The sequence below is a fragment of the Cyprinus carpio genome, chromosome B18 (assembly GCF_018340385.1).
Source record: "Cyprinus carpio isolate SPL01 chromosome B18, ASM1834038v1, whole genome shotgun sequence".
NCBI classification, from domain to species: domain Eukaryota; kingdom Metazoa; phylum Chordata; class Actinopteri; order Cypriniformes; family Cyprinidae; genus Cyprinus; species Cyprinus carpio.
In genome coordinates, this window is record NC_056614.1 from 4,796,202 (window position 1) to 4,940,380 (window position 144,179).

General features: G+C 36.7%; 4 protein-coding genes and 1 long non-coding RNA gene across 8 annotated transcripts; 4 read left to right on the forward strand and 1 right to left on the reverse strand.

Moving 5' to 3' along the window:
• The first annotated feature begins 10,937 nt into the window (after window positions 1-10,937).
• bcl9l (bcl9 like) lies at window positions 10,938-64,818 on the forward strand. Its single transcript, XM_042743587.1, is given in 10 exon segments — window positions 10,938-11,345; window positions 48,173-48,237; window positions 49,267-49,521; window positions 49,524-49,670; window positions 55,762-55,884; window positions 59,350-59,515; window positions 59,835-59,919; window positions 60,249-62,667; window positions 62,806-63,066; window positions 63,238-64,818. Coding segments are annotated over 8 exon segments (4,587 nt in total). The 5' UTR covers window positions 10,938-11,345; window positions 48,173-48,237; window positions 49,267-49,355; the 3' UTR covers window positions 64,458-64,818.
• A 245-nt stretch (window positions 64,819-65,063) lies between these two features.
• Window positions 65,064-68,188, reverse strand: LOC109067023 (C-X-C chemokine receptor type 5). 2 transcript variants are annotated; one of them, XM_042743592.1, is made up of 3 exons: window positions 67,886-68,188; window positions 66,959-67,051; window positions 65,064-66,421 (listed from the first exon to the last, which is right to left on the reverse strand). In XM_042743592.1, the coding sequence occupies exons 2-3, from the start codon at window positions 67,013-67,015 to the stop codon at window positions 65,348-65,350; spliced, it is 1,131 nt and encodes a 376-aa protein (XP_042599526.1). In that variant the 5' UTR covers window positions 67,016-67,051; window positions 67,886-68,188; the 3' UTR covers window positions 65,064-65,347. The 2 variants fall into 2 exon arrangements, with proteins under 2 accessions (XP_042599526.1, XP_042599525.1); XM_042743591.1 differs by lacking the exon at window positions 67,886-68,188 and adding an exon at window positions 67,189-67,563.
• Window positions 68,189-68,333: 145 nt separating this feature from the next.
• Window positions 68,334-82,453, forward strand: ddx6 (DEAD (Asp-Glu-Ala-Asp) box helicase 6). 3 transcript variants are annotated; one of them, XM_042743589.1, is made up of 12 exons: window positions 68,334-68,523; window positions 70,771-71,386; window positions 71,481-71,544; window positions 71,643-71,747; window positions 78,909-79,038; window positions 80,550-80,696; window positions 80,796-80,890; window positions 80,981-81,103; window positions 81,539-81,667; window positions 81,797-81,913; window positions 82,121-82,184; window positions 82,295-82,453. In XM_042743589.1, the coding sequence occupies exons 2-12, from the start codon at window positions 71,184-71,186 to the stop codon at window positions 82,402-82,404; spliced, it is 1,287 nt and encodes a 428-aa protein (XP_042599523.1). In that variant the 5' UTR covers window positions 68,334-68,523; window positions 70,771-71,183; the 3' UTR covers window positions 82,405-82,453. The 3 variants fall into 3 exon arrangements, with proteins under 3 accessions (XP_042599523.1, XP_042599522.1, XP_042599524.1); XM_042743588.1 differs by lacking the exon at window positions 68,334-68,523 and adding an exon at window positions 68,737-68,915; XM_042743590.1 differs by lacking the exon at window positions 68,334-68,523 and adding an exon at window positions 69,746-69,767.
• A 115-nt stretch (window positions 82,454-82,568) lies between these two features.
• On the forward strand, window positions 82,569-86,233 carry LOC122140348. The gene is made up of 2 exons (XR_006156998.1): window positions 82,569-82,693; window positions 82,787-86,233. It is a non-coding gene; the product is annotated as an uncharacterized LOC122140348 (long non-coding RNA).
• A 565-nt stretch (window positions 86,234-86,798) lies between these two features.
• treh (trehalase (brush-border membrane glycoprotein)) lies at window positions 86,799-99,173 on the forward strand. The gene is made up of 15 exons (XM_042743605.1): window positions 86,799-87,169; window positions 87,601-87,701; window positions 87,799-87,946; window positions 88,152-88,239; window positions 88,322-88,422; window positions 89,597-89,689; window positions 89,952-90,068; window positions 90,169-90,291; window positions 90,454-90,503; window positions 91,385-91,585; window positions 92,694-92,911; window positions 93,367-93,478; window positions 94,694-94,806; window positions 97,725-97,778; window positions 98,206-99,173. Exons 1-15 carry the CDS (start codon window positions 87,090-87,092, stop codon window positions 98,341-98,343), a joined length of 1,737 nt encoding a protein of 578 aa, XP_042599539.1. The 5' UTR covers window positions 86,799-87,089; the 3' UTR covers window positions 98,344-99,173.
• The last annotated feature ends 45,006 nt before the right edge of the window (window positions 99,174-144,179 follow it).

Sequence of the window (144,179 nt, forward strand, 5' to 3'; positions counted from 1 at the left end):
AACAAAGACAGAGTGGCAGATGTGATTAAAGCTCTGTTCCGCAAATTGATCTATACAAAGTCTTTATGGAGTCTATGGAGTAGACTTCCACAGAGTCAACATGAAGTCCAAATGGATGCTTTTTTTTTTTTTTACTTTTTAAATGCATGGATATTAATTTGTTCCCTCATTTTTCCTCTGACACAACACATTGACATCAAAAGAAGAAGTGGAGATGAAAGCCCATTGTGTGATGGATTGTATTTAGTTAAAAATCTCCACCACAAAGTCGTAATTATGAGTGTGAAACTCTGATCTGAACTTTCTTTAAAACCAAGTTGGAGGAGTAAACATGTCAGATGCAATGAATGCAGCATCTGTTTTGATACTAAATTTGTTACAATGATGCATATATATAATATATATATATATATATATTTGTGTTTTTGTATATGATTTCTTGAAACTTTATTAGGTACACCTGTTCAATTGCTTGGTAACACAAATTACTAATCAGCCAATCACATGGCAGCAACTCAATGCATTTAGGCATCTAGATGTGGTGAAGACGACTCGCTAAAGTTCAAACCGAGCATCAGTATGGGGAAGAAAGGGGATTTAATAGACTTTGAATGTGGAATGGTTGTTGGTGCCAGACGTGCTGGTCTGAGTATTTCAAAAACTGCTGATCTACTGGAATTTTCACACACAACCATCTCTAGGGTTCACAGAGAATGGTCCGAAAAATAGAAAATATCCAGTGAGCAGCAGTTGTGTGGTCAAAAATTCATTGTTGATGTCAGAGGAGAATGGGCAGACTGGTTAGAGATGATAGAAAGACAACAGTAACTCAGATAACCACTCGCTAGATCCAAGGTATGCAGAATACCATCTCTGAACGCACAACACATCGAACCCTGAAGCAGATGGGCTACAGCAGCAGAAGACCACACCGGGTGCCGCTCCTGTCAGCTAATAACAGGAAACGGAGGCTACAATTTATACAGGCTCACCAAAATTAGACAATAGAAGACTGAAAGACTGGTTGCCTGGTCTGATGAGTCTTGATTTCTGCTGCAACATTCAGACGGTAGGGTCAGAATTTGGTGTAAAGAACATGAAAGCATGGATCCATCCTGCCTTGTCTCAATGGTTCAGGCTGCTGCTGGTGGTGTAATGGTGTAGGAGATATTTTCTTGGCACACTTTGGGCCCCTTAGTACCAATTGAGCATTGTTTAAACGCCACAGCCCACCTGAGTATTGTTGCTGACCATGTCCTTCCCTTTATGACTACAGTGTACCCATCTTCTGATGGCTGCTTCCAGCAGGATAATGCACCATGTCACAAAGCTCAAACCATCTCAGACTGGTTTCTTGAACATAACAATGAGTTGATTTTACTCAAATGGCCTCCACAGTCACCAGATCTCAATCCAATAGAGCAGCTTTGGGATGTGGTGGAACGGGGGATTCACATCATGGATGTGCAGCCAACAAATCTGTAGTAACTGCGTGATGCTATCATGTCAATATAGACCAAAATCTATGAGGAATGTTTCCAACACCTTGTTGAATCTATCCCACAAAGAATTACGGCAGTTCTGAAGGCAAAAGGGGGTCCAACCCGGTACTAGGAAGGTGTACCTAATAAAGTGGCCAGTGTGTGTGTGTATATGTATGTATGTATGTATGTATGTATGTGTATGTGTATGTGTATGTGTATGTGTGTATATATATATATATATATATATATATATATATATATATATATATATATATATACACACACACACATCTATATATAATTACAATGCAACTAATTTGCATGCACAGAATAGCATTGTACTGTACAATTACAATAGCAATATTTTATGATTTAATTCACAGAACCTTCAAAAAAATAAACAACAACTTTATATTCATCATGTTTTAGATGCAGAGTTGAAGAATTGGTACAGAAATGTAGAAATGGTGCTTCACCATCTTGTTTAGAACGAAGTCTTGAACGCACATGACTCATAATTATGACTTCCAAATTTGTAAATATGAACTTCCCAGGAGAACTTGAATGCACCACCTCTGTCTGTACCAGCAGATGGCAGTAGTCTATATTTGTCAATCAGACATCACCCTTTTTGTTTCTTTTTTTTTATTTGTACTCAGATGAATATAAGGAAAACAGGACTGAAAATACAATGCATAAACAAAGCAGCAGTTGATTACCATTCTGAACATGATTCATGCAATTTGTGTACTGAAATGCTAAAGTTAGCTTGCCTGCTTTCATCACTTCGATAGTCTCATTGACTACCTGACACCAATTCAAGATACTCAATTGGACAAAAAGCTGCAGATGGTTCTGACTAGCACTAAACACAAAGCAAAAGCTCAGTTGATGGATGCTCAATGATGGCCCAAATTCGGCCTGGTGTGTTATGGCTTTTAGGTAAATTGTGAATTGTCAGAAAACAAGGATACGTTTAAATGGTGCTAGAATTATATTTTTTAAATAGTTTAGGGTATGAATACAGCAACACTGCCTTGCTCGCTGTTTTAAAGAGATAGTTCACCCAAAAATGAAAATTCTGTCATTAATTACTCAACCTCATGTCGTTCCACACCAGTAAGACCTTCGTTCTTCCTTGAAACACAAATTAAGATTTTTTGATGAAATCTGAAAGTTTTGTGGTTCTGAATAGTTCGTTAATTTTTAGATATTTTGTCGTTCCACACCAGTTTTAAAGACGGCATATAAAATTTAAAACTAATCCAAAGCCGCAGCAGGCTAAGACATGTGGGTTTACACTGAAGACGCGTCACTCTGAACCATTGCACATGATGGGACGTCTTTATTGTTCCATGTCACAAGCTTAGCAAGAACCAACACTTACTTGAATTGATGCATTTCATAAGCCGTGCAAAGATACCTCAGACAGTGCAGAAACAGAAGATGATAATGGCGACGGTCGACAGAAAAGTTTCTCCACACGCTCACCCTGCAGCCATAATCCAAAACACCAGCCCCACACAGGTGAGCACACATGCATTAATACAGACACCACATCCCCGGTGACACCCACAGTAACCAATGACGTCACTATTCACGTGCACATACACAACAGTGTAGAAAGAAAAGGAGGAAATATCAAAAGACTAATCAAACTCAAATGTATGGCTCCTACAGTTGACTACCACAGTAACCAATGACGTCACTATGTTCTGCACCTTGATTTCAAGCAGAGGAATGCACACACATGTCCTGGTACTGTCGTGAACACTTGTCATAGACTGACACAGAAGAAAAGAAACTGTTGAATAAAGTATTCTTTTTTTCTTTGCACACAGAAAGTATTCTCGTAGCTTCATAAAATTAGAGTTGAACCACTGATTTCACTGATTGACTAATTTTTAATTGTTTGATTATTTTTTTTCTGGGTGTTTTTGTATTTAAACCATGTCTTAACTACTTTTCTGTTGAACCCTCTCAGATTTCCTCAAAAATATCTTAATCTGTGTTCTGAAGATGAATGAAGGTCTTACGGATTTGGAATGACAAGACACCTTCATGTCATTCCAAACCCATAAGACCTTCGTTCATCTAATTAATTACAGAATTTTCATTTTTGGGTGAGCTATGCCTCAGTTTTTGAATATGATCTGCTCTGTCTGCACTAGTCAGGCCCTGTTGCAGGCTTTTTGGCCACTTGAGTATGTTGAATTGGCGTTGGGTGGTTAGTGAGAGAGATCACTCTGACTAGCTGTTCATTTTAATGAACCAGTGCAGTCTTGAATGAAGAAAGGCTGAACCCATCTGCTCAACGAGGCCCAATGTTGGTCAACATTCATGGCTTTCAGGTAAATCTTGTACTGTCAGATACAGTTGAATCATGCCAGAATTAAGTAGTTACAGGAATTAAGTTCAGAATATACTTCGTTTTTGTATACATACTCTAGGGCAAGTGTACAAACTGTTCTGCAGGGTTTGGCTTCAACCATAATTAAACACACTTGAACCAGCTAATCAAGGTCTTTAGACTGACTTAGGCCCCATTTACACTGCATGGTTCAAGTGACCCAATTCCGATTTTTTCCTCTCATGTGGCACAGATCGGATTTGACCAGTGAACGTGTAAGCAGGAAAAAAACGCATGGCCTCATTCATATATGGTAATAAATTGGATATGAATCGGATACGTGCCATGTAAGCAGACAAATCGGATATTCCCCAGTAAATGCGAGTCGTACGTCATTAAAAAAGTTATGTCAACTCAGGTGGACACCACCAACTGAGATCACATGACTTATTATAGGCGCGATGGAGGACGAAGGATACACACAGTGGAGCAATGCGGAGGTTTCATGTCTTTTAAGTCTTTGGGGCGAAGAGACAGTGCAGGGTGATTTTTTTGTTGACTTTTCAAAATATTGTGGAAAGCAAAACACTGTATAATTTTATTTGCATCTGCATCCATTGTATTTTGTTCTGTTTTACTTCCTTTTCAGGGTCAGAACGTCTAAGTTTGGTAGTTTCAGCAGTGTATAGTGTAAATGCAAAAACCGGATACTGGTCACTTTCTGGTCGTCAAAAAAATCGGATATAGTCAGAAAATCGGATTTGGGCATCAAGACCTGCAGTGTAAATGCAGCCTAAATTTCAGGCAAGTGTGTTTCCAGCTGGTTGGAGTTAAACTCTGAAGGACACACCACTTAACTAGAGAAGGCATTCTTTAACCCAATGGAGTTGTATGGATTACTTTTATGATAGATGGATGTGCTTTTGGAGCTTCAAAATCTCGGGCACCATTCACTGCCATTACAAAGCTAGAAGGAGCCAGGTTTTTATTTAATATAACTTTGTGTTCATCTGAAAAAAGAAAAGCATATACACCTGGGATGGCTTCAGGGTGAGTAAATTATGGGATCATTTTCAATTTTGAGTGAACTATTCCTTTAAACACACTTGAACCAGCTAATCAAGCTGTTACTAGGCACACTAGAAACTTCCAGATATGTGTGTTAAGGCCAGTTTGAGCTAAACTCTGCAGGGCATTGGCCCTCCAGGATCTAGTTTGGAGACCCTCCCTTACGAAAAACAAGTTTATTCAAGTGTGCTATTAGTATACTTCTTTTAAACTAAAAACAGGGAAGTATGCTGTTAGTTTACTTTTTATGTACTTCTCAGAAATTGGCTTTATGTACTTCTCAGAAATGTAAGTTTTAAGTATACTTGACTTACACTTACAAAAAGTCTAAATATATTTGAGCTATACTTGAGCTCCTAGAATTCGTGTTTTCATTATTATGTGTTAGCGCTAGTACACATCTTCTGTACATAATAAAAAAAAAAAAAACACAAGTGAAGAAGAAAAAGAAACAACAGATAGCAACACATTCAATCTAATTGTTCTTCCTTGAAACACAAATTAAGATTTTTTTGATGAAATCTGAAAGTTTTCTGACCCTGGATACTTACCCACATTAAAGTGTTTAAAAAAAGAATGCATGAAGCTAGAATAAAATGTTTTTGTTTACAAGCAGATGCCCCGTTCTTTCTTTGGATGTTTTGGATATTCATATAACAAAACATATACAAATTAAAACCTAAAAAGGGACAGTGTAGTATACATAAAGTATGATGTAAAGTTCACTTAAAGAAAACTTATGAGTATACTTGCAGTATAAAACTACTAAACTAGTAGTTTACTGAGTCTATACTTCAAAGTGTACAAAGTATTTAATTAGTAAATTAGTATCAGTATACCTAAAAGTTCACTTTTATTATAATTGCAGTACAAATTACAAACATAGAGCTAAACTAGTTGTGTACTCAAAGTTTGCTACTGTTATACTTAAAGTATACTATAAAGTATACTTTTATATACTAGAAAGTGGGCCAATTTAGTCCCAAGAAGTATTGAACCAGTAAACTTACAAGTATACTACTAGAACACTGATCTTTCTATACTTGCTACATAAAATATACTTAAAAATATACTTGAACTTTACTTAAGATTACTTAATAAAATAAACAAAGTATACTACTTTTTGGTAAGGATTGTCCTACAGAGTTGTTACTCAAAACTTTTGGACTTGAACTTGACTTGGACTCTGACCTCTTTGGACTCAGTCTTCACATTGACTTCAATGGTACTGTAGGTGAACGTGATTTCATCAAGTGCAACATGTTCCTGGATCAACATCCTTGTTGATCCTGGAACAACATCTCAATCAACCAATCAGAATTGAGGGATACATTTACAGGACATGTCTGTTTTAGGCTTACAACAAGGGTTACGTCTTCTGCACACTTGTTATTCAGCTATCATTTCCTTAAAAAATGTGGGATAAATTATGGGTAGGCATAGGGTTAGGTCTATTTTTTGGACAGTAATATTGTTCCAGGATCAACAAAAGATGTTGATACAGGAACATGTCTGACTTGGCAAAATCATGGTGACCCTTGATGTATGATCCCATATTTTGACATATCTCTGTAGAAACACATATAAGAATGACTTGGTACTTTGCATGCTAATACTATCTGAGTGAAACCTAAAATTAATAACCAAAGTGATGAAATCCTTATCATCCTCCAAATGTTGCCTCTGCCAATTATGAGTGATGCTAAAAAATACGCTGGTGATACACATAATGTAGACGCCAAAATATTAGTCTGTAACTACTATTAGATTCTCCATGCTTAATATCTTCAGTTTTCCGTTGGGACTCGTCCAACCTGCTCTCTCTCTTCCCGCCGGTGGCTGTGTGTGATGGAGTTATTTCATTTTTCTATAAAACACTGATGTGGGGGAAGCTCCGAGTCTCCAGAGAACTCCCCACCACTAACAAGCTAAATTAAACTCGTGAAAGACAAACAAGGCAACAAAGAAACACAGTTACTCACACACACAAGCTTCTCTTTAACCCACCTCAGTTCCTCCCAAGGCTAATTAAAAGCACTTGGTAATTACTTAAGTCACTGATTTGGCTGTGTAATTAGATGCTCTTTCTTCCAATTGCTCCTGTTGCACCAGGTATTCTCCCAAGATTTGATATATTGGTGGCTTGTGTTGTGCAGGTTTGATTATTTTATGTTGATCTGATTAATACGTGACTTTGACAGTCATGACCGTTTCCTTTCTGCCTCAATCATACATCGCTCTTTCTTTTTTATCATTCCCTCACTCTTTTCCTCTCCTCTTGTTATCCAATTCCATCAGACTCGCGGAGGGTAAACCAATTTACATTCTTGTTTTGGTCTTCAGATCCTTGCCAGTTTCCATGACAACACTGCTTTCACACTCTTTCCCCCCCTTTCTCCTCCTCGGGATCTTTCATTCCCCACTGTTTCGCTCTCCTCCTTTACTCTTGACCTTCCTCTTCTATCTCATTTTCGTTCTCTTTATATTCTGTTTGGTTTTTGCATCTAACTCTCATTTCCTTGCCTAATTGATACGGTTGCTGTTGTGGCACACAGCGGCTGATGGTAACAGTGAAGAAGTGAGATGGGCAGGAGGGAGATGCATCCCAAACGTCTGTATTAACACACATCACACTCTCTGTGTGTTAAATGATCAGTGCCGGGAGGAAATGATTTGGGCGTCTCTCTGTCTCTGTTTCAAAAGGCTGTCTGGTATCTGACGCTTTTATTTGCTGCTGTTTGCAGACCGAGGATCATTTTATACAGGCGATATAATTAAATAACTGTGTGAATGATATTAATCATCACTGGGTACAGGCGTATAAACTACTCATTATTCAGGATTAAAAAATATGTTCTGTTACTGTTCCAGAGACATTTTAAAATGAACTTCAACCACTTCCAAACATTTTAATGTGCTTCCACGCATTTTCCAGAAATGTGACCATGTTTATCTAACATCATTACTTGGCTCTCTTGGAGTACTTGATTCTGATTGGCCAATCACGCATTCTCTGGCCAAATATTTGTGTGTAATGGCTGTTTAACTATTTAATTGACCATTGTCCCAAGCAACCAATTTCCTACACAGCTAGTTTCATGTCTCTAGTAACACACTGTGGTCTCATTCTTCTCACATATTACAATTATTTAAAATTAAATCAATATTTCATGTCAGTTTATCTGATAGGCAGCCATGCAATAGCAAGATGATGTCCGTTCAGTTGGTCATTATTGGAAAATAAACCTCTTAAAAATGACACAACCACTCCGTTGGTGTTTAATTTATGATAATTTCCGGCTGACTGTACAGTATTCCTTACTAGTAACGTTGTTTCTGTTTAGGGTCAGTTAACCTCAGCAACACATTAGTTGCTTCCTAATTCACATGCACTATTCCATTTTATAGTTTACACTGAAAATTTCAACAATAAGAAGTGCACTTCAAATGCTGGGATGATGCACTTATTTAACCAAATAGATACGTGGAATGCATTTCATGCACTCAACCGTCACAGCTTTCCTTCTAAACCTTCTAATATTCATTCACGAGATGGTAGAGTACATCATAGTGCATAATATACAGTATGCCATTTGGGGCACAACTACTGCCTTACAATTTTCCTCAACATAATACCATTCCAAACCTGCACAGAAAAACCAATGACTTTTATTGTATGCACACACACACACACACACACACACACACACACACACACACACACACACACACACACACACACACACACAAACACACACACACAAAATAAATAAATAAATAAAAGTTTTAAATGTATTGTGTGCACAAGATAGAAGGTCATTCAAGTTTGGGACAATATGAGGGTGAGTAAATTTTCATTTGATCATTTCACTATTATAAAGTTAAAAATACTATTATAAATTATATTTTATAAAGCGAACAAAAAGAAAAAATCAAAACCTGTATGACATTCTTTTATTGTGTGGAACATAAGAGAGAGAGGATTTTTTTTAAGAATGTTGGTTAACATTATTGAATTCAACAGTTGGCAATCAACCATTGTATTCCAATGTATTTTTCCTATTGAATTGCATATAATTAAAGTCAATGGGGAAAATACTATAGAATTCAAAGTGAGCCAGTATTGTTTGGTCACTTGAATACCAATATTTTTCAAAATATCTACTTTTATGTTCCACAAAAGAAAGAAAGTCATACAGGTTTGCATAAGGTTGAGTAAATGATGACAGAATTTTCATTTTTGGGTTGACTAGCACTTTAATGTGTGTTTTCAAGCAAGCAGAACGGCCTTAGGGTCTATTGGATGCCAAACTGAGCGTGAGGGTCAAATCCAACGATTTTTACACAAGTTTGTATCTCTACAAAGATTCTTACTGTCTTTTTTAGTATATTTCATTCATCTCTCTCTCTTTCCCACTTTCTCCTCAAGGCTAGGCACTTGAGAGTGTAATACAACACCAGATTTGGGAGACAAAGAGAAAGAGCCCAGTTCTTTTCAGGAATACACTTTTGCCAGTGCAAAATATCATTCCTATATATATATATATATATATATATATATATATATATATATATATATATATATATATATATATATATATATATATTTGAAACCACTGTCCATTCAGTAGGGTTTACTACATAAATTTAACAGCAGAATTAGAATCCTGAATTTCTCTAGGTTTCATCATGTATACCTGATTATAACGCATGTTTCCTCAGGGTAAAAAATATAAACACAACCAGCTCATAAAGGAGCTATCTGTATGCGCACAATTAGATTAGCTGAGCTTCAGTTTAGAGAGGGGTTGATTTCTCTGTGGTGCAACTTTTGGTGCATTTAGTGCAAGCCTGTCGGATATGAAACTATGGTTAATTCACTTTGGGATGCACATTTACATAATCATAGTTTTATTTTAGAAGATTTGTCTGCTTTGACAACCTGACAGTAAAATACTAAATTCATCAGGGCTTCACTAAAGGGACTTTTTGGACTTTTAACAGTTTCCTGCACCACCAGAGGGAGTGCTCACCTGTGAAATGATGTCTGAACACCCAGAGATGAGGGTCCAAATGTATCAGAGGGTATCAAGCCTCCCGGGGAGAGAGCGCTGATCTTGACATATGCCGGGTAAGGAGTGATCTAAGGGGGCTGATACATCTGATACCTCTGTTGTCAGGTCAGGTTATGTGTCTGATGTCTCAGACAAAGCAGACGTGAGCTTCATTCACTCAACCACAATTGCATTACTGTGTTCCTCAGTTTTACTGAACCAATAAAGAAACATGCTCCTGTGTTATTCAAAATAATAATAATAATAATAATAAAACATATTCTTTTAACAAAATTAAGGCCATATTTGATCTGTCTTAAATGATCATAGCTATTTGAAAAGTGTGATTGGCAAATTGTTGTAGTGGCAGACAAAACAATTCATGGGCATACATCAGATCATATAACAATTATATAATAATAACTTGTTTGTCACATTTACTACGGGATAAACACTGCCACATTGAATATTATTGTTCTTTTAATTTGATGATTTGTAAAAAAAAAAAAAAAAAAAATATATATATATATATATATATATATATATATATATATATTTTATTGTGATTATTTTTTATATGAATGTATGTGGTACATAATGTGTGTGTTTCCTGTATTTGTATTTATTATTTTCTTTTTGATTTTGTTTGCATGTGCAATTTTATATATATATATATATATATATATATATATATATATATATACACACACACACACACACATACATTATTGCAATATATATGTATTTACATGTATTGTAATTTATTATGTTTATATATTGTTCTGTATTGATTATTTTCATTTTGATTTTGTTTGCATGGGCAATCATATATATATTATTCTCTCAGTAAAGCCTTTTGTAAACTATCAGTTTTATAATGATTTATAAAAAATATGATATTGTGGATATTTTAATGTGAAAATGTGTGCTAATTAGACGATGGTGTATGATTATGATCTAATATGAGAGGAGCTCAGTGAAACAGCAGGAAACAGTCCTGATATAGCTCTGGGGTGAGCGAGCGAGCGAGCGTGCGTGCGTGTCACTCATATGTGTGTACAGTGAGTTGAGTAATGAGCGCGAGAGCGGCTGTCTGTCTGAGCGCCTTCTGCTACCTCTACACTACGGGCTGGAATATGCAGACAGCGTCTCCAACAGCGGAGTCATGATCTGCCGTCTTCCCCGGGACTCGTCTTCCGTTCGGAGCCGAAGCCAAACAACATTTTGAAGCATCTGATATTTAACCAGCGGCTTTCCTTCGGGGCATCGCGTTGGTCGCTTAACACAGCCGAGGAGGATCTTGCGCAGTGGCGGCGGACACTTCGGGTGATGTCGGCTGGCCGTCACTCTTGACATCGGCCTCCGCTCGCAGACGCACGGCGGAATGGGGTAGGCAATCTCCGCGCTCACGCACCCACACAAGCTCGGCGCGTACTAAACGCCGAAGCATCAGACTGTCAGTTGGCTGCATGTACCGAGGCGTAGCGCTCGGGCTCTGAACTCGCAGTCACAGCAGCAGCTGTAGGGGATCCTGGAGTTAGCCTCGCCTGCTAACTGCCTCTCTTCAATGCAATGGATGCTAATGAGCTGACGACAGGCTCGGAGTAACGTCGGGCCCGTCTCCATGTGACCGTAAAAAGACACGAAAAGCCAGAAAAGACTTGTAGCTGCTGCTCAAGAGTGAGTTAGGGCGTTTTGATTGTCGTTTGAAGGTCTGGGTTGAGGGAAACGAGCTAGGCTGTTACAATGTCGCGACTGATTGGCAGTAAGAGGCAGGCACTTGAAGAATGTGACGGTGAATGTGGCCGCTGCTCACCATCACGTTCAAGAAGTCAATGGAAAAAAGCGGTTGTCTCTAGTAATACCTTCAGCATTAAAGATGGGCTTTTTACTGAAGTGTGCTGCAGCTGACAGGGCATGCATAGTCCTACAGGACATTAGTTTCTCTTTGTAATTTAAATATTGTGCACACATTCAACACACTGGAATGTTTGAATGTCCTTGCGTCACACAAAAAGCATATCAATCCATGAGGCATTTACTGTAAACAAAGATAGCACAAGCAGAGTTTGTAAGCAAAACATTACAGGAAGTGTGTTTGGCATGTTTTAAAAGATAAAATACACTTCAGAATGAAGACTTAAAAGTATTTACACATGTTCTATTGTCAAACATTAATGGAACATGTTCTTGGTTAAATGAGAAGTTCATTTACTTAAAGGGGTCATATGATGTTGCTAAAAAGAACATATTTTTTTTGTGTTTGGTGTAATGAAATAGGTTTATGCAGTTAAGTTTCAAAAAACATTATTTGCCACATACTGTACATTTATTGTTTCTCCTCTATGCCCCGCCTTTCTGAAACGCGTCAATTTTTACAAAGCTCAATGTATTGAAAAGCGAGGTGTGCTCTGATTGGCCAGCCATCCAGTGCGTTGTGATTGGCCGAATACCTCTGTGTTACGTTACTTTTGTTGTGATTTTTAATGTATTGTGTTTAAGTTTACTTGAGCGCCAAGACAAAACCAATAAAACCCATTACAAACGAGACATTTGTTGCATCCAGTGGGGACATAATTACTGATTATAATGTGTATATATAACTGTGTTCCAATTGACATGGTCCCTACAAAGTGTTCATTGCTCCCTACTCCCTGAGCAGGGGAAATCTGCTGAATTTACTTCACTTCAGAACATTCATTCACGGATTTGCACTGCGCAACATCTTCACACACGGACAACTGTGACATCATATACCTCTGTAAATAAATACAGTTTAAATTCACGTCTCGCACACTTCAGTGCACTTTGAATGGAGCATATAGATTCACTTCGAACTGGAATCATGGCGGAATATCCTGTGATGTCTACTTTGCAGGGCACTTACTTTCGAACAGAACAAACGTCTGAAGCGATTAAAAAAAAACATACAAAATGTGCAGAGCAGGGGGGCACGAGGACTGGAAATAAGAACCGCTGACTTATACTGCCTTTTTACGCTTTGCGTTTTGTGTCGCGCTGCATAAACAAACAACCATGTCTGCATTTGGGATCGGAGAAACGACAAACAAGCGCTAATCTACACTGCTCAAAAATCGTGTTTTAATCGTCAGTGGTAAAATCTTTTAAAATATGCAAACGTAGCCTACTTACAGACTGTGAGTCAGAACATTGTAGTCTACTCTCCCAGGATCAGGAAACAGTCCTCCATAAAATGCACTGCACACATCTGTATATTTGGGTTGGACTGTTCTGGAACAGTGTTGTAAATACAGCTCAACCACTGATTTCTAGTCGTGTCCACTTTTGGAAGAACAAACAAAGTAGTTTCGCTTTTTACAAGGAAACACACAGCGACTCCACAACATGGTGGTGGCAACAGCGAGAATAAAAGTTATGCCTTCTTGCTTTGCGTGAACATCTGGGCGGCGTTATGCAAATCTTCCCACATCGTGACGTAGACATGTGGGGGTGTGTTAGAACGAGCCGTTTTAGGTAGGCATGGTTGACTGTTAACTTTTATAAAGAATATCTCTTTGGATTTGAGACATTAGTCTTTGCACCTTTACAGATCTTCTTTATACACCAAGAGCTTGTAACACTCCGAAGAGAAAGGAAAAAATGAAATCACATCAAATTACCCCTTTAACATCATGTCGTATGCTTGCTTTCTTCCGTGGAACGCAGAAGGAGAATTTTTTGGCGCTTTTCCACTGCTCGGTACGGTTCACTTTTGGGGGTTTTCTACTGGGTACAGTACCTGGTACCTGGTACTTTTTTAGTACCACCTCAGTTGAGGTTCCGTACCGTTACCAAAACGTGACGTGTAAACTCTGCTGATCACGGATTGGCCGGAGAGAATCGTTGCTACCTGCTTCACTGAACTTGCGACACAAACACAAAAGAGCCGCTAGATTTAAATCAGCACAGCCAGCCAACAATCGAATGGAACTGTTTTGATTGAGTGCACCTTTTTTTAACAACCAAAAACTTTTGGTATCTGTTGCGAAAGTACAGACGTTCCTCTCGCTGATAGCAGAGGAGCGTATCCAGTGAGAGCTTGTTGGGGCGACGCGGAATGAAAAAGGTTTTTTTTTTTAGGAGTTGTGGCAGTAGAGGCGGCGCAACTATAACGACATGTGAATAATCCCACCCCCTCTAAAGCGATACTAAACTACAGTGGAAATGCAAACTGATCCAAGCCGTGGCGAGTCGTACCACGCAGTGGAAAAGCGCCATTTGAGGAATGTACAGGTTGCTCCTTTTTCGTGTAGTTACTATGAAGGGGGATTAGCTTTCAAGCTTCAAAAAGGAGGCCAAAGTATCATAGAAGTGATTCATATGATATTCCAAAGCCATATTACAGCTCTGTGTGAGGAGCAGACTGAAATTTAACTCCAATGAGCTGTTAACTGCTGTGATTGGATCATTAAGTCAGTGAGCTGAAATCAAGAACCACGTTAGTCAAATTATTGAATGAATCATTCAAACTGGTTTTAATGAAATGGATCAACAGATTGATTGAAAAGATGATTTAATTCATAAACCGGACATTTTGTCTAGTGAACTTTTGTGAACAACCAAAGGAGAGTCAGGACAGATGTCAGTGACTGCATATTTGTTGTGTGTGCTGTCATATATGGTTTTAGAAAGCCTAGTTGTATGGGCCACTTACGATTCCATGGGTGTTAAAAATTCTTCATGGAGCTTTATTTTTTAGAGTGAAGATGGTCATGAAGGATTGGATGAGCAAGCGATCACAAAATATAAATTTTTGGGTTGAAATGTTCCTGAATAAAATGGGTTATTTGGTGAGAAATTGATTTAATCAAAGATTGTGAATTGGTTGTATTGTGAAAGTGGGGGCTTGATGACGTCACACGAAAAGGTTAGTAGCTTCAGAGGCAGAGCAAATTTTTTGTAATTTGTTTTGATTATTTTTAACTTTGAAATAATGTGCTCTGAATCAGGAGTGTGTATTAAGAAATAAAATAGCCTTCATTCTTTATATGTGAATAACCGTTTGCATCCCGTTCAAACCCCTCACTAAAGGGTGCTACCCATGTTCCCGTAATTCTCTTTTTCCTGTCAGATCTCCAGGGCCTCGGTGACGCAAGCTGATTAAGTTAGTGGTGTGTGTGATCTAGGGAGAGATAGTGATCCTATGAGCTGACCCCAGATCAGACAGAGCTGATAATCTTGCGGTTTCTCTCGATAGTTTTGACACAGAGGTCTGTTTCAATTAAACAAGTCTTTTTCCAATTTTTTCTCCATCATCATTTCTCCAACAGACCATCAGTAGTAGTCAGCAGTGTGAGCAGAGAGAGAGAATGTGTGAAGTGTATTCTGGCAGTGTTTGGCTGCTCTTTAGCCCACTGGCCACACAGGCCATTAGCTAGTGCTGTGAGCGTGATATCCTACCACACTATTTTTAGAAGCTCACAGAGTTTGCAACTTGATCTGAATTGTGTTTGAGGCTGAAGGCTCACAGCGTGCTCTGCCCCACATTGGCTCAACACCTCGTAGACACCAGCGAGTGTTTTAGAGCGAACCGCTCGAGGGATCTGGCTTTAAAGTGATCTAGATTCATCTATAGTGTTAAAGCTCCAGTTGTAATGTCACAGAGATGAAGGAAATGTGACGTCAATCTCAAATTGAGGTGATGGTGCATCATCTGTGAATGGCGAATGTGCTGGTTTTGTTTTGAAAATTCGCTTACACATGTCTGACCCTTTACCCTGTAGCCTTGGCATAGTCTTGCTGGAGGGACAGCACCTTACAGACATTATAGTGCATTGGTAGGTGTTTCCCCAACATAATTTTGCTTTGAGACAAGACATCATTCCTCATTTACAGATAGTTGTACAGTTACATCATCAAATGACAGCAATTCCATCTGCAAAAATGTAGTTCATACATACAGTGACTTGAATACACTTCTTCTCTGATGCACATTCTTCATTTCTAAATGGAAATACAATTTTGACTTAATTCTCTCATATAAGGATCTCCCGCACACTATCTTAACTTGCAAAATAAATTTTTAATCACACAACGTTTCGGTCACACGACCTTCATCAGGAGTATACAAATGTTCAAATTCATCTCTTTTAAGATAAACACATGACCAATTAACAGAGTTCCATCTGCAAATAATTAAACTCATTGGGAGTATATAATTAGCACCGCATCATAAACAGTTGTTATAGTTACAACAATCCAGATCACCTATAGGTTAACAAAATTCATCCAAAAGACACAATCAACACATCGTCATCAAACAGCATCAAATTGTAATTCTAAAACAGTTTTATAACAATCAGTCAGGTTCCACAGTCACTCAAACTCATCATGAATACATAGTGGAAAAGAACACCTCATTCAAAACAATTGCATGACTATAGCATTACATTAAATAATGCTTCATCGTTCATACCCATAGGTGATAAAGTTTGGAGGGTGTAAATCCCCAAAACAGTTCGCGTCTCTGTAGAAGTAATTCAATGTCTCCACCTCTAGGTGGCAAAGTTACTTTTTCAATCCCACAAAAACGTAAAGAGGTTACGTCATGATTCAAAGTTAAAAAGTGTACCGCAACTGGTGGGAAAAACGTCACATCAGTTGAAACAAAGAATTAGTGAACATAAGAGTTCAATAAGAAGAAAAGATCTAAATTATCCAGTTGCGGTACACTTTTTAACTTTGAATCATGACGTAACCTCTTTACGTTTTTGTGGGATTGAAAAAGTAACTTTGCCACCTAGAGGTGGAGACATTGAATTACTTCTACAAAGACGCGAACTGTTTTGGATTTACACCCCTCCAAACTTTATCACCTATGGGTATGAACGATGAAGCATTATTTAATGTAATGCTATAGTCATGCAATTGTTTTGAATGAGGTGTTCTTTTCCACTATGTATTCATGATGAGTTTGAGTGACTGTGGAACCTGACTGATTGTTATAACTGTTTAGAATTACAATTTGATGCTGTTTGATGACGATGTGTTGATTGTGTCTTTTGGATGAATTTGTTAACCTATAGGTGATCTGAATTGTTGTAACTATAACAACTGTTTATGATGCGGTGCTAATTATATACTCCCAATGAGTTTAATTATTTGCAGATGGAACTCTGTTAATTGGTCATGTGTTTATCTTAAAAGAGATGAATTTGAACATTTGTATACTCCTGATGAAGGTCGTGTGACCGAAACGTTGTGTGATTAAAAATTTATTTTGCAAGTTAAGATAGTGTGCGGGAGATCCCTATATGTTTATACGACCCACCAGGTCTTATTTTTTCTACGCACCTATTACTTACAGGTGTGCGATGGAGTTCGTTCACGACTTAATTCTCTCAAAAATGTCAGGGTGGTACAACTGCCCTGATATCATAAGAAAAAATGTCAAAAAATTGAATTCTTAAAAAGAAAACCTTATTAGTACGGTTATAGATATTTATTATTTATTGGAACTATATCAGGATATATAAATCAGGAAAGAATAAAGAGGAGGTGCACATTTAAAGTGGTGGAATTTAATAGTAAAATTTCATGTGGTGCGACTTGCTACAAATGCAATAGTGTATATATACATATATTAAGATGTGCACACCCATATATTTACAGTATAAGGAAAATTTTATTTATTTACTTATTACTTTGTGGTTACTGCACATAACATTTTTAGGATTAAAATATTATTATTATTTTTTTGAAATGGTAAACAAACAAGTATAGTAAAAAAAAAAACACGTTAATACAAATGCAGCAGTATGTTTTTAGAGCTTGGCAGATGATTAAAAAAAGTTTATTTATTTATTGTGGACACTCTTATACAGTTACAGTATGTCGTTGACTTTATGTGAGATGTCAAGTTTCTCATGCAGACATTCTGGTGAATTCACCACAAGTGTGTATGCAAGCAAATGTGTTTCTACTCTCATTATAAACTGTCAAATCTGGATTATACTTAATGAGGGATTGTGTGTATACAGTTACCTAATTAGCATAATACATGCCCAAACCATTTTCATATAAGGGCTGTCTGCGTGACCTCTCCTGTACAGCCATTCAAAAGTCTCTGCAAACAAGTTTCAGAACACTCCCTCTAACTGTCATTGGTTAAAACAAGCAGATAGTCCACTCAAACCCACACCATTAACACACCACAGTAACGGTCAATGTTACTGTGTCAGGCTAGTTGGTGTTACAGAAGAATGTTCTTCCTGGACCCTTGTGAGTTTGCTGAGGAACTGAGTGTGGTTAGAGTAACCTGAGTTGACTTCAAGTTCAAACCTACAATTCACTTCTGCTTCTGTGAAAACAGTAGAGGATAAAAAACTGCTTTAAGGAACTAGACTAGACTACACTGTGATGTCACATTTTAGCCGGAAGGAACATTTATCTGATAATGCGCTTGAATTCTTGAGATTCCTTTTGGACTATTTTGTATATTAGATACAGTGAATGACGAATGGGGAAATGATGGGGGGAAAGCAGGAAGTGAGATCACTGACTGACACAAGCTGGATACTAACTGAACACCACAAATGCTAGACAGGGGCATCGGAACAACCCGAAAAGTAGGTGGTGAGACGTTATAAGTCTGACTTCACAAGTATGACACAGATGGAATGTCTCGTTGCCTTGGATACTCATGTGAGATACCATTTCAGAAAGGTCAGTCACTCAACATTTTTGTAAAATATTGAATAATGTAATTCTATTTCTAATTATAGTTAATTCTATGAATTTAATTCCATTAATTTATATTTAATACAATTTTTATATATAATGTATAATTTAAATATAAATAAAGAACTTTTTAATATATAGGCACAGCTTTGGTCATAAACATTAATTGTGACATTCGGTTCAGCTCATATGTAGAAGGCAGTATTTTGATAGGTGAGTGTTAATAGTATGATTTCCATGTGCCGCAAACACATTAATTTACCCTGCAGCCAAACCGACCTGTTGGCAGAGACTTGGTTGTGCAGTGGTGCATTTAAAGGGGTGATATGATGCAATTTAATGTTTTCCTTTCTCTTTGGAGTGTTACAAGCTGTTCGTAAATAGATTAGATCCCTAAAGTTGCAAAGACTAAAGTCTCAAACCCAAAGAGATATTCTTTATAAAAGTAAAGACTCGTCCATGCTCTCCTAAATAGATTAGATCCCTAAAGTTGCAAAGAATATGTCTATGTCACTGTGTGGGAAGATTTGCATAACACTTTAACAAATGTTTACACAAAGAAAGGAGGCGTAACTTTGATTAACTTTGATTTTTGCCACTGCCAGTGGTAAGAGTAGCCTACAGTGTCGGCAGTGCACAAAGGCTGTTTTTCTATAAAGTGGGGCAATTCCAATTTTGCAAGGACAGTTTGGCACTTCTGACTCACAGTCTGTAAGTACGTTTTCAGATTTAAAGAATTTGCCACTGATGATTCAAACACAAGTTTTAAGCAGTGTAGAGTAGCGCTTGTTTTTTGAAACGTTTCTTCCGATCACAAATGCAGACATGGTTTTATGTTTACGTGGCGCGATACGCAATGCCTAAAAATACAGCAGAAGTCATTATAATCAGTAATTATGTCCCCTCTGGATGCAACAAATTCCTCGTTTGTAATGGGTTTTATTGTTTTTTATATATTTTATTATTTTTTTGAAATGGTAAAACAAACAAGTATAGTAAAAAAAAAAACACGTTAATACAAATGCAGCAGTATGTTTTTAGAGCTTGGCAGCAGATGATTAAAAAAAAGTTATTTATTTATTGTGGACACTTATACAGTTACAGTATGTCGTTGACTTTATGTGAGATGGCAAGTTTCTCATGCAGACATCTCTGGTGTGAATTCCACCACAATGTGTGTATGCAAGCAAAATGTGTTACTCTCATTATAAACTGTCAAATCTGGATTATACTTAATGAGGGATTGTGTGTATACAGTTACCTAATTAGCATAATACATGCCCAAACCATTTTCATATAAGGGCTGTCTGCGTGACCTCTCCTGTACAGCCATTCAAAAGTCTCTGCAAACAAGTTTCAGAACACTCCCTCTAACTGTCATTGGTTAAACAAGCAGATAGTCCACTCAAACCCACACCATTAACACACCACAGTAACGGTCAATGTTACTGTGTCAGGCTAGTTGGTGTTACAGAAGAATGTTCTTCCTGGACCCTTGTGAGTTTGCTGAGGAACTGAGTGTGGTTAGAGTAACCTGAGTTGACTTCAAGTTCAAACCTACAATTCACTTCTGCTTCTGTGAAAACAGTAGAGGATAAAAAACTGCTTTAAGGAACTAGACTAGACTACACTGTGATGTCACATTTTAGCCGGAAGGAACATTTATCTGATAATGCGCTTGAATTCTTGAGATTCTTTTGGACTATTTTGTATATTAGATACAGTGAATGACGAATGGGGAAATGATGGGGGGAAAGCAGGAAGTGAGATCACTGACTGACACAAGCTGGATACTAACTGAACACCACAAATGCTAGACAGGGGCATCGGGAACAACCCGAAAAGTAGGTGGTGAGACGTTATAAGTCTGACTTCACAAGTATGACACAGATGGAAATGTCTCGTTGCCTTGGATACTCATGTGAGATACCATTTCAGAAAGGTCAGTCACTCAACATTTTTGTAAAATATTGAATAATGTAATTCTATTTCTAATTATAGTTAATTCTATGAATTTAATTCCATTAATTTATATTTAATACAATTTTTATATATAATGTATAATTTAAATATAAATAAAGAACTTTTTTAATATATAGGCACAGCTTTGGTCATAAACATTAATTGTGACATTCGGTTCAGCTCATATGTAGAAGGCAGTATTTTGATAGGTGAGTGTTAATAGTATGATTTCCATGTGCCGCAAACACATTAATTTACCCTGCAGCCAAACCGACCTGTTGGCAGAGACTTGATTGTGCAGTGGTGCATTTAAAGGGGTGATATGATGCAATTTCAAGTTTTCCTTTCTCTTTGGAGTGTTACAAGCAGTTCGTGAATAGATGAGATCCCTAAAGTTGCAAAGACTAAAGTCTCAAACCCAAAGAGATATTCTTTATAAAAGTAAAGACTCGTCCATGCCTTCCTAAAACGGCTCGTTTAAACACGCCCCCACATGTCTATGTCACTGTGTGGGAAGATTTGCATAACACTTTAACAAATGTTTACACAAAGAAAGGAGGCGTAACTTTGATTAACTTTGATTTTTGCCACTGCCAGTGGTAAGAGTAGCCTACAGTGTCGGCAGTGCACAAAGGCTGTTTCTATAAAGTGGGGCAATTCCAATTTTGCAAGGACAGTTTGGCACTTCTGACTCACAGTCTGTAAGTACGTTTTCAGATTTAAAGAATTTGCCACTGATGATTCAAACACAAGTTTTAAGCAGTGTAGAGTAGCGCTTGTTTTTTGACGTTTCTCCGATCACAAATGCAGACATGGTTTTATGTTTACGTGGCGCGATACGCAATGCCTAAAAATACAGCAGAAGTCATTATAATCAGTAATTATGTCCCCTCTGGATGCAACAAATTCCTCGTTTGTAATGGGTTTTATTGTTTTTATATTGTCGTGCCGGGACACGGCATCACAGTATGGTAAGGGGCGTAACATTTCCATCACACGCTTGAGGTATTTGGCAAATCACAATGTACTGGATAGCTGGCCAATCAGAGCACACCTCGCTTTTCAGAACATTGAGCCTTGTTAAGATTGACACTAAGGTTTTTTTCAACCTTAAACCACATAAACACATTACATTACACTAAATACACTAAATGTTCTTTTTAGCAACGTCATATGACCCCTTTAAGGAAACAAGCTTGTGCTTCTGTGTTTACCATATTTTATGAGCTTGATGAATGTGTATTGTTTAATGTTAATGAGTCAGTGGCTTAATCTTCTCAGTCTGTATGGATTTCCTTTGTGAACTTTGGGTTGCATGAACTTTCAATGAATGGAGAGAAAATAGGTTCCAGTAAAAACATCCTCATTTGAGTTTCGAAGAACTTTACTTGCCCTCAGACCATCCAAGATATACGTGAGTTTGTTTCTTCATCAGAACAGATTTGGAGAAATGTAGCATTACATCACTTGCTCACCAATGGATCCTCTGCAGTTGATTGGGTGCCGTCAGAATGAGAGTCCAAACAGCTGATAAAAAACTCACAATCATCCACAAGTATATAAGACATATTTGTTTAGAACGGTTTGGACTTGATCTATGCATATTTCTCTTTTTATTCAGACATGACAAATTTTTCACTGGAGAAAGCGATGTAATAGATAGAGCTAGAAGTCACAGCTTGATGTTTTTGCTTCAAAGCATGCAGCCTTTCCCTATTCAAGATATTAACTGATGAATTGGTGTCATGTGGATTACTTGTAGATTATTGTGATGTTTTTATCAGCTGTTTGGACTCTCATTCTTACGGCACCCATTCACTGCAGAGGAAACATTTGTGAACAAGTGATGTAATGCTGCATTTCTCCAAATGCTCCTAATTTCGTTGTATGCAGAAAAATACAATGACAATGAAGGCATTCAATTCAATTCAAATCTTTTATGTTGATCAAACAAAGTCATCTACATCTTGGATGACTTGAGGGTGAATAAATTGTACATTTTCGGGTGAACTATCTGTTTAAGCATTGAAGGTATGCCTAATAAACCCTTAAGACTTTTTTAAAAATATATATAAATATTTATATATTTATAAATAATTATAAAATGTCTCGTATTGCTACAACTGGATAGCATAAAAATATAAAAAAAAATAAAATAAGACTAAAAATACGATCTGGCTCAGATGTAATGGTCAGAGGATAAAAAATATGTATATCAATTAAGTTCATATCGATTTAGATAAAAAAATAATAATTTTATTTCAGAAAAATGAAGAAGAAGATATAGTAGTATCTTGAAAATAGAAACTGGGTGTCCATCCATGAATGGGCTAAAGTCCAGCTCCATTGATTATAATGGGGACAGTCAAGTTTTGATGCGTTGCCATGTCTGCACGTGTCTGGTTTAGACACAGTGTAAGGTTGCCGACCCATGCCCTATTCTAATACCACTTAATTCCCTCCGCTGCAGAACCAGAATGGACCTCTTCAGGCTAGCCTGTGCAAACGTTTTACAGCCTAACATATGGCCTCTCACCTGAGACTGCATGATCCCACACTTCAGATCACCTCTGCTACAATCTGCTTTCATGTTGTTTGAAGAGTAGGCACACAGACAGGCGTCCAGGGAAGGCATATACATCGGGAATATCAAAAACAAGAACCACTGCAAGTCTGTGTTATGTCATATAACCATTAACGCACCACCACAGTATCACCTGGTCATAAAAACAACGATGGTTTTATGAGGCGACAGCATAATCCGTCTTAGCACAGGTCAGGCAGGAGGAAAGTGAAATGTTTTGTTAATTGTAGATCTGTGTTTTGGGTCTATTAAAGGCCGTTTGTAGTGCGTTGGAAGGACAGTAAGATCCGATGTTTGGAACAAAGTGTTTCTTATCTGGTCATGTGATCTGAGCTTCCAGATGAGTTACAAGTCGCAGCGCTAAGGTGAGCTATGAAAGAATAATGTGATATCGAGAAGCTTTCAGCACGCTGAAAACAACAGCACCCTGCTGTGAGGCTTAGAACACTCCACAGTCAACACATCAAGCCTTTTTTCCTTTAGTACAAACTCTTTGGCTGGATCGAGCTAGAACTTTGCCCTACATTTAAGGTGGAATGGAAATTACTCTGAGTGTGTACAAGATTCCTGTTGAGTTTGTTCCTCCAGCGCTGCAGAGTGTGTGTATACTGGCTTAATTGAAAACTTAAATATTTAGCTTTATGCACCAGTGATGCCAGTATCTCTCATAAGAGGGAAATTTACTGTATTCTTTCCTCTGTAATGATGATTGTTTGTACTTATAGTGTTAATTTTGATTCACAAAGAACTGGATTTAAAGGGTGCAATGGTTAAAAGTCTTGTGCACTTCAAAAATTAGGTAGTACTTTAATAAAAACATGGTAAAACATTCATTTCCAATTGACCATTCAGCCCTTTTTAAATATCAGATTTGTTGTAATCATGTGAAAACAGCTTACGATTTACAAAATATTAATAATAATAATAATAATAATAATAAAGTGGATGGATGATGTCCGATGGAAGAGATTTGTTGATATTTTTTTTCTTCTGATCTATTCATTTGTATTTAAAAATTCATTAAAACTACACACAGTGACTTGAATAAACCTCTTTATGATAAACATATTTTTAATGGCTGAAATTTGTAAAACTGTACATTTTAGCTTCCCCATTAGCTAGAAATCTTTTTAAAGACTTTTCTTTCTTTCTTTCTTTCTTTCTTTCTTTCTTTCTTTCTTTCTTTCTTTCTTTCTTTCTTTCTTTCTTAAATCTTTGACACTCTTATGTGTTATTGTCCCAGTTACTGTTGCTTTTTTGAATCAAACTTCTAAGCATATTTAGCATATCTAGACCAGAATATCATACAGACTTGGCAGTTGGTTCTTTTGACCCCCTGAAACATCCTGGCACTGTGGCAGCGACCTTTGCAAAGGCAAACATTTTCTTCAGAAGATGTACAAATCTAGTTTTCACTTTCATTTTCCTTCATTTTCCTACATCTCTCTCTCTCTTTTTTTTCCTGATGAACACTAGATCTACAGAACAGAGACTGTATCTCCATGTCTCTCTCACCATCTCCTGTCTGTTTGTGCTGCCGCTGCAATTTGCTCTTTTTTTCCTTGCTCTAGTTGGCTGATGGCCCAGAGTGTGTTGGAAAAGATACAACTCTTGACCCCCGTGCAAAGTGAGCCGAGCTCTTCCCTGTCTTTACAGAGAGAATGAAATGGAGAAAGAGACTGCAGAGCTCACCGAGGGACTGTGGCCTCAGTCACTGCACACACTGCTGTTCTGTGGCCATGACCGTCTGTTTATGCTGTATGTACTGCCCGCCCTCTCTCGCTCTCCCTCCCTTTCTCTCTCTCTCTGTTTTTCAGTTCTCTTGGGGGTCACATGGTATGTGCTCCAAGAAACTCTGTTCCACGATGTGATCATTCTGTATACACACAAACCAATGCGTACATGTTGACCTCACACACTTTGTAGTCATTTTATCGTATGGGTAAGAAAAAAATATCCTTACCAGGCCAATGCAGCAACACTGGCTCAACCAGTGGATCTGTTTTTCTGTCCAGCAACAGACAGGGGGAGTGTTTAGTACACCTAAAAACATTTATTGGGCAATTTTGGCAATTCCATTTGGTGGCATTATGGAAAGGGAATCCTATTAATCACTTTAAACAGCTATAAAAATAATGTTTTTCACACTGTTTTTCACAGAATGAACAAAATAACTAATTAACATTTTAATTTACATGCACTAATATACATAAAATGATATTATTACTTATACACCGTTTTTTTTTTAATATTTTTGTGTTTTTTTGTATGATGCAAATTATGTGCAAAGAAATGCACATGATGAGGCAAAGAAATAGTTGAATCAGATCTTAAAACAGACTTAAATTATGTAATTAATTTATTAAATTTAGAGGCCAAATAAAAAGCATATTAAAGTCATTGTGATATTTATGTTGTTGCGTAATTTTATATTTTTGGTTCATTTTATCTTGCTGATTGCAGTTACTTTGGAAATATAAGGTAAATATTTCACTTGCCGTATTTGCAAAGAAAAAAAAAGTTATACACATTAGTCTCTAAAGTGTCTCCTTTCTCTTTTGATTTGTAAATGTCAATCATGTTTATTACAACATGATTACGATTAGTTTGCATTTGCAAATATCCTGGCATGAGGCGCACATATCCAACTGATTCTCAGAAACTGGAAGAGAAGCTTTCGGTAATTATAGATAATTACCAAATTGGCTTTTGAGAAAAGTAATCACCTGACACTGAATAAGAAGTTTGAAAGTGATTATAATTTGTCGTGAGTTGATTGTTGATTATGTTATTTATCAACGTTGTTCAGCAGGGTGTCTCGGATGTTCAGTACACACTTTGAGTCTCCTCGAAGGCCAGAAGCTTTCTTTACACAAGTACACAAATGCAGATGTGACTCTTAGGTCTTCGGTCTATGTATTGCAAGTACTGTTTCTGGAGTAGTTTTATAAAATCTATCATACCCCATTATACTTTAAATGAATGGCTCACCTGAAAAGTAATATTTGCTTAAAGTTTACCCACTCTCAGGTCATCCAAGATTTATGAGTGGTTCTCTTAATTAGACCAAGATTTTGAGAAATTCAGGATTACATCACTTGCTCACGAATGGATCCCCCTGCAGTGGAATGGGTGCCATCAGAATGAGAGTTCAAACAGCTGATAAAAACATCACAATAAATCCACAAGTAAATCCATGAAGTAACTGTTTTAGCTGCATGTTTGAAATAAAACAAATCCTATCCAAACATATCCATTCTCAGAAACTGGAAGAGAAGCTTTCGGTAATTATAGATAATTACCAAATTGGCTTTTGAGAAAAGTAATCACCTGACACTGAATAAGAAGTTTGAAAGTGATTATAATTTGTCGTGAGTTGTTGTTGATTATGTTATTTATCAAAGTTGTTCAGCAGGGTGTCTCGGATGTTCAGTACACACTTTGAGTCTCCTCGAAGGCCAGAAGCTTTCTTTACACAAGTACACAAATGCAGATGTGACTCTTAGTCTTCGGTCTATGTATTGCAAGTACTGTTTCTGGAGTAGTTTTATAAAATCTATCATACCCCATTATACTTTAAATGAATGGCTCACCTGAAAAGTAATATTTGCTTAAAGTTTACCCACTCTCAGGTCATCCAAGATTTATGAGTGTTTCTTAATTAGACCAGATTTTGAGAAATTCAGGATTACATCACTTGCTCACGAATGGATCCTCTGCAGTGAATGGGTGCCATCAGAATGAGAGTTCAAACAGCTGATAAAAACATCACAATAATCCACAAGTAATCCATGAATTAACTTTTTAGCTGCATGTTTGAAATAAACAAATCCTATCCAAACATTTAGACTATTCCTTCGGGCTTATGAGTTATGAGTCCTCTATCCATAATATGGCTTTCTCCAGTGAAAAAGTTGTCTGAGTCAGGAGAGAAATATGCACAGATCAGGCAAAAACAGTTCTAAACAAATATGTTGGTGGATTTTGATGTGAAAGGACAACAAGAGGATGGACTTTTTGGATTATGGACTGGTATTTTGGCCAGAAGCATCATTTTAAAGTTAAAATGCCTTAATGATTGATTTGTTTCTTACCAGCACACAGCTTTTCACTTCACAAGACATTAATTGATGGACTGAAGTGCTGTGGATTACTTGTGGATTATTGTGATGTTTTTATCAGCTGTTTGGACTTTCATTCTGATGGCACCCATTCACTGCAGAGGATCCATTGGTGAGCAAGTGATGTAATGCTTAATTTATCCAAATCTGTTCCAATAAAGAAACAAACTTATCTACATCTTGGGTGACCTTAGGATGAGCACATTTTTAGCAGATTTTCACTTTTAGATTAACTATTTCTTTAACGTGATTGGGTGCGCCATGTTGTTTTAAAGTATAAATATTTCAATGTGAGACATCATATCTGTTCATGAGGAGATGATTGTATTATGGCAAAACAAATCTTCTTGTCACCCTTTTTATTTATTCATGTGCCAAGCACATTATAAATGTTTAATGTAACAAATAAATCTTATTACCCACACAGTTTTATTTTTTCTTGGACAGCTATTTGACTTTGACATGAAAATTTTGCATGTGGGCAAAGAGCATGTGTGGATCTGGCCTGCTGACACAGCTGTTAAATACATTATATTTTATTTTATTTTAAAGGGATAGTTCACCCCCAAAGTTTTTGTCATTAATAACTTACCCTCATTTCATTCTAAACCCTATAAGACCTTTGTTCATCTTCGGAACACAAATGAAAATATTTTTTTGATGAAATCCGAGAGCTCTCTGAACCTTCATAGACAGAAACTGAACTACCTGTACCACGTTCAAGGCCAAGAAACGTAGTAAGGACATCAATAAAATAATCCATGTGACATCAGTGGTTTAACCATAATTTGATGAAGCTACGAGAATACCTTTTGTGTGCAAAGAAAACAAAAATAATGACTCTTCTGTGTCTGTCTTTGACATGCGTTCACAAGAGTACCACAACGCATGCATGTGCATTCCTCTACTTGCAAACAAGGCATGTTGCATGGTACTGTCATGAAGGAAGATGAAAGAAAGTCTTACAGGTTTGGAACAACATGAGGGTGAAAAATTAATGACTGTGAATTATGCCTTTAAATCCTTGACCATTAATGATTGGAAAAGTCATTGGAATTCATCGGTTGAAAAACTGTATCTGTATCATGAAAACCATTTCAATAAAAAATCATGCAGATTAGATTTTTCGGATGGCTTTCTGTGACGCATCAGTGAGGCTTCGGACAGTGAAATATTCAGAAGAAAATTAGATCAGTGTAAATGTGCGATTTGTTGATGCATGCAGCCTGCAGTTGGCATCCTAAAGTCTCAGCACTCCCAAAATGCACCGAGCCTCTCCTGGAGGATGGGAGAATAGAGTCCAGTCCGGGTAATATATGATTTCTGATAAAGTCTCTCACACTCTCACCTGCAGTCCTGGCGAGTCCCTGTAGCTGCTGTCTTGCCCTTATGACAGTTGCACTCTCGTAACCTTTTGTTCTACACAAAACTGCACTGCACTCACTCCCACAACAACAGGCCACTGAAAAACAAACGGCCTGTTGCAGCGGAGGAACAATGAACTGACTGAAGAGGGCAGGCGCACAGCTGGACAGAGAGAGACTGAGAGAGAAAATTACTAGACAGACACTCTGACAGTGGGAAGTTTCTAGGTAAACCCTCTATTGTGATGAAAACCGGATTTTACAATCTTATCCTTTTTTACTAAATGCCAGACTGGGAGTGTTTAGTGCCATTATTATCCGTATTTACTCATCTGCTAGTTATGCAAAATTAATTTTTAAGGCCTACGTGCACAAAAGCGTTTATTAGACGCGTTATGTTCAAACATGATTCAGCAGGAAAGAGATTTCTGTGACCTACTGACCTCTAAGCAGCTAGATTTCCCATCACCCCTTGCTAAAGGTAGTAGACTTCTCAATGGAAACTTAACACCTCTGTGCTAAGGGTTTGCTGTGGGATTGCTATGGTGTTTCGGGTGGTTTCTAAGATGCTCAGCTAGGTGGTTGCTTTTAAAATGGCAATGGTTTATGTGCAAATATTGTCATTAACTGAAACAAAACAGCCAATGGAATTTAAAGTAACTAAATATGTGACTCTAAAAACTGAAACGACTTAAACGCCGAAGTTTGTATTTATTTTGATCATTTTCTTGTCTGATCTGTGTCAGCATGGCATAACACATCCTACCTGCAGATGACGATAGACTGTTTAATCCAGTGATTCTGTTGAAAATGCACTCAGTCCAGTAAGCTGCCCCCGTTTTGTGGCTGACAGGCTGCAAACTGCCTGCAAATCAAGCAGCCAAGCAAGGCTTTGTCCCGCCTCCAATAACAGTTTTTTCTACAATGGGCGAATGATGTCATGCAAAATTTTACCCCCCTGTCAAATCACAGAAATGTGTCAAATCTTATCCTTGTTGGGCCCTAAACATTTCCAGTGGATGTTTTGTAGGGGAATTTGAGGAAAAATATGTAGTCGATTTAAATTTTTGCAGATACCTATCCAAAATATCTAAAAATAAAAAATCATTGTGTCCGTGAAATGAATAATACATCTCAAACTGACATTGCATTATTGAATCTAACAGAAACTAGACTGGTTTTACAGTAAAATTACTATTAAAATACAAAACAAATTTGAAAAAGCAAAATTAACCTTAGGCCTATCCTCAAGTCTCTTTGGTTCCTAGGCAGGCTACTCCAATTTCTTTGTCCCTTACAAAAAATGTCGAATCACTCTTCTCAACAGGCCATATGATTGCAAAGTTTAATACTCAAGAGTTCAGCATTTGATGAACCCCAAACCCTAAGTATGAGCAATAGTAATTGTAACGCTTGCCTCAGCAAGCCCCGCCAACAAGTCCTTTGTGTATCATTTATAGAGCTGTCAAACATAATTGATGCTCAGTCAAATGTCAAATGCGATCCTACAGGCAGCATGAATAATGGGTTTGAGCTTGGTTTAAAACGTGTTTAATGGCTCCCTCTTCACACACTTTATAGGGAATGAGCGGAACACATACTGAGACAGAAATAGAGAGCGACGGGGAGGGGGAAGTGTTCAGACGGTGTGAAGTAGTCCCCGCTGCAGAGGAAGGGAAGAAATTAAGGAAAGCGAGAAAGTTTGTTAGTCACCATTTGTGTGTGTGAGAGAGTGGCTGTATCAGTCAGACGTGGAATGAAAGCATGTTTGACTCGGGTGGTTTCAGCTGACGTGTGGGAAATTGGGTTTCGGCTCGGCAAGTTTCGTGTTCAAACAAGACACGATCCCGACTTCCAACAATCATGCCTCTCAGTCTTTCTCTTGTTCTGATGAGTAGCTGTTCTGGCGAACGCTGAGTCATCATTTGTAATCTGGGTGTGGAGCGATATTTTATACGGTAGTGCGATTAGCATGCTAATAATTCAGGTCAGTTACCTTTTTTTTTTTTTTTTTTCAAGAAATCAAAGTGAAGATCATCATTTACTCTCACTCATTTTGTCCCAATTCAGTTGTTTTAAGTTTCCAACAAGTTTCCTCTTGTTTATATTGATTTCATCTGTAGAATAATATTTATATATCTTTCATTTGTATATTATATCACTTTATCATCCGTATAGTAAAAAAAGGAGGCATTTTGAAAAATGTGCTGGTTGCTTTTTAATGTAATTATGATTATTATTATTATTTTTTTTATTTTTTATTTTTTTAATGGCTTCAGGATGCAAAAGCACCATAGATATCACACAAGTTTCTTTGCACATAATATTTATATTATATATTCTTCTGAAGCTGTAAGATAACTTTGTGTAAGAAACACGCCAAATTTTGTGTTGGGTCTATCCTATTTTTGAATCATTCTTTTGAGTCAAATCAGTATGAAATGGTTCACCGAACTTGCTTGATGAAATATTTACAATTCTTACTCATACAGTTTTATTATTTTATTTTATTTTATTTTTAACTTGACCTTGCTTTTGACTTTGTTTCTGCTTTTGATTAGAGGTAACAATTAAAGGGAAAATATATAGAGGATTTTGAACTTTTTTTTTTTTTTTTTTTTTTGCACATCCCTAGCTAACATATCTAAAAATTAAATATTAATGAGTTCATGAAATAAATACTAATCTCTAAAATTCTTGTTCTCGAAGTCAACCAGCAAACTCGGCGATTAACAAGTGTGCCTATCAGTAAACAAAAATATTAATTTTGGTGTTTTAATTGAAGAAAGAATTTTATTTTTGGGTGCCTTAAACAAAAATTTCCACTCCCAAATTCTTGACTCCAAATCATAGACTGAAATAATTTGATGTGACCTTTGTACAAAACAGCTTTAATCATAATTCTATTTGTTGTTCTAATTGAAGATCAGATCAGCATTTTGGGGCTTGGCCGAGTGTAAAAGGCCTGAAGTGGAAAGACCTGATTGGCGGCAGTGAATGCTCACTAGTGACCTGGACGCTCTTATGGGCTTTTAAATGCCGGTAGCAGGTGAATGATTAGAGCTTTCAGCGTAGCTGTCGGCTTGAGTGTGTTTAACTTTCCTTTAGTAGCATGAGCAAAGGTCTTGCCATCAGGTGATGGAGTGGGATTAAAAGTACAGTGCCGCTGACCCTTTGAACTCTGTGCCAAGTAGGAGACAGTTGACAACGTATGTGTACTTATACTTTCGTCACATTGACTAGCCTTTGTCTGTGATTTGCATTGATTATATGAAGTGTGTGAGTAACAGTAATGACACAAAACTTGCGGTTTTTTTGTGGGAAGCAAAGCGGTTTACTGAAAATAGTTTGTCAAGGATATTTACCAGAAAATCATTGTTTTGTTTGTTTTTCAGCAGCCTTGTTAATGCCTGAAATCATTTTATGTTTTCATTTTTATATTATGCATGCACGTATGCATGTATTTATTTGCAGTGTTAACATTTTTTTTTTTTGTAATTTTTTGTGCATCTCATTTTCCATCATTAAAGTTCAGATGAAATCAGATATGACCATAAACTGAACTACCCTAGTTTCATTGTTTCAACTTCAGAATGTCACATTTAATTCAATATATTGCTTACTGTTTCTTTTTAATTAGTTGTGAAACATTCTAGCAATTTCTGAAAATTGTTTTTGCATCAAATGTATTTCATTGTATAATACATGTGTATGTATAATACACACCTGGCCTTATTGTACACTTTTTATTTTTGCTGCTTCAGTGCCTTATTACATTTGTTTTCAAAATTCTTACATATACATTGTTTTTTTATATTTGTTTTTTGTATTTAATAATTTGTTTTATTTGTCGTATATTTTTTTTTTTGTGCTTATTTTTTGCAAGTTAAGTGCTTAGCATACCGCTAGCCAATTAGCCTGCCGTCGTAGCCTACTGTATATCTTATTAAAATATTCAGTTATACATGTTCATACATATTATATGTTTTGGTGTGATCAGAAGTGACAAACAATGACTCCACGTGACATGATTGTATATTTCATGACTTTTTTTTTTTTTTACTTTTTCATGATTGAATCAGTTCCTGATGGTTAAAAGTCCCTTTATTTTGTTGTTGTTGAACATTAAATTCCATTTGTAAATGTGTCATATTGTGGAAGTAAAATGTGTTGCAAATATAATTTCAGATTGACAATTTTATTAAAATTCATAGTATTACATAGTGTGGATCTGCTGTGCTCTCTAGATTGGTATAAGCCTTACCAATAACACACATCAGTGCACAACGTGCTACTGAAAAGAAATAAAAGTTTGTCATTCGAGTGGAGAAAAACTCTCATCTCGCGCCATTTTCTCAACCGAATTAAATCCGGAAGCAACGTCGACAAGGTTAAGCTGCAAAAGTCACAGAGCTTGTTGTTTTGGAAACAATCAGTTTGGTCCGCCAGAGAGACCGAGTCTAAGTGGACAGCCTGGGACAGAGACGGCCGTCAGACCCTTTCATTCTTCATCTCTCTCTCTCTCTCTCTCTCTCTCTCTCTCTCTCTCTCTCTCTCTCTCTCTCTCTCTCTCTCTCTCTCCTTTCACCCCTCCCCACATTTCCACTGGCGCCGCGCTCAAATGTAGTTTGTTAAGCCGGGGCAAATGTCATAAAGCCTTCACTGTGTGTGTGTCTGTGTGCGTGTTGTTAACGTTTAACTCCTCTGTCACACACTTTGGTCACAGTATTGACCCTGTATTGCCTACAGTACAGCTCTGTGTGCATGTGTGTAAGAGATTTATGTGTTTACGCAAGTATAAGAGGGCGAGAGGTGTGTGTGTCTTAGGAGAGGGCCTAGAATGTTCCTATTACTTTTCTCCTGCTCTCCTTTGGGCATTTGGAGCTATAAATATACCTCAGCATGCTAAAAATGTGCAACAGTGTACGTTGTGTGTGTGTGTGTGTGTTATTTGGTTTTATAATTATTGTTTAGGAGTTGTGGGCATTAGCATTAGGGGTTTATTCAGAATCCAGTGAGTTTGTTTCTGTTAACATCTATAATCTTTCACTTATGTGGAGGGAACAGTGTATCAAAACATTGTGTGGAAATGACATCTTAAAATGTTTACAGTTTGCTTTATTTTGTACAGTTTTTTTTCAAATGAAGACATCCACAAAATAACTTTGGGAGTTTTTGTCAAATTTAGCTCGAATTCTGTGTACTAGTTTGACTACAAAAAAAAAAGATCTGTTATTAATGTTAATTTACTCACCCTCAGGCCACTTCTTGTCTTAAAGGAATAGTTCACTCAAAAATGAAAATTCTGTCATCATTTACTCACCCTCATGTCGTTCTAAACCTGTAAAAATTTATTTCTTATGTTGTACACAAAATAGGATATTTTGAAGTATTTTGAAGGTCCAAACAGTTGTTGGTCCCCATTGACTTCCATAGTAGGGGAAGAAATACTATGGAAGTCAATGGGGACCAACAACTCTTTGATTACCAGCATTCTTCAAGATATCTTCTGTTTTGTTCAAGATAAGAAAGAAACTCATACAGGTTTGAAATCACATGAGGGTGGTTAGTTGATGATGACACTTTTAATTTTTTTGGGTGAACTATCCCTTTAAGCAGAAAAGTAAAGACTTTTAACTTAAAATGTGGTCCTTAGTGATTCATAAAATGAAATTCAGCAGCTGCTCTGAATAATAATAATAATAATTAATAAAATGTTGTTTTGTTAAAAGTTGTTATGTTTTTTGTGTTGTCATTATATTGTGTTGTTGTGTTGTGAAGTAGATTGCTTTTAATCCATAGCCTTAGGCGTGTATCTTTTGGTCATTTGATTTTCTACTTAAAAAGAAATAAAGAGAAATGAGAAATGGATTGATTTTCGTTTTGTTTAAGAAACGGAAAATGAAAATTTAGCTGGATTTTTCATATTTTTGTTTATGGGTAAAAAATTAGATTATGCTGTAATATTTAATATGCTTTAATAACTTTCATCCCTTCTGTACTGCACTGATACGCGGCAATCGCGAGCTCAGTTCATTTTCAACAGGAGAGAAGCGCAGCAGTCGAGCCGAGTTTATTAATCCTGCGGATTCTTTGATAGCAAAAAAATCCAGCTAAATTTTCACTTTCCGTTTCTTAAACAAAACGAAAAAAATAAAATGAATATCAAACCATTTCTCATTTCTTTTTATTTCTTTTAAAGTAGAAAATCAAATGACCAAAAGATACACGGACCCCTCAGGCAATGGGAAAGTCTGATTCTTTTCTGTGAACTGGTTCTTTTGGACAGTTAGTTTCAGTGGTTCAGTTCATTATTTTGTTTACATAATCACACAATGTGCTCGGTTCACGTATGCTCATATCACTAGCTCGATTGTTCTTTGGCCCAATTCGGAACTGTTTTAGATGGTTTAGTTTAGTTTTGGTGAACTGGTTCAACTCATTCACCAAAAAGAAGTGGATCAAAAGAATGAAATTATGTTGAAAATAATGTTACATTTCTTGCATAGACCTTATTGAGTTGCATCTTATGAATCACCAAGGACAATGGTTTCAGCTAAAATTCTTCTTTACTGCTTCATTGAAGAATAAAGTCACCTACATCTTGGATGGCCTGAGGATGAGTAAATTAACAGCAAATTTTTTATTTTTGCGTGAACTATACCTTTACATATGTACATTTTTGTTGTCGTTGAATATTCAGTTTCACTCTTAAAAACGTTATATTGTGTTGATATTTTGTTTTAAAAAATATTTTTGTAAATTTTTGTTGTTTTTTGTTTTGTGTGGTTTTTTTTTATAGATATTGATGTCAGCCTCAGCCATCTTTATAAACACGGACATCCCCAAAATGACTTTGAGCAGTCAAACATAGCTCACTTCTGTCCTTATGAAAATTACCCATGGTTTTACTACCAAAAAAAAAAAAAAAAAATCATGGTACCCTCAAAGTAACCATGGTTTTGCTACACTAATCATAGTTTAACCATGGTATTTGTAGCAAAATTTTGGTTATACCGATGATGATCAGTAAGCAAAAAAAATATATATATATTATTAAAATAAAACCATGGTTAATTTTCGTAAGGGTGGGTACAGATTTGTCCCCAAAATATGGCTAAGTAGGTGCACACACACAAACACTTGGAATTATCCATTCTGACTCATCTTTCATCTATCATCTCAGTCGTCTGGCCTTTATATGTTGGGGGTCTTTTAATGACATCAGCACCCTTCTCTTTTGTGAGCATCAAACATGTGCTTCAAATTCCCCCCAAAAATCAATCATCTCAGACATTCATTTTGCTTCTTTCAAACACAAACTTGAATCTCTGGAAACTTTCTCTAGCTGACATCATTTTCATGTTCTCAATTCAAATGGCATTTGCGAGAGACAAACTCCCATTTTGAGCTCTTGTTTTCTCAGATCAGACTCTTTCTGATTTGTTCTGGACTGTGTAAATGGGATCAAGGTGCCAAGCGCTAATAGCTGAGTTTTGAGAAGAAAGGTTGAGAAAATCCACACTTTTCACAGGGTTCTCTGGGTCAGACGATGTTCTCTGTTTTTCTTTGTCTGCTTTCTCTTTCTCTCTCACCTCTTTCTCTTTCACAAGCACAGTTCATTGGTCTAAGAAGTGTGTGTTTGTTTTCTCTAAGACAGTTATTCAGATGCTCTGATGAAATTGCTGCTTTAGAGACTCCATGGTTTAACACGCACTAAATTTGACAAATGTAACAAAACTTTCTAAACAGGGGGTTTAGGCTGGACATATCAAACGGCCCATTTCTTTTCATTTTAAACAGACGTGAACAGTTGAGTACTACTTGAGTACTCAGCTGAGTTGAGTACTAGATGTTTTACAAATAAAACCTTGGTTACCAGGGTTTGAAATTAACACCCGCCAAATTTGGGTAAAAGTCAGCTGTGGCGAGTAATGCTGTCAAATCATTAGGCAGTTTGGCGGGTTACTTTTCGTAAGTTATGTTCACTCATTAATTTCTTGGGGACGTTGCAAGCCAAATCTGTGAAGATTTGATGCAAATACTGAGACATCATGATATATAAATACAGCCTAGTTTCGCAGCATCTGTGCATATCTAGCTTACTTGAACATACCCGTGACCCATCACTAACGGTGCATTGGTTTCCATTGCATTGAAGTAGTAGCGAAGAATCGAAAAACGACTTAAGACTGAGATGCGACCCATTATAGTCAGTGATGCTGTCTACACTGGATGCGGCACGACAAATAGCTGTTGGTTAGTGTCCTTGTTTTTTTTTTTTTTTTTTTTGGCTAGTAGTAGAAGTTATGAATGGCTGGTAACTTGTGTGAGTGGAAAAAAGTTCATTTCAAACCCTGATGGTTACAATGGTAACCATGGTAACCACTAATTAACTGGTTTTGCTACATTAATCATAGTTTAACCATGGTATTTGTAGTAAAACTCTGGTTATACAAATTGTAATCAATATGCAAAAAAACATGGTTACTTCACTTTTACTTTCACTATAGTAAAACCATGGTTAATTTTTGTAAGGGAGGGGAGGGGACATTCTTGTTTTAGAGAGCATTTGATTGGGACAAAATTAATCAATACTTTCTTTTGATGGGATCTTCGATGTTAGAAACAAGAAGCAAAGACCCCATGAAAATTACAATTGAAGTTTTTCAGCCCTTAAGGCATATGTTGATTAAATATTTTAGTGGATTGAAGGTTTTTTAAAAAAAAAAAAAAATTAAGTAAACAATTTCTATAATAGGTACTCATTTAATTTTATGCAAAAGTGTACTTGTTTTTAACAAGGGACAAGATGTATAATCGTGACTGTCACTGACACCAGCCATTAACAGAATCATATTGGTCTACCTCAAATGCTAATGATCGTAGTTAGCTCAGTCGACCTGAGCAGTCTACGCTAGATGTTGAGCACAAAGGCTGCTGCGATACTTTATCATGAGAGAATTTCCTCTGGGGGTTAATGAGTGATGAGCACTGTGTGTCTTTTAGTTAATGACTAATTGGTGTCCAGCAGGTTATGTGTGAGATAACTCCTTTGAAATGTCAATTTAAAAATAAATTGTGTATTCCCCCCCCCCCACCACACACACATTTTAGGACGCTTATGATCTATTTTACAGTTTTTAGGTGCAAAGGTGACTATCAGTAAGCCATTTGCAGGTTTATTCCTCTAAAACAATAAAAACACTGACTGAATTTGGGGCAGGGCATAAACATAGCTAACTAACACAACTAACACACCACTTGTCCTGCATAATTTGTGCTACAAACATTAATAAAGTAATTACGACTGGCCAGAACACCTTAGCAACCACACAGCAATACATAAATAAACACCCAAAATACCTTAGCAACTGTAAAATTAGTAAAAAAAAAAACACTCAAAAAACACCTTAGCAACAGCACAACAATGCTTAAAAATAGCTCCGAACACCCTGGGCAACCGCATAGCATAGCATAAATATTGTCTCATATAAGTTTGATAATTATTTTTCATTCTGTGAAAATAGGGAAGTCAACACCACAACTACACGACAACCATAACACAGCAGAGGAACAAAGTCACTGGAATCACTTCCAGATTGTTTTTTTTTTTTTTTTTTTTTACAAATGATGAATGATAAAAACATTGACAGCCAATCAGAATCAGCAGCTTTAAGAACTTGAGCATTTAAAGGGACAGGAGACACAACTGCAGCCGGTGTTTTGTTATGTTTTGTGTATGTTTATGAACAGAATACATTTTCTCCTGCTCTCTTGGGGCATTTGGAGCTATAAACATACCTCAGCATGCTAAAAATGTGCAACAGGCATTGTGTGTGTGTGTCTGTGCTCCTAGATTTCAAAACTACATGTGTAAGAGTTGTGGGCATTAGCATTAGGGGTTTATTCAGAATCCAGTGAGTTTGTTTCTGTTAACATCTATATTCTTCTTCCTTATGTGGAGGTCACAGTGTATCAAAGATTGGTGTGGAAATGACTCTTAAATGTTTACCGTTTGCTTTATTTTGTAAGTTTTTTTTCAAGGAAGACATCCACAAAATAACTTTGGGAGTTTTGGTCAAATTTAGCTTGAACTTCGTGTGTACTAGTTTGACTACACAAAAAAAAAAAAAAAAAAATGATTTGTTAATTATGTTAATTTACTACTCACCCAGGCCACTTCCTTGGTCTTAAATGGATAGTTCACATCAAAAATGACAAAATTCTGTGCATCATTTACTCACGGCCTCGTGTTTGTTCCAAAACTGTAAAAATTTCTTTCCTTATGTTGTACATAATAGGATAATTTTGAAGATTTTGGAAGGACCAACAGTTTTTGGTTCCCCATTGACGTCCATCGTAGGGGGAAAAGATACTATGGAAGTTAATGGGGACGAACACTGTTGTTGATTACCAGCATTGTGGTCAAGATATCTTCTGTTTTGTTCACAATAAGAAAGAACACTCATAGCAGGTTGGCAAACATGCATTTGAGGGTGAGTAAATGTGATGACACCATTTAAATTTTTGGGTGAACTATCCCTTTAAGCAGAAAAGTAAAGACTTTTAACCTTAACATGTGGGTTTTCCTTAGTGAATTCCATAAAAGGAAAATCAGCAGCTTCCGCTGAAATAATAATAATAAAAACATGTTAAGTTACACAAAGTTAACATTTGTGTCTCCTGACAATATATTGAGGACTTATGAAGTAAAACGATTGCTTTTAATCCATAGCCTTAGGCGTGTATCTTTTGGTCATTTGATTTTCTACTTAAAAAGAAATTAAAGTGAAATTAGAATGGTTTGATTTTCGTTTTAGAAAACGAAAATGAAAATTTACTGGATTGTTCATATTTTTGTTATGGGTAAAAAATTAGATTATGCCGTTAATATTTAATATGCTTTAATAACATTTCATCCCTCTGTACTGCACTGATAACGCGGCAAATCGCGAGCTCAGTTCATTTTTCAACAGGAGAGAAGCGCAGCAGTCGAGCCGAGTTTAGTTAATCCTGCGGATCTTTGATAGCAAAAAAATCAAGCTAACATGTTTCACTTTCCGTTTCTTAAACAAAACGAAAAAAAATAAAATGAAATATCAAACCATTTCTCATTTCTCTTTATTGGCTTTTAAAGTAGAAAATTTCAAATGACCAAAACAGATACACGGAACCCCTCGGCAATGGGAAAGTCTGATGTCTTTTTCTGTGAAACTGGTTCTTTTGGACAGTTTAGTTTCAGTGGTTCAGTTCATTATTTTGTTTACAATAATACACAATGTGCTCGGTTCCGTATGCTCATATCACTAGCTCGATTGTTCTTTGGCCAGATTCGATACTGTTTTAGATGGTTTGAGGTTTAGTGTTTGTGTGAAACTGGTTCTAACTCATTCACACGAAAAGAAGTGGATCAAAAGAATGAAATTATGTTGGTAATAATGTTACATTTCTTGCATAGACCTTATTGAGTTGCATCTTATGAATCACCAAGGACAATGGTTTCAGCTAAAATTCTTCTTTACTGCTTTCATTGAAGGATAAGTCACCTACATCTTGGATGGCCTGAGGGTGAGTAAATTAACAGCAAATTTTTTATTTTTGCGTGAACTATACCTTTACATATGTACATTTTTGTTGTCGTTGAATATTCAGTTTCACTCTTAAAAACGTTATATTGTGTTGATATTTTGTTTTAAAAAATATTTTAAAAATTCATACTATGTGTGGATCTGCTTTCTAGATATTGATGTCAGCCTCAGCCATCTTTATAAACACGGACATCCCCAAAATGACTTTGAGCAGTCAAACATAGCTCACTTCTGTCCTTATGAAAACTACCCATGGTTTTACTACCAAAAAAAAAAAAAATCATGGTACCCTCAAAAGTAACCAGGTTTTGCTACACTAATCATCAGTTTGTTTAACCATGGTATTTGTAGCAAAATTTTGGTTATACCGATGATGATCAGTAAGCAAAAAAAAAAAAAAAAATATATATATATATATATATATAATATATTATATATATATTATTAAAATAAAACCATGGTTAATTTTCGTAAGGGTGGGTACAGATTTGTCCCCAAAATATGGCTAAGTAGGTGCACACACACAAACACTTGGAATTATCCATTCTGACTCATCTTTCATCTATCATCTCAGTCGTCTGGCCTTTATATGTTGGGGGTCTTTTAATGACATCAGCACCCTTCTCTTTTGTGAGCATCAAAACTGTGCTTCTTCAAATTCCCCCCAAAAATCAATCATCTCAGACATTCATTTTGCTTCTTTCAAACACAAACTTGAATTCTCTGGAAAACTTTCTCTAGCTGACATCATTTTCATGTTCTCAATTCAAATGGCATTTGCGAGAGGACAAACTCCCATTTTGAGCTCTTGTTTTCTCAGCATCAGACTCTTTCTGATTTGTTCTGGACTGTTGTAAATGGGATCAAGGTGCCAAGCGCTAATAGCTGAGTTTTTGAGAAGAAAGGTTGAGAAATCCACACTTTTCACAGGGTTCTCTGGGGTCAGACGATAGTTCTCTGTTTTTCTTTGTCTGCTTTCCCTCTTTTCTCTCTCACCGAGGGCAAAAAACCTCTTTCTCTTTCACAAGCACAGTTCATTGGTCTAAGAAGTGTGTGTTTGTTTTCTCTAAGACAGTTATTCAGATGCTCTGATGAAATTGCTGCTTTAGAGACTCCATGGTTTAACACGCACTAAATTTGACAAATGTAACAAAACTTTCTAAACAGGGGGTTTAGGCTGGACATATCAAACGGCACATTTCTTTTCATTTTAAAACAGACGTGAACAGTTGAGTACTACTTGAGTACTCAGCTGAGTTGAGTACTAGATGTTTTACAAATAAAACCTTGGTTACCAGGGTTTGAAATTAACACCCGCCAAATTTGGGTAAAAGTCAGCTGTGGCGAGTAATGCTGTCAAATCACTAGGCAGTTTGGCGGGTTACTTTTCGTAAGTTATGTTCCACCTCATTAATTTCTTGGGGACGTTGCAAGCCAAATCTGTGAAGATTTGATGCAAATACTGAGACATCATGATATATAAATACAGCCTAGTTTCGCAGCATCTGTGCATATCTAGCTTACTTGAACATACCCGTGACCCATCACTAACGGTGCATTGGTTTCCATTGCATTGAAGTAGTAGCGAAGAATCGAAAAACGACTTAAGACTGCGATGCGACCCATTATAGTCAGTGATGCTGTCTACAGTGGATGCGGCACGACAAAAAGCTGTTGGTTTGTTTCCTGGGTTTTTTTGGTTTTTTTTGGCTAGTAGAAGTTATGAATGGCTGGTAACTTGTGTGAGTGGAAAAAGTTCATTTCAAACCCTGATGGTTACAATGGTAACCATGGTAACCACAAATTAACTGGTTTAACCATGGTATTTGTAGTAAAACTCTGGTTATACAAATTGTAATCAATATGCAAAAAAACATGGTTACTTCACTTTTACTTTCACTATAGTAAAACCATGGCTAATTTTTGTAAGGGAGGGGAGGGACATTCTTGTTTTAGAGAGCATTTGATTGGACAAAATTAATCAATACTTTCTTTTGATGGGATCTTCGATGTTAAGAATAAGAAACAAAGACCCCATGAAATTACAATTGAAATTTTTCAGCCCTTAAGGCGTATGTTGATTAAATATTTTAGTGGATTGAAGGTTTTTTTTTAAAAAAAAAATTAAGTAAACAATTTCTATAATAGGTACTCATTTAATTTTATGCAAAAGTGTACTTGTTTTTAACAAGGGACAAGATGTATAATCGTGACTGTCACTGACACCAGCCATTAACTAAATCATATTGGTCAACCTCTAATGCTAATGATCGTAGTTAGCTCAGTCGACCTGAGCAGTCTACGCTAGATGTTGAGCACAAAGGCTGCTGCGATACTTTATCATGAGAGAATTTCCTCTGGGGTTAATGAGTGATGAGCACTGTGTGTCTTTTAGTTAATGACTAATTGGTGTCCAGCAGGTTATGTGTGAGATAACTCCTTTGAAATGTCAATTTAAAGATAAATTGTGTATTCCCCCCCTCACACACACACATTTTAGGACGCTTATGATCTATTTTACAGTTTTTAGGTGCAAAGGTGACTATCAGTAAGCCATTTGCAGGTTTATTCCTCTAAACAATATAAACACTGACTGAATTTGGGGCAGGGCATAAACATAGCTAACTAACACAACTAACACACCACTTGTCCTGCATAATTTGTGCTACAAACATTAATAAAGTAATTTACGACTGGCCAGAACACCTTAGCAACCACACAGCAATACATAAATAAACACCCAAAATACCTTAGCAACTGTAAAATTAGTAAAAAAAAAAACACTCAAAACACCTTAGCAACAGCACAACAATGCTTAAAAATAGCTCCGAACACCTTGGCAACAGCATAGCATTGCATAAATATTGTCTCATATAAGTTTGATAATTATTTTCATTCTGTGAAAATAGGGAAGTCAACACCACAACTACACGACAACCATAACACAGCAGAGGAACAAAGTCACTGGAATCACTTCCAGATTGTTTTTTTTTTTTTTTTTTTTTTACAAATGATGAATGATAAAAACATTGACAGCCAATCAGAATCAGCAGCTTTAAAGAACTTGAGCATTTAAAGGGACAGGAGACACAACTGCAGCATGTGTTTGTTATGAACAGAATGTTGTGTGAACACTAATTGTTGGAGTGAAGTAGCTTTAAAGGGATATTTCAACCAAAAATCACCCTCAGGCTATCCAAGATGTAGGGGACTTTTTTTTTTTACAAGTCAGTGACTATCGTCAGTCACAAAATCATATACAGGCAACACAAAATTAATACACATAGCTTCTGATGATATATTGAGATCTTATGAAGTGAAAAGTTCAGTCTGATCTTGGATGGCCTGGGGGTGAGTAAATTAATAGCAAATTGTCTTTTTGGGTGTACGATCCCTTTAACAGCCACAACATCATGGCATTGAGTTTTGCACAGGTAAACACCACCCACATGTTTTTCAGAAAATATAGAAATCAAACTATTTTCGCATATCCGTTTGGTGCCGCTGTGGCACAGAAATGACACACCTCGAGAGAAAGAGAAGGTGAAAGAGTTTGTTATTTGAAACCGAGAGAAAGAAACAGCGCAAATAACTTTATAGAGGAAGCAGAGGGTGTTTGTGAACGGCAGCAAGTGGAAAAAAAAGTTTCCTGTTGAAGAGACGGAGTGTGATGGAGGGACAGAGGTGTGCTGGTGAGGGGGTGGGAGAGGGACTGATAATGTGTCTTTTGTTTTTGAGGTCAATAGCTTGAATGTCTATGGCATGGAAATATGTGTGGGACCCCGCTACCCGTCACCGACACGCTTTACGTCTGACTGGAAGTGTTTTTGTGCCTGTGCATGTGTTATATGTACCAACTATTTATGACTGAAAATTTTGGATTTATTAAAATTTAAAGTACAAGCTTTGAGGCCTGCAAAATTAATCAAAATCAAACTGAAATTGCAAGAGCTGGGATTTAATGAAATAAATATATGCACTGTGTGTGAGTGAAGCGTAACACTGTGTTCCAATTATAATTTAAAATAAAATAATTAGGTTGTTATTTTAATAATTTTAATATGATATTTTGTAATTTTATTATATTATTTTTATTTAATAATAATAATAATAATAATAATAATATGTGATTTTGGCAAAATTGTTCAGCACTATACACAACAAACCTCCTTTTATATACAGTAGGTATTATACAGTATATACTGGGAAAAAAGAAAGTTACCATATATAGATATTTATTAATATTAATAATAATAATAATATTATTATTATTATTATTATTATTATTATGTAATGTTATCACAGTATTTTGGCAAAATTCTTCAGCCCTAAACACAGCAAATCTGGATTCTTTTCCCTAGCCCTTCTAGCTTTTAGAATATGGAAAGTAAGGCCTTTTTTATAATTTGCATGAACGCCGGTGTCATTGGGTGTGTGTGCGTGCGTGTGTGTGAATGTCTCTTGTTCAACAGGTGTCAGGGTGTCCTGTTCAGACCTGTATGTATGACATGTACCACATGCCTCTCCCACACAGTCTACATGACAGACCTGCAATGACAGCATGGGAACTCCTTCAACGCACACACACACACACACACACACACACACAAACAAACACATGATGGAGAGCTCTGCAGGTTATGGACAGAGGCAGGTGGCTGCTGGGATTGTTTGTAGTTCCTCTTTCATTCACATGAGAGAAACCCAATCCTTTGCAGATTTCGGTCTTGGCAGCTGTGCCGAGGTGTGTGTATGTGTGCATGCGTGTGTTAATTCTGGATCTACGGTAACGCTTGGAATGTGATCAGTTGGTGTCCATTGTAAATATATCTACAAGAGCCCCTGAAGTGGTTTGATGAATGCATTTTTGATTATCAAATTGCAAAGGCTGCGATTTAATTAAATAATTGCTGCACATTTCATAGTAAAGCGTGTTACTGTGTTTATTTACACATGAGCAAGTTATGCTCCACTCTAGCATCTCAGAGTGGTTCAGAACTCCTTCTCTGCATCTGCTCAGAGTTTGGATTACTAACATGCATTTAGGAAAGCAACATGCATCCATACTTTCAGTGAGAAACTCTTGTCAACACAAGGGAAGCTGGAAGGGCTACCTTTACAGGGAACTACACTTACTTTTTCCACTGGTGGCACTTGTGCTACTAACTTTTTCAGTTACTGGCGCAAAACATGATTTGGTCGCACAAATTATTTATAATAATTACTGGATAATAATGAACAATAATGAAACTGTATTGCATACAGATGTGCTTTGTTTTACTTGCCATCTTTTAAACCACATGCCTTGTTCTATTTCTTACAGTACACACAGTGGCATTGCTCCGTCTTGTAGCTGGGGTTAGAGGGGCCCTGGTGCTGGGTGTACAGTGGGCCCTGTTTTTAAAATGGTTTAATTTATACTGTATGTTCATTCTATTTATTTATTTGTGCTATTTACACAATGTTTACATTTAAGTTTGTTTTTGTTAATTTAAAATAGCACTGCATAGTCTTCACTGTAAAATAAAATACTCAATCAAACCAAAATGTATTCAGACACCTTCAACATTTCTCACATTATCACAGTTTATTTGCTATAGTTTAGAAATTGGTAATACAATATGACAATAACTCAGAGTAAAACTAATTCCTCTTGATAATGTCGGATAACTTTGATAAAAAGATATGTAATTGAATCAACCAAAACTTCAGGCAACTGTCAGTATGACAATATTTACACAACTATCAATACTTTGTTGAACAGTTACCAAGCAAGCAATGCTTAATTTGGTTCAGTCTGTGGTGTGAAAAGGTTGCATTAGCAATTAAAGAAAGAAACACTTAAGCAAAGCAAAACATGGTCAGGTAACTTTTTTTTTTTTTTTTAATTTTTTTTGTTGGTATTCTGTATTATGAATTTTTTTTTGTTATATTTTTTAGATGATTGTTTTTTTTTGTAATAATTTACATAAATGAACTAGTGCCCTGCACCCACTAGTAAAACAATATAATCAATTCTATCTGATTTTTGGATTGACTTTTGATAAATTCTTGTTAAACCTAGTAATTCAGTCAAGAGCAGTGAGTGATTTACTTTCAATTTTCATACATTAAAGACTCTGACAGCAGAGCTAGTAAATTAGGCGCGGTCACCTTAAGAGACAAACGCATCCATTATAATGATACACATCCGATTTTTTTTGCAACTCTTTACTTTCACTTAAGACATAACCACAGACTTTTTCGAACACACTTTCCAAGACGGGTATTTCGACATATTTTTGTATGTATTTGTTGTCGGTACATAAGCAAGAAGACTTTGAGACGCGTCTCTGCTTGCTCCCTGAACACCAGAACACCGCGGTGCTGAATTGAGCTCTTTCGCTTTTCGCTCTTTTTTTTTCTGTTTATTTAAACTGCGATTTGTATTTGTTCGTTCAGGTGCAGGAGGATGCGACCGTCCTGAAGGAGAGCTCGGTTCAGTGTTGCTGTTCGCGAGACGCGGCTCTCTCGTGCGCACCCGAACACAGCGCGAGAGTAACCAGCTGCTCAGTTCAGCTTTCCCGCATCGCGGGGCTGAAGCCAACTTATGTTGAATGGTCGGAGCACGTTATAAAACGTATTCTTAAAATACACATTTCTGTTTTAATAAATGCTCATATTAAATCATAGCATAACACATAAGTAGGTACAAAAACAATCAGTGATACATTTGCGACCCCATAAAGATTTGGGTCGCAATGGCATTTCAAAAGACCATTTTGGTCGCAGTGTAGTTCCCTGCTTTAGTTGTCTGTCAAAATAAAAGTTTGATGGTTTAATTATTAAAATAAAAGGACAATATAAAATAAATTATTATTATTATTATTATTATTATTATTGTTATTATTATTATTATTATTATTATTATTATTATTATTCTATCTTATAATAAAAAATATTATTACTAAATGAAATATAACTAACAAATTGTTAGTAGTAGTAGTAATAGTAGTAATAAATGTTGTTGTTGTTGTTAATATTGTTATTACTACTATTAAAATACTAATAAAATATTATTGTTATATTTTAAAGTAATATTAATAGATAATCACAAACTTTTGGCTTAGTTGTGTATCCCTACAAAAAAGCACAGCAAACCTTTTATTTTTATTTTTTCATTTATTTTATTTTTTTTAATCGAAATCATAATTTCCTATAAAAAAAAAAAAAAAAAAAAAATCACAATTGAAAGTTTGTGGCATATCAAAGGGCTTGTCTCTTTTATAGGGTGTGATTTTCTCTTTCTAGGCTAGAAAGCATTTGATTGGACAAAAATGGACATGCCTCTGAGTGCAAGATGAGTCATCAGTCCACTGTCAGAAGTGAAAGACTGTAAATGTTAAATGGGTTTATGCTAAAGGTTAATTTAGTCAGATGAGCTCTTTAGGATCTATAGGACATATTTAAATGTGAAAATATTAGCAGTAGATTAAAAAATATTTAAATACCTCTTATTCATTTGCAAACATTGATTTGCTTATGACTGTATGAACAAGACGAGGGAGTGGGAAATAATAAAAAGAGAGAGAATGAAAATAAGAACTGTTTGATGAAAAATGAGACCGTCTGGATATTATTATTGAAGGTGGGGAGTTTTTGTGGTTTCTGCTCGCTGTGGGTGGAGCAAACCAGAAACTCACTTCTGGGCATCAGGGTGTCCAAACATCATTTGCGGCCTCCTTCTTAAAGGGACAGTTACACATGTCCAAAAGTGTCTCTCCTTTTCAAAGGCTGTCGTTTCTCTCTAGTCATTATGCAAAAATGTCTCATTATTTTGAATGTTTTTGCGTGATAATGGTTCATAATGGAATTAAATTAAAGCATAATTAAATCTCTGTGGTGTGTGTTACAGATCAGTGCGCATGCAGTGAGGAGACGTCGGAATGCACTTGCTTGTTGGACCTTCATCCCAGTGAGGTGCGTAAATCCACAGCAAACCTGCAGCATCCCCTGCGAACCAGCCTTCAGTGTCATGAGATTGTGTCTGTTCTAAACACGTACAAGATCATTTACATTTATAATACAAGACTTTCTCTACTCTTTGAGCTCCTGATGCGGTTTCTCAACTTTAAAAAGGCTGACTGTAGTGCTGGAAGTTCCTCACAGTCAGTGACGGTGTTAATATCTAACTCTTCTACACAATTCAACAGGGCTAGTGAAAGGATCAACAATCTGTCTACAAACAGTGATTCAATTGAGACAATTAAAATCAGTAATAATTATAATAATTAATATAGTACAATATTTGCATTGATGCTTGTATACAGGATGTATAGACATACTGTTTTTATAAAAAAATATATATATATATAACTTGAAAAACAGTTTGTGATTTTATGGCTATAATAAATGATCATTTTGAGTTGTATGATCTCTCTTATGAGGTAAGAGAGGTATTGTTGGCAATGACCTTTGAATCCTGTTTAAGCATTAAGTGTGAACAGACCTGTTGAGAACTTCTTTTGTGAAACATACACTTTCCTTGGATGTGATTGGTGAAGGGTTAGAACAAAATCATATATTACTGATGTGGGTTGGATTTTTTTGGTGGAGGGTTAGAACATTATTATTTTTTAATTTTAGTAATTTTTTTTGGTGTACATATTTTTGAATAACACAGCAAATTTTGTTATAAGTTTTGAAAGTTAATTATTTTTACCAAGAAATGAGATTGGAACATTTTTGAGTTAAAACCAAAAGACTAGTAAGACTTATATTATAAAATAGATACTTGATAAGTTTAATGCTACAATCATAATACATCCATTGTAAAATAGCCAATATATGCACAACTGCACATGAGTTTAACAATGTTTTTTAATATTAACTGTTATACCTCCAAGTCCTACTGTGTGTAAGTGAGTACAATTGACTCTATATTACTAGTAGAAATGTGCAAGACAAACTCTCACACTCTTTCGTGTCTCCCTTTCTTTCTCTTTTCAGCTGTCTGTTTGCAGTCTCACTGACAGACAGACACAACATATTGCTGCAACCCAACCCCCTCAGTTTCCTCTCCATCACCAGCCAATCAAATGCACTCTGAAAATAAACAATCCAATCATGGCAAGCAAGTGACAAGCGGGGCCCAATCACAGCTCCCCAATGTAAACCAAGCCCAGCAGCAAGGACCTGCTGGCAACCAAGGGTCAAAGGGCAGTGGGTCTGGGAACCATGGAGTCAAATCCAACCAGATTTCTCCTGCAACCCTGGACTGAAGAGCCTCAACCAATCAGGTGGTGGAGTTGGTGGGATAATGAAGACCAAGGCAAAGAGGGAAAGGAGCGTCTCCATGGACACGGGAGACCAAAGAGAGTCACTCACCCCTGTTCTGGAGCCAGATGCCAAAGGTAGGCATCATGACCGAATGTCCACGGGCCGCCTGATGCTTTAAACACAAAGTAGCATGAGCTTTTTCAAAACATCACATCCAATCTGCCTGACTAGCTTTACAGATTACACATATTAGTAATGTATTCTGACTACTTGATTACTCATTATTTTTGACCTAACTTGTAAGAAAATATTTCCATTCATTGTTATCAACATTTCCCAAACTGGGAAAGACCTGCGGGGGTTCGTGAGGTGATGAAAAGCTAATAATTAATTCAATCATAAAAATATATGAAACTAATTTTGTGGCCTCACCATTTTCTGAGTAATTACAGCTGACTAGTGGCTGGTGTGTGCCCTTCTATAAAACTAGAAGACTTTCTGAATGTAAATAAACGGTAGGAGTTTTTTTTAGGAAGGAAGATTTGAGAGAGAAAATAGAAGTATTAGAGCAAATCAATACCTTATCAATAATTTACTGCCACTGTGTAAATTATATGTGAACATGTAGTGTATAAAAAGTAACTAATCTGATCTGATTACGGGCATTTTAAAATATAATCAGTTACAATATTACAGGTTTTTTTTTTTTTTTTTTTTTAAAGCACAGTACTGGTCAAAGGTTTGGTCCAAAGCTGCATTTACTTGAACAAAAATACAGTGAAAATTGTTATATTGTGAAATATGATCACCGTGTAAAAGAACTGTTTTCTATTTTAATACATTTTAAAATGTAAAGTAATCTTGTGATGACAAAGCTGAATTTTCATCATCATTACTCCAATCTTCAGTGTCACATGATCCTTCTGAAGTTGTTGTAATATTCTTTTTATTGTCAATTTTGAAAACTGTTTTTGTTGGGCAAAATTTTTAATCCTTGTGTGTCATGGTTTCCACAGACATATTAGGCAGTACAACACATAATAATACTAAGGGCCAGTTTTACTAAACGGCAAATTACTGCGAGAGCGCAATTACAAAACAGTGCCAATGGGCGTGGAAATTTCTGTGGGTGAGTTACTGACAATGCACAAATTACAGAACACAGGCACAACATCTCATTTACATAATGACCAATGAAATCTACCAAGCGTGGCACAAATTAGCATAAGGATATGTTCAGATTCAGATAATGTGTTCTTTTGGCATTCCAAATAAATTAATATGCGTGGAAAAAATCCTCTCCCTTCTACCACGCTCTCTGTTCTCTGCGGTGCCTCCTCCTAGCAACAACAAATGCAGCCATTTCAAGCACAAAATTGTTTAAGGCACGCTTTTTTGGGGTGTTAAATAATGGCGCAAATACCAGTAAGTACCGCAAGCTATTAGTTAGTAAATCTGGCCTAAATGTTTCTTGAGTAGCATGTTAGAATGATTTCTGAAGGATCATGTGACACTGAAGACAAAAAAAATCAGCTTTGAATCACAGGAATAAGTAGCTTTTTTAAATATATTCAAATCGAAAACAGCTATTTAAATTGTACTAGTATTTCACATTATTACCGTTTTTACGGTACTTTTGAATAAATAAATGCAGCCTTGGTGAGCAGAAGAGACTTCTTTTAAAAACATAAAAAATTGTTTCGGTAGTGTATATTAAAGGTAGGGTAGGTGATTTCGGAGAGGCTAGCAATAGCATGCTAGCTTTAAAAGCAAGATCCCACCCTCCCTGCAAATCACTCTGCAAAGCCACGCCTCCTCCAAAACACATAAACGTGCATAGGCAGACCAGAGACTAACCTGTGACACCTTGAGAGATGGCATTTGGTTGAATTTAGTACTGTCAGATTACCTCGTGTAAAACATTACAGTGCGCAGCGCTTAGTATAGCAATAATAACGCTTTCCATTCTCGCTCGGTCAGCAATGGAACGTGCTGATGACGAATTATGTCTGCGCAAGCAGGGTGCGCGGAGATATGCAAATACATATATTGACTGGCAGGCAGGACAGCCATAGCCCTCGGAACAAGGAATTTGATTGGACTAACATTTTTTGGTCCTATATCATACACATTTAGACCACTTAACTGATTCCAGTTGGGATGCAAAGAGACTTCAACCAGCATCAGAAAAAATGTCACCCAAATAAATGTCATTTTTGATTACTTTTCCCACTTTATCTTTCTCACAAATTTCAATTTGTTGATATTGACATCAGATATTAGTTTGTGACACTCTGATATTGATTCTGATATAGTCAATATTATGGAAATATGTTAATACTTAGTTTTGGCTTTAGTAATTCAATTATAATATTATGCTTATTTTAAACAACTTCCTATTTTTTTATTTTTTTTATTTTTTGCACATGCTTGGGATGAAAAATTGCTTGTCTTTTCCTGTCTGAGTGGACGGTTCTGTGTCTGAGTGGCCAGAATATGCAGTAACGTGGACCAGACTTTATGCCAATAATTAAAACTCAGCCTATGGGAGACTTGCATAACACGCACACACACACACACACACACACACACACACACACACACACACACACAAGCATACACGCACGCACACACGCACACACACACACACACACATTCATATATACACATATATGATTCTCAATATGTTGATCTCTCGATCAACAATCTAAGAAAGGCCACACTTCTGGAATTCCCCTTTCAACTGGAAACACAGTAAAGCTGAAACTGGCTGTTTTCAGCAAGCCCAAAATGCCCTGACCTTTCTGAGCACGTGTGTGGTTGCATGCTAATATGTGTGTATCAGATGTTATGCTCCTGGAACAGCACCAAATGTGCAAGTGCTTGTGTTTTCCTGTTGGTTGTCCTGTTGTGTGTGTCACTCACTAATTGAGCGGGGGTTGAGAGAGATGCTGCGCTCAGACAGGAAGTAGAATAGAGCGGGGTGGAGAGACTGAGGGGGAGGGAGACTCTATTAGCAACAAGTTCCTGAATGTCAACAGGTCCCTTACTGCACACACACACATACACAAGTTCCCTTATGTGGTTTAGTGATTCTGACAAAAACATGTCCGTGTCATGTTTCACACCAACACCAAAGTAAAAAATAACTATATAATTATTATATTTTACAGGAAGAAAGACCACTGAGATTTTTTTTTTTTTTCTTCAAGATGGTTAAGTACAGTTTCCCCCAAAATTCTCATTATTGTAATTGGTTTGGATGTTTTACTTTTCCCCCATTATTATTAATAGTGATCATTACATTTTCATTAATTTTCATCAATTACTTTTTGCTATAGAGTGCTAAAAAGGCATTACAAAACTTAGGCCTACTACTAATTGTTATACACACACACACACACACACACACACACACACACACACACACACACACACACACACACACACACACACACACACACACACACATATATATATATATATATATATATATATATATATATATATATGTGTGTGTGTGTGTGTTGTTCCATCTATCCTATTAAAAGTAAAAACACATTATTCACTTTTTTGTTAATAATACAAATTTTAAAAGAATGTAAGTGAACAAACTTTTTATCAGCAGGTCTATGTTATTATATTTCATTGTTGCAAAAATAAAAATGCATAAAATTAATACACACAATGTAATTTTTTAAATGGTTCAAAAATAATAAATGGCTCTTATGATGTTCCGAAATAATGAAATCTAATGAATTAGATAAATTAAAAAGGTTTGCCAGGAGCATCATGGAAGGAATCCTTCACCAAAATGAAAATTTTGTCATCATTGGTGGTCTGAACAGCTCTTCAATGACATTATTATTATTTTTTATTTTTTTTGCTGCATGTCAGCAGTTGCTATACAGATTGGATGCTAGTCTGCGTTTCTAGTTCTGGTTGCCCTAGTAACAGTTATGAATGCCACTATATAAGATGCTGTTCAGTGTCAGTCCATGTTAACCAGGTTTTATACCACTGAAAATGAACATTCTTGAAGGAGAATGTAAGATATAAAATGCAGCAGTGCATAATGTATCATATCAAAGGTGCAAGAATCAACTTGTGGTGTCACTGACAGCGTGTTAGATTTGAATGTGTGCAAGTGAATGAGACTAAATTACAAGAATGACAACTGTACATGGTGAGAATGTGCTTAATTGTCATAAAAATGCATAGTATCTATGCAAAATATACCTTCTTATTCTTTCTTTTGATTTGGGTTGAAATATGACCAGAGCGTGTTGCTGACAGGACTCGTGAGATTCAGCCAAACTGCTTCTGTCCAATATAAAAAGCAATAACAGGTCTTCTCTTCCTGGATTGCGGAGGCGTGTTTTTCTTTTCACAGTGTGTGTGCCATTTCTTTTTGTTTGGTTCATTGTGCAGTTCTTATTTTATTTCCATTTGCCTGGTGCTTTGTGTATGTCATGTGTGTGTTAGAGAGAGAGATCAGGGGAAATAACGGGGCAATAGAGTGATTTTGAGAAACTGAGTCATCTGGGCTTCCTGTAATAGCACTGAAGCTCTTTTGTGTGTGCATACACACTCTCACTCTTTCACACCTGTGTGGAAGTTAGCAGATGGGTTTATTATAGTTGAAATAGTATAATCCTTTTTAGGAATTAGTTAAAACAATTATATTAAAGAATTGTTTTATTTTTTAAAAAATTCTTTAATATTTGTACATTTTAAATATTATTTATTGGAGTACACTTTTTAAAAATCATAATAGTAATATAAGTCTTAATTCACCTTTCCTTAAAAATGTCTTAAATCAGAGCAGTAAATTCGTAAGGTCATGACGTTAATGTTGCATGCATTGTATTTTTTGTCGTTTTCTAGTACAAATATCTAGCTTCTTTAGGGCAAGATGCATTTACCTGAGATGGAAAATTAATATATGAAGTCTTGTTTTCTGAGAAATGTATCTGAATGAGTTTATGCTTAACAAATATCTGCTAACAGGGTTAGAAAAATAATTTCACTTTCACTTTGAAAAGGTCATTTTTTTTTTTCTGAATTTAAAAATAGTTTAAATTAGTGCTGTCAAACGATTAATCGCATCCAAAATAAACGTTTTTGTTTATATAACATTTGTGTGTGTACTGTGTATATTTTTTTTTTATATTTATGTACTGTGTTTATGTATGTATTTTGAAAATATTTACATGTATATGCATTTATATATTTATATTATTATATTTTATATTATATATAAATATATTTAATATATAAACATAACTTTTTTTGAATATTTTTAAAATGTACAATTTTGTAATTTATCATTTTTACATTTTATTGCACTAATACATATTATTTTCAGTATATGAATTATTATATAGAAGAGAGAGATAATATATAATATAATAATATATTTTTTTTTATCATAATAGCAATGATGGACTGTCAAGTCATCTAATTTTTTGGTAAAAATATGAAGGAATGCTTGATTCTACTTTTAGTTTTGGTTAAAAATAATAGTGGAGAGGATCAGAAATGGGCAAGTGAGAACTTTATTGTCTCTATCCAGCTCTTTTTCAGGGAACCTTTCCTTTCTCTTGTCTTTCTCTCTCTCTTTCTCTGCATATATTGTTCACCCGATAGAAAAGCAAACAGAAAGGCATTCAAATGAAATGCAAGTCACCCATCCACTTCAGACCACTCGACTGCCACACCTGGAAAGGGCCAATGATTAAAGAGAAAGTAGACCAGAGAGAGAGAGCTGACTCACTCATTTACGTAAACTGATGTCTGCTGGGAACAAAAGAGGATGCAGAAAAGGTCAGCTCTTTATCTCTGCCCGCCACCAACACTGCGTGCGCAGGCCGAGGACACCACAACTGAACGCTGTGCTCACTCTCTCTCTCTTCCTCTCATTTTCACTCTCTCCTCTCCCTTGGTTTCTCCCTCACTGTGTCTGGTATTCGAGGTTAGGGGATGTTTCAAGGCTTTGGAGGCCTTGTGTGTCCACTCATTCCGCTGAAATGCCTAAACATTTCTGGAGTGCTCTGTGTCTGGAGTTTGTGAGAATGCTATGCATTTTAAATTAGCTTTTTGAGAAAGATTGTAGGCATTGGCTTATATCAGTGTGGACAGAAAACCATACTGTCTTATATAAATACGTGTAATTGATTCTAAATATGTTTACATCACTGTGTTTTTCCTAATGGTGTCCAGTAGAGGGAGTGATGCGCAGCAAACGCCGGTGTGTGCTGGAGAGAAAGCAGCCGTACAGTGGTGATGAATGGTGCTCAGGGGCCGAAACTGAGGAAGAGGATGAGAAACCCCTTTCTGCCACTCACCGTGAGTTCACACATACACACACACACACACACACACACACACACACACACACACACAGAGCAAGTACAGCCTGCCAGTCTGAACCTTTACATAAATACTGTCTTATAAACCTTAATGAATGTTTCTTCCTGTAGACTGTTTACACAAATGTCTGGTTGACGACTTTGTCGTAAAAACACACAGTGCTGTTGATTCAGTGTAAAAAAAAAAAAAAAAAAAAAACTAAATGTTGTAATTCAGCTCGTATTCATATATCAGAATTAAAAAAAAGAGAAAGAAACCAAGATTGAAGTGAATTTCAATTACACTTTAGTGTACTTTAACTTTTTACAGACTACCACAGTTATTTCACACACACACACACACACACACACACACACACACACATATATATATTTTATCCCCCTGATTTAAAAAAATATATATTTATAAAACTATACTTTGTGTTATATTATACTGGCATTACATACAAAAGGAAAAAAAATGGCTAATGGGTGTTTTTTAATACAACAGCTGATGGAGTGATGGCAAATTGTATATATTTACATTTACATTTAATCATTTAGCAGACGCTTTTATCCAAAGCGACTTACAAATGAGAGCAGTAGAAACAATCAGATCAACAAGAGAACAACAACGGTATGCAAGTGCTATGACAAGTCTCAGTTAGTCTAGTACAGAACATGTAGCCAGGGTTTTTTTTTTTATTTTTTTTTTAAATGAACATGATAGACAAGAAAAAGAAAAGGTAAGTACTAGTATTAGTTGGTTAAGTGCAGGCGAAAGTGCATCTTTCTCTCTTCTGACCAACACAGTCAATCAATATTTTGGTAACACTTTATTTTAAGGACCAGTTCTCACTATTAACATGCATGCATATTACCAGTGGATTGGCTGTTTAAATTAGACTTTCAAAGCACATATTAATATATTGCCATATACTGCCTTATTCTGCATGACCATATTTTAGATCCCTTAATACAACCGTAACACTTACCTTACTATCTATTAATTAGCAGCACATTAGGAATGGGAATCAAATGGAAACAATTAACAATTTAGTTGTAATGGCACAAAAATTAAAATTATGAAAGGGGACCATCTTGCCCACACATTGGGGCAAAATGACCCCCTAAACCCGGACACATCTTGACCCAATTTATATCACACACACACACATAAAGAATAAATACACGACTAGATAAAAAGTTAATCAAGACATGCTTCATGTTGTCTTGGGAAAGCATGATGAGAATTTATTTTATTTATTTTTTTAATTTTTTAAGCTTAAAGTTTTTATGTTGATAGATAGACAAGCCAACAAAACTACTTTTATAAATGCACACTATTTAGATCTTGGCCAACCACTAGATATTAAAACCGTCATTCGTCTTCCGCTGCAACACTTCACACTTGTACTCTCTTAGACTGCTTTAGTGCCATCTTCAAAGCCTTACATTCTTGTGTTTGTGTCTGAGTTTGGTTGTGCATCTCTGTTTCTGACCACAATCCTGGAGTGTATGCACGCCCTGTGCTACCTGCTATTCTGTACCAGAGAGAATCTGATAAAGAAGCATTCGAAGACTTGTTTGCATAGCAAACAAAAAAACAGATAGAAACACAAACAGCCCTACTAACGGTTACGAACTGCACTGCTGTTTCCATATCATTCCATATAAACAGTTTTTATGGCACTAAAAAATTGACATTCTGAAAGAAATAAAGGTATATGTATAAAATGCAGCAGTGCATAAATGCATCCTATTAAAGATGTGGGATTCAACACTTGCTGAGTTTATGCTGACAGCACTTAAATTTCATTGATTTTCATATGTATCATCAGCGTGGTAGATTTGAATGTCTCAAAGTGTATGAAACTACCACTGCATTACAATAAAGAGAATTAAGGTGGTGTGAATATGATCAATTGTCATAAAAATGTATATCATTTGAAACTAATTATAATTTTGTGTTTCTTTCTTTTGATTTTGGGGTGAAATATGACTAGGACATGTTCCTGACAGGTCACATGAGATTCACCCAAACAGCTTCTCTGCACAGAAGAGGCATACTGAATGAAGACTTGTTTGCATAGGCCAAAAAAAGAAAAACAGAAATGAGTGTCTTAAAGGGATAGTCCAACCAAAAAGAAGGTTTTGTCTTCATTTAAAGACACTCATGTCTACCCAAACCCTGTATGACTTTATTTTGTGGAACACAAGAGGATTGTCAGCCTTTGTCACAATTAACCTTCACTGTATAGTTTAAAAGGGGATGCAATAAAAATGAATGGTAACTGAGGCTGTAAATTTAATGCCTTAACCTCCTTGTTTGGAGAACTATCAGGAGTAAATGATGAAAGAATTTCATGGGTGAAATATCACTTTAAAACTACTCCTCATGACTGACAATTGGCATGCAGTTATTGATAAAACAGAAGAAAACTTGGGGCAACAGTCAACTGTATTGTACTTCTGTTTATGATATTTTTCTATACCAGCGAGTTCACTATAACTAGTATGGGTTTAGTATGGTTCCTAAGGCATTAACTACAACTTATAGTGACATTTGTATATGAAAAAGCAGTTGAAATATTATACATTTAAAAGTGTATTGTTGGCATTTGACTCTGAACTTGCCATTTAATAGTATGAGAGGTATGACATTGAGCTTTAAAAGCTATTATCCCCTCTTGTGAAGTAAGCTCAGCCTTCCTTATCTGTGTATAGAGACGTGACTGAAGGTGTGTCATGAAACATTACCTGCACAAGAGCAACACAACACCCCTAACAAACTCTGTATTGCCCTTTAAGGAAAATGTCCCGCTCTGTAACTTTGACTTTGCCTGAGTCATATCAAAATTTTAAAGACATTAAGATGAATCAAAGTTTCAAAAATTCATTTTGTGTGACATTCATGAGACAGAACATGGCCTGTTTGTTTTTCATTTTGTACAAATCTTCAGCATTTCATATCTGCCCACATAAATTCATGACGTAAATGCTAAGCCATCAGACGTTCATAATGGAACTAAAGGTCTGGGAAGTTTTCTGTGGGATTTAGCTCCTCCTTGTGGTTTTCCGGAAATTTTTATGGTAGTAAACAAACATTTAGGTTATTGGATTGATATTTCATTATAATATTCTGACAGTTTTTAATATTTATGATTAATAGTTAAATAATAATAAATAATATTTCAGATGTATTTGATAAAAAAATAAAATAAAATAAAAAAACATTATTGTTTTTTACCTTCCCTTAAAATGATGGTTGGGCATATATGTTTACAAGTGAATCACTGCTTCCAGTTTTTGTAATGTGAAATGTTAAAAACCACTTGACATATGGCATCAAGTAACCTATGTAAAATGTATAAAAACTGTATGTAACCAGATTAATTTTCTGCCATTACAAATATTTTATCGCTCAATCACAATTTTTTTTATTTTATTTTTTTTCTCACAGGTGAGCATGTGATGTGTCCTAGTCAGGGCCACTCTGGTTCATCTGCCGCAGGCCATGTTAGTGATCCAGGAGGTCCAGCACTAGGTGGACCTGGTATTCGCACAGATCTGCATCCTCGTCCCCCTCAGCAAGTAGTGTATGTCTTCACCACCAGCCTAGCCAACAGGTCAGTATGATCGCTTTGTTTAGTGCCAGTAGTCTCTGCAACTTGACAGTCTGTTTTGAACAAATGGGATATTTACCATACATTGCCATGTCTAAGCCGGAAATTTCTGTGAAAGCCACAACAAAGGAGTTGATTTATATGCACGTATCATCTTAGCAGCCAGTTTTCCACCACAGTCTTTTAACAGGTGTAGGAGTGTGCTTTTACAAGCCATTGTTACGTGACTGAATAGAAAACTATTAAAATCATAGGAAACTGTTTTTCCCCCTAATTTCTTTGTTGTTAAGTAGATTTAACAACCCTTTTTTATTTTCTGCAGTGCTGCAGAAGCAGTGATGCATGGCCACACAGACTCCATCCTCTTGTATCACCAGCAGAATGTCCCTCGTACCAAGCTGGATCAGGTCTGTCTATATGTGTATACACATTGTGTTCCCACATGCCTTCATATTTTTATTATATTAAGTTGGTACTGTAAATTACATGGGTTTGTTTATGTTTGTAAGTAGAGTGGAAAAATTGTGTCACAGCATCCACATTTGCAGGTGCTTGGTGGCGAGGCACTGTATTTGTTTAAATGGCTATTTAAATCACAATGCTTATCTTTGTTCCTGTTTCTGTTTTGAACAGTACAGTTCAAGTCTTTTGTGATGTATTGACCTGAGATTAATAATGGCATTAACAGCACCCATTTCTTTCTCTCTTTCCTTTTTTTTTGTATCTGTCTGAGCAGTCTTCTGGCATTGGAAAACTCTCCAACCTGACAGAGCAGATCAGCTCTAGTCACAGTCCTCCCATTGGCACACCCAAATCCCAAAGTGGTACACCCCGGCCAGCTTCTGTTGGTGGAGTTGTTGGAGGACACCTTCCAGGCACCAGTACTCCTTCTTCTACAGGGCATCCAGATGGTGAGCCAGCCCAAACCCTCCGAGGAGGAGGAACGTCAAACAGCAACAGCCGCTCTGCAGTTCATTCACTGGGCCAAGGAAGTTCAGGCCCACAGTCTGTGGGAGTTTCAGGACCAGACGGAATTGACAGGCCAGGTACTATAGCCCACCATGGTACAGGTGTGTCTCCTTCATCAAGTCCCTCTGCATTATCTGTACACCGTCAGAGTGAACTGGGCCAACGTGGAGGGCCAGGAAACACAGATGGCCTCTCTAAGGAGCAGTTGGAACATCGTGAACGCTCTTTACAGACTCTTCGAGACATTGAAAGGTTGCTTCTCCGTAGTGGAGCCGGTGCAAGCCACGAGGAACCTAATGGCAATCCTAATGGGACTAATGTTAATAACAATAATAGTAATGATGGAAGTATAGGTTTGCAAGATGGTGAGAATGGTGGTGGGAATACTGGTAATTGCCATAGCAACAATGCTGGTATACCTGTTATGCCCCCTGGTGGTGGAATGAAAAAGTATGAGGAGCCGTTACAGTCCATCATCTCACAGACACAGAATCTTGGTGGGCCTGGATTGGATGACTCACTGATGGGCTCACACCATGTTATGCCACCACATTCCCACCACCTCTCCTCACCCTCAGGGTTAGACATGGGGCCCCTTATGGGACCCGAAGGTGTAACACCAGAGCAGCTAGCTTGGAGGAAGCTTCAAGAAGAGTACTACCAGGAGAAAAGGCGGCAACACGAGATGAACCCCCACCAACATCCCCAGCATTTCCGCATGATGCCAGAGATGGGCATGCCTGGGGGGCCTCAAATGCTGATGAGGGGACCCCCACCACCATATCAGAGTAAACCTGGTGATCAACAGTGGGGGCCAGGACCAATGGTAGGGGGAGGAATGGGAGGGAATTCACGAGTAAAAGACATGCATCAGGAAGGTCCTCGAGGGCCAAGGTTTCTTGGACAGATGCGAGGTCCTGTAGGGGGTGGGGGTTACCCAGAAAGTCCTGGAGGAATTCTAGGTATGGAGGGGCTGGGGCCTCAAAGACCTCAAAGGCCAGGCATGGGTTGGATAGATGAGATGCCTCCAAACATGGGTGGTGGAGGCCCATTTCATGGGTGCTATCCTCCAGGGGGACCTGGGGGACCTCCCCAGCCATTTCAGGGTGATTTGGATCGCCCCATAACACGGGAAGAGATGTTCCGCAGGCTCCATAGATTGGACTTGCAGCAACTGTCCAGACAGCAACAGCAGGCAGGGCTTGGAGGTCCAAGGATGATGGATAATACTGGGGGACCAGGCTTCCCCAATCCTGGAATCGGAGGAGGCCCACCCTCCCGTGGTGATCCAATGGACTTCCCTGGTTCTCGGACTATAATGGGCTCTCCTATCGGTGGAGTAGGCAGTGATGGTGGCCCCACAATGAGAGACTTAGTTGACTCTCCTTTAGGGGGTAACCTCAATATGAATATGGGCATGAATATGAATCCACAGGGGCAGCAGTTCTTGGTTCAGAAGCTGAGGGGGGGTCCTGGAATTGGCGGACCGCTTGGGGAGATGTTGAACCCTGATGATATCTCCCGCATTAGGGCTTCACAAAATGGCCGTGGTGGTGCTAACAAAGGAATGATCCCTGGCCCAGATGGACCTCTTCAGTTTCCCAACCAGAGCTCCTTTCCTGGTAGTCAGGGGGATGGCTCATATATGCAGCAGCCAGGCCCTGATATGTTTGGACCAGACCAGCCAGGTCCTCCCCACATGAGCAACACCTCAAGACTTAGTCACATTCCCATGAACCCTGGCTCAAGAGGTACAGACCTTGGTGCCCGACACCCTCCTGATCTGCCCATTAGTGTTAACCCAATGGGTTCCCCAGCTATACCCCCATCTCACCAGCTCAAATCGCCCTCTCTTAGTCAGGAGCCATCACCCCTCATGCCTTCACCCTCTGCAGCAGGCCTGAAATCACCCAGCCAGCTACCACAGAGTGGTCCAACTCACCCTCCTCTACCTGCAGCCTCTGGGGCTGGAACACCCTCTTCGACCTCTATTAAGTCCCCCCAGGTAATGGGCCCTTCTCTTGGTCTTCGCTCACCGTCTGGCTCCCCTGGACACCTTAAATCTCCATCCATGCCTGTTGCTTCACCTGGCTGGATTGCCTCACCCAAGACTACTATGCCTAGCCCTGGGGGGCCTCCTAGTGTCAAGGTCGCAGGCAATGGAGGTAGCAGCTCCACTGATACAGGTAAAGTTACAGGTACTGATACAGGTGTTCATTGAAATATGAAAAACTTTTTGGATTTTCAGGGTTTTGTGTAAATTTATGCTTTAGCATAAATTACATGTTTTTTTGTTTGTCTTTTTTGATTTTTGTTTATATTAGGTATGTCCCTGCCACCTAGGAGTTCCAACTCAACACCCATCAGTCAGCCTTCCAACTCTATTAATCCTAGTATTAAGGATTTCACATCCTCACTAGATGCCCCTCCCTCCCAGAATCCTTTATCCCTAATAATGTCTCAGATGTCAAAGTATGCCATGCCTAGCTCCACTCCGCTGTACCATGATGCCATCAAGACAATCGCCACATCAGATGATGAGATGCTACCCGATAGACCCCTCCTACCTGGAATCAACATGTCAGGTACAGATTTTATAGTACATTTGATCACCTGTTTTAGAATCCAGAACTAACACTGCATCATTTTCTCCTTCAGATCATTGTTTGATGCCATGTTATATTATTTTATCTTACTGTGTTTGTCTAAAAGAGAAGTTTCATTAAAATCATTACATGTAAACTTTTTTCCAGTAGGCAACATTGGAAATCACCAGTCTACTCAAATGCTCCTCACCTCGCAGGGTTCAATGGGACCTCACAGCGGTCCGCAAAGTCCAATGGGAATGGTTCTCCAAGGAGCCCCACAGCTATCCCACGATCCTTCTGGACCTATGCTCCCATCCCCTAACCCTATGGGAATGCCAGGAATGACCTCAGCAATAATAGGAGGACCTCCAGATGGGATAGGGCCTTGTAATGTTTCCCCAATGCATCCCCAAAACCAGATGGGAGGATTCCCTCGCATGCAGGGACCTCTTCACTCCCCTATTGGTGGAATGGGGCAGCAGTACCCCCAGCGCCCCGAAGAGGTCTTACCACCCCAACAGATGCACCTTCTAAGCAAAGGCATGTCTCACCAGCGGCCACTTCACCAACCAGACTCTTTTCCATCCATGCCCATGGGTGATGGTCCAGACCTGAGTGAGGTCATCCGGCCTACACATACAGGCATTCCTGAGTTTGATCTTTCACGAATCATTCCTGCGGACAAGCCCAGCAGCACCCTGCAGTACTTCCCCAAAAGTGAAGCCATGTCCCAGCCACAGCAAAATCCACACCAGGGCCAGTTGCCTCCACAGGCTTCTTCTGCTCAACTTCTTAAACAGCTCTCCTCATCTGGACCTCCCCATAGCAGCGTCCCCTCCTCCAATCCCCATATCGCTAACCTACAGAACATGATGGCTGAGCAACAGCTGCCTCTACACCCCTCACATTCACATTGTGGGATGCGTCCAGGTATGGGCATGCCTCAGATCGGCTCCAGGGGCATGGGATCAGGAGGTGGGATGGGGCCCATATGCCACCCAGGGCACATGATGGGCAGGACAGGCATGTCGCCACAACAACAGCTCCAGCAACAACATCACCATCAGCAGCAGCAGGCCATGATGGCTAACAACCTCTTACAACACCCATCCCACCCTCCCCGTGGCATGCTGTCTCCACAGCAGCACCCTCATAATCTTATGGCCCAGCAGAATCTAATGATGATGCAGGCTAAGCAGCGGGGCATGGCTCTCCCTGGGGAACACTTTGGCCAGCAAGGCGCCCTCATGTCCCCTCAGGGGGCTATGATGGGACCTCCACATTCACAGTCGGGCATGATGGGCCCCCAGAGTCTTAGACAACGGAGCATGTCCCTGGACAGCCCATTGGGCTATGGGCCTGGAAGTATGGCCAACATGCCCTTTTAATCATAATGCCCTTTTGGCTTCTCTGTAAAACTGTAAAAACCTTGTTTCTTAATGGCTATTTCTCATTTAGACATTTTTTTTATTGCCACTGACAGTGGCAATTAGATGCTAAAAATATTGGTTTTAGAAATATTTTCTTGATGCTGAAGTTACCTTTTGGTGAAACGAAAACTGTTGAGGGTTATCATTACAGTTAAGTAACACAATCTGAAGCCATTTTTTTAAAGATAATTGTAAAATATGTATATTTCAGATCAATGTGTTTGATTGCAAAGGAAAAAGCCTCTGGGTTTCTATGTTCTAATTACATTCTGGCTACCAAACTGTTGTGGAAGGTAATATATAAATATCATGTATATATATATATATATATATATATATATATATATATATATATATATATATATATATATACACACATATAGATGCTGTAAATAAGATGCAATTTGTGCTTGTTTGCAAATGTTCTGTATACTGTGTTTTATTAGAAATCTAATAACAAATCTGAAAAAAAAAAATCAGTTCACTTACTTGTGTTGACCTTGTTTGATGTGTGTGAGGGTACATTTTTGACTGATGATCACAAAAAAAAAAAAAATCAGGACATAGGATTATACCACTTTTTATTTCCAATTATTTGTTACATAACCATTTGTTATCTGGTATTTAATATAATACATTCAAAACATAATGCAAAGCACTACAACATTTCATTTACTATGCTTAGCTTTGCTTATTAATGAAATTCAACCTCTGACTAACAGATTGTTCAAATTTATATGATTTCAGTCGCTTGCAGTGATAGGCTCAGGATGCAGGTAAAGCTGTAAATCACAGATAGTTGGCAATTTAAAGATTAAAAAAAAAATTACAAAAATGTCCAGCTGCTATTAGATGTATTGGCTACTTGTTGTAGTAGTAAAAGCCTCTGAGACAGATACCCTGTTCAAATTTTTTGTGCGCTGACCTGACAGGCATACATGCAGACACTTTATCTTTGTAAGCAACTGCAGGAGGTCTCTTCGGAAACGGACCCCAATGAAGGCATACAAGATTGGATTCAGACAACAGTGAGAGAAGCCAATGCTCTCTGTGACTATTGTCACCTGTTGCAGTGTGTTGCGAGTATGACAGCTTTCAGGCATAGCACCCAGCACCACCAGGGTATGCATAAAAATGGTGATGTTATATGGTAACCAGCACAGGCAGAAAACCAGTGTAACCAGTAGGGCCAGTCGAATTGCTCCCTGTTTCTCCAGACTTCTCTGGCTTTGGCAAAGAGTGATGATTACAGAAGTGTAGCAGAACCCCATGATCACCAGAGGCAGAAAGAAGCACAGCAGGTGTGTGATGAAGCGGCTGGTCAACATCCAGTTGCTTGCATGGATGGCATGGTTGTTGTAAGAGCAAAAGAATCTGGAAGGGTTGTTCTTCTCTTTCTCCACAGACAGGAACACCATATTGGGAATGGTCACAAATAGACACAGGAGCCAGAGCAGTGCGCAGGTGAGGTGAACAGTCTTAGGCCGACGGGTCTGGAGACTGGGGATGGCGTGCACAATGGCGAGGTAGCGATCAAAGCCAATGCATGCCAAAAGCAGACTCCCGCACACCAGATTTAGGCGATTAACAAGGCCCAATAGCTTGCAGAGGAAGTTTCCGAAAAGCCATCCGGCCACCCCTTCGGTAACTGCAAATGGTAAAGTGAAGAGGAGGAGCAGGTCCGCCAGTGCCAGATGTAGCAGATAGATCTCTGTGATGCGCAGGTTCCTCCGCCGTTTAAGCAGAATGGTCAAGAGGAGGCCATTTCCTATTAGGCCCAGGAAAAAAACCACACCATATACAAGAGGTTGAAACACGGTGTGAAACAGATGCAGTGGTTTACTTTCATTGTTGCAGATGTACTCCAGTTCTTCATCAGAAGGTACTTCTGTCACATTGTCATAGTAATTTAAATCCAAATCCTGAAATAGACATTTCAGTTAGATCAGCCACATTTGATTTCTTTTCTAGACACCACAAAATTTACAATAGATGCCCTCCATATTTTTATTTTTTTTCAGCAGTACAAAGTACATCCAACTTCAACAGTGATATTTGATTCCTTTAATCTTTAAAGTTTAACTGAAAACAGTTTCATTTACAGGAAGTGATTTAAAGGAAATCACACTTCCTGTTTTTTTCAGTATTTAAAATTTAATTATTATTAAAACAATTAATTATTAATAATAATAACAACAACAATAATAACAATATAGCAAATTGTGATTTAGACAAAATTATTCACAAGAAACAATCTAAAGATACTTCATGTGGGCTGTATTTTTGCTGTTGTTCTTAAAAAGTACAATTCATTTGATATAACGCACATTTCTCTTTTTATTTATTACAGGATGCAAATTAAATCAATGATGACTACCGGTCCACAGGAAACGTCTAACCATAAATTACCATGAATAAACAAAACAAAAAAAAAAAGTTGAGAGTTCAGAAATACTCACTTCAAAAATGATGTTCTCTGTTATGTGATCCATGTTTGTGTTGATAACGGTGACCATACTATTGTCTCAGAATTGTGCGTCCTCCACTCCGGGCTTAAAGAATGCAGTGTTTCAGTGATAAAACCCCTCTGAACAACTAACCCATGATTTACGCTCAAGACTCAAGTCTCAAGTCTCAAGTCTCAAGTCACGCCTTTTTAAAATATACCTCCTCAAGGAAACGCACTCACCTTATTTGAATTTTTCAGAAGAACAATGAAAGAAACCCACACGTTTCCTTTACAGAACAAAATCCCCCACTGTCCTGCAGTTCAGATTTATACAGCACTAATTGGCATAGTTTGAACGTTTGCACGAAACTCTCACATCTTGATCTTTATTGATTGATCATTATTGTTGAAAGCTGCAGTGGTTTAGCACTGAACAAATCTTCGCACGTAACTGTTTTCTCAGCAGTCAGGCATGGTTACAGAAACCTATAATTATTTTACAAAACTTACATTACAACGGTTTTATTTCTATTTCTTTTTTTATTATTATTATTAAAAGGTAAGAGCTGATAACGAAGGGAAAATCTTTGCACTTTGGCCACTACACAATTCCCATATTTATTTAATTACTTTATCATTATCCAAATGTTTAAATAATAAATAAATAATTTTTTTGAGTGGTATAGTGCAAATGTAAAATAATATATATTTTTAAACTTAGCATTAACATCTGAAAGTCAACCAACCATTTTTGTTTAAAATTTTGGAATGTGTATGTTTTATGGTTCCCAAGTCAAATTATGATTTATTATAAATCTGGACACTACATAACATCTGATAAGTAGGTTATAAGTATCGGCAAAGCAAGCATCACTTTCACTATTACTTTTATTTGGCTTTTAGATCTACTTTAGATGTTGCACTTTAACATACAAACCTCAATAACCGCCTACAACACGCTTGCTTTGTGGCAGCAAGTTTCGCACGGACAAGCACTGACTAATCCCTTTTCTACCCTTAAAATCACCCCTCTCAGATAATGTAAAACCTGGCTGTGAAAATGATTGCTACAACCATGAACACATTATGAGTGTGTGAAGCTTGTTGGAGTGACTCCAGCTTATTATAGGGAAGAAAAAAATTGCTCAGAAATGCTTGATTTTACTCCCTTGTTACCACTATAATCTAGCTTTTAGCTATAATGGAACTATAAAATCCATCTATCCATTTTCCAACAGCTTGTCCTATGAAGCTGAAGCCCAAATTCAGTTGATTGTGTGAATACACATCAGTCTAATTGGTGAGGAAGAGTCATTCAGCTACTTAATGCAATTAATTAACCAACTCTGCACCCTACAGGTGTCTCTATCAACAGATTCCTACTTTTTGCACTCCAAACCTCTTCAACTCTTATGAAATAAGAAATAATAATAATAAAAAAGTATGTTTTTAGGCATCCAAATTAATATCAGAGCTTTAAATCACATACATTAGCACCAATTAGTCGAGCACAAACACGTTAGCTAATTAAATGACTCACATGTCCGGTTTCTGTCAAGATAAAAACAAGCTCAGGTAAGAATTAAACTCTGTTGCCATGTAATTATGATATTTTAAAAGAAGCATACTTGTGATGATCTCATACGCCTACAAAGGACGCAAAAAAATAAAATTCAGTGCATATATGCAATATTTATTGTTTTAAAAGCAAGACATATAAAATATTTAACATGTATCTAACATGAAAGCAGCCGTAAAAAAAAAAAAAAAGATTTTCCTAAATAATTCCAATGCGCGTGGTGTTTTTGTGGATTAGCTGGCTCTCATGTGACTGATTATGGGAGGGTTTAAAGGTGACTGGAAGCCATCTTACACACTCGCTTTACACCCTAAATATATGTCACACAAACTCCACACCTATACTTCACAAAGACAAACTCACAGAAAGATTTTCTCAGCCACATCTGGTAAGTGTACAGAGAGTTGAATTTATGTTCTACATAGTGAGATTTTAAATCGATTTAGTGGCGTCTTTGTACGTTAGCCGAGTGTTTACATTCACGGTGGTGTCTTGTATATTTTCGGTTCTACAGCATTCGGAGAAATGCTTTAGTAAGAAGCACATCGTTTTTATCAAATGTATTGTCGTTTGTAAAAATCAGTGTTTAGTGATTTAGGCCGTTAATGGTGAATCTGTGAGGGTTAGTTCGCATGCGGCCTGTGTGTGGACGCAAAAGCTAACAAGCTCGCGCACAGTGCTAATACGTATTTTTATTCTCACAGTTAAAACATTACATTTTACCGACAAAAAGGCAACATATTAATATAGTATTATTATTTATGTATTTCCTCATTTGTTAAATAATATCAAACTTTTAAAATTCCCTGATATGAAGCCGTCAGCGGTAACTGTTAGCTGCGTAACTTAGCTAAACATTAGTGTTAGCAACGAGTTTCACGTTGTGTGGAGTCAACACGGTTGAAATTTAAGCTTTAACCAAATAACAACGTAGTTACGATGATTTCATTGAGATACATTGGTGTTTCGTGAACGGTGGACTTTCGGTTAACTTCAACTAACGTTAACTAAGGTGTATTTACGTTGTCTCTAACTTTAACCGGATTCCACATCCGTCTAACCAAAGGGCCACTGCACCTGTTTTACAAACACAACATCAGCGAAGTCAAGCTATTAATGTATATGAAATCGGTGAATAGTTTCGTGTAAGCGAGGCTGTTTTTAAAGTGAGGCCTATCATGTTGACCTCGTGCCAGGTGCTGCTGCCGTCATCACCGAGGTTAGATTTGACATTTATAAGGTTGGTGGTTTAGTTCATATGCACCTAACTTACCTGGACTGTTTTTTTTCTCTTTATTAAATATTATTAAATCTGTTCACAATTTAATTACAAAACAGATTTGATCCGACAGACTCTTACTATGCCATTTTTTTGCCAGAGCTTTTCTTTCTATATAATTCCTTATCTAGTGTTGACTCTTTTACAGTTTAGTGAAAACGTGCTGCTTTAATGCCACGGATGATAAATTACTGCACACACTGGTCTGTATTAGTGATAGCTAATAATCAGGACACATTTGGCCACTTTGAGACCGTGCAACAGTCAAACCTCATTTAAAACAAAACGTCACAAATATTTGCCAACAGGTTTGTCACAAAAATCACACAAATAGTGACTTGTGAATCAAGAAAATATTGTAGGCTATATAACATGTGCTTTTATAATCCGCAATTCTGTGTATTTATATTATGTGTGTGTATGTGTGTGTGTATGTATATATATATATATATATATATATATATATATATACACACACACACACCAATGTAGGGTTTTTCCTACATTAAAAATTTTTTGGCGGCCGCCAAAACGATTTTTTGTCCCGCCAAAGCCATATATGTATGTTACTGCATTAACTGACAATCATCAATACGCTTGTTACATTATTTATTACCCTTTAATGTTAGTTAATAAAAATACAATTAAGATTGTTAGCTCAGTTCCATTAATACTAACAGATACAGCTTTTTATTTAAATGTAAATGCTGGAATTAACACATGTTTTGGAAGGTTTCCCCCTCATTGTTAGTTGGTTCATGTTATGAAATGGAACCTATTGACAACTTTATTCATATTGGGGATCCTTGGATTGCCTGACAGTTTGGTTGCAGGGTCCCTTGGTTTGTGAAGGTTGGGAAACCCCCCATCACATTTAATGGGTATCAGTGTTGACTAAAATTGACTTGTGGTTGTGTTTGACATTTCATGTTATGTGCTTTATGATGTTCTTTCTCTCACGCAGGTTGAAAACCTTTGAAATCATTGATGTTGACTAATTGGAGAGAAAGGAATGGACAGAATAACTGAAAAGACTAACACTGGCTTCCTGTCCCCTGGCCTGTGAAACTTTCCTTTTGCAGAGGAGGGATTCACTCATTCATGGAAGGATAATTGAAGCTAATCTTCCTGCTTGTAATATCTGTGACCTGTTGCTTGAGTGACACTGACATTGAGATGTTCCACAAGAGACTTGCAATTTGAGGAACAAGGAACTGGTGAAAAATATCGCTTTAATTTTTTTTTTTTTTGTGCGCTTTGGACACTGAGAAAGCTGTGGGAAGGACAACTTGAATTTTTTTTGCAGGCCCATTAAGATAAAGTATTATCTCCACTGTTGTTTGTCACTCACTGTTTGGAAGAGAGAATATTTAAGTCATGAGTACAGCCAGAATGGAGAATCCAGTGATTCTGGGACTGTCGACTCAAAATGGCCAAATGCGAGGCTCTGTGAAGCCAGCAGGTGGTCCTGGAGGAGGTGGAGGGGGACCCCAAACAACGCAGCCAGCCCCGGTCAAACCCTCCAGCACAGTCAACAACGGCAACTCCCAGCCTGCACCTACAGCCAACACTATCATCAAGTAAGTCTTTGAGTGAAGTGCAAATGATGCTACGAGTGCTGATTTAGAATGATGATGATTGGAATTTGATGCCCCCTCCCCCTTCTCTTATCAGGCCTGGGGATGACTGGAAGAAGAATCTAAAGCTTCCTCCAAAGGATTTGCGCATGAGAACTTCAGTAAGTCCATCTCTAACACATTATTTGTTTTTCTCTTAAAGTATCCTCTGATCCAGAATCTTTCTCTAACGTGCTGCTTGTGGTCGTGAAATTTGCAGGATGTGACGGCGACCAAGGGAAACGAGTTTGAGGATTACTGCCTGAAACGGGAACTGCTTATGGGCATCTTTGAAATGGGCTGGGAGAAACCGTCACCTATTCAGGTAAAAGGCAGGGAAAAAAATGGAAGTCTGATGGCAGATATTTAAGATTGGATTCACTCTTAGCTAAAGAGATCTGATATATCTGGAGAATAAATTTTTTTTAAACCAGTCACAATGAAATCACTTACTGTTTTCCTAAATTCTAGGGGTGTAACAATTCACTCGTTTTCTCAATGCATCAATTACAAACCCTGACGATGCATATGCATCGATCTTGAATAGGGATATGCCGGTATCGAATTTTCATGTTGAGATTAATTGCTAATGCTTTTATCACGGTATACGATATTATCACGGTATTGAAATATAGTTTCAAAGAAGTGGTCATAATACAGTATAACAGCTTAAATTACTTTTTTCTTATAACAAAAATAACTGAGCATTTAAATACAATAAAGCAATACAGAAAAATATATAAAGTTAAGTTTTACACAGATTAAAGTGCAAAAGAACTATAAAGACCAATAGGTACCACTTTACAATAAGACCTCATTAGTTAACCTTAGTTAATGCATTAACATTCACAATGAGCAATAGCTACATTTGCTACAGAAGTTACTAATCTTTGTTAAAAAACACAAGTCTTAGTTCATGTTAGCTCATTAAATAACACAGCTGCAACTTTCGATTTTAACATGTTATTAAATATTGGAATACCTAAGATTGATGAATGTTCAGAAGAATTTTTCATTGGCAGTTTTACTAATGAAGCCCTAATGTAAAGCTTGAACGAACAATAATCAAAACACTTTCAAACAATATCTAGGGCATGTTGTAGTCCAGATTAAAAAATAAAAAAAAAGTTAGAAAATGAATAGCCTATTAAGTCTAAATATTTAAGTATTTGGCTCTGTGATGAACACCATAGCTGTTCAGATTTGTGTGTTTGCTATTTTAAATTTAAATATGTTTTAGAAAGTAGCAGCTGCTATATTTATGGGGTTTCCAGGGTAAGGGCTGCATTTTCTGCAGTTTAGCGCCATCTGCTGTCAGAGTGAATTTGCTTTCATTCAGCACGTCTGGCGTGTTCCCCCATGTGCTTCTCATGCGTGCTTATTTACATCAGAGTGGCACAGGTGTCTTTCAAGCAGCATACAACAGTGTAGTGCATTTTGACCAGTTGATGGGAAAAGTATTCTTAAAATGCATTCCAAGTTCTGAATAAGTTGTAATATAATTATTCACGGTATTTAGAAGTACACACGATAACAATATCATGCATATTCATTACCGCAATAGATCGCATTACCAAATACCGGCACATGTCTAATCTTGAAACATGGATTTTTGAATTTGTTGATTTCGGCTATTAATTGATTTAAAATGCTTAGAATCGGATGAATCGTGATTTCTGTAGCAATTCAATGCTTTAAAATGTGTACACATTAAATTACTACAAGCACGATTTAATGGAGACCTTGAAAAAATTTTTTTTTTTTTTTTTTTTTTTTTTTTTTTTTACTTGTGCAGCTCTAAAAATGGGTCAAAAATTTCATTATTTTTTATTTTTTTTATAAAAAGTCTTTTCTGTTTTTATATGGGCTAGTTAAATTAATTTCCGGGCTACTAAAATCTAAAGAGTACCTGCCCGAAGGGCTACAACAGGTTTTGAAATTTTAAGAGCCCTGAAATGTATTTCATTGTAAGTATACTACAAACAATTGATATATTTATGTACTTAATAAAAATACCCTGCAACTGAAATCTCACATTATGGACAATATATTCTCTCTATGTTTTGTATGCAGCTCATGGTGTTTATTTTTTTTATAGCAATATAGGATGTTTATTACAAAAATTGGCAGTGTAGGGTTATTAAACATGCAAAGAGTGCATGTCTGCTTATTATGGAATCAAAATCAACTATAAATCACAATCGCAAGTTATAACAGGCACTTGATGATGGCTTAAAGTGGGTAAGCAAATACATTATCAAGTGTAGCTTGATGCTAATTGTAGTGCTGGGCGGTTTGACCAAAAATTTATATCACGTTTTTTTTTCTAAATTATGCCAGTTTCCCGGTTTGACTTATTTCTTTTTTCAGCATTGTGAGTCTTATCACAGAACAGTAACAATCTTTCATAGTTATAGACATTAGTTTAAAATCAATAAATATAAACAACGCATTATTCATGCATTTGACTTCTAGGTTTGTATAATAAGCTGCTCAAGCATGCGGCAAAACATTTAAACACAATAATTAGCCTACTTTTCTTGTTAAAATATTTCAAATTAAAACACCACAGACAGAAACAGTCTTGTGCCTTTTGCATTTAAATCTTTATCACAAGCAATCCCACGGGTCTTAATGAACTTTTTTTTTTTCTGCCTCCATAAAAGTGAATATATAAATATTGTTTTCCTAGTTTATCTAAAAGTGCACTTTTTCTTGTTTTAAACCTAGCCAAAAACCCATGTTTTGCATGTGAAACAGCTTTAATTGGTAAACATTTATAGTGAAATGACCGCATTTCCGTGTAAATCCATGTTAATTTTTCCCGCGAACAATGCGCTTTCATTTTAATACAGCGCCTGCAGCACAGCAAAAATAGACTCGGTACAGGGGGCGCTGTTGGAGTGGTAGAGATCTAGGTTTCGCCAGTTATGGCTGAACACAAAGCAGCGCTCCACTCACAAACGCTGCTTTCAGATATTACATGCAAGATGAAATGAAAATGACATCCAAAATTTTCTGAAGACCATCGGTTTCCTTCAGAAATAGTGATATAAAAACACCCGCACCAGGTTTAAATTTTTAAATGCGCAGTGCTCATGTTTATTCAACAAAGTCAAAGCCTTTAGGAAAATCTATTTGTGGCATTCAGTTTTGATATTGTGGCGGGCGCCAAAAATAAATCAATGTATGGGAAACACTGTAACTTGTTTAATAAACTGTTGAGTAAAATCACATTTGTAATCATGCTGATTTTTTTGGAGCAAAAAAAACTGGTCGATCTTCGTGTGATTGTTTAACTTTATGAAATTATATAAATGCATTCAGCCCCCATATCTGGAATTTTCTGATCATTCTTCGTGCATTTAATACTGAATCATGCAGTGAAAGAACATACGGGTGCACTAGTCTAACCTACCTAGGGCCCTATGAGTTCTGTGATGCATTAAAACGCGGACAGAATCGCAGAATCCAGTCATAAAAATGGAATTCAGTTTAACGCAGAATGTCAAGGAATTTGAATTTTAAATGAATTAATAAAAAGTAGGTCATTACACTTAAAGCAAATCGCGATATAAACTAGTATCTGTAAAGATTTACACATACTGAAGCACACGTGATGCTCGCAGTGTTTTCAGCATCTGTTGTCTCTCTAAATGAGGACGTAATCACATGAACAACATCTCCAGAACTGCTCTGAGAGTCACTTCATGAGCATTTGACCGTTTGATTTGAGTAAAACTAGCATCATATTACATACACAGAACTGTAAAGATATTCACGGCAACCCGTCAAAAGTCAAAGTCACACAATTCTTCTTTAGGTTTTAATTTTAATAGTAAATCCCCTTTGTTTGCCAAAAAAGAAAGCTTGCTTAATGTTTTTATGCGTTTAAATAATTAGACATGTTAAAAAGGATTTTGTAACAAAAAAATATATGGTAAGAAAAAAAAATCATAGGGCCCTAGTGTTCATAAACTAGTGTTTTATTTGTTTTTGGTTTAAGAGATGAAGTCGGCGACACTGACTCATCCTCTTTGCAGCAGTGGATGCACCTGTCTGCAGGTTTCATACGGATTACATAATTGAAAGGATATGTTTTTCATTTGAATTGGTTTATTTGAAAGTAGACATTTTGCTCTCTATAGACAACCCTCTACATTGCGAGTAAATCACTCGCATATGTGACTAAATCTTCTCTCTGCGTGACTAAATGTGTAATATTAGCCAATGGCTAAAATTCTTATAGTTGGAGGCTAAGTATTAGTCTAGCACAGATATTTTCACTCGCTGAACACAGTGATTCAGAGTTTCTATTTCCATCGGGCAATCTGTGCTGTTTTTCAGTTCATCTGACTGGATGCACAGCGCCTCTATGTTTGACATAACGTAAACTACTCTAGTGTGAATCACGTGACTCGTCGTCACTTTCTCACACACACAAAGAAAGAGAGAGCGCCAGAGAGTCTTACATAACATGCAGAATTGATGTGCTACATGTAAACTATATTCTGTGTTGTATTTTCCTGTCAAAATACCAGTTCCTTTGGAATTCTTCAGCTTTTAAGAACTACCGCTTTCTCTGGTAGTGGGCGGAACTTATGTGCAAGTGCGGTTTTTTTTTTTTTTTTTTTTTTTTTTTTTTTTTTTTTTTTTTTTTTTTTTTTTATAATTTGCAGTACTAATATTATCTTATCAGTAGTATTGTTAGTTTTTTTTTTTTTTTTCCCTCATTTGTTTTGCAGAAACACTGAATGACCAAAAAAGCACCACCACCAGTCCGAAGTTCAGTTAAAATGATTAATATGCATTCATACATGGTTGCCAAGTTTCTAATTTATAATTACTAAAGTTATCATTAAATAATATTTAATTATCATAATATTAAAATGCTTGACTGACTGATGTTAAGTGTACTTTCAGATATTTAAAAAGCTGTGCCATTTTACAAACATTATATATTTAAGTCTGGTGAGTAAACTAAAAAAATTTACTAGCCAATGGTGTTTCAATTGCCAAGGTGTCTGTAGAGGGTTGATAAATATTTTCAAGTTTCAAGTTCACAGATTGAGATGGCAAAGTGCATCCTGTTTGCTTTCATTATTTTGCAAAAGTGCAATGTTTTGTTATTGTGAGTGCACAAAAATAAATGGAGAGTCTTTAAAGATTTGAAAGATGTGTTACTCTTACCTGTATGTGCAAAAATTGAGTATTTTAAGAGCAGGTGACCGCACCGAGTCTGACTCGAGTCGCAAATTTAAGGACTTGTGACTTGCAAACGCAAGCCACTGAACCAGCGGCAGAAGTGATCAGAGTCTGCGTAGACACTGCATGAGCACAGGAACTCAGCGTGCCAAATACAGGGAGCAGGAGAATCTTCCGAGATGTTTGGATAAACACTTTGAACCTATATGCATTTGCTGTATGCATTTACAAAACCAGGACGTCGGCACTTCAAAAAGGAGAGGTGTGTAAGCTTGTTGGTTAGTTGAAAACAGCACTGGTCTAAAAATGCAGCTTACGTCTGTCATTAAATTAAAGTGATTATAAATGATTAATCTTGTGATTTTTAATTAACGACGTCAAACTTTAAATTCGCTGGGGTTTGCCTCTCAAAACAGTGCTTTAGTGTCAAGTATCCCTCTTTGTAAATCAATATATGGAATTATACCATGGAAACCACAGTGGTTTATCGATTAGTGGAGTTTCTCTTGTGCCCAAAATATTTTAAAAAGATATGTTGTCAAAATGGCCCTAGTATGAGTTATTATATTTATAATGTATGATATTTAGTAATATTTTCAGGGCAGCTGCCAACAGTTCTGTTCAGCCCACAGCTAAAGAGTTATGCGCGTCTCTAAGCAACACGCTGAATACTGAATGAACCGGTTGAATGATTCAGTGGCCCATCCTTGCTTGTTCATGAATGAATCAACTGTTAAGAATGAATCAGTTCAGTGAACGTTTCTGTGATAAAGCAGTGATTTGTCACCACTTACTGGTGCCATTAATATCAGAGTAGGCCTGTCACTTCATATTTCTATATTCCATTTTTTTTTTTTAATTAATATTTTAAGTTCCAACAGAACAAACAGAAAACAAAAACGAAATAAAATAAACAGCTTTGACAGAACAGCAGTAGGCTTCTTGTTTTGAGCCATGACAATAGTTTTCAAGAACAATGAAGGAAATCATGCAAAGTGAGAAGTCCAAATAGGTCGTCTATATCCAATGAAAATTTTGGGTCCATTTTTGATATAAGGCGTGATTTATAATCTGCATGTTTTAAATTGAATAGCATAGTTTTGTTGCACATAGCAATAGTTTTTTTGCACACTGAAATTCTTTAGCGTGTTCCCAGACTGAATCCCAGTTTTCACTGGAGATATTTAGTGCAAAATAATTTTTCAGACATCTGTTTAATATTATGTGTATCCTAGGATGGTCTAACTCATGGTAACATGCATATATACATATGATACATATTTTTATCTTGTATTTTAATCAGTATTCTCAATTAGACTACGGTATACATAGTAGTATTTTGCCTATATTCAAAATGTTATATTTAAAACATTTAAAATGTATAATTAAGAAGGTTAATTTCTGAGGAAAAGTGAATGAAGTTGTATGGCAAAAATATTTGTTTCTGTTTGATACTTGTTAGTTGACTTGATCCTTAGCAGGACTTGACTTGCTTGATTTGTTTGTACTGTGACTTGAGACTTGCTTGGTACTTGAACATGTGACTTGCCCCCACCTCTGGCGAGCACTACTGTTCAGCTTCCACACTCCAAAGTTGCTGCTACTTACAATCAAGCTCCCTGCGAATGGTCAATTCTAGTGAATTTTAAGTCAAATAAAAGTTTCAGGGCCTTTTTTTTTTTTTTTTTTGTGCAAGGTAGTGCTCAACAGGTTTACTGTTAAGAAAACATGGAAGAAACTGATTTATTTGAAAATGTAATGTTTATTTTTTTTAAGAATTTTAATATTGTTTTATTATTAAAGTACACTATTGTACAAGGTTTTTTTTTCTCTCCCAATTTCAAGATTTTTTTTTTTTGACTCGTTTCTGTGTGTATCTTACAATTGTTCTTCAAGTGAAATGCCTGTGAAGTGAATTCTCAGAGGCTCTGGAGAGGAAGTTCATGTGTTCATATCCTCATAGTGAGACAACAGGTGCTGAAAATACCAAGATTGTTATGCATGCTTGAGCATGTGTAATAGACGAAACCACACCACTCATTCACACAGACACACTTCATATTTAAATAGCTGTCTCCTAAATCAGTCAAAGTCTATGAATTCTGATCGTGTTTAAACTGTCACTTAAACTGAATAACGTACAGAAGCTGGCTTCAGACTTTGGTTTTTTTTAACCTTTTTGTCTATTAGAGACCATACAGTTTCCATTCACTAAGGCAAGAGAAGATTGCATTTAATCGGACCCATCTGCTCATTACTGTGTTCTCACTCGTTCCTGCAGGAGGAGAGCATTCCCATTGCGTTGTCTGGGAGGGACATTCTGGCCAGAGCCAAGAATGGCACAGGAAAAAGTGGCGCCTACCTCATTCCCTTACTTGAACGGATTGACCTGAAGAAAGACAGCATACAAGGTCTGTGACTGTCTTGGTTTTGGCATTTTTACAAAATGTTGTTAGGTTCCACAATTATAGGCTTTATACAGGGCTCCAGAGTGCGACCAAATGATCGCATTTTGCCTGTGACTAAATTTTGTGAGCTGTTGCACTGGCGCGACCACCGCGTTGTTTAACTCAAGTGCTGCCATTTCTGTTGCATATGTGAAACCTCGAACGGCAAACGAAACTGAAAGCATAACGAAACCGCTACTCGTTTGCACATCGCTTCGAGTGTAGAGCATGGTTAAAACTCACTGAGTGCGAAGGTGCGTGCAGCAAAAATTACGCAAATATAGGGCTTAAAGTTCTCTGCCAACGTGCCTGATCTCTTGGCAGTGGAAATAAAAATAATCCTACATTTAAAAAAAAAAAAGCTGCGAAAAACAAACAAAATCATTAGGTACAGCCCTAGATTAGTTAAAATAATTACAAAAAGTAAAACAACGCAGTTGTATTTTGAAATAAGACAAATTTTGTCATTCAAAATTTCTTAAAAATAGTATTAAAATATTGTCTTGTTCTAGTGAACCAAGTATCTGTATTTTCTCATCTCTCTGTATTGTCACACCCCCAGTGTCGATAAGCGGTGATATAGCTCATAATTTTCCAAGTGTATGTTATAGCTTTCATTCTTCAGGTCAACCATATATTCATGAAAAATAAAGTTTGAATCAGTTTGAATAAGGAAAGCAATAACTTTGCCATAGTATCCTTTCAAATGTTAAAGAAAGGACCCCTCCACCCCGCTCCTGGAAAACTTTTTTTTTTTTTTTTTTTTTTTTTGGCTTTAACCCCTACAAATATTGAGGAAACGATGGATGGTTTTCATGCTAAAGTAAAAGACCGCTTCTTAAACCAAAGGTGAACATGTTGGTGTTCTTGTGGGGGGAAAAAAAAAACTTCCAGGCAGCGTTACAGACAGCAAGTTTAGTTTTACTTTTTTGTTTTCATTTGTGTTATCTTTGCTGTTTACCTCACATTATGCTATGGACGCTAATTTTTGTTGAACATTTTGTAAGCTTGTTTTGTCATTTGTATCTTACAGTTTTATTGCTGTGCTTTTTATTCAAGAATAACAATGAATCCATCTTTTGTTTTAGTCTTACAGATGTAAGCAAAACAGACAATTATCTTTTCTTGTAAAACGTGACAAGATCGCAAATTCAAAAGCGAAAACATCCGAAGCCCGTGGCTTATAACATAGCAAAAGAGGAAGTCCCTTTCACTAAATTCTAATCACAAATACTAGTAATGAAAAAGAACAGGTTGAATGTTAACCTCTTTCATTTCCATATAACCTATGAGAAAAGTTCCTCAGCATGCATTGGTTAATCCCATGTTGTAGCAAAAAAAACAAAAAAACAATTGCGACTGAGAAAGTTAGTCACAAAAGAGCGACCACTTGGAAGAATGAGTCTGGAGACCTGTTTATACATGATTTCTCTAATTGCTTTGAAGTGACACCATGCTTTAAATGTTTTCTGCAGCGTTGGTTATTGTGCCCACTAGAGAACTGGCTCTACAAGTGAGCCAGATATGCATTCAGGTCAGCAAACACATGGGCGGGGTCAAGGTCATGGCAACTACTGGTGGAACCAACCTCCGTGATGACATCTTGAGACTTGACGAAACAGGCAAGTGTTCATAATCTGGTGGAAAATGTGTTTTAAATGATTTTAACTACTTTACATATACGGTTTTGTAAACATTGGATTGAACTCTGCCCTTTGTAGTGCATGTTGTAATTGCCACTCCAGGAAGAATTTTAGACCTCATCAAAAAGGGAGTGGCCAAAGTCAATCAAGTACAGATGATCGTGTTGGATGAGGTATGTGAATAAAAGCTTTTAACTAACTGACTTAATTGCCATACCGTAATTCTCTTATCTCTTGTGTGGTTTGCCCATGTTACCGAGTAGGCAGATAAGCTCCTGTCACAGGACTTTGTACAGATGATGGAGGAGCTATTGAGCTATTTGGCCAAACAAAGGCAAATTTTGCTGTACTCTGCCACCTTCCCACTGAGTGTGCAGAAGTTCATGGTAAGCCAACTGATTTCTAAACAAAAGATGGCAAAGTATGCTTTTAAAATAATACATGTTAGTTTTTTATTGAACTATGCATTGTTTTATTTTAATTTAACTGAGCATGCCACTAACTAGTTACCAACTTGGTAACAGTTAACACATGCAAAGTTATTCATTAATTTTTCATTAAAAGAATCTGTCATGAATCTGTTTAGCAAAAGTCATAATCACTATTTTTATCAAGATTTTTAAACATGGTTAGTAATTTACTTTGGAAGCCTTTGCTGTGTAATTTTGCAGAAAACAATGATCTGTACTTCCTGTATGTATTATATAGTATGTCTGCTGCACATTTTAATCTTAATAGTATAATAATCATTGTATGCAGTTGTGTTCAAAGACTCTTATTATGGTTCAGAAAGTATTAATTTACACTGTTTTTGTGAACAGAACTCCCATCTGCAGAAGCCCTATGAGATAAACCTGATGGAGGAGCTGACCCTGAAGGGGGTTACCCAGTATTACGCCTATGTAACTGAAAGGCAGAAAGTCCATTGCCTTAATACTCTGTTCTCCAGGGTAAAAACCTTATGATCCTTGTGCATCCCACACTCTTATCTGGCTAAGATATAAAAATCAGCATCACTGTCCTCCTGACTGTTGGAGAACATGTGGACATCCTTTTTAATGTTTGTTTTTGTTTTTCAGCTCCAGATCAATCAGTCTATAATCTTCTGCAATTCATCACAGCGAGTGGAGCTCCTGGCAAAGAAGATCTCTCAGCTTGGATACTCCTGTTTCTACATTCACGCCAAGATGAGACAGGTGGGAATATAGAGGGCATGTGGTGTTACCGCACTGCTGTTGGCAGACTTCTGAAATGGTGCAAGTGTTTATGTAATGAAATTCTGAAGGATGTGCAGGATTTATAATTTGAATTAGTTTGGCTTTATAATCCAGCCATACTGTTGACATTGTTAATTCTGTGTCTTGGTTAATGTTATGCTAATACACGTTTTAATTTTCCTTTAGGAACACCGGAACCGTGTGTTCCATGATTTCAGAAATGGCTTATGTCGAAATCTCGTCTGCACTGGTAAGAACGGTTGAAAATCTGGATGTTTAATTTATGATAGACGCATTAAAGTTATTATTAAACCTAGAACTTGCTTTGGCTTTAACGACTCTATATTTTGACCCGTTTAGATCTCTTCACAAGAGGAATTGATATACAAGCTGTGAATGTGGTGATCAACTTTGATTTCCCCAAACTTGGGGAGACGTACCTCCATCGCATTGGCAGATCTGGTGAGTAGGGTTTCGTTCGGTTTCTGCTCAGAGATCCAGTAATGTATTCATTATGCCACTGTTTGGCAAGTGAATGGTAGTCGTGTTAAGTGACATTGCCCTTTATTAACATTCTGTTTTGGAAGGTTGGTTTTGGCAATTAGGTTTATCAATTATGTTGATCGCTTTTGATTGAAGGGTTTTGAAGAACAGCTGGGTACTGAAATCAAGCCCATTCCCAGCAGTATTGATAAGAGTCTATATGTGGCCGAGTACCACAGTGAGAGTGGAGAGGATGTTAAACTGTGAGCAGGAGAGGTGAGTTCATTGTTCAGGCACTCTAGAGCTTACAAAATATGTGTGTGTGTGTGTTTGATTTTTAACATGCATTTTCTTTTCCACCCCCTCCAGATCACCAATCCTTTGTCCCCTATCCCCCCCTTTTTTCCTTCCCTACTGTGTCTTGGGAATAGGGGATTTTTTTTTTGTTTGTTTGTTTTTGTTTAAACTATATCTTCCGTCTGTCTTCCTTTCCCCCCACTTTTTTTTTCTTGCTTGTTTGGTGCCACCACAAGGAATGTGATGTTGCGACGGCCCAATAATCGGGACGGACTCATGGCCTAATAAAGGACTGCTGCACTGATATTTTCTTCCTGAAGACTTCAAATCATTTGAGGAGGGAAAGAGGGGACATGAGGATTTATCACCCAAGAAAAAAAGACTACTCATCGCCTGCAAGCACATTATCACCCCACTCTCTCTCTGTTCCTCTGCTCATCTTCATGTTTCTAGTCATTTGAAACAAGTGCCTTAACAAGCAGTCTAACTTGTTCAAAAAGTAATAACCTGATGTTTTTTTTTTTTAATTTTTTTTTTTTCTCTCTCTCCCCTCATTACTCATTTGAAGACATGGTCTTGATCTTTCTCTGGCCCTCCCGTTTGACATCAGAAGAATAATTTTGGATTTGCCACCTGTAGATATCCGGGTGATGAAGAACAGGATTTCACAGTGGGAGAGAGGATGGGGTGGCATGTGCGATTTGTGCAGTCTCTGGCGTACTTGACTATAGTGTGAAGAGAAGCCCCCTGGAGAACTGAGATGATATCAGTGGGCATAATGACAATGATGGGGCTAATGTTCCTGTGGCAAGCTTTCAAAAGTCCCACAAGGCTCCCAATGGCTTTTTCCTTCATCTGCTCATGGAACATACCATGCCTCTAGAGACCCATAACTCTTTCCCCCTCTGTCTTCAGTGGGCCAACACTAAGAGACTTGACCAGACTCAGACCAGCCTTTCTCCTTGGCCATGAGGACTCCTGCTTTGAGATGAATGTGGACTTCTTTGTCTTTGTTTTTTTTTTTTTTTTTTTCTCTTCCCCTTACCACCTGATTTCCGTGCAGTTTTGCATTGTTATTGGGTAGGCACTCTGTCCTAAATGTGCCATTTATACAGATCTGGCACAATGTAAACATTTTTGTAAATACTTCATTTTTTTTTTTTAATGGATTGTTTTAAAACAAGCAAAAAAGGCTGGATGACCATTTGAGGAGAATGTTGAAGATCTTTTGAAAAAAATCAGGGTTCTGTCAGCACTGGGCGGCACTTATTTAGTTTATGCCCTTTTTTCCCTCAATGGGAAATAAGTTTAGCAGAGTTTAAACCTTTCCAGGCAGTGTACCACCCTTGTTTTGTTATATAATTTTTTTTTTTTAATCCAAAAAATACTTTGTTCAAATTTGAGTGTAAGTTTCTAAGAGTTTAGGCAGGTGGTACAGTTGTTCAGATTTGCACTTCACTCTAAATTATTAACATTACCCAGTGTTGACAAGAGTCCCTGACATGGGTTGCTCAAATAAATGGCCTCATTTAAAGGTTGTGAAAACATGAGGCTTATTTCCTTTCCAGCCTTTTGCTTGTAACACTGACATATGAGTCACTCAGCAGAGTCCCCTAGCCCGGGTGACTCTAAACATAGAGGTAATTTAATATTATCGTCATGTAATAGTGCTACTCGCTGCAGTGCAGCTCAAATTGGCAACGTTCAAAAATGTTGAATTTATAAGCGAGATGTGTAGCTGTTACATGGGTCTGTGTGTTTCTGCCACTGGCACTAGGACATGACTTTAAACAGACCGTTTGGAGGTTGGCGGATACAAAAAAGGCTTGGATGTTCATATTGGAAAAAGAAAAAATGGACAAAAAAAAACTGGATGCCAACACTTCTAAACGATGGACTGACATAATGTAGCGGCAGAAACATGCAGTGCATCGTGAGTCAGCAGGCTTTTTTTTTGTAACAAGACCGTGTTCTTGAGATGCTGCACAGATTTAACAGAAGAATCTAAACCTTTGCAGTGTGGGCTGCACTTAAGTTTGAACTTTAGTTCAAGGGTTGGGCAATAATATGGGCTGCACATGATTTGGGAGCACTTCCTCGGTTAGGGCAGAGGTGTACAGACTGAAAAGGAGATTTTAGTTTTTCCTTTCTGAGGAAGCATTGTGGTAGGGACAAGGGTATTTAACATGGGGTCTGGGGATTTCATGGGTGCTGATAACCAAATTATTATTTTTTTTGCAGCAGCAGAATATTTATCCCCCTCCCCCCAAACACTAATAGCCTTTTTTTTTTATTTTCCCTGTTTTTGGGGATTGATAGGGGCTTGCTTGAGACACTTTAGCCCTTCTGCTGCTTTTTGAATAAGTTATGCATTTTGACCCATGATGTTTTGAGGGTTGCAACTTTGTGGGGTGGGAGGTTGGGAGGGATACAGTTTAGCCTTTTTTTGTGATTTATTGGCACAGAAGTTACTTAATTTTACGTTGGGAGTTTAACATCACCAACGTCCCCATTTTAAAGTAAAATACAGGTGAGTTTTTTTTTTATTTTTTATGGATTGGCTTTGTCTACTGTGGCATGTTGCTGTTAGTTTTCCCTAATTCAATTACCAAATTCTGAGCAAAGGTTATTTATCCCATATTCTAGAAAAATGCAACCTTTTCCCAGTGACATTGCTTGAATCCAAGCTTGTATTCTCTTCTCTATAGTACATACCCCACAGTGTGTACATCACGGGTCTAATCCCCTTTGGTCTCTTTTGGGAGATTTTAAACATCTGCCCATAGAGAGGAGTATACGAGTTACTGGGCTCTTTGGCAGCAGCCCAGTGTTTTTCAGTAACCACTTGCCGTGAAAATCACAGTTCGTTCTGAGATGCTGTAAAGCAGCATGTTATTGGATGTGCTGTGGTCTTTGCCGTGGGTGGTTGGGGTTTTGATCTAATTTTAGGTTTTGTTTTCTTTTTGTTTGTAAGAATGGGGTGGAGAACATCTCACCTGTTTAAGAATTGTTTCCATGCAAAATTGTCATCTATAAAGTCCACTCCACTCATTCTTCAATGTGTTTATTTTATTGTTTTGTATTTGGGTGGGTGGGAAGTTTTTTTTTTTTGGCTGCCCTGATGTATCTTTGTGATTCTAACACTATCCGTCTGTTCAGTGTTGGGAGAACATGGATACATCAGTCTGGGTTAGTGGGAGGGAGGGAAATGGAGAGAATTGGTTTCAAAAATTTCTAAAACAATTTGGGAGTTCAGGGTAAGGAAAATTTGATCTGTAAACGTTGCCCTTAAATTTGTGACTTACGTTTTTCCCTAATTTTTGGTTACTGCAGATTAAAATGACCAACCAAATTTAAGAAATCAAAAATGGTTTTCTTTTCTTTTTCTTTTTCAATTTGGGCTATTTCAATTGGCATTTGTCTCAGTGATGCTACAATTTTAAAGATTTGAGATGTGTGAAAATGCAATGGTTAACATCTGTGGTGGTTTTTGTTTGAAAATAAAGCACACTGAAGTTCCATATGCGTTTATGGCGTCTTTTACTGGGGTTCTCATGACACAAAACACACAGTTGGTATATGAATGTAATGTGAAGATTTACACTTATAAAGACCACTTTATTAGTTTCTAGGCCCTGTCCACACGCGGTTTGGCCGTTCGTCTACACGCAAAAGATTTTTCCAAAAACTCCCGGTTGCAGTGTACTCCTGTAGACAGCGAAACCGGAATGTTTGGCTTGTGAAGTCGGAGCATGCGCTCCGCCTACTGGAAACTTTCTCAGACTTCTGATTGGCCAACATGGCTTATGTCGCCACCTGTTGGCTTGGCATGCTCTTGACTGTGTATCATTGCGTGCGTTCGCGTTTTCATGTAGACGGGGAATAATTTTTTATTTATTTTTTTTTTTTAACAGAAGGGAAAACAGTGTTTTTTTTTATATATATATATATATATATATATATATATATATATATATATATATATATATATATATATATATATATATATATATATATATATATATATATATTTTTTTATATATATATATATAAAAAAATACCCGTGTAAATACTTGTGGACATGGCCTAAATATCAGTATCCAATCCCACTTTGTTTCACTAGATGTCAGAATTTTTAATTTACATTTCCAGTAAATACTACTTATGTAACGCCTTCGTGCTGTTGCTAATAATAGTCCATGTACTCTAAGTGCAGGCTAGTCTTTTGCTGTTGAAACCGATTAATGGCTGTGGTATGATTTTTAAACTGATCCCTCCCCTTATCATTGATAAACAGGGTTCAGAGTTTTAAAACTCAGAAAGCAGTTCACTGTCTGTTCATTTCTACCGGCTACCAATAATTTGGCTCACCAAGATGCATTGGCGAATTCTGGCTATTTTTTCTTTCATTGGTTTCTTCTCATCTGGAGACATGCTCCTGGCACCTTGTGACAGGTTAGTTCCCACAGGTACCTTCCTGATCGAGGCTTCTTTACTGAAATCTGAGCAGCTTTTCTGAATTATCCATTTAATATTGAGATTATTACTCTGAGATAAACGCATGTGCAAATCTGTCTTTTTGTCACTTGGGTTATGTGAAGTGATTTGTGAATTTCTTTATGAATAATGAGCTTTGAAGATGGTCCTCACTGTATTATGAAAGACTTCAACAGCCACCATATGGTATTCTTATTATGACTGAACTTTGAGTCAGTGACAAAGCAGGTGGAGGGGTGTTGAAGGCAGAGAAGCTGAGCTTTGAACCTTCATCAGAGAATCTTGGTTTTATGTGCTTAACCTGTGAGTGCCAGACAAGAAGTGGGCAGACACACAAACCGCCCTGTTATTCTGTGCATCAGATGTCTGACATGTGTTGTTGCCCCCAGTCAGATCTACTGCACCGGAGAAGTCCTGCGACAGGTCCAGATGGCGAAGCTGTTTGATGATGACAAGTACTTTGTAGATATGAAGTTGACTACAGCTCCTGGTGAGTCGAGCATGTTTGATTTGTTCTGATGCTCATCTGAAAAGCTCTAGGCCTGGGATTTCCTGTACTCTCTGCCGGTTTCCTGCTTTACCCGTAGAGGTCGTTGTGGAGGCTTTTGCCAATCTGAGCTCAGGGTTCCCAAACAAGACCGTCCCATCCTCAGAGCTCTGGAAGTTTCTGCAAACATACTTTGAAGAGCCGGGTAAGGAGTTCGAGCAGTGGACTCCTCCAGACTGGCATTCAAAGTAAGAATTTTTAAGCGGAATTTTCTTGAAATGGTTAGCCCCAAATATGAAACAACGTCCTGTTGTTGTTCTGCACCGGAACTCCTTTACTTTGATAGTGGAACACAAGTGTTCCAGAAAAGCCATACTGGAGCTATGCTGTGAATGGTTATTTTAAATTTCAATGTTAATGAAACCACAACCATCTTTGATCCCTCTTCCATAGACCAAAATTCTTGTCCCGCGTTTCTGACTCAAAATATCGCAGTTGGGCTGAAGAACTGCACAGTTTATGGAAGTCCCTTGGTCGAAAGGTAAATGTTGGTTTTCATTAATGTACGGCACTGTGTACCACTAACTAATATTTATCTTCTTACTATATACATGGCTGTGCAGATCCGTGATGATGTCAGAGACCACCCAGAGCTGTACTCCCAGATTTACACCCCACACCCAGTCGTCGTGCCTGGTGGCCGCTTTAGGGAACTCTATTACTGGTTAGTCTCTCCCTTTACCACATACATACAGACAAACCTTACCTTAGATCTTTAAAGACAGACCTGCTGTGAGTTCCGTGGTTGTGAGTCAGTGATAAATGCTTTGGTTGAAAAGTCAACTGTTTGCATTATTGCAAATCATTTTTAAAATAGTTGTTTAAAAGTAGAATTAATGGGAAAAACCACATTTCCCATGATGCTAGGCAGAAAGTTCCACCAATCAGGGACTGGCCACTCCCATGAAGTATATAAGTGTATATACATACATATAAGTGTATATACATACATATATACATATACACACACACACAGTGTTGGGGAGTAAGTAGTTACATGCACAGCATTACATAATTTAATGAGGAAATAAATGTAACTGTAATCCATTAGTTACTAAGAGAGAGACAGACCCTTTTTTGCGGTCTTATGTAAAACTGCTAAACTGCTTTAAATCACTTGTATTCCCACATCAATCTACACTCCATACACCATAATGGCAAAGCAAAAAACAAGTTTTTAACATCTTTGCAAATTTTATATATATATATATATATATATATATATATATATATATATATATATATATATATATATATATATATATATATATATATAATATATATATATATATATATATATATAAATAAATACTTTAATGATTCCTTTAAAATGCTTTTTTAAGCCTGTAATGCAAACACTTGTTTTAAAATCCCTATTGTAAAAATGAAAGAAAAAAACCCCCAAACACTTCCGGAACCAGCATTACTGAAAAAGTGGACGAGCGATAATGCACACTCTGTTGTTCAGTTTTTCTTGCTGACCGCTCTTTTATTGGACCCTTTGACTCATGAAATGTATATTAATCATGGCCGTTAGTGGCATACAGTGAGTTTATACATTGGCATTGGTAGTTGACAAATAGATGCGTAATTCTGCATCCGCACCACTAGGTGTCAGTGTATGTCGACAGCTAGCCCTCTTGCTGGCCCACACATCATGCACGGATAAATATGTTCAATATTGTCAAATCTGATTTCATGGTGACTTTAATAAACACATAGCAGCACCATGATAGCTACCCACAACACAAAACATCATAATGATCAGTTCTGCACTGGCAAAACCCACTCATATTTTCTTTAGAAACTGTAATAATCAAGGTGTTTTTGTTCTTCAGGGACTCATATTGGGTAATAAATGGTCTCCTTTTGTCAGAGATGACAGAGACCGCTCGAGGAATGATTCTGAACTTTGTTTACCTGGTGGAAAGGTGCAATTATTTCTCTTGATTTTCACATGATCCGTTTCATTGTTTCAAAACATTACCGCTAAATAACAGATATTTGACTCATAAATGATTAAATGAAATTCATTATTTATTCACCTTCACATAATCTGTTTTTCTGATAATGATGAACTAAGTATGATTGCTTCAGTTCATAATAAACTAATTTTTTCTTTTTTCTGTAAGTAATACAAAAGGACTTAAGCAGTAAAACACTCACTTACTGTTTCCTTTCACTTCCATTCAGATACGGCTTTGTTCCAAACGGTGGTCGGGTTTATTACGAGCGGCGCAGTCAGCCTCCCTTCCTTCCGCTAATGGTGGAAAGTTTCTATGAGGTCACCGGAGACAAAGACTTCCTCAGGTAACCTTTCCGACTAAACTGCCCTCCTGCAGGTTTGTTGAATATTGAGGTGTTGCTCTGAACAACACCTCTGCACCGCGTGAGCTCTGTGTGTGTTTAGGCAGGTTCTGCCAGCACTGGAAACAGAGTACAGCTTTTGGATGCAGAATCGCTCTCTTGCTGTGTCGATGAGTGGACTGACTCACATCCTGAATCGATATAATGTACCGGTGGACAGACCGAGGTGAGACAATTCATTAACACTGTGCATTTTAGGGACACCACCAAACGCAAAATAAAATTTGACAAGTTGAAAAGTTTCATTCGTATTACTGTGATTCTCTATACTGTAATAAATTTACACATCTGGATGCATTCCAGTATTTAAATCTGTGACTATTTGCAGACCTGAGTCGTACAGTGATGATGTAGAATTGGCCGAAGGCCTGTCAGCAGGTAGGAATCTAGGTGCTCTATTTAGGCCAAAATGTAAATATTTTGACCACTTTTACCTGTTAAAGGTATAGTTCACCCAAAAATGAAAAATTTGCTGAAAATGTATTCACCTTCAGATCATTCAAGATGTAGATGAGTTTTTCTTCATCAGATCAGATTTGGTGTAATGTAGCATTACATCACTTGCTCACCAATGTATCCCTTGCAGTGAATGGGTGCCGTCAGAGCGAGAGTCCAGACAGCTGATGAAAACATCACAATAGTCTAGAAGTAATCCACATGACTGAAGTCCATCAATTAATGTCATGTGAAGCGAAAAGTTTTCATTTTTGACTTCATACCGTTACTCTTGGCTCATGTCCTCTATCCATGATTTTGTTTTCTCCAGTGAAAAAGCTGTCTTGTCTTAATCATGAGAGAAATACGTTGAGATCAAGCACAATTTACTAGTCAAAACAGATCTAAAAATATATATATATTGGTAGATTTTGATGTGCGAGGACAGCAGGGGGTGGATTTTTTTTACTGAATGAAGGACTGGTATTTTGGTCAAAAGTTAATGATGGATTTGTTTCTTACAAACAGCTTTTTGCTTCACAAGATTTATATTTTTCAGCTGTTTGCACTTTCAATCTGACGGCACCCATTCACTGCAAGTAAGTGATGTAATACCAAATTTCTCCAAATCTGTTCAATGAAGAAACAAACTCATCTACATCATGGATGGCCTGAAGGTGGATAGATTTGTGACAAATTTTCATTTTGGCTGACCTGTCCCTTAATATTCTGATGCTTACACGTACCACAACAAGATCATTAAAGGAGTCGTATTAAAAGGTATTTTCTTTGTGTTTGTGTATGAATATGTTTGTGTATAACAGAGGCTCAGAAGAAACTTTGGATAGAACTGACATCTGGTGCGGAGTCAGGCTGGGATTTCTCCTCTCGCTGGTATATAGACAGCACAGGCAGAAACAACGGCACCCTGAGAGACACACAGACGAGCTCCATCCTGCCTGCTGACCTCAATGCCATTATGTGCCGCAATGAGCGTCTGCTGGCCTCCTTCCACAGGATTCTGGGTAAAAGAGTAAAAACACACTTTAGTACTACTGATTTAGTATTCAGTGATAATTTAGCAGTGTAGTACTATTTAGTAAAATGTAAAGATTCTGGTTGCCTAGAAATTGGCATACATTTACAGTGAACGATGCTAGTTCACGATTCAAACTAACTTCCCTATTTCACAATTTCTCACGTCGTCATTTGCTGTCTTATCTTTACGCCTATTTTTACTGTTATTACTGTATCATAAAGGATGTGTTTAAACCTTTGTCAGAATGTAAAATCTGGAACTAGAACTAGCAAACTCAACAAAAAACTTTGTCATAAAATCACCCAAAATTACGTTATGGTGCACTATATCAGTCATCAGCCTTGTTTTGAGTTTGAATTCTGAGTAAACAATTTAATTCCTAGAAGGGTGCACTTTTTTAAACCAGTAATGCACTCTCAATGTTTCTATTTCCCTTTTTTTCCTGGAATCTTTGTCACGCTGTTTTTTTTTAAAAAAAAATTTCATATATGATGATTAACTATAAATGCTATGTAATAATTTATTTTTGTCATTAATAATTTTCAAGTCAGCAATAATATCACTTCAGTAAATAAGAGAGATTTAAGTTAAAGCAGATGAATTCACACAGAGGAAATTATACTTTGTTTGATCGTCCAAATATTTGGCTATCACTTTCAGTTAATGTATCCACCTAATCAGCTGATGTCATTTAATTTAATAACTTCATTAGGCTACTGCTTAAAGGATGACTGATGGTCATTTGGCTTCCCTGGGCACTGAAATTAGACATTTATTTAATAGATATTTATTTAATTTATTTAATTTATTTTTTGAGAATTCTCTGATGAATAGAACATTCAAAAAACAGCATTTATTTGAAATAGAAATATTGTGTAACAAAGTACAGTAAAAGTGTTTAAAAGTCCAAAGTAAGTGTTAAAAAGTGTGCTTAAAAGTATTAAAATGTACTGATCCCCAAACATTTGATCTGTAGTAGTGTATATTTGGTAGAAATGCTTGTTTCTTGTTGCTTCGGTATGATAATACGGCAGCAGAGAATGAACAGCGTGGTTTTTGTTCTATTAAAAGCACTCTGACATCTTTTCCTATAGGTAATGAAGAGAAGGCAGCTGAATATGAGAAAGCACTTTCTGCTAGAATTAAAGTGGTTGAAAGTCTACTGTGGGATGCAGAAAGAGGAGCCTGGTTTGATTTCAGCCTGGTGAACGAGACCCGGCACACGTCTTTCTACCCATCTAACCTGGCGCCTCTCTGGGCACAATGTTACTCTAACCCTGAAATGGCCAATCAGGCCGTGCAATACCTGACGGTGAGCCTGCCACTTTACAAACCCTTATGATAATTACTGACCTTTTATAGGGGGTCATAACATAAGCAGGTGATATACTGTAGACGGTATACAGCATATGCAATGCTTCCTTTCTGCAGACAAACTCCAGATGTCTCACCTTTGACATAATGATGCTTTAAGACCTTCCATCCACACTCACAGTAAATTATTATTTCTTTGTATCAAATATATTCCCTCTTGAGTAACACTACAGTTCACTTCCAATTTTTTCTCCTCATTAATTTGTCTTAAATACAAGAGAAAGGTATTTTTAGGTTTCACAGGAAAAATGAGATCTCAAACAGTGGGAGGTTTCATTTCCCTGAAGCGAACTCCATGCTCAACAGCAGATGGCACTCTTTGCACAATATTTCTGCTTTTCACAAACCTTTCCTCATTCTGGTCATGTATTCTCTCTCTTTTTCTCTGTGTAGGGTAGTGGAGGTCTGGACTACCCTAACGGGGTTCCCACCTCTCTTAGTGAAAGTGGGCAGCAGTGGGACATGCCCAACGCCTGGCCTCCGCTTCAACACATGATTATAGAGGGTATGTAGTCCTTTAATCTTGCAACAGTCATCATTGAAAACATGTATATTTGTATAGTCCTGTTCACAATGCAAAATGAATAGCAAAAGCAGTTTTACAGAAGGTCACAATGTTAATATTTGTTATGAGTATAGGTGCATGAAGCAATTTAGAGCTCATAATAAAAGTTGTATTATACATAAATATACATTATTTATTTATTTATTTGTTGTGCATAGTTCATTAGTATATTTGTCAGTATTCTATAATTTGACACCTTTTTGGTGAAAATGTCATCAACTAGGCTTAAAGCAACCAAATCAGGTCTTAATAAAATCAGGACAGTCACTATTTTTCAAGCCATGGTTTTTCGTTGATTGCTACAAATCAACATTTTAAGCTAGCATCACTGTGATTCACACTTTTACATTCATGTAACAGCCAGCAGCAGTGTGATGTGGAGCCTTATGAAATGAGAATGGGTGGGCTGTGTAGTTATTTGACCTATTAATAGAGCAGAAAGTATTAAATAAAGAGCTGCATCTGTTGGGCAGAACACTTTCTAACATCCAGGCTAATTGTAAGAAAGCACGGTCATCTGGTCACCCTACCGGGACTGAGGATGTGCAGGATTTTGGGTTAATGTTCACTGGTAGCCAAATCGCTCTCTAGGCCAGTAGTGATCGTGTTTTACTTTAGACACATAGTGTTGAATCAACACAGTATATGTCATTACAATTGTACAGTTTTCTTAATAATTTACCTTTTGTTCATGGTTTTTGAGTACGAGGGCATGTCATGGAACTTTATTGACATTTTGCCAAATTAGCTTTTTGTTTCACTGAGAACCAAATGATTTGGAGGGAACATGCCTGAAAAAATGAAACATTGTGATTCTATAGACAATAACAGTTTGGTTCTCATCCAACTTCTGACAGCAGCTTTACTACTTACCGGAGGCTCAGGCTGGCCGTAATACATGAGCATCAAACACACATTTTGCAGATCAGCCACTTCAGTTATAACTTGAAGCAGTGCGCCTGAAGAATCTTCTGTCTGTTCAATGTGTGAACTAAATCACTTTATTCCCTTCAAAATTCAATTTACCTGCTGTCACATCTTGTCTGTGAGTTTGGGAAGTGACTATTAAGATGTGATTAATGATGCTCAGTAGTTGGTGAATTTGCCATTTAAATCACCCACCCACTTCTCACCCCATCTATCACATCTTTGCAGGTCTCTCAGGGCTCAATTCAGCCCACGCTAAAGAGCTCGCCTTCAGTTTGGCCCAACGGTGGATTCAGACCAACTGGCGGGCGTACATCAAATATGAGGCCATGTTTGAGAAGGTAAAGTCCACTAAAATCCACTCTGGACTGTGTCTGAAATCACTATGTGACTATATCAGTGGAGTAATGTAAGGAATAAGTGTTCCGATTTTGGATACAGCCCTATCCTACAGCTGGACTTTTATTAGTTTCTGCATTAGTTTAAAGTTCATTATGAAATCAGTCAATTCCTGATGAACAAACAACACAGTGACCAAGAAAAATTAAACCATAGACTGAATTAGTGGCCGCCCACTTGTTCGGTTTTTGTTTATTGCAAAAAAATCCATGTATGAAGACTTTGGATCCAAAAAACTCTGTCCGTCAGACAATTTTTCTTTTGAATCTTCTATGTTTCTATGTTTAGCTTCAGTAATTTCACTTTAATGGCAATGAAAATCTTATTAGTCAGTTACTAAAATGTTATTTTCAAAAATGTCGCATTGCGTTGTCACTTTGCACTTTGTCATTGGAAAAGACATAGTAAACAGTTGCAAAATTATATATATATATATATATATATATATATATATATGTATATGTGTGTATATATGTATATATATATATATATTTTATTTTTTATTTAATGTATAACTGCGTTCTATAGGCTACACCACTTGTTGCCCCACATCATGTTCATTATCAATCAACTATGAAATGTAAGATGACCTACGCAGGTCTGGGGCGAGGCAGTGTGTTAAATTAACATGTAAATCCACAGACAGCCCTACTTTAAACAATATAAAAACTTGCAACTCAACAATTGAAAACCAACTCATACACACGCTGTCTGTCTTGAAATCATATGATTTGATTTGCGTCTCCTGACTTACGCTAGGCAAAGGGAAGAGGTGTTTACAGGTTTTTTAGGCCCTAAAAATTTTTTTATACTATGCGCAGAGAGCATTCACTGTGTCATGCTTTTGTATCTGAAGTCTTCATATATGCACACACACACATTATGCATTTTTCGCAATAAACTTAAAGTATATTGTCTCTGTAGATATAGTGTATATGACAGAAATTTGCAGTGCTCTATTGGAGAGACTGTTCCCCGAAAGCTTTTTGACCTTGATGTGCTGGCTGTGACTCTGATTGGTTAAATTTTGCACAGCAGCATGGGTAATGAAGTCCCCCCCCCACTAATTCCATTGCATTATTTCTACTTAAAATGATCATATTTAACAATCACATGGCTTCATCAAAAGTGTATGCCATCGATTAACAACCTTGATGCTCACAACAAGTCTGTCATTAAAGGTTTAAAAGTAAAAAAAGTTTTCCCTATGGAGAAAATAAATGTCATTTTTAATGTAAATGCTGCTATTAAAAATAAATGTAAAAATACAATGTTGCTTATAAATAAATGTTATGCCAGGGCTCCAAACTGCGACTAAAACAGTCGCATTTGCGACCATAAATATTAATTTGCGAGTGACGTTTTTGCTGAGGTCGCCACTGGTGACTACCCGCCGAAAGCTCCTCAGGATTTAACCGCTAAAAAAAGTTTTCTTAGGCGGATGATTTTCTTCATTCTAGCAGCGCCCCGTCTGTGATAAAACGAGCTCGGGCCGAAGGTTCATACACACAACTACACCGAGTGTGGACCTGCCGCGTGTACAACAGCTTTCAGCCGAGATCGGTCCATAGGGAAAAAGCTGTCTGTCAGCCAGAAGTGTTTTGTAGAGTCGGCGTGGCTCTGGCCCATTATCTTCTCACCGATGCCGAGACTGAACCGACAGAGACGCATTTCAGCCAGAATCAGCCCGAGTGTTAATGCTATCTGGGTATATATTTACGTTATAACTTAAACATTTGAATGTAATGCCTTTTTTCCTAATTGTTTTGCGATCAAATATTTTATGTTCACGTATTAAACTGAGACGATGCGCATTAAAGTTTTAGTGGGAAAAGAGTTTCAGACAGTCCTCATCTCTGCCGCACATCAGTGCTGACGCACACAGTCTGATAAACGCAGCTCCGCTGTGCAGCGAGAGAGAAATGACGGAGACGTAAGAAGGGAAAGTGCAGAAAATACAGCGTCTGTTTCGTGCACAACTTGAACAAACTAGAACAGGTAAAGCTGTCAGCTGTGTGGATATTGGGAATATCGTTAACAATTCTCGTTTATAATAATTACTAATATGGCTTCTTCTAAACAAGATCTTGGTCTGTGTTCTTTTAATGCGTGAACTTCATTATTTGAAGTGCAACTGCCGTCCAGTAATCGCAAAAAGCTCTGTGCTTTGTAACTTTTTAATAAAAAGTACCAGCTTAAAAATTATTCCGAATTCATAACGAAATTCGGTCGAAAAGCGGTCGCTTTAGCGCCTCAGTTCAAGGGCAAGTGAACCCATTTAATCTTTCTCTTTACTGATATAGTACTTGATGAACATGAATTAACAAAAGGTTGGCTATTTTATAAGAGATCCTACAGTACAACTTACTGAAATGTCTCCTGTAGGAGGAGCCCAAGCTACACTCAGTGGCCAAGTGATGCTTATGCTCCATGATACTGGTACAGATTCTGTGTAATGAACAGTTCTTTGTGACTGTAGATTTCAAACTGGAAAAGACATTTAGTTCCCACTTTAAGTGAACCTTAGTTCCCAGGTCATCTACAAGATGGATTAAAATGCTGATAAAGTCAAGAAATGATGAGACATAAACACATGATAGTATGATTGAAATGTTGAAATGTAAATAAATAAATAATAATAATAATCATAAAATAAATAAAACATGTTTATTCTGTGGCACCTAAAAAAATTATTTGGCTCCTAAGTTTATTTCTTATAGGAGCCAATGGCTCCTTACTCGATTTTTTTGTTTGGAGCCCTGTATGCCTTAATGTTCACTTACTGTAACTTCCTCACTGTCTCTCTCCCTCTCTCTCTCTTTTTCTCTGCAATTCTCTTCACCCCATGTCCTTGTTACAGTACGATGTCAACGGTGATGGAAAGCCCGGAGGAGGTGGCGAGTATGAAGTTCAGGTATTAATGGTCTGTTCATATTTACATATTCAAATTCATAAATCTGCTTCGGAGCTGGGAACGGCGCTTCGGAGACATTTTAATCTCTGGAGGAATTAGGGGTAAATTAGAGTTCTTCAGACCAGCAGAACCATTCTTGAAATGTAGAATCTCATTTTCTCCAGGACCCTGAGGACCAATGGAGTGTCTAGAGTAGGAACGGCAAATTAATAGAAGCTCAGATCACCAATTTCCAAGTTCATAGAGTAAATTTCAAAAGATGTCTCATGAAAAGTCTTTATATCAGACATTGACATTAGTATTGCAAGCTTTAGTACTGCTATTGCCGAACCCAAACCGAATTAAACTATGTCGAATGGCTCATCTTGTGGGGTTTATGCAACCGTGAATGATAACCCAAACCCTCTATCTTGTTTCTTTGTCATAGTTGGGATTCGGGTGGACCAATGGGGCCGCTCTGCAGCTGCTTAACCAGTATGGTGATAGGCTGAGCTCTGGAGGGAGTGTCCTGAGTGCCAGCGTTCTGCCTGGACTCGTCTATTCCATCCTAAAATCTCTGTTCTGATCCTCATCCCTGATGTCTGGAGGCTGAAGCAGAGGAAACATTAGAAAATCCCACATTTCCATTCAACAGCTGAAGCTGAAATGATTCAATCAATGTCTTTGTCTGACTTGGTTGGTTTTATTTTTATTTTATTTTATTTTTTGTGGTGGAAGTAGGGTCCCCAAGAAGTTTTGCAGAGAATAGTACAGTAACACTTTACAGTAAGGTTCAATTTGTTAACGTAAGTTATCATGAACTAATGCTAAAAATATATTCAAAAGCATTTACTAATCTTCGTAAAATTAGAATTTTATCATTTAGTAATACAATGTTAAACTCATCTATTAAATATAATTTAATGGACCTGAGCTGACATTAACAATGAACAGTTAACAAAAGTGAATAAACACTGTAACAAATGAATTAGTCTGTTTATTTTAGTTAATGCATTAACTGACATTAACTAATGGGACCTTATTGTACACTTTCACCAATAGTAGTTTTTATAATTTGTTTTACACTCACCTGAAGACTGCATATTTTGAGATCTACGCAGAAATAACTACAGTAAAATAATATCCTAGTCTGCAAGGCTGTGATATGAACATGTAGCTGATATAATCCAATGGAAAATTATAGACATGTTATATTTTTTCAGGTTCATTGTCTTGGGTACTAATTAATGTCTTTGCAGTGGCAGGATCAGAAGATTATCATCATGACTAAAACTGAGCTGACATTGCAAATGGTAATTTGCTCTAATCCAATTAGAAGGCTTATTGCTGATCGGAAATTTGCACATACTGTTTCTGTGGAGTATGATCATTAAAAGTGTTTCTGTTTGACTCAAAGCCTGTGTGTGTGAACAAGTGTATTTTTAGAGAAAGTGTGTGTGTTGGTTGACATTTGCTTTCATTTTTAGTCGCTGGGTTTTATAGTTACCTTTTTGTTCTAGGTAGTGTGTGTGAAGGTCACCATCCACATCTGAAGAATGGCTGACCTGTCAGACTATTTTTTTCTTTTTTTTTTTAAATCAAAAGAATTTCTGAGAATAACAGAAGAAAGAAAGTGTGAAGATGAAGTGATTGTGATTCTGCAGGGATTGCTCATCATCATACCAGCGGGAACACAACGGTGGCTGAAGTGTTTTCATTTATCTCATTACCTATTTATTTTCACTGAATTGAAACAGCACAGATAGTTCGATAAGCCATGAAACATCTTCTCCAAAGCTGCCTGCTAGGTTGACAGTCTGCGTCATTGTGGTATTGTGTATTTTAAATCGTGAGAGGCATTAAAATCTTCATATTTTAATATACTAGATAAAATATTAAACACAGTTTTCATGACAGAACATGAAGTGAAAAAACTAAATGCTCTCTTGCAAGTAATATGTTAAATTATATATATTAGGCTACTTTATATTATATACTTCCTGTTAGTCATTAATAAAATCTGGAAATAGTCATATCCTTGATAACATCATCCAGCAGGAAGTGAGACATTTTGGAGGGAAAACAACAGCATGAACACCAGGAAGTATTAGCAATGAAATTCATGAATTCTGTGACATATGATGTAAGTTGAATTGTCTTATTCATTTTGATAAAATTACAGAACTCCTTATATTATCAAAATTTTGAAAGATAATAAGTAAAGAAATTGACAAGTGTGACACTTGTGTAAGGTAAATCATAATCCCTCACTTGGCATTGGCAAGTCTAGTTCTTTGTTGATATTGTGTAAATAACCTAGCTACTTAGTTATAGTCGAAGTTATAACTGAAGCATATTTGTTCTTAAAAGTTACAGAGCTTAAAAGGAACTGCAAAAAAAAAAAAAAAATCAGAATAATGTGGAATTTATTCCACATTAGTTCATTGTTCTATCATACTCTGTGAGCTTTCAGTTACCAACTTGGATGATAAAGGTGAAGAGTTTATTGATTTATTGATTAATCTTCCAACGAAAATTTGTTGAAAAATGACTACACTTTTATACATTTAACCTAAAGAACAATTAAATGGGTGAAAAATATCCCATAGAATTACATTGAAGTTGGTTGGGATCGACTTGGACTAGCCAGCAATCACAAAGCAACAGAAATTGAACACCTTAGAATTAGCACACTACCAAAACACAATAACATCATGGCAGCCATATTTGCACTGACAAGCACCATGTTTTTCTTCTGAAATTGTATTATATTCGCAATTCTGCTTGGTGCTACAGAAATTTCTTTAACTACACCCCTACGCTAATAATAATCTGTTGAAAATGAATTTTATGCCACCACAGAGGTCAGTACACCAATGAGTGGTCCGTTTGAGATTATAAGAGTGTATCCATATCCATGTTATTAAATGAGGATCCTGATGCCTGATGGCTGGTGTAACGTTTCCACGCGCCAGTTGACTGTAAACTCATTGTGATAAGTCACACATTATGAGCATCTTCAACATAAGGAAAACCTAATCAGAGTGCTGAGAGGAGGCGGATCCGTTTTTAAGGGAGGAAAGGGAGCTGAGGAGTTTGACAGTTTTTCTTTGTGGGAACATTATTAGAGTAACAAATCCCTGGTATGTGGGATGATTAAGAATGGACCTGCCTGTGAGACACCATAATGCTTTAATGTGGTGAGTTCAAACCATGTCTGAACATATTGGTGTGTATTTGATTGCCAAATGGATCCTTTTATCAAAGATGGCCGCATGCTGTTCTTATGCAACAAAGCCCTTGATGTCAGCCATTTCAGGCTGTTCAGTATAGAAAATTATAGATTACAGACACATAATGGCCAGAGGTGGAAAGTAACGAATTACATTTACTCGCATTACTGTAATTGAGTAGCTTTTTTGTGTACTTCTACTTTTTAAAGTAATTTTTAAAATCTGTAATTTTTACTTTTACTTAAGTATATTTTGTTTGAAGTATTGTACTTCGCTACATTTTAAAACACATTAATTACTGAGTAAAAAAAAAAAAATCGCTCCCTGGAAACTACTGCAGTAAATAATGGGCAGGGGGGAGGGCTGGCGCTAAAATCACAAGATGCAGACGGACAAAACAGGCATTAGTGGTGCAGACACCGCTTAAAACGAAATCCCGTCATATTCTGAAGTTGAACTCGAAGGAAATGAAGTGAACCCCTGGCCATATTTATGCTCTATTATGCAGTGTAAGCTGTGCTTGCCTAGGGAGACATCAACCCTTTGCTAGCATTGTAGAGGTAAGCTAAATAATTGCATCGCTGCATTGGTGGTTAAAATGAAGCTTTGACATTTTAGCAAGAGGTTTTGCACAAATTAGCCAAAAAGACAGTGGTGCGGAGTGTGCGATATATGTCGTCTGCGATAATATCATAATTGTTGTTTTAATGAAAGATAGAAAGATCACAAAATTGAAGATATAGGGGCAGAACATTTACATATTTATATCATTTCATATAGTAAAACAAAATCACACAAAGAATGCCGGCTTTTTTCATGATTTTATATATATAGCTTATATATATATAGCTTATATATTTTATAATTTTTATTTTTAAATTTTTTTACAACAGGTCAGTAAACAAGTTAAGAGACCCGCGTTTTAGACACCATATTGCCTGTTTTTGCTCTATTTTTACAACAAAAAATAATTCCAGCACAGCCACCAAAAAATAAAAAAAAAAAAAAAAATAGCTCCCTGGAAACTACTGCAGTAAATAATGGGCAGGAGAGCAAACTGGCGCTAAAATCACAAGATGCAGACGGACAAAACAGGCATTAGTGGTGCAGACACCGCTTAAAACGAAATCCCGTCATATTCTGAAGTTGAACTCGAAAAGGAAAAATGACAGTGAACCCCTGGCCATAATTTATGCTCTATTATGCAGTGTAAGCTGTGCTTGCCTAGGGAGACATCAACCCTGCTAGCATTGTAGAGGTAAGCTAAATAATTGCATCGCTGCATTGGTGGTTAAAATGAAGCTTTGACATTTTAGCAAGAGGTGAGGTTTTGCACAAATTAGCCAAAAAGACAGTGGTGCGGAGTGTGTGCGATATATGTCGTCTGCGATAAATATCATAATTGTTGTTTTAATGAAAGATAGAAAGATCACAAAATTGAAGATATAGGGGCAGAACATTTACATATTTATATCATTTCATATAGTAAAACAAAATCACACAAAGAATGCCGGCTTTTTCATGATTTTATATAGATAGCTTATATATATATAGCTTATATATTTTTAATTTTTGATTTTTAAATTTTTTTTACAACAGGTCAGTAAACAAGTTAAGAGACCCCCGCGTTTTAGACACCATATTGCCTGTTTTTGCTCTATTTTTACAAACAAAAAATTATTCCAAACACAGCCACCAAAGCACAGTTTTGCGTCTCTGAGCAACATGACAGTGTTTCGTTCCTGAATGAATCAACCGTTTTAAATGATTCGGTTCAATCGCAATGACTCACTTATTAACAGTGACTTGCTGACACATTACTGGCCATTTTAAACATTTAAACATTCACATTTCAAGTATCTTTGATTTTTTTTTTTTTTTTAATATTTAATTTCTTATAATTTCAAATGAGTATTCAACATTTTATGTCTTGTATATCAAAACATTATTCATGCATTTGTAACTGCAGGTTAAATGCATTTATGTCCTGCACTAAACAGTGTGTAAATATATCTAAATGCCACTTCCAATGAAGCTTTTGCATTTCGTCTGCATTGAAAAGATGAGTTTGTTGATACTGATTTGCCTGGTAACAGCCCAAATGTCTTATTATCTAAATAACTGATTCCTTTAATTAAAAACAACTAGTTTGAGATTAATAGGCCTATCTCAGGGGTGTCAAACTCAGTTACTGGATGCCGTAGCCCTGCAGAGTTTAGTTCTAACCCTGCTCCAGCATACATATCATGTAGTTTTCAAATAAGCCTAAATGATTAGATTAGCTGGATCAGGTGTGTTTAATTAGGGTTATATCTAACCGTGCAGGACTGTGGGCCCTCCAGGAACTGAGTTTAGCACCCTTGGCCTGTCCCATTTTTGCCTCCCTCCCACTGTTAAAATGTAACTAAGTAATTTTTACTCTGAGTAAATTTTAAATGAGCTACTTTTTACTTGTACTTGAGTAGATTTTTAGACTGGTACTTTTACTTGTACTTAAGTAAAATTTCATTCATGTAATGGTACTTTTACTTGAGTAGAATATTTTTGTACTCTTTCCACCTCTGATAATGGCCAAACTATACTAACATTTCTCCACCATGTCTAGTATTTGTTACGGAACAAGGCGCTGTATGGATTGATGAAAAAAAGGTCCTGTCACATAACAGTTGTTCCGATACATAGATAGCAAAAGCATACTAGACTCCTATTCACCCACTGTGACAAGTAAGTGTGCTTAATTGTATTGAACATGCACTTGTGGCGTACTTAAAATCTTAAAAATATACTTTCTAACTTTTAGTAAAAGAAACACATATTACTTAGAGGGTTTAAAAATTAAAATTTTGTCATTAATCATTTACCCCGATGTCATTCCAAACCCATAAAAGCTTAGTTCGTCTTCAGAACACAATTAAAGATATTTTGGATGAAAAGAGGCTTGTGATTGTCCCATTAATTAAACTGTTAAGGTCCAGAAAAGTATGAAAGACATCATCAGAATAGTCCATCTGCCATCAGTGGTTCAACTGTAACGTTATGAAGCAATGAGAATACTTGTTGTATGCGAAGAAAACAAAAATAACGACTTTATTCAACAATTCGTCTCCTCTGTCTCTCTGCATCAAACTGCGTATGATCTTCTGTGTCAGGGCAACATAAGGATGCATTTTCTATGTGTATTCGTGCAGTGTGGCTGACACATCACGCTACAGTGATGCCAAGAGAGAGAATTATTGAATAAAGTCATTATTTTTGTTTTCTTCATGTACAAAAAGTCTTCTTGTCGCTTCATAATGCTATGGTGATGCCAGTGATGGCTGATGAACTATTCTGATGATGTCTTTCATACTTTTCTGGACCTTGACAGTGTAATTTACTTGGCAGTCAATAAGACAGTCAAAAGCCTCCCGGTTTTCATCCAAAATATCTTACATTGTGTTCTGAAGACGAACGAAGCTTTTATGGGTTTGGAACGACATGGGGGTAAGTGATTAATGACAAAATTTTCATTTTGGGGTGGAGTATCCCTTTAAGGGTTTTCTCTCAATAAACTCCTAATTTGCTGCTTATTAATAGTAAGGTAGTTATGTAAGGGATCTAAAATATGGTCCATGTAGTCCAGAATAACCATGTGCTTTATAAATACTAATAAACACGATTAATATGCATGCTAATAAGCAGCTAGTTAACAGTGAGTATTGTTCTGTTACCATATATTTAAAAGGCCACTTAAGTGTGTTTCTTAAATGTTTCAAGAATGCACTTGCATGTTTTGTAACACCCTTTGTAAACTTTTTATCATGCTTTAAAGAAGTTATTTTTATGAGTTGACTAAAGCACATGTAAAATACTTAATTATAATTGTTTACTGTAATGTTGTTTAATATTTATTATATTTTAAATGCAATTTGCCACTTATAAATTTTAAATTATATATATGCTTCAATAAATAACCTACAAGTCTCAGTAGAAATTACATTAAAGCATATTTTTAATTGTGACAGTCTGCAGCACACTTTAAGACACTGAAAGTTATTATGACATTAAAGATGTGCTTAAAGGGATAGTTGACCAAAAATGAAAAGTTGTTCCAAACCTATGTGAGTTTCTTTCTTTTCTACATAAAAATGGATATTTTGAAAAATACTGGTAACCAAACAGTTGCTGATCACCACTGACTTCCAAAGTAATGGGAGAAAAATGTTTGGTAACCCACATTCTTCAAAATATTTTCTCCTGGTTTCAGCAAAGGAATTAAAATCATACAGGTTTGAAACAACATGAGGCTGAATAAATGATGACAAAGTTTCTCATTTTGGGAGAACTAAACTTTAAAAAAAAAATTGTACAAATTTAAACTAGAATGCATTTTAATTCAAATGTACATAACATGCAATTACATTACCCAAAACCTAATTCTTTTAAATTATACCATTTCCATAATAAGTACTCTTTTTAAAAGCAAAATAAAGTGTACTTCTACACTTCTGTAGTGTACTTCTGTACACTACACAGTAAAAAGTAGGAACCTGAATTTATAAAGATTTACCCTATTTTAACACGTAAAAATTCCTATTCTTGAGTCATTATAATAATAGAAACCTGCCACTGGAGTTGAGAGCTCATGAACCAAAAGATTTCCAGGAGGTCCTATATGCTAACTGTGAGGCGCTGTGAAAACTAAGATTCTACAGCTGTGAAGATTCACAATTCTTGATTGAAAAGGTTGACAAGGTCTCCTGGTTCTGACCACTATCTGTTTTTATAATCTAATCTGTGTTCCTGCACGTCCACATGGACCGCATTACATCCAGCGGTGGCTTATCAGGACAAACCAATTGCTACGTTCCTCCACAGTCTAATCTGATCAATAACTGTCTCTTTAAGCATGAATACGCGAGAGCTGCGGTACATATTCAGCTTACTACAGTCCCATGTAAACACACTTGTACACAGACATTCATTTGATCACTGACTTTCCCTAAAGTGCTTTGACCTCAGATGCGTTTGAATAAACCTTCTTGGCACAGAGAGATCAGGCAGAGCTGCATCGATTGGCCATGGCCTCTGGACCATTTGGTATTCATTACAATGGAAGAATTAGAGGCAAGATAATGGCTCAAAAAGTAGATTCTAAAAACCAATTTTAATCTAAATATACGCACTTAATAAAGCCACATCGACCTGAAAAATAATTTGACTCTTTCAGATCGCTTTTCATCTGCATCTCTCCACCCGAGGACCAGTGTTCTAAGATTGCTATCACATTCATCATGTATTAGTTCAATTTTAGAATATCAATATGTTTGTGTTGTGGGCATTGACATGCATGGTGGCTGCTTTCGACCTGCTTTTTTGTATTTTTGAGGATTTTAAGTTGACTCTGAATTGTAAGCATTGATATTCCAAAGGCCAATTTGGGAATTTGATTCTTGAACATCAAATTAATGTTAATTTAAGGTAGAAAACAGGATGTAGAACAATAATTTGTTGTATTTCAATATGAAATACACATAATCATGTGGTATTTTCCAGGAATTTTTAATGTTATTAATGATTAACGTTTGAAATGCCACATTCAAAACATTTTTTTTTTTTTTTTCTGCTTGCTTAGTTTACAAAAGCAATACAACCAGTGTTGGATGTAACACATTATAGGTAATGTGAGTTATTTAATCAGATCATACACATTAACATATTTATGTGGTATATAACTGAACTTTAAACATTAGCAGCAACAAAGTTCCACTAAACGTATGTCTAAAATAAAGATACATGTTCAGTTTATATTTCTTTACACTAAGTTATTACTCAGTTTATTTTTTATTTAAAATATTAATAAATTATATAAAATAATAAAATCATTTAATTGACTATGATGGTAAAACCACTCACATTTATGTCAACATTTGCAGTTATTTAAGCAATATGACATGAATTGATACACATATAACGTTAACTAATTAACTCGTAAGCTTGTAAACGTTCCTCCTTAGTGTGTTGATTTTCTTTGAATGGCCTGTTTAATTCAAATTCACACTTATGAATTGAAACGAAGTAAATTATGTATTTTGCACAACCCTTCAAAACAACTTTGGGCTTAAAATGGTCATCCAACCATTTCTTTTGGAGCACCACAGTCTTTCTGAGAACGTCTTGTGCTTATGATTTGATACATTTCCATTGCCAATCATGTAAGTGATTTGTCATTGTTTAGCTCGAGTTCTTCATTCTGCTGGGATGATGATTTTCTCCATCATCAGTATAAACATCACTTTCAGGCAAAATGGTCACCTGTTTATTTTTACCACTCGCTGTTTTCTGCAGGTAGAAAACCACCAAACTGAATTGCCACAGTTAACAACAGCCTTTGACAAGTTAAAGGATAAATTCTGACCACAAAGTGGAAATTTCTGTTTTCTTGGAAAAACACTAGCCTCTTTAGCCTTAATGCCTTTAATGACCCATGTTATGACCACTCAGCATGACTAACAGAGCTGGCAGTCAGCTTTTGCCCTTTGGCATGGTTCAAACAATTCAAGCTCTCTAGGTCCTAACAAACCTGTATACCTCAATTTTACCTGTCTTTGGGTTCAGTGACACTTCACTGATGCTCTGTGATTAGTACATCTTTATTTGTCATTACAGCACTCATGTATTGCTGTGTCATGAAAGGATTTATGTCGTTTCTTGTTGTCTTTATGGGGCACATTTCTCTAGCCGATAAAACGGGTTTATTGATGAGTTGGATTGAACCACGTAATCTTGTGTGATTCCCATTCAGTGGAAGGCGACTGTGATTTATAGCTGTCTTTACCTGTTTATATAGGTTTGTGAAAGAGGGTGACTGTGCATTGTGTGCTGGAGAAGCTTCACTGTAGTTTGACAGACTGCGTCATTTTCAACTTAACATGGTCTCCCTAGTGAAAAATAAATATACTTAAAATGTATTTGAAATACATTTATTTCATGCTAAGTATACTACAAATCCATTTTCATATTTATGTACTTAATAAAATGCCCTGCAGTTGTACATTTAATATACTAAACTGGTATACTTAAAGTCTGCCAAATTGGAACAACTAATTTTGTACTTAATGCACATTAACTGTGCAGAAGTAGTTCTAAAGTACAATTAAAGATATATATAAGTAGTACGCCAAATAAAGTTTAATTATAATTTTAATATCAGTAAGTCGAGTGTAGTACGCCAAATAAAGTTAATAGACAGAGAGTATTTCAAATTATTTCTCAATGCATTTAAATTTTTTTCTGAATATACTGTAAACCAGAAGTGGAAAGGTTAAGGAAATATTCTAAAGTTATAGTAAAGTTAAATTAAAAAAGTAGCTCTTTTAAAATTTACTCAGAGTAAAAATTACTTAGTTACATTTTAACAGTGGGAGGAGGCAAAAATGGGACAGGCCCAGGGTGTCGAACTCAGTTCCTGGGGGGCCACAGTCCTGCACAGTTTAGATTTAACCTTAATTAAACCACACCTGATCCAGCTAATCTAATCATTTAGGCTTATTTGTAAACTACATGATATGTATGCTGGAGCAGGGTTAGAACTAAACTCTGCAGGGCTACGGCCCTCCAGTAACTGAGTTTGACACCCCTGGGATAGGCCTATTAATCTCAAACTAGTTGTTTTTAATTAAAGGAATCAGTTATTTAGAATAATAAGACATTTGGGCTTGTTGCACAATTTAGATATATCAACAAACTCATCTTTTCAGTGCAGAGGAAATGCAGTAGCTTTATCGGAAGTGGTATTTAGATGTATTTTCACACTGTTTAGTGCAGGACAAGAATGCATTTAACCTGCAGTTACAAATGCATGAATAATGTTTTGATATACAAGACATAAAATGCTGAATACTCATTTGAAATTTATAAGAAATTAATTATTTAAAAAAATCAAAAGATACTTTAAATGTGAAATTAAAATGGCCAGTATGTGTCAGCGAGTCACTGTTAATAAGTGAGTCATTGCGATTGAACCGAATAATTTAAACAGTTGATTCATTCAGGAACGAAACACTGTCATGTTGCTCAGAGAGGCAAAACTGTGCTTTGGTGGCTGTTTGGAATATTTTTTGTTGTAGAAATAGAGCAAAAACAGGCAATATGGTGTCTAAAACGCAAGTCTTTTAATTACCTTGTTTACTGACCTGTTGTAAGTGTCATTTAAAAAAATAAATAAAAAAAAAAAAATATATATATATATATATATTTAATCATGATTTTTGGAGGAAAAAGACGCCATTCTTTGTGTGATTTTGATTTACTATATGAAATGATATATGTAAATTTGTGATAATTCTAAATGCATTTTAGCAGACTGAATCACACAGTGAAAGAACGCACTATAAATGCGCGCGCACAACATTAAAACAGCAATTATTATCGCAGACGATATATATCGCACACTCCGCACCACTGTCTTTTTGGCTAATTTGTGCAAAACCTCTTGCTAAAATGTCAAAGCTTCATTTTAACCACCAATGCAGCGATGCAATTATTTATCTTACCTCTACACTGCTTGCGGGTGCGAAGGATGTCGAGATTTTATAAGCTGCTTGGTCTCCCTAGGTAAGCACAGTTTACACTGCATAATAGAGCATAAATATGGCCCAGGGGTTCACTTCATTTCCTTCAGTTCAATATGATGGGGTTTCGTTTTCAGCGGTGTCTGCACCACGTTTGCATCTTTCTTGTGATTTTAGCGCCAGTTTGCACTCCTGCCCATTATTTACTGCAGTAGTTTACAGGGAGGGATTTTTTTTTTTTACTCAGTAATTAATGTGTTTTAAAATGTAGCGAAGTACAATACTTCAAACAAAATATACTTAAGTAAAAGTAAAATTACAGATTTAAAAAATTACTTTAAAAAAGTAGAAGTACACAAAAAAGCTACTCAATTACAGTAACGCGAGTAAATGTAATTCGTTACTTTCCACCTCTGTAAAGTAGAAGTACACAAAAAAGCTACTCAATTACAGTAACGCGAGTAAATGTAATTCGTTACTTTCCACCTCTGTTATTTGTTACTAGGGCTTTTATGATAAAATATGCAATATAAGCAATGTATTGTATTATCATAACATAATATAGTGATATATACTAACATGATCTAACAAAGGAAATTTATTTTATTTAAAAATAGTGTGTATATACAGTATATACACACACACACACAAACACACACACACATACACAGACACACACACAGACACACACACACACACAGACATACAGGTACCTCTAAAAAAAATTGAATATCATGAATCTTTTTATTTTTGTAACATTTCAAAAAGTGAAACTTTCATATATTCTAGATCCAAGTATTGAGTGCATAAATGAACATACTTTAAAGAACTTGGACTTTTCTGTTTTGCAAATCCTTTATTCCAATATATTGAGATACTGGATCTTTGACTTTCATGTGCTGTGAGCTCTAATCATCAAAATTAAAACAAAAAAACTTTTGAAATATTTTACTTCACGTGTAATGAATCTTGAATATAAGAAAGTTTCACTTTTTGAAATGTTACAAAAAAAAAAACAATTTCACGACTATTTTTTGAATCTATTTTTGGAGTAATGATGCTGAAAATTCAGCTTTGCATCATAGGAATAAATTTGATTTTAATGTATATTAAAATAGAAAACCATTATTTTCCCATAGACAGCAAGTATCAAGGCTCAGAAACGTAGCAAGGAGATCGTAAAATTATCCATGTGACATCAGTGGATCAACTGTAATATGGTTTTATTTTAACGATCTCCTTGCTAGGTTTCTGAGCCTTGATCGTGTAAGGCAGTGGTCACCAACCTTTTTAAGCCCAAGATCCCTGACCTCAGCTTTTATGAATGACAAGATGTACCTATTGAAGAATTTATAGAAAAAGATTCGATTTGAGGCCTTTTATTTAGCATTTTAATTAGTGATGCACTATCATAGCTGATTCAGAATCAGATGTATTTTTTTATTTTTTTTACTAGCAAATTGGTTGATTCTGATACTGATTTTTTTATACTGATACTGATACTGATTTGCTTTATTAAAAAAAAAAAAAAAATTCTGTGACCACTTGAAATTAGAGACAACCACTGCATTTTAAGCACAAGCCAAACAAAGATGCTACACACATGTTGCACGAGCAGTTGTTTTTGATTTGAATTAGATTGTATAATTTTGGGATTTAAAACAAAAACAGAATGGTCTGACTTTAAGTTTTATTTATTTAAATTTTTTTGCTACATAAAACCATAGACTGTATAAAATAAAACACATCTGCATGAAAAAAGAAAAAAACCCCAGCAGGTCAGAATGCCGCGCAAATTCACTCTCTGACAGCAGGTGAACCAGCCACGATATATAGTTTCCTTGGTTACCGCTGTAAACAAAGCAGATTTGCACCTTATGCAGAGGTAAGAGGAGAAGAAAATTGCCATCGAAACTTTTCGAGACTCAGGTGTGATGTATTTTTCTTTATCACTACCCCAGTAGATCCCGAAAATAACAGAAAAATACAGTACAAAGAATGGAGAAATTTAATGCATTTTTTTGTACTTATTTTACTGTTATTTTTGTGATCTACTGGGACAGTGATAAAGATCTACCGTTCGATCAAGATCGACGGGTTGGCAAACACTGATGTAAGGATACTTGCTGTCTATGGGAGGGTTAGAGAGCTCTCGGAATGCATCAAAAATAATCTTAATTTGTATTCTTAAGATGATCGAAGGTCTTACATGTTTGGAATAACATGAGGGTGAGTAATTAATGACAGAATTTTCATTTTTGGGTGAACTATCCCTTTAAACATATTTCAAAACAAACAAACAAAAAAAGTAATAAGACCTTTGTGAAATTATATATGTGTATTTGTGTCATTTTAAGATGGATCAAAAACTATTAATTTAAAATAATTGCATTTAATATAAAATTGAACTATAATAGTCTACATTTATTAGAATTTTTATTTTTTTTCATAAATAAAAATAAATAGCCAACTTCATATTTATATTAAGACACACATACACTGAAGAACCGATTTAGATTCTATTAAATGTCTTCACCATAATGTTTGAAAATGTTCCAAATTCAAACTGCTGGGGCCACTTTGGCATCACAAAATGTCTTATTTTATATGCCATCACTGCTGCATAGTGCTTTGTCATTGTGTGGAAAATACCATGTCAGAACCGATGCTTTTGTATTGTAGCAACTTGGACTGTGGATGGATTGTGGTGTCTAATAACAGTGTGTCCATCTCTGACAATAGCACACCCATCTCACTGCAGAAGACAAGTGTTTTCGAATCATACAGTAGTGGAAGATGCGTCAGTCGAAGAGGAATGCACAGGGAATGGGTCTGGGCGGAACGACAGCGAGGAGACAGAAAGCACTGCTCTTATCACAGCAGCACAGATGGTGCGGCAGATGAGATGGGAGTGGAAGACGGACAGATAAGGAGGGATAGCAAGAGAGGAGTGAGATACGGCAAGAGAACGTGTGAGACAGTGTACTTAAAGAATGGTGGTTTAAAGCTCCATGGGAACTGTTTTAATCAACATAGGCTCATTGGAAAAAAGTGCCTCTAACTACATTTTTGTAAAAAATGCAAAAGCATACCTATACCATACAGCTCACTGCAGTTCCCACCTGGAATGTCCACTAGGGGCAGAGAAACACCAAAAGATTCATTTTTATGCAGTTACTGCACAATACTATGTTATGAGCTCAAAACACTTTTTTTTCTCCATAGTGCATAATTTGTAAACTAATACATTTGCAAATTTTCATAATATAACCAGGTACATATGTTTGGCTTTTCTGAAATGTAAACTTGCTCAGTAGCTCACCTAGTACAGCCATACAACACTAAGGAGGGGTCTAGACAGAGGACAAAAATATTAAAAAGTGAAATGTATAATTTCTCCATTACTAGTGCCAAACAATATACAAAGTGTTGTAGGGATGATGCATTTTTTTTAGGACAAAACCTAGAAATTAGATCCTGTTCCATCATCCTGAAGTCAATGGAATTTTCAAAAAGGAAAACTCATCTACTAACCAGTCTGCTTTCACAGCCTTGTTGTGTTTACATACTTGCAATCTACTGTAACTCAAACTTTCAGAGATTAAAAAAAAAAAAAAAATCAGTAAAGACTGAAAGAGTTGTTGGAAGCTTAAGTTGCAGGTAATGTAGTTTGTTTATAGCCTACATTTAGCTTTCTACTTCTGGAGATTCATAAAGGTTGTGTTCATAAAACACACCCTATTGGCTGCTGGCTTAATCATCAGCTGTCTCTTCAAATTAAACTTAAGAAAAAGAAAAAAAAAAAAACACTTCACCTTTAAACTGAAGAGAACGATTCAGTGGAACTCAAGCCAAGATCCTAGCACAATAAAGGTGGGGTAAGTGATTTCTGGTAGCCAAAGTTGATATTTCAAATCACCAAAACAAACACACCCCTACCCCAAAAGGATCTTGCCCCTATTTTGATAGCTCTGCCCCACACATAAGAACGCAATCCAGGCAACGATTATGGCGGAATCTGCTGTGCCAGCCGGCCGAGGGTGTGATGTCATTAATAAGTGAAAGGAATTGGTTGTTACTTTGGTTATACAGGTCGAATGTGTTTTGGTAGTACTGTGTGTTTTAACATGCATATATGTGTTTGAAACGGCATATATTAGTTTGGTGAAACAAAGCAAAACCAATGTTACTCACCTATCGAGAAGAAACAAAGCAACCTCGGCATCTGATCGCAGGCTGAGTAGGTACTACATTTGAATTTGAACTTACTTCACGACCATTTAAAAAGTACTGTATGTTCTATATAGTATGAATGTGGATAGTATGAATTAAATTCAGACGCACTATATCCGCCATATTATTACTATCACATAACCTAACAGTGTCAGTTGTGTCACTACACTGCTGTTTATAAATTCTTTTCCATGGCCTCAAGGGATAGTAAAAGTGTCCATTGAATGCACAGTTCAGAATCCTGGTGGAGGTTTTGAATACAGTGAATATGGACATACCTTTTGGCATAACGTTTTCCGCATACTATATAGCAGGGACATATTCAGTTTTGGACACAGTGTGTGTCTGACTGAGATCTGTCTGGTTGTCTGCTCACTCTAACATAGGCTACATTGAGCAGGGATGATTTTTATGAGTGAAGCTGAGTAGTTTTTCTCAGTGCAAACCAGTACTACCATGATATTTAAGTGGTTGCTAAAGTGTTTTAAATGGTTATTTGTGAATGCTTTGTAGATGCCTATTGGCCTAAATCAAAATTCAAATCTCTCTAAAATATATTGGTATCTAAATATGGCACAGGTTCAATGTATATAAGTATTTCATTGCACATTAGGCTGATTGCATATAAAAATAGATGATCATTATGTTAAGCTTAATCATTAGGCTAAGTACTTTATTGAAATCTCTAACCTTGAAGGATTCATTCAAGCTTGTTTTCTATTAAAAAATGCATCAACTAATTCATCACCCAGGCTTGACGTCATTTTTTTAGTGTCGTGTTAGCTTGGACATACTGAGCAATCTTTTGTGTTTCGCAGCAGAAAGTACTGCAGGTTCAGAACAACGTAATGGTGAGAAAATAATGAAACCATTTTAATTTTTGGGTGAACTGCTTCAAGAACAGTATTGGTCATACTAAAGCACTTAGCAAGCATTGTTAATTAAGCCCTAAATAATTATTGGAAGATTACACGAGAATAATTTAGATGACAGAAACATTTCTAGTCCTCTCTTTTTGCCTTAATGGCTCTCATTTCAAATGCAGAGTACCTCAGCAGTGAGATAAAAGTGGTGAGTCGAGCAGCTCCAACTGTCAGAGACCTGCCGCAGTCTCATGGGTTTGATTAACACAATGGCAAAGTTGTCTCGTCAATGCTACACAGCATATGAATCCCCAAGTGTCTTCTCAGCATCGTCCAAATGATGAGCACTAGAGAGACGAAAGTGACAAAGACGAAAGGCTCACCCACCTTGCTCTTTGATTATGTTTTAATCAGTGCTGTCCAAGTGATAATCTCCTCGTCTTTCTACAAGTAGCCCTCCTCCTTTCCAAATCTCTTGAGCTTCATTAATTGGAGGTCTTAGCCTTGATGGATGAACGACGAAGAGGAAACTGCATGTATTAGTCCCTCTGATTGAAATCATTCATTTGGCCTTCATTATATAAGCCGAAATACTCCAAGGCCTTGTTTCCTAAAAATTCTTGCCTCCAGCTTACATCTCTGAGTAACTGGATTTAATACTGAGTCGGAGAGTTTGAGATCGCAATGTTCAGAATGTTTACACTCAGTCCGGCTTGCTTTAATTGGCCGTATCTGATGTAATTTTCTGTTTCCCCAAGATATTCGGGAGCCAACCAAGACTTTACTAATTAAATTGTGATTTTGCCGCTAAATGTAGTGTTGTTTCAGGTGATACTGCCAAATCCAACTTGTCTTGGCGCCAACGGATATGTCTGTTGTCTGCCAGCATATAGAACCGCTTGAATCAGCCTTGTCGGAGCTGAAACTAGTGGATTTTCTATCTGCCTCTAATTTAATGGTGGAGACAGTGCCTGCCTGAGGACTAGAGCAACTGCTTTTTCCTCTGCTGATTATGAGTTCTTTTCTCAGGGTGTCTCTTCGGATGGCGTTCCACCAGTGTAATGGATTGGGATAGAAATGGTAATGTTTCCCCGGCATCGACTCTGACTTTAAAGTGGGAGGATATCCCTCCCTCAGCTAGGTTATTGAGAGAAAGCTTTGGGCATTCTGGCAGGGGTTGATTGACTTGAGACTACTAATGTTTGGAACCACTGAATCATACTTCATAGGATCCATGGGAAACTCAAGACAACTGTGGCTGGTACGAAGAGCTGCTGGAACTCCCCTCAGGGTACATAAAGGTTGACTAATACCAGAATAGCATGGTGTGACAGTAGCTGGCAGTGCTGGAGTGATGTTCCAGCAAGCACAAAATGTTTTACAGCATTTCATTTTGGTGGCAGTTTGATTACACAGTATGAGAAACTATGGAAGCCATGAGAGGCCATGCATTATTGTACTTTTTTTTTTGTCAAATTTTAGCATGATCAAAACTTTAAAATCCAATTTACTTAAGAATTTTAACATATTTCCAAGGTAAGTGGAATATTGAATGATTAAAGATGCTTCTTTTCCTTTTAATACCGCCACCTACTGCACAACACCATGACATGCATGACAGCTGGTGTAAAATAAAGGATTGGATTTAAAGGGGTCATTGGATGCTACATGCACTTTTACAAATTGTTTAAACTGAAATGTGTGTTGGGAGTGTGTGTACACAACCACCCTATAATGCTAAAAATCCACCCAGTTTTTTTTTTTTTTCTTTATTATCTTCTAAGATATTTACCCCTTTCTCAAATCGAGCCAATCTCAGATGCCTGTCTTTGTGATGTCACACAGACAGGCCCCTCCCACGATAGTTCGATTGACAGTAGCATTTCAGCACAGTCTTACCTTAGACCCACCCTGAAGCAGATGTAGACAAGAATGTCTCCTAAGGTGTTCTGTTGTTGGATGTAATAATGAACATATCAGTCATCATTTACTACTGACATCTGAGCCACTGAAGACACAGTGGATTTCGTTTGTCTATGAAGGGAATGGGCCCCCGATCAACATAAATGCATCTATGTTCGCGCAGATCATTTGTGATCCATCATCACCCACAGAAGAAGTGAGTGTAAGGTTTTTTGATGAATCTTTGAAAATCACCTTTCCTAATAATGTGCTAATTAGCAAGTTTCACGAAGAATGTGGCTAAAGTAAACAGTCTCTCTGAGAGCTACACAAATGCCAAATTAAGGGTGAAATTATGGTCTAAAACATTTCAGGTGAAACATCACAAGCGACACGCATTAACAGTCGGTGGAAAATGTGTCAGTGGAAAATGGTGAGAGGAGGACTGATGGGTAAAGCTCATACCTCACTTGAGCACGGATGCTAGAACATTAAGCTCCAATAGAGGAGTGAGCTGGTGTGGGCTCACATTCACACGTAGGTAGGAATGACAGAGTGGGAAAAAAACAAAAATACAGCTTAAGTAGGTTATGAGTGGTACTAAAAAAAGGGAGAGAGAGCGACTGAAGAAGTTGTGCAAAAACTTTTGAGTAGGCTGTCAAAAGTAAGTGAATATACAACCGCAGGTGAAGCGCGTTTTGCTCAGAGCTCACCTCTCAGGGGAATCTGTGATGTGATGTGCCCTGTGACAGCTCTACATTTACCGTCTGTCTTATTTCATTCAGGTAAATTAAGGTGAGCTCGAGGGCAAACATGTCTGTCTGTGTGGGTGATGTGGTTCTTGCTTTGGTGTTGTGTAGTGATAACAAGGATGTGCAGCTGTTGTCTGAGTCAAAGCTAAGGAGGTCTATATTACCTGGAGAAATGTGTGTGTATATAATCTGTCACTGATAAAACATCTACTCCAGTTTAACGGTATACCTGCAATGTCAGAATACACAGCTGTTTTACAGTGACTGTCAATGGAAAATGGTGTTTTTTGCCTGCAAAATGGTGTAGGTATGAGCAGCAGGGACTGACTGGCCCATGTTAATCAAAGAAACCTTGACCCAAGGTCCAGACTCCTATCTAGATTAACTATGTGAATCGGGATGAAGAGGTCTATGGGGAGCTGTGTGGAAGCTCAGGGTCACTCTGGACTATAATAGTCATGAGGCTGAATTAATCACTCCTAATGAGGTTACACTCCACAGAAAGATGAATCTCACCGCCCTCCATGTCTGACTGAACCTGGAGTTTTTACACAAACACAGATGATTACATTTTGGTGGTGGATTTCAGCATACACACTACATACTACGTTTTTAATCTTCTGGTTGCTGACCTTCTTCAGATGTCCATGGGAGGTAGCAGATATAAGCTTTACCACCTGTGTATAATGTCACAACCCAGGATTTTACTTGTCTAGGTCAAGTTTCTAAGCCACTGCATGCCATAATCCAGCTAGAACAGCAGCTTCTAAAAGTTTCTTGAATATGTTTAAATATTGTCAGTTTATACATGTAATTAAAAACCATTTTTACACTGTTAATGTGGGGAACTCTTTTTTTTTTTTTAATCCTTGTTGAGCCTATTTGCTAACCTTGAACTACACTGCCGGAGGCTTAATTGTTGTTTAGTGTCGAACAGCCAATCATAAACTGTCTCAGATCTCGGCTTATCAAATATTCATGTGTTTTTTCTACAGTAGTAACTTTCACAAACTGTTTTGATGAAAGTTAAAAAGTCAGACTGTGACAGGAAATAAATACTAGAAATTTCCAGGAAGATGTGTTAAACTCTGTAGGACACTGGCCCTTCAGGAGCAAGATTGGCCACCCCTGCCATAGATGGTACGCTTTAAATATCTTGACTGATATTATTCTTACAGTTCTCATCAATAGTGACATTAAAACACATTTAAGCTTAAGTAATAAGAAATATGCATTGTACACAAGCATAGGTGGAAAGTAACGAATTACATTTACTCGCGTTACTGTAATTGAGTAGCTTTTTTGTGTACTTCTACTTTTTAAATTAATTTTTAAAATCTGTAATTTTACTTTTACTTAAGTATATTTTGTTTGAAGTATTGTACTTCGCTACATTTTAAAACACATTAATTACTGAGTAAAAAAAAAAAAAATCGCTCCCTGGAAACTACTGCAGTAAATAATGGGCAGGAGAGCAAACTGGCGCTAAAATCACAAGATGCAGACGGACACACAAAACAGGCATTTAGTGGTGCAGACACTGCTTAAAACGAAATCCCGTCATATTCTGAAGTTGAACTCGAAGGAAATGAAGTGAACCCCTGGCCATATTTATGCTCTATTATGCAGTGTAAGCTGTGCTTGCCTAGGGAGACATCAACCCTTTGCTAGCATTGTAGAGGTGAGCTAAATAATTGCATCGCTGCATTGGTGGTTAAAATGAAGCTTTGACATTTTAGCAAGAGGTTTTGCACAAATTAGCCAAAAAGACAGTGGTGCGGAGTGTGCGATATATGTCGTCTGCGATAATATCATAATTGTTGTTTTAATGAAAGATAGAAAGATCACAAAATTGAAGATATAGGGGCAGAACATTTACATATTTATATCATTCATATAGTAAAACAAAATCACACAAAGAATGCCGGCTTTTTTCATGATTTTATATATATATATATATATATTAAATTTAAATTAAATTAAATAAATTAAATTAATTATATTTAATATTTTATATTTTATATTAAATTATTATAAACTAATTTAATTAATTTAATAAATTAGTGCTCCTGTAGCTCAAGTGGTAGAGCATTGCGTTACCCGGGAACACATGATAGGTGTAAAAATTGATAGCCTGAATGCACTGTAAGTCGATTTGGATAGATTGGTTTGATTGATGGATTGATTTATTTTGATATATTGGTCTGCTAAATGCATAAATTTAATTTAATATAAAATGTATTTTTATCATAATATATATATATATTTATTTATATATATATATATATATATATATATATAATATATAATTTTTTTTAATTTATTTTTTTACAACAGGTCAGTAAACAAGTTAAGAGACCTGCGTTTTAGACACCATATTGCCTGTTTTTGCTCTATTTTTACAACAAAAAATAATTCCAAACACAGCCACAAAAGCACAGTTTTGCGTCTCTGAGCAACATGACAGTGTTTTGTTCCTGAATGAATCAACCGTTTAAATGATTCGGTTCAATCGCAATGACTCACTTATTAACAGTGACTTGCTGACACATACTGGCCATTTTAAACATTTAAACATTCACATTTAAAGTATCTTTTTATTTTTTTTTATTTTTTATATTTAATTTTTTATAATTTCAAATGAGTATTCAACATTTTATGTCTTGTATATCAAAACATTATTCATGCATGTGTAACTGCAGGTTAAATGCATTCTTGTCCTACACTAAACAGTGTGTAAATATATCTAAATGCCACTTCCAGTGAAGCTTCTGCATTTCCTCTGCATTGAAAAGATGAGTTTTGTTGATACTGATTTGCCCTGGGTAACAGCCCAAATGTCTTATTATTCTAAATAACTGATTCCTTTAATTAAAAAACAACTAGTTTTGAGATTAATAGGCCTATCCCAGGAGTGTCAAACTCAGTTCCTGGAGGGCCGTAGCCCTGCAGAGTTTAGTTCTAACCCTGCTCCAGCGTGTGTTGACATGTGTATATCATGTAGTTTTCAAATAAGCCTAAATTATTAGATTAGCTTGATCAGGTGTGTTTAATTAGGGTTATATCTAAAACTGTGCAGGACTGTGGCCCTCCAGGAACTGAGTTTGACACCCTTGGCCTGTCCCATTTCTGCCTCCCTCCCACTGTTAAAATGTAACTAAGTAATTTTTACTCGAGTAAATTTTAAATGAGCTACTTTTTACTTTTACTTGAGTAGATTTTTAGACTGGTACTTTTACTTGTACTTAAGTAAAATTTCATTCATGTAATGGTACTTTTACTTGAGTAGAATATTTTTGTACTCTTTCCACCTCTGTACACAAGTAGTTCTACAAATAAAGAATTTTTTTTTATCAGCGTGTCAGTAAATATGATTTAAACTATACTTAGTATGAAATATATGTATTTTAAATATGTTACTTTTTTACTAGTGTATGCACAGTGTAAAATCTTGAAACCTGACTTAGAGTTGGGGTACTTGATGCCAGACTCTGAATCAAGTGCAGTCTCAAATGCAATTATGAAAGATCTCAGACTTGGGATGCACTTGGGATTTTTGTGATGTAAAAAAAATAATAATAATAGTTTAAAATAGCACAACCATACCAATATAAAATGCTGCATCAAACAATTCTTCAGGGAAAATTTATAAATAATAAATCAACTCAGTAGTGGATTCCAAGTGATCAAGGGCTTAGGACATTCTAGTACATCCCATTGCAAGGACTCCGCCAGTAGTGGGCACTCGTGTAATGTAATCAATGTCGTACGTACGAGTTAACAAGACTGAGGGAATTTAGTGCGGGAAAGGTATAAAAAAATTAACTGGAATGCAGCCCAACTACCTACGATTAGTGCTCGAGTATACTTAAAATTCCACTCCGTACTGTGTTTTAGTATGAACAGTGTAAAACAGGCCTAAAAACAAGATCACACCTAGCACTACATTAAACCAGTAAATAACCCTGTATTAAACATTTCACGCATGATAAGTAAACAGATTGAAACAAGATTAGAAACACCACTGCTATCTTAAAATCCCTATAGCGGATAAGTTTAATCATTAGTCAGCACACGTCGTGCACAGGTATCAGAAAAAGTAAGAACACACAGTAATGCACCAGCTCAAGCAGGCTTGTGACAGCAAATACACAAGTGCTCCATCCTCGCATGTGCTTACATACAGAAACAGTTTTTTTTTTTTTTTTTTTCTCTCTCTATGTATCTCTCTCTCTCCACTCTTTTATTTGTACCAACGCCTTAGCTGTGTACCCTCATTTCTCATTAAACTATGTGCTCCAGTGGAGTGTGTCTCTACAGCGGGCGGAGCACAGGGTTGTAAGGGAAGCAGACATTACACAAGTAGAGCATCTCTTTCTGGCGCTCTCATGACGAGAGCCCTGTTGCGTATCAAGCCTTCTGATCTCCGCCAGATGGTTTTTAACATGCTGAGAGGGAAAGCGCCATTTACCTCCTATATTCCCACCTCACTGATGTGGCTCATTGACAACATTGTCTTGGATAATAAATGTCAAAGGCTCAAGGATTATGATGTGGTATATGACGATCTGTCTGCACTTTAATTCATTTTCCGATTCTTGCCTTTATGGCGTGTTCAGGAGACTGTGGACATGCTGCTGAATGTTATGAGGCCTCCATGAAGGAGTTATTGTTTTGACATCATTTACTCAAACATATCAGTCCAAACCTGGATTGTGCATGTGGAACATGAAGATTGTGGGCAACAAATGTTTATGATGCTCTTTTTCATACAATGAAAGCGAATGGGCTTGGACCACTATCAAGCTCGAAATATGATGTATAAGCATCCTAAAAGTACTACATCTTTGTGTGAAGAACAGGCCAAAATTTGGTTTCCATCAGTTACAAGAAATGTGGCAACTAATGTCGTTGAGTGTTATTATTAAACCTGCACATGAACCTTTGCTCAACATCTCCATTTGAAAGGACACTCATAAACACACAGTGTTCTTGTTGTCAGAATGTTCCTAATGCATGCAGAACCTGCCTCATTCACCATCTGTATTATTATGCTCATGTAAACTCTTGCTCAGCTGTGTTTCTGCCATGTGCTTTCCTCAGAATCACAGAACAGCCAATCACACACACCTTACCATCTGCACACAGCAGGAGAGACATACCGCCAACCCCCACATCCACCACCCATCAGAGTGCTGACAGCTCCGTAAGAGCGGCAGGGATGAGGCGAAATAGGTTGGTAGATAACGGTGGAGAAAGTGAATTGCGTTATTGATTTAAATGTAGTCACATGGTCTTGTTCGCAGCTGGATAAGGTATGATAAAGAGCACAGGGGCTGCACATAAAAGTCGATCTGATGGTGTCAGATTCTTTGCTCGTATAATGTGCTGCAGAACATTTAGGCTGGATGTCGATGTGGGAAATGAGCCACAAATTACACCTAGACTTTGGTTTGATGAAGTGCCTCTGAAGTGCTGCCTTAAATGTTTTGCTAAAGTTTGGAGTCTCGTGTCCTGGATGGAAGGTGAATGATGTGACAACTGGGTTCTTTCATTGCAGCATAAAGTTAGCAGTTTGTTCTCTGTACTGTAGAAGCTGAATGTAAAACGTGTTTCATTACTGAACCTGACCTTTTCTCAAGCACAAGGTCGGAGTTATTGTAGACTCATTATGTTACTTTGTCTTTTATTATTTCAAGCTGCATAAGAGAATACAAGGCAACAGGGACTCAGTTTTCATTAGAAAACTAAACTGAGAGTGAGGTTCAAATCTGGGCGCTTCCACATTAAAGCTTTTGTCTTCAGAGTTTGGTTTGAATTGTTCATGTGAAAGTGTTATTGCAAACTGTTGGGAAAGGTAATGCAGTTCATGTGACCTCTTACAAGGTTCTTCAGTGATATGAATGTGTTCCATCTGAAATGATTAATCATGTCAAAATTGCATCTCTGCATGTATTTCTTATAGGCATCCCTAAAATATGCATTTGTGGAGCAGTTTGCTTTTATATGTATAAATCTCTTGTAGTACATTAGTAGCAGAGAAAAGCAAGTGTAATTTTCTCTCACTCACTTTGGGTGTTTGTGCATGTAAATTTATGGTGGTCAATCCGACATGACAAAACATGAATAAAACAAAGAAGCTGGCCTTGTAGTGCTGAGTCATTAACTAGTTACAGCGGTAACACTTACCATACTCAAGGTGGTGCTCCTGTTGATTACACAATCATACTCTTATTCAAACTCAAGGTGTCAAACAATATTTGTGGCAATATTAGTACAAAATGATATTACATTGTTTCTTGCATGTTTATGACATTTTAGAAGATCCAGTAAGTGGCGCTAAATTTGCGTTCAGCTTTCTCAGAAACAGATGAACATGAATCTTTTATTACATTGGTTGTTATAAATAATGAGGCGGTTCAAAAATTAAATGTCTGGCAAGTGGCGATAAAAGATAAATTTACGTTTGAAAATTATGTACCACCTACCCTAGACCCTACCTTAAACCTAACCGATACTTGTAACGAAAGCAAACGTGAGAAAAACACATTGGCTGACTTCTACCTTGCAAGTGCAATAATGTATCAGGTGGGCTACTGAGCAAGTTTACAAAGTCAGAAAAACCATATGGAGATGGTTATGTGATGCAATCGTTAACATTTTTTAGTTTACAAGACATGCACTATGGTAAAAGTGTTTTGAGGTCATTATGCAACAAGGTAATAGGGTTTTGCAAAAATGTAGGTAAAGGCACATTTTTCCAATGAGCCTATGTACAGTGTGAAAAGAGAACATCAGTGGAAGGAAATAAAACTTGGGTTATGACCAAGTAATCAAACTCATCTGAAAGTGTGTAAGCACCCTCAAGGGGACACTTTGTGCCACTATGAGAGACAGCAGATGAGCAAGCCATAGTTTGTTTCCTTGTCTGTCTCTCTGTCCTGGAGCAATGGCATGGTGGGCCTGGCGCTTCTTGTGCAAGGGACGCAGGATCAGCATCAGCCCTTCTGCTGGTCTGTCAGCAGTCTTCAGTCAAATTGTCTCACCAGCTGGCCCCACAGGTGTCCAGGAAATTAATCATTAGAAAGGAGACATACTGCAACAGTTCCCTTTCCTGTTTATTCCACAGCAATGTCACTTCCTCATAAAAAATCACTGTCATGATTGCTGCCAACCATCTTTTTTGTTTGGATCCTGTAAGGACAGTTGGAGTTACTAAAACAGAATGACCTTTTCGAAATTTCCTGCAGGAGGCCAGTATGTCCTTTTGACTCAGATAAACTCCATTATTGTTTAACCTTACTGCTATGAAGCTACGATAATACTTTGTGCACAAAGAAAACAAAAATAACGACTTTAGGTTTTATTAAGGTTAAGGTTGAACCACTGATGTCACATGAACTATTCTATCTAGGTTTCTGAGTCTTGAACGTGGTAGTTGCATTACTGTCTATGCAGGGTCAGAAATCTCTCATATTTCATCAAAAATATCTTACTTTGTGTTCCGAAGTTCGGAACGACATGAGGGTGAGTAATTAATAATCTTTTTTCATTTTTGGGTAAACTAACTTTTAACGCCATACGATACCTACCTTACACTCATATTTTTTTAATTTTGTGGTTGATATCCTCTTTTTTCAGTCAGTTACACACTAGATCACATCCTAACATGACCAAGTCTGATCTGAAACTGTCGACATCAAGGTGCCCTGAATGAAAATTGCAATTTCTTCTGAAAGTGGGCCTTCAGTTCAGGAATGGTGGTCTACCTATTCTAGCCTCTGGGTCAGGACATGTATACTTACTTAAAAACCCTTACATATATACACAAATACATGCACTACATTTGCAAGTTAATGCAAAGCCTGAGGTATAAGATCTCCACTGGAGTTAATGGAGGACTGTGAAAGGTGCCTGTGCTTGTGTCTCTGTATAATAGCAGCACTTGACACCCTGCCCATCTCACAATGTGGGGATAAAAGTGTTTCACAGGAAATAGTTACATTTAAACATCTTTAATTTGCCATATTATGGTCAAATATGTATTAAATTGTTTATGATGGAGTGGCTAATGCACTGCGAACAAAGGCATGGTGTCTCTGAGCAGACTGATCACTGATGAATTCACTGATGGTCATGATGACTCAGCACTGCTGCTGAGACACTGTTCTAGATTGGAACGAAGAGAAAGTGGGGGGAAAAAAAGTGAAGTGGATAAGTAGCCTAGGAAGTGTGCACATATGTTTGATCTCTGGCCAGTGAAGAGAAAGAAGAGTGGGAGTTTAATAAATGGTGATTGCATCCATGGGGGAATAACCTAATTGATACTCTTCTCACCTCTTTACTTCTTTCTCATCATGCCTCTTTCCTCTTTCCAACTTTCGTCTCATCCTCCAGCCCTCAAATGGAGTTAAGATTGATCTTTATTTTGGTTGTTTGATCTCAGTTTATTCATCTTCTTACTTTCCTTCATATAGGGCATCTGACATCACAGTGAACTCACTGATCTCTCTACTGCAGTGCTTATGATGCCAAACCAGCTGAGTAACCCACAACTTTTCTTCGAGTTCAGACTTGTTCCCATCAAGAATGATAACTATAACAATAATTATATTAGTGTCTTGTACAGGCCACCATATGTAATGCTCGGCCTTATCTGCCGAGTTACAAGAGTAAAATGGGGTCAGATTTAACTGTGAGAAATGACTGTCGGTTAAAAGAATGAGACACACAAGAAGATTGTTTTAAATAGGATTGATGTACTTAATGAAGGTAATGATCGTTTGACCAATAACATGCAGATATTGTATGTAATCGACCAATCATGGTGCGTGAGAAGGTGGGATCTACAGAGAACGGTCAAAGTGATGCAAATACGTGTACATACTAGTGTTCGACTTGAAGCAGCACTGAGCATACCAACCGGTGTATGATACCAAAGTACCGTGAGAGCGATTCAAAAGCACGGTACTTTGTCATACAACAATTGGTCTGCGCATCGCAAACAAAGCCAAAACGTGGATATTTTAGGTAATATAGAAATCCTTACCAGGACATTTCCTGGGAAAATGGCATGTTTGGTCACCCTTATTTAATATCTGAATGTGCTTTTGTTTGTAATGAGAGCTGACAACCCAAAGTCACTCATCCACTCCCCGCACACCTAAAAATCACCAAACCCTCCATAATCATCTCAGCACCACAATTCAAGAATAAAATCTGCTGTTTACCATCTAAAGTAGCACCAATGTGCCAGAGAACAAGCTCAACATGACATCTCAATTATTATTTTGCATAAACAGCAGCCTGTGCCAGCAATTTGTGCAAGCATGCCCAAATGAGACCAAATGAGATCGCTGTTCTGTGTGTTGGGTTAAGCTGTGCACAAATCTAACAAGTTGGAAACCCACTTAATCACACCCGGCCAATGCTCCACATCATCTACCAAATCGAGTCAGCCTTGAAATTAAATTGGTTTGTTCAAAATAAAACATTCAATCAAATGAGCAGTAGAGACCACATCATTCACAAAGGGCTTAGATACTTTTGATTTACTCTTGTTGTTTGTCTTAAAGGAATAGCTCATCCAAAAATGAAATTTAGATAACACTTAATTTTGATAGTCCACTTTAGACATTCTACTAAATATAAATAACTTTGCAACATGTCGACTAGCAGTCATTGGAGTATTAGAAGACTGTCTGCTAAATATCTGGTAACATTTTATTTTGATGCCCCCACAACAGACATTCTACTGACTATAAGTAACTTTACAAGTATGTCATCTTATTCTACTAACCCTAAACTATAGTGAGAGTTGATATATAGTTGCAAAGCTATTTACTGCTAGTAGAATACCTAAAGGGGACTATCAAAAGTCATGTACAATAGTGTTCATGTAGCTCAAACAGCAAAGCATGGCATTTGCAATGATAAGGTCACGGGTTTGAGTCCCAGGGAATGTGTTAACTGATCAAATTTACTTACCCTCAAGCCATCAAAGATATAGATTGGTTTGTTTCTTCTTTGGAACAGATTTGGAGAAAGTTAGTGTAACATCACTTGCTCACTAATGGGTCCTCTGCAGTGAATGGATACCGTCAGAATGAGAGTCCAAACAACTGATTAAAACATCACAATAATACACACGACTTCAGACCATCAGTTAATGAGAATCGAGAAGCTGAATGTGTCTGTAAGAAACAAATTCATCATTTTGGCATTATAACTTTTATGTAGCTTCTGTCCAAAATTCCAGTCCATAATCCATAATAATGCTTACTACAGTAAAACAGTCCATCCCCTATTTTCCTTTCACATCAAAATTAAACAACATATTTGTTTAGAACTGTTGTAAATATTATGTGAGAATAGTACTAGTCACCTTTTCACTACAGAAAGCAATATTATGTATTTAAGCACTGTAACCCACTGTTGCATTAAAAGCAACTGTTTAAAGTTAAAAATGTCTAAATGATGGATTTGTTTCTTATAGACACACTGCTTTTCACTTCACAAGAGGCTAAATGATGGTTTGGAGTCATGTGGATAACTTGGGGATTATTGTAATGTTTTTATCAGCTGTTTAGACTCTGGCAGCCTTTCACTGCAGAGGATCCATTGGTGAGCAAGTAACGTAATGCTAAATTTCATGAATTTGTGAATGCATTATAAAAAAATTACAAAAATCTAAATTGCAATAATGCTATTATGGTTTTGACAAAAAGAAACAATTTCGCTTAGACGCAAAATCTCAGCGTATATGGTTTATGTATTTAAATTTACCTGCATACATGAATATATTGGTCTTTTGATAAAGAGTATTTTCATGCATAACCTTTCCAGAGGAAAGCCAATCTCATCCAGGCTTGGTTGAGTGCTGTTTATTTGTGCTGTTAGCAGTAAAATGTCAGCATATAGCCATCTCTCAGCAGCCACTGTAGTTACTGACCCCAATTTATGAGAGACGCAGAACAGGTGCATGATGTTGGAATCTGTTATTGCAACGTATTCAGCGTTTTGTAAATCTTATGTTAGCTGATGATATATTTAAAATGATAATTTTGGCATTCATTATACACATCTAAGCCTTAGGGGTACTTTTATTACAAAGTCCTCTGATTGTTTTTCTCTTCCATTATATAAAATAAGAGAACATTTACTGGGGTAAATTCATTAACAGTTGTGCTACTTTTAAATGCATTGTTGCATGGTCTCCAACACTGTATTATCATTAAAAAAAATAAGATTCATGTTATTGACAGATAAGGCACTCATGCTTCATATTTTCTCATGGTCATGTTGTTTGGTGACTGGTGACTTGAATGAATGAATTTACCTAAAGCCACAGATTTTGCAATTGTGGAAAATGTAATTACCTCAATTGTACATAATGTAAAGGAAATTGTGCAAGCAAAGAAATATCCTGCTCTATACAATTTCTAGCTTGTTCTACTTTTAACCACACATAAATTATATCTCTTAGCAACATTTTTTTTTCTTTCAATTCACCAGTCCATCACATCTGTTGATAATGGAGCAATGATTTGATTCCAAATGCTGTACTTCATCTTTAGAGTTCCCTACTCCCTGAGACATGGAGAGAGAGAGAGCAGAAAAGTCTAATGAGACACATGCTGAGACATTTACATCTATCACCATGTTTATGAGACTAATTAAGCATCCAGATTCCTTTAAAAATGTCTCTATTCAATCTGCAGTAGTAATGATTATGCATTATGGAAACACTAAGCAAAAAAGCTAAAGCCTGGGGAAACATTGCCCATTTATTGGCACAGAGTTGAAGTTGAAATGATGAATTATTTGAATTGAATGAATAATTTTTTGTTCAACGGAATTAGAGGAAAGAAGTGGGTAATCTTTTGGTTTTTAGATGCATCAAAGGGTTGGCATCAATCCATGAAAAGTCATACATACAATTTTGTCCTCTCATATGAATTACAACAAGGTTTAATGAGGTGTCGGATGTGTCACGATTTTACTGTTTAGAAAGAAAGCCACATGAACGGATTACATTCTGCAGTTATTTTCTGACGACGACAGCCCTCCCATGCAGAATATCTCAGAGGAGTAAGTCTTCTCTCCCTATCTGTGATTTCAAATGAAGTCTATCTTTCTCTCCAGGCCCCGCTGCACCATTACTTCACTGATATTGTGAAGATACGTCTCAGTTTCTCTCCACTAAGCAAGGCAAATAGCAGAGCGGGTCTGTGGCGCGTCACTCTAATGGTGCTTTCTGTCACTCTGACACCACTTCATGTCTAATCTTTATTGAGTTTTATTTTCAACTGCCATTAAAGTGGGGACATGTCAGCGGCAGCCAAAAAAACACCAGCTGGATTGGATTGCCTTTTTTTACATGGAAAAAAAATGACTAGAAGTAACGAAAACAGCTAAATGTGTTGTGTACGGATGGCAGTCATTTGACCCTTGATAGTCACTGTACTTTCGCCTATGAATATCGAATGTGAACACATCTTCAGCCATTACTTCAGAATAATACAGACGTTAGCTTTCCTCCTCACTGGCCTAGCGCTGAAGATAAATCTTTCCCGATCGTATAAAATAATTTAGCAACATAATTTGAACCGATGAATTATTCAGTAGCCATTCACGGGAATTGCCTCACCATTCAGAGATTCAAAAGTCAACCGAAGTAATGACCTCAGTGTGGATGGTGTGGGAAAGTGTGACTCTTCACAGCAAGTGTAGTGTCAGGTGTATACGTTATAGGTCAATAACACTCATTATTTCCTTGGTTAAATGCCATGAATAATGCAGTCTTCCCATGTTATATTTAAATCTTTCCTGACAGCTGTTAGCGGGAATTCATGCAGAAATGAAGTGCTGCTATTTCCATTCTCGTAGTTATAATAGATGCTATTTCCCAAAACATCTTTCTTGGAAACATCTTGCACTTCTTTGATAAGACAGGAAAAACCAGTCTGCATGTCATTCAAACTGCCTTTTTGGAAACACTTCATATAAAAACCAATATCGAGAACCGCTGAAAGACATCCTTATGTACAGTAACATTCTTACAAAGTTGTTGTTGTTGTTTAGTAATAATAAAAAGTAAGTGGGTTTTTTTTTTTCAGTAGCTGGGTTTTTAATAAAAGAGACAGATTTTGTTGTTTACAGTAAATATATGCAATTTTTTGTGATCTTACTTAACATGCCATAATAAGTCAATAACAAGACGGCATGAGTTAGTGTTTTTAACAACAGGATATTGTCATGGAGTGCCTAAAACGCCTTTAATCATGGTGAAATCACTGTGTGACACATCGTCACATGTCGCTTATTAAATAATACGGTCTCAAAACTTTTTTACTGCTAAGGTGGGACAAGGTTAAGATTTGTGTCAGGTTTTGTGGTATGCTTGAATCTAAGGGTGCATTTAAAGGTAGAGATAGTATGCTGTACCTCTAGCCCTTAACACACCCTCAAATTTGACCATTATAGATTTAATTAGATGCAACTACAGTAATTAAAAGTAATAATAATATTGCAGCTTATCTAAACAGATCTAAGGGCATGTTAACACAACAACAATGTAGTAAAAACAGAAAGGTTTTCCTTTGCATTTTTGAAAAGTTTAGTGTACAGATGGCAAAATTGTCAAACAGTCCCTGTTCACATGGCTCAATGAAAACAATTAAAAATGCTGCATTATGCATGCCAGGCCAGTAGTTGCTGATGTCATGTGTAAAGAAGTACTACGTGTGCATGTAACTATAGACTGAACATGTAATACACATGTGTGTGACATCACGGTTTTCACAATTTTTTTTGAGTGTGGAAGGTGGTTAAAATCTGATAGCAAACTCCAATATTTTTTCAGTACTAGCTCAGACGGATTGTGTTTGAAGGTTCTGACCTGGTTTAGGATGTTTTGGCCATCAGGATTTAAAGGGGAACCAGTGTTTTGATCATGTAGAGGTGACTTGGGTGCCCACAGGTGTAACCGAGAGTACTTCAATCTGTTAAAGTGCTCACACCTCACAACTTTTACCTCTCTCTCTCTCCATCTCATTCTTTTCATCCCCTTCCAGTTCCCTTTTTCTGGCCTTCCCCAGGCGTCCTATTACCTCAGAATAAAACCATGAGGTGTCAACACAGGGAAAGCTCAAATCTGTTTTAAAGCACTAACCTAGCTTGAGGCTCACACACTCTCTCTCTCTCTTTCTCTCTCCGTCACTGTATTGCTCCCTGGCAACACCTCCCATTCCCAGCACTTATCTTTACTTAATGGAATCCTCTGCTAGAAACAAAAATATCTGACGGAGTTAAACTTTTATTTAAATGAACAACTTACATAAAAAAGAAAATTCTGTCAGCTGTGTTGGTCACTCATTGGTCACTCTCTTCGGTGCAATTATATTCAGTGCTGATTGGAGCTTCCACACGTCAAAAAGACTGTAAAATCACCATAAAGGCGGTCACTATGTGGTAATATATTGTTCAATAGATAATCTTCTCCTCCAGTGAGCTCTTAGCTGTGACTGGATCATTGAATCAAGAACTCATTGTTACGATTCCTGGTTTTGAGAACTGAATCAAATGATCCATTTCATAAGACTGATTCATTCATGAATCTGATTCACCAAAGAGAACTTGGACAGAAGTCAAGATTGTAGTGTACTTCAAATCAAAGCCAAAAAAGAAAAAAAAAAGAAAAATAATTTGCGGATACAAACCTGATTCCAAAAAAGTTGGGACACTGTACAAATTGTGAGTAAAAAAGGAATGGAATAATTTATAAATCTCATAAACTTATATTTTATTCACAATAGAATATAGATAATATATCAAATGTTGAAAGTGAGACATTTTGAAATGTCATGCCAAATATTGGCTCATTTTGGATTTCATGAGAGCTACACATTCCAAAAAAGTTGGGACAGGTAGCAATAAGAGGCCGGAAAAGTTAAATGTACATATAAGGAACAGCTGGAGGACCAATTTGCAACTTATTAGGTCAATTGGCAACATGATTGGGTATAAAAAGAGTCTCTCAGAGTGGCAGTGTCTCTCAGAAGTCAAGATGCGCAGAGGATCACCAATTCCCCCAATGCTGCGGCGAAAAATAGTGGAGCAATATCAGAAAGGAGTTTCTCAGAGGAAAATTGCAAAGAGTTTGAAGTTATCATCATCTACAGTGCATAATATCATCCAAAGATTCAGAGAATCTGGAACAATCTCTGTGCGTAAGGGTCAAGGCCGGAAAAAAATACTGGATGCCCGTGATCTTCGGGCCCTTAGACGGCACTGCATCACATACAGGAATGCTACTGTAATGGAAATCACAACATGGGCTCAGGAATACTTCCAGAAAACATTGTCGGTGAACACAATCCACCATGCCATTTGCCGTTGCCGGCCAAAACTCTATAGATCAAAAAAGAAGCCATATCTAAACATGATCCATTTTTAGATATGGCTTCTTTTCTCTGGGCCAAGGCTCATTTAAAATGGGCTGTGGCAAAGTGGAAAACTGTTCTGTGGTCAGACGATTTTGACCACAATTTGAAGTTCTTTTTGGAAAACTGCAATGCCATGTCATCCGGACTAAAGAGGACAAGGACAACCCAAGTTGTTATCAGCACTCAGTTCAGAAGCCTGCATCTCTGATGGTATGGGGTTGCATGAGTGCGTGTGGCATCGGCAACACATCTGGAAAGGCACCATCAATGCTGAAAGGTATATCCAAGTTCTAGAACAACATATGCTCCCATCCAGACGTCGTCTCTTTCAGGGAAGACCTTGCATTTTCCTACATATCCAAACCAGACCACATACTGCATCAATGACAACATCATGGCTGCGTAGAAGAAGGATCCGGGTACTGAAATGGCCACCCTGCAGTCCAGATCTTTCACCCGTAGAAAACATTTGCCGCATCATAATGAGGAAGATGTGACAAAGAAGACCTAAGACAGTTGAGCAACTAGAAGCCTGTATTAGACAAGAATGGGACAACATTCCTATTCCTAAACTTGAGCAACTTGTCTCCTCAGTCCCCAAACGTTTGCAGACTCTTATAAAAAGAAGAGGGGATGCCACACAGTGGTAAACATGACCTTGTCCCAACTTTTTTTGAGATGTGTTGATGCCATGAAATTTAAAATCACCTTATTTTTCCCTTAAAATTATACATTTTCTCAGTTTAAACATTTGATATGTCTTCGATGTTTTATTCTGAATAAAATATTGAAATTTGAAACTTCCACATCATTGCATTCTGTTTTATTCACAATTTGTACAGTGTCCCAACTTTTTTGGAATCGTGTTTGTAATATAATATGAATAAAATAAAATTTCACTTAAAGTGGTCATAAGATGTGTTTTTTAAGGATCATTATTTTGTGTATTTGGTGTAACAGAATATATTGACATGCTTTAATGTTTCAAAAAACACATTATTTTTAAATACTGTAGATTACTGCCCCAGCTCTCTCAAATGCGTAGTTTTCTACAAAGTCCCTCCTTCTGACTAGCACAGTCTGCTCTGATTGGCCAACTGACCCAGTGCATTGTGATTGGCCGAACACCGCAAGCACTCGTCGAGAAATGTAACGCCCCTTTTCATAATCGTGAGCTTCATCTTTCGAAATAAATGTAAAGACAGTTAATAATGTCCTTAGTTTTACCATCAGTTAAAGCCCGAAAGAGGAACAGAGTCACGTGACAGACACAGTCATAATGCCATGGACGGGTAAGACAGCTGACTTCACTGTGATGTGACCCTGTCTCTCTCTCTCTCTCTCTCTCTCACACACACACACACACACAACACGCAAAAATCTGCATTTGAACAGTCAATAGTAAATACTTTAATAAAAAAACATACTTACAGTAGCTGATTCAGAAGCGCTAGATTGTCGTAGCAAAGTCTGAATTACCTCATCTCCTAGCTTTACGAAACGGTCGTCCATAAAATGTGTTGCTGTTCTGTTGTAAGTAATCTTAAAGATTCCTAAATGCATCTACTATCGGAAGGCAGTAAAGTGCTTTTGCTTTCGCCTAGATACATACAGCATCTCCCTGACATGGCTGCTTCAACACTAACTGCGGTTACTGAAACCACGCCTTCTTTCTTTGCGTGAACATTTGGGTGGCATTACGCAAATATTTCCACATAGTGATGTAGAGATGTGGGGGCGTGTTAGAACGAGCCATTTCGAGGGGCGTGGCAGAGTCTTAACTTTGATAAAGAATATCTCTTTGGATTTGAGACTTTAGTCTTTGCAACTTTACAGATCTTCTTCATGCACCAAGAGCTTGTAACACTCCAAAGAGAAAGGACAAATTGAAATCGCATCATATGAGTCACTTAAAATTAGAATAATTTGTTATGGTTCTATAGAGCAGTCATTGAATCTGACATATGCTAGGGTATCACAACATGGTTTGGTAACCCGTCAGTTAAATTTAGGTCACAACTTCAAACGTGATTAGAAGAGCTGAAAAAATAATTGCCATGTTGCCCCCATTTTCTCTTCAAGAGATATTTGAGAAGACTGTGAAGAAGCAGAGACTTAAAAATCATTGTTGATTCCATCCATGTTCTTCATAAAGAGTATGAGTTGATACCCTTGGGCTGGAAGTATGGGTTGAAGGTTGAATATAGGTATATTTTTTCTCTAGTCCCATTATCAATTAAATTATTGGACAATAAGAAATGACAGCTGTGTAATGTGTAGGATATTGTCTAATTATATTGTGTAAAGCATTAAATTAACTGGAAAAGAGTGACTTCAAAATTTCTACTTTTATGTTCCAGAAAGAAATTTAGCTAAACAATGACAGTTTCTTTTCATTTTGAGTAAAGTATACCTATATAGATTTTTACTTAACTTTCATCGATGGCTCATAAATATGACTTAGAAAAGCAAACGTTCTTTTAAAAACTTAGAATGAAATTTTGCTTTGGCATTTGTCTTCCTTCAGTTTGCGAATGTGTATAGTAGACACTTATCACATCCAGTGCTGACATGGTGAAACACTAAGAGCAGACTATCAGTGTGAAATTATAGTGAAAGGACATCAAATGACTTTCATCGTTCATTAGGCAAGAGACTATAGAGCACAATGTTTTTTTTTTTAATACTGTATCCAGAAAAGAGCTTGATTTTTTTTTCAGATCATAGATGCTTTGCAAACAAATACTTTTTTCTGTCATTTTGCAAATGATACATTTGTTCAGACAATGTAGTGAATTTACATTAGTTGCTTTAGCAATAATGTGCAGCATCAGCATGATGCCAAAATGCTTTCTCCTACAACTGAGAGTGACTGTCATTGTGGAAATCTGCTCATGTACATTCATGATATCTTTCCACATAATGTGAGTTATGTAATGAGATTACTTTTTCCCAAGTAACTAGTAAAGTAATACAAGAAAATATCCAAGTTACTTTTTCAAAAAAATAATGCCAGTTACTTTGTTTTCCAATTTATTGACTGACAGCTTTCGTGTCCCCATGTTGAGACAAATTGGGAGTAAGTGCAGAGGCGTTGTGTACACTGTGTAAACATGATGCTTACTGTAGTTCTAGACTAAATGTGAACACACATTTACTCATCTAACTTACACAAAAACTTTTTAAGTATTCCTTAAAATGAATAAAAACAGTAAGATATTTTGGATGAAAACCTGGAGGCTTGAGACTGTCCCATAGACTGCCAAGTAAATAACAGTGTCAAGGTCCAGAAAAGGTATGAAAGTCATCATCAGAATACTCCATCTGCCATCAGACGTGCAATCAGGGTTATATGGAGCGACGGGAACACTGTTGTTTTGTAAGCAAATAAAACAAAAATAATGACTTTATTCAATAATTCATTTGTCAACAGTCTCCCCTGTGTCTCTCCATATCACCGTATGCTACGTATGCTCTTCTGTATCATCCGCGCCACAAGGATGCACTGTTTCTACGTGTATTTAGCTTTGATTTGAAATAAAACATAAGTTGTTTCTTTTGGTGTGATGGTATGCTACGTATGCAAGCATATGGTGATATGGAGAGACACAGAGGAGACTGTTGTCAAAGGAATGATTGAAAAAAATAGTGATTTTTGTTTGTCTTCGCTTACAAAAAGGGTTATGTGTTTGGAACAACATGGGGGTAAGTGATTAATGACACAATTTTCATTTTGGGGTGGAGTATCCCTTTAATATCCTAATGATTTTTGGCATAAAAGAAAAATCAATAATTTTGACCCAAACAATGTATTTTTTGGCTATAGCTACAAAGATACCCCAGCGACTTAAGACTGGTTTTGTGGTCCAGGGTCAAATATGGAGTCCAAAATGTGTTCACTCATTTCAAACCACATATGGATGTTATTGGCATATATGGGTTTTATTTTTGCTGTTTGCAAAAAGCTGAAATTTGAAATATGACAAAAATACAATTTTTCGCTTGTCTCAACAATACTTCCGTGTGATGTTTAAAGACTCCAACTGGTTTGTTTGGCCATCACCTTCCATTCATCTATCTGTTGTTCTCATCAGTGTTTATAGTCAATCCCTAAAACATTTCATCTTGAGTGATGGAGTGATAATGTTCCCACAGTGGGAAACGGTAAGTTATGTTCAGACTTATAATGGGGCTCTTCTCTGCATCAGAGCTGTTAATCATTAGCACTTTGTGCATTCAGAGTATTCATCAAATGTGATATTTTAATGAGGTCATATAGTAAAAGACACTCCAATATTTCTGGTTTTTTAAGGCGCTCTTACAAGAGATTGCTGATTGTCATGGTAATTACCGCCACACAGATTCACAGTTCGTGATGATTTCTTCTTAGCACCAGCCGTCCATGACTTGGGCTCTTGACAACATTTTAATACAAAGCCCAATCAAGGCATAAACAGAAGCTCAGAGCTATCAAATCAAAAAACTTTCATAAACCTTTATGTGTCTCTTGGTGCCACCATCCGCAGTCCAATAGTGTCCTCATAACAAAGATGAAAGGAAAATCAAATTATAAACAAGGCTTTCAGATAGAGCAATAAAAGATAAAATGATTTGTACTGACATCTCAAAAAGTCTCTGACATTAAAACCCAGCATCCAGCTAGATTAAGTTTGCACTTTAAATGCTAAAACATCTGATTTAATAGCCAGGCCTGACATACGTGCCAGTGTGGTCATGGGACTAAAACAAGCTAAAAGGAACTTAAAGATGTTTACTGTACATTTTTGACTCTTTAGTCACTCTTTAATCTTACATTTTACATCATTCTTTTTTTTTTGAATGTCCTGTGTAAACTTCAAAAGGGGTACACAATAGTAGTGTGTTAATACTTGCATACATTTTTCTGATCAGCTAAATAAAAATCAGCTGTTTATGAAAGCATAATGTATCATACTAAAAGGTAGCATTTTTCCTTTTATATACACTACTGATTTAATTATAATGTTTAATATGTATTTTGAAAAAAGAAAAGAAAAACGTCACATGGTCACCAAAGCTGCATTTATTTGATCAAAAATAGAGTAAAAACAATAATATTTTGAAATATTATTACAATTTGAAAGAATGTTTCTATTTATAAAAACATTTGTTTTTTATTTGTGATAATATTATAATTATTTTATATTATTATTATTATTAATTATAAATTATTATTGTTATTATTATAATTATTATTTTTTAAATCTGCATATTTTTAAATTTCTGAATGATCATGTGACACAGAAGACTGGAGTAATGATTCTGAAAATTCTACTTTTCATCACAGGAATAAATTCATATATTAAATAAAGCGAATAATTGAATTTAAATTGAATAAAATGTACATAGCTGAACACCAAGGCATAATCTAAAGAGACCAGCAGCCGTGCCCTCATAGTTATTTTATTAGTTTGAGTTGTTGAGTGGTCTCTACTGAATCGATCTCTCTCTGATCGAGTACACAGGCTGTAGGAGGCAATATCTACTGCTGCCCTGCAGTGTACTTCAGAGAGTGGTTACCACAGCAGTCTACAGGGGAATAATTATCATAGTTAGAGCAGTGTCTTGAGTTTCTTTATCTGCCCATCTCTTGCTCTTTCTTCTCCCTTGCCACCCACTCTCAGTCCTTCTTTTCACACTTTTCTCTCATTCTTTTGTTCTTTCTTAACTCTTTCTCCATTCAAACTGAATACTTAACTTAAGATGACTAATTGCTTCTTTAATTAAGTTTGCTGTTACATGACAGCATGTCCTCAACTTGATGGGGGAGATCTACTGCGTGTTCAGCTGCCTCCTACTTAAAGCTGTTCTAGCTGCCACTTGGCTTAGACTGCGAAGTGGCAGCTATTTATGATTAGAATTTAATAATCATAAATTATTATGATTTTGGCTAATTTTATAAAATTTTCAAGAAGTTTAATCTGAATGATTTTAGTAATGTCATGTTGTGTAACCAAGTAAAAACAAAAACAAACCATTAGCTCTGAATATTTCCTCAATAAACTCTTTATTTGCTGCATATTAATAGTTAAGGTAGTTAAGTTTAGGTATGGGTTATAGGATTAGGGATGTAGAATATGGTCATTCATAATATATGCTTTATAAGTACTAATAAACATCCAATTTGTTAATAATAGGCATGCTATTAAGCAACAAGTTAAATTGGTCGCTATGCTAAAGTGTTATCTTTATTAGCCATACATATGATGAGGAGCATTTAACAGTATATTCAGATGAATATACAAGTGGGTGACTGAAGTTCTTAAAAGTCATAATACACGCTTCCACAAATTAATCTTTTTCATCAGTATTTCCTCTTGTTTTACAAATACAGTTATCATTAAATCAAGATACATTTATTTAATATGAATGAAGATGAAGTCTTGTTTTCTGAGAAATTGAACATCTTGAACACAAACATCTGTCATTTGTAAATTACAACTTATTTCATATTTATATTCTAATGATTTGGTGCAGAGCTTTCCAAACCTTAAGCCTTTTTTAATTCATTAAAAAATAATGGAGATTCATTGGATGTTTTAATTAAAAAAATTGCAGTGTTGCTTATGCAACCCATTGTGTTCCTTAAAAAGTCTTACATTTACCTTCATAAAACATGCAGAAAGCCTGTGCATGCCTATGACTTAAATTATCAGACTATTTGAACTTTTTATGACAAGTCTCCACTGAATACTGAAAGCAATTTGGGCTTTCTGTAATTTAAGGAGTTTTTTTTGTCTGGTACATAGTCATGATGCTCTGCAGGGGTCCTGATGATGATATTTTCTATTTTACATTTGAAGATTTTTCAAATATTAATAAGAATGTTTAAATAAATTTTTGGTATTAAAATATAGCTAACACTTTATTTTAAGGACCAATTCTCACAATAAAGTAGTTGCTCATTAGCATGCAAACTGTATCAATAGCATACTGACTGTTTATTATTATTATATAGACATATTAATGCCTTATTCTGCACGTCCATTTTTTTTTAGATCCTTTAATCCTACCCCCTACCCAAACAAAACAACTACCTTACTAACTATAAATAATCAGCAATTTGGGAGTTTGAGGCAAAAATTGTTATTAGTTAGTTAATAGTGAGAAAGCTATAGCAAGGCAAGACAAGATAACTGATGTCCATTACACAGTTGCAAAGTCCTGGAATTGAGAAAGAAAGAGTGTTTACACATTGGTTTAAACAGTGATCACTATAAATCACTTTAACTCTGTACTTGAAGAGGAAGTTAATTGTGGGCGATGGAGGCGGTTGTACTTTGTGATGGACAGCCAGTCTCTGTGGGCCTGTCGGTGCAGACAGAGGCGGCTCAGACAAACTGGACTGGACTTTGGGAAGTCGATGGTGGTTGAGAGTGTACCAGCGGGAGGCTACTTCCGTATCAGCGTCACACATGGATAAGTGGGTAAAGCAGCTCTTTAATCCAATGCCCTCAGTTAAAGTGGCCCTATCAAAGACTCCTGATGCTGTTTGCCACAGCACGCTGTTTACTCCCCACTATATTTATCGCACCTTTCAGCCGGTCTCATTATTAGGTCGTCGCCCACCAGTGCTGGGACTCCCAGACAAAGTGCTCCGCATTAACACAGTAATACCCACAGCCCCGCTCCCTCATGGTCCCAGTCAATTAATCCTAATATAATTAGAAAGTGGTGAGAAGCAAATGGTCAGGTATTTATATCAAAATCTCAGGCTCCACTCCACCAGTTTTTCCCCGCAGCAGACTGAGAGCTCTTCTCCAGGCTCCTTTAACTATAAAACGTACACTACTGTTTGGCTCCTGTTCAAGGATATGTCCTCAGCCCCTGCAGGGGTCCAACAAGATTGGACAGAAATTAGTTGGTTGTGGGAAGAGCTGTGCATGACGGTCCTCTTCCTCAGTGGAGGAAAAAAAAAAAGGTTTATTTACGGACACACATTTAGCAAAGCTCTCGAGTGGCATGTTGTTCAAGTTAATGTTAAATGATGATATGAAATATTTACAGTGTTCGAGCCCAGATGCGCGGATGTATGCGTAGCAAAATAAATTAACAGCCAAAGAGCGCGTGGCATGAATTTATATGCCGTTTGAGTTGCACAGGTGGAATTACTCAAGCCTGGCACTTGTACAGTCAGCACATAATTTATATTCCAGAATCCCATCTACCGCTTGAAAATTACACTGCTTCATTTAAAATGTACCTTTTATTCGTTGTGGAAGCGGGATGATTTATATGCTGCTGATATTTGAGAGCTGTGTGGACTCTGTGCGGATTCAATTTATATTGACAGCGAGGAGAGAATATACTCAGGTGTGACTGACCTGGGTAGATGGGGCCATTTTGATACCTCTTGTCCATCATAATGGTGCTAGTGATGCTCAGCCAGTTGAACTTTTATAATACTGTATAATGCCCAAAATGAGCATGCTGCCTCCCACTCGTTGTTTACAAGTGTTATGAGTTTTGAGAACATAATTTAACATGCAAAGTGATCTGATGAAATCATTTTTTTTTTTTTTTTCAGTATCTGTACATTGGATAAAGCTAGCTTCAAAATTCTTGCTTCCTTTTGTTGACATATTTTTAGAGTAGGTTTTACAGAGGGATTTTGGATATCTCTTTTTATCACTCCATGAATCATAAAATATACTATCAACAATGATAAATAAATATTAAATAAATCAGGGTTGATATATGAACAAACCACTCTATAAAAACCTTAAAGGGATAATTCACCCAAATCAATTAATTAATTACTTTTATGTCATTCCAAATCTGTAAGAAATTCGTTCATCTTCGGAACACAAATTAAGATATTTTTAATGAATTCTGAGAGCTCCCTTACCCTCCCATAGACAGCAAGGATCCTTACAAGATCAAGGATCAGAAATATAGCAAGGAGATCATTAAAATAATCCATGTGACATCAGAAGCTACGAGAATACTTTATGTGTGCAAAGAAAACAAAAATAATATCTTTATTCAACAATTCATCTCCTCTGCATCACCCTTTAGTGCCATTTTGGCACATATGCAACATATGCTGTTAATTAAAAAAAAAAAAAAAAGGATAGATACAAAATTTCAGCCTTTAAATATACGATATACACAATAAGATATGCATAAAAAGATAATATACTGTATACACAAATAGATAAAGTGTAATAAACCCTTAACAATTACTATATTAGAGTTTTCTTTCCAAAGCAAAACACACACACACACACACATATATAATATCTTATTTCTCATCATTTTTGTCAGAAATCTTTTTTTGTTGTTGTTGTTATATATTAACAATTTATTTTGTAATAAATTTACAGAGATATAGACTGACCACAGTGCACCTGACCTAGGATCCTTACATTTTTGGATTCAAAATGGCCTATTCTGTTGTGGAAACATGTTGTATGGTTTCAGATTTGGTACCAGCTTTAGCATCCTTTTGGTGTTAAATGGACATACAGTAGGAGCTCAATCAGAATTGTGGTGCCATATCTCTGCAAGTGCACCCTGACGACGTACCATGTTGAAACAAGCTGTGTGAACTGGCCTTCTCATTTACCCTCTATCTGTTCCTCTGTTTGTCCATCTGTTGTGGGTTGCATGTGTGTGGGAGCTGATTCCTGCATGGCGCTGGGTGTGTTAAAGACTGCAGGGTAAGGCTCTTTCACAAAAGGGCCATGGTGACATCTGTTGCTCCATGTTCCAGACCAGCTACCCTCACTGGTACATGCTGCCACTCATTTCCAAGAGATAAGTGTAATGCAGCAAATCTTATTCCTCCAGTCCTCCTGTCCTGATTGGTTAGTCACCTGAACCTCAGCCCCTCCCCAAGTCTCTCATTAGCTCAAAGTCTCATGTCCCAAAAGTCATTAATCATGCTGTTTGGACACCTTCCTCCCCCCTCCTCTCCCCTGGCAAAAGCATGATTTCCAATTAAATCTCCTAACTGGAAGGTTAAAAGCCAATTTCATGCACCTTACTCTTGATAAATGGGTGATGGTCTTTCATTCGCTCTTCTTCCTTGGGTTACCTCTTGACATTGCAGAGTTGAAAGACAATGACCAGATGTGAAGTATTGTTTAGTTTCAGATTTTAGTGATCTGAAAGCTCCCTTTTCACTGTTTTCCTTGTCTATTATTTCCTTCTTTTTTTACCATTATCCTCTTCCAATAAAAAATAACAGAGCTTTAGTAATTGGGCTCATGCCATTATTTGCTGTTCATAATTCGAAGCATGCTATCTGGCTTTCTAATTATGAATCTCTATGAATAATATTTAAATAACCACAAAATACAGGATGGAAGGTAATTGTTACAAAAATTATTAAAAATCTTGTATGATTTTTTTTAATGAATATCTCCCTAGCTGGGCACACCAAAATATTGTCAATTAAAGTGTTTAGTAATCCACAGAATATAATCATACTCTCTGCAGGCAGCACAGTATACTTTCAAAATATAATAAGGCCGCTAACAACCATGAACACAAAATTGTTTCTTTTGTAGCTTTTAGTTCATGTTTATGTGGTTTTGAGACTGTCTATATGCTAATATGCTTTTAAATCACAACATTTACTTTTAGAAGATATACATAAAATGTACAGTCTCAGAAAAACAGACGAAAAATACTATGACTCATATTTGCTGAGGAACATCCATAATAATTTCCAGTAATAAAAATGTCCTTTCTTTAGTCATATGGAACACGTTTAAGGTGCTTTTTGCCATTTAATTATTATTGTAATTTGTAGTTGAAAAAATTTGGTCACTATTAACTGTAATTGTATGTAATGAGATGAAACTGAAGTGTTTTGCGTGGTGGAAATTTCATATCAGTTTGTACGATATGAATTGTATGAAAACATAAAATTAAAAAAAGAAAAAGAAAAAGTGTTACACTATCAACTATAAACTGCAACGTTTGCTTCAATAAACTCTTAACTTGCTGATTATTACTAGTTAGTAAAATAGTTGTTAGTGGGTTAGTATTAAGGGATCTAAAATATGGCCATGCAGAATAAGGCATTAATATGTGCTTTATAAGTACTAGTAAACAGTCAATTGTAATCTCTCTCTCTTGTAATGCTAAGAAGCAACTAGTTAATAGTGAAAACTTGTCCCTAAACTGAAGCAAACTGAAGCAAAAAAGTAAACATAACCGTTACTGTGGTGTAAGCTACAGAGCACCTAAAGGGTCATTGTGGTGGAAAAAAATCTGAGTTAGTGAAAAAATTTGGGGTGGGAGGAAAAAAATATTTTTCTCACAAAAAGTTTGCATTCCCTCGAGAAACTTTGTGTTCCCTCACGAAACTCTCGCAAAACCAGTTGAGTTCGGACAAACACTTCCTGTTTACTTTATAGCTTGTAGTGGTTCATACAGCTCCATACGTTCAC

What these genes read in the sequence shown, in the direction of transcription:
- LOC109067023 (XM_042743592.1), bottom strand. Translation starts at nt 67,015, where the DNA reads ATGGTCACCGTTATCAACACAAACATGGATCACATAACAGAGAACATC. An exon ending in CAGAGAACATCATTTTTGAA is followed by an intron (nt 66,422 to 66,958) that starts GTGAGTATTTCT and finishes TGTCTATTTCAG; the next exon opens with GATTTGGATTTAAATTACTA.
- ddx6 (XM_042743589.1), top strand. Translation starts at nt 71,184, where the DNA reads ATGAGTACAGCCAGAATGGAGAATCCAGTGATTCTGGGACTGTCGACT. An exon ending in AGATGATCGTGTTGGATGAG is followed by an intron (nt 80,891 to 80,980) that starts GTATGTGAATAA and finishes GTTACCGAGTAG; the next exon opens with GCAGATAAGCTCCTGTCACA. An exon ending in TTAATACTCTGTTCTCCAGG is followed by an intron (nt 81,668 to 81,796) that starts GTAAAAACCTTA and finishes TTTGTTTTTCAG; the next exon opens with CTCCAGATCAATCAGTCTAT.
- treh (XM_042743605.1), top strand. Translation starts at nt 87,090, where the DNA reads ATGCATTGGCGAATTCTGGCTATTTTTTCTTTCATTGGTTTCTTCTCA. An exon ending in GAAGTTGACTACAGCTCCTG is followed by an intron (nt 87,702 to 87,798) that starts GTGAGTCGAGCA and finishes CTTTACCCGTAG; the next exon opens with AGGTCGTTGTGGAGGCTTTT. An exon ending in TTTGTTTACCTGGTGGAAAG is followed by an intron (nt 89,690 to 89,951) that starts GTGCAATTATTT and finishes ACTTCCATTCAG; the next exon opens with ATACGGCTTTGTTCCAAACG.